This window comes from Adiantum capillus-veneris, chromosome 5, assembly GCF_014529385.1.
Source record: "Adiantum capillus-veneris isolate H3 chromosome 5, ASM1452938v2, whole genome shotgun sequence".
Classification (NCBI taxonomy): Eukaryota; Viridiplantae; Streptophyta; class Polypodiopsida; order Polypodiales; family Pteridaceae; genus Adiantum; species Adiantum capillus-veneris.
Window position 1 is genome coordinate 32,670,745 of NC_140935.1, and position 144,179 is coordinate 32,814,923.

The 144,179-nt window shown below is 42.2% G+C and overlaps 1 protein-coding gene across 2 annotated transcripts; it reads left to right on the top strand.

Annotated features, from left to right (window-relative positions):
• Positions 1–6,762: 6,762 nt before the first annotated feature.
• Positions 6,763–77,336, top strand: LOC147457105 (uncharacterized). 2 transcript variants are annotated; one of them, XM_086512114.1, is made up of 6 exons: positions 6,763–6,907; positions 7,526–7,541; positions 7,672–8,120; positions 8,217–8,952; positions 74,411–75,112; positions 75,769–77,336. In XM_086512114.1, the coding sequence occupies exons 1-6, from the start codon at positions 6,862–6,864 to the stop codon at positions 76,976–76,978; spliced, it is 3,159 nt and encodes a 1,052-aa protein (XP_086368240.1). In that variant the 5' UTR covers positions 6,763–6,861; the 3' UTR covers positions 76,979–77,336. The 2 variants fall into 2 exon arrangements, with proteins under 2 accessions (XP_086368240.1, XP_086368239.1); XM_086512113.1 differs by having other exon boundaries at positions 6,765–6,907; positions 7,526–8,952.
• The last annotated feature ends 66,843 nt before the right edge of the window (positions 77,337–144,179 follow it).

Below are 144,179 nucleotides of genomic sequence, written 5' to 3' on the forward strand. Positions count from 1 at the left end.
AAAGTACTATGCTAAACTAGCAAAAAGGTACTATGGTCCCTTCCAGATTCTTAGGCCAATCAATGACATGGCCTATCAACTTAAGTTGCCCAATCATTGGCTCATACACAATGCTTTTCATGTGAGTCTATTAAAGCCTTACAAAGGAGAGCCACCTCAAGAACCAACTATTGAAGACCCACCGGAGATCGAGGACCAAGAGGAGGTGCTGCAGCCCGAGTTCATTCTCCGTCATGAAGACAAGGTATTAAGAGGCAGTAAGACTATCCGACGATATCTTATTAAATTTAAGAATTATCCTTTTGAAGATGCTAGATGGATGCAAGGCATACAATTAAAGGATAATCTAAACCTTGTCAATGCTTACAATGCTTCCCAAGAGTAAGCAAATGTACAAAATGTACAAAATGAACAAAATTTTTGTCTTATAAGACTCTCTTTTTCTTTATTTGTGCACAAAAATGAAGTAGTATGCATGCTTAGATCAAGTTTGTGGAGACGACGTCTCCCAAACACCAAGTAGAGCTTGTCACTCTACTATGGAAGACTGATAGGACTGATGTGCAGAGATGCTTGCGGCAGCCTCAGGCTCTCAAGCGCCAAATGGACTAGTCATCCATTATGGAATGATGTCGTAGGGTAACATAGGGATCCTCTACCCGCTAAGAAAAGGACTCATGAACATGCTTTATCTTCTCTACACCATAGTCGAGGACGACTATGATTTCAAGAGAGAGGTAATGTCATAATAATCAATATCTAATTCTCCTAAATGATTTTATCATATTAAACTGATCATTTAATGTGGGGAAGGCCAGGGGAGAAAAAGCTAGAATATTGGTTAAGCTAGCAGACCGGCCACAGTAGGGATCCAAAGGGGGGGCCATCTGCAAAAGAGCCATGTGTAACAATGGGCTAAAAAGACCCTAAGGTTCAGCCCATTAAGACTTCCAAAATGCTAAGGTTCCAAAATTCAAAGGTTGTGTCTAAAAGGTCAACCCTAGGGAAAATTGGATGCTTAGTGTGTGTACAAAAGTCTTCTTCAAAGCCTACAAAGGAGGGGGCGAGCCCATTTAGTAGGGGATGAGAGAGAAAGCCACACACACACACACACACACACAGGCTCCCTTTACACAAAGGGAATTAGGGACACATGTCAGCTCCCTAGGCCAGATGCCCACAAGGGGTGCCCAATTCCTATTGGAAGACCCTTGAAGTGGACCAATGAGAATTAATCTAGAGTAAATCTAGTTTAATTAATTTAAAAAAATTTAATAAAAGAAACCAATGAGAATTAAGTCTTCTAGAAGACTATTGGGCAGTCTCCCAAGGGGTCCAATGAGCATTCAGGAGCCCAATGGCTTGCCTGATTCCTATTGGCCAGGAGGCAAAGGGGTCCAATGAGAGTTTAGTTTAATTATTTAATTACCTAAAGCTCTCACAAAAGGGGAAAGGGGGACACATGTCAGAAGGCTATCACTTATGCTGCTTAACACCCATTGGCTTGACTTGGGGAGGTCCAATGAGGCAAAAGCCAGACCAATTTAGCAAGAAGGGCTCGCCCAAGAGAGAGGGGGGGCTGATTTTTGCTTGGCATTGACACACACACACACTCACACTTGACCATGTGTGAAGAAAGAATACTCTATCTCCTCCCAAGCTTTAATGGAGAGCTCATCACCTACTCCAAGCTTGTGAGATAGAAGCCTACATCAACACTCTCTTGGCATGTGGATGCAAATCCAACCAAGAGCCAAGCTTCAATGCATGCTCATCTTCTCTACCAAGCTAATTACTAAGCTAAGCTATGCTAATATGAGTGATTATGTGAGGAGATGTACATCTTTCTCGTAAGATACTCCTTCTTCCTCTCAATCTACTCTCATACCCTGCTAGCTCTCACCATCTTCGAAGGTGTGTGAGGTCTTGGGTCTGAGAACGGGGATAATTCAAGTTGTGTTTGATTAAGTGTTTTGCTTAGTGCATGAAGCTTCCATCTTCATTGCACTAGCTAGTCTCGAAGGAACACAAAGAATTGTATTGTACAATGTCTCTCTTGATGGGAGAAACCATAATACAAAGCCTTTTGGAGGGGGGACCGGCTCCATGCAAATCCGGTCCTCAACTGTTGTCAATAGCTTAATTTCTCTCTCTTTTGAAAGTATTGTTGATGCTATCTAACTAGGTGTTATGCTTTTTGTTGCTCTTTCCACCCAAGCACTCTTGTAATTCTCATTAGGAATCTATTCTAATGAAATGCCCACTATGTTCATGCTAATTTCCGCTACACATAAGTTATTAGGCCATTAAATGTTACATTGGTATCAGAGCTCAAGGTTTCTCTTTTCTTGCTCAAGAAGGGAGGTCCTCAAGCTAGCTACAAATGGTTGGTATAATTAATTGCCTGTGAGTAAGTAGAATAGGGATTTTTCAGCCTTGCAGTGCGCCTGCCTTCGTGCAGTTAACGGGGCATCACCGTCGAGAGCTATGGTCTTAATAGTGGAGTCCTACGGGGCTTGCCTACGGCTTAACCACTATTGAGCTATTAGAAGCTTGACAGGAGCCGGTGCTGTTTTGGAGTCGAAAGACCCTCTCTTCTATTCCTTGCAATTAATGGTATTTGAGCCGCGAGTACAGTAGCTTGAGTGCTTTTTCTAAAGTGGTAAAGAGGAGTAGCAACTAGGGCTTGAAGTGCCAAAGTACACCTAAAAAGTTTACACCTAAAAGTTGGTAGAATGGCTGACAATAGTAAAGAGAGTGAAATTAATGTTGATAACTTTGATTTTGATCATGAGCAATCTACTAATGATGCTTCAATGCTTGTTAACTATCTTGTTTCTAGGCTTCAACAAGCCATGGGCAATCCATCTCTCCAAAGTGAAGTGCAACGGCAGCTTCGTGCTCACGGGATTCTCCAAGCTAATCACCATGACGAGAGAACACCTAGGAAGCCTCCTTGTGAGACTACCAAAAGAGGTCTCTCTCCGATTCGGGAAGAAGAAGAGAATCCTTATGAAGGGCTCAAGAATTTACTTCTTGATGATGTATCTCCTTCCCAAAGGAGAACTCAAGAGCCTCCACTGAAGGAACGAGAAAGAAGCGAATCTCCCGCCACCTCGGCGGAGATGGCTCCACGAAGACGGCGGGCTAAACGCTCTCCATCACCACCAAAGCGGAGAAGACCATCATATTCTTCTCCCCACCACAATTCAAAGAGGGATGATAAAAAGCAAGAGAAGAAAAAGGCGAGAAAGAGGACACCCTCTTCTCCATCTTCTTCATCCTCTTCCTCTTATGAAAACTATGGTGAAGATGACAAAGATCAAGACAAGAAAAAGGCGAGAAAGAGGTCACCCTCTTCTCCACCTTCTTCAAATTCTTCACCCTCTGAAGAAAGTGATGGTGCAACCTTTGAACCATCAAAAAGAAGAGGCCATAGGAAATCCTATGCCGCATGGAAGAGGTCGTCCAAGTTGAAGAAATTCAAAGAGGGAGGGAAGAGCATCTCTTTCCTTACCTATGATGGTACCTTTGGTGCTACGGACAAAGTCTTGGCCTTTATCCAGCAATTCGATGCGGCGTTTGGAGATGAGGGCTTCACGGAGTCCTCTAAGCTACGCCATGTAGCTATGCACTTTCAAAAGTCCGCTAGACAATGGTGGTCTAGCCTACGAGCCAATGGTGAAGCTCCACGAACATGGAAGGCTTTAAGAGCTTCCATTATGAAGCAATTTTTGGCCACCGATGCCAAAGACAAAGTACTCACCGAATGGCGAAGCTTAAAGCTCTCTCCTAATGAATCCATCCACAAATATGTAGACAAGTTTTGGGACTTACATCTCAAAGCCACTGTCTTCAAAAGGTTGGATTTTGGAGAGCAAAAGCAACAATTTTGTGCGGGCTTAACCGAAGAAATGTCGGAGTATGTCAACTCCCAAAGGCCACGCACCATATGGCGGAGTATGTCAACTCCCAAAGGCCACACACCTATCTACAGCCACAGGCAACCACGTGGAACGAGAAAAACAATTTTTTAAATTTAAAAAAAAAACGAGCGTAGCGTGCAACACTAAATCTGCGCCATGAAAAGCTTTGTAAATCAGCACCATGCGCTGTCTGCAACAAAGAAAAGCAGCATGAAACGCTCTAAATAAAACTCCGTGTAAAAAGCTACCAAGTGATCTTCTGCACGAGCAGTTCGCAGGTTCCCCAATAGCGATCATAGCAGCTTTGTGTGTAACAAGACCCAGTGGCTAGCTGAGTTTGACTTAGCTCGTTTCCCCATGCCTAATTCTCAAGATTCACACCAATTCTTTTCCGCGCAGTTTGCCTTTGCAGCAGTAAGCCAGACAGAATCGAAAAGGAGTACCAAAGACCTTTCAAACCCTTGTTATATTTCGTAGATCATCAAGCTGGAGAGTACTTCGGATGCTTGCCGAAGTGATGAGCATTCTCAAAGATAAGATATTTCGTGCGATCAACCAATTAAATGACAGAGGTCTGTTCTAGTGCTATTGAAACAGAAGATAATCAGATTTGAATCGATCATCAGTTGGCCTAATCCGGACTCGAACCATCGAAACTCATTGCCTTCGCATGTCCGTTCAACACATTTTTCTGCTGATGCTATCAGGGTGTTGGCGATGCAGACAAAAGAGACCCAAGAAATGGAAAGAATAAACATCGAAGTGGACATGAGGGCAGAAAACCTTATGATGGTTATCCTCAAGTAATTAAGCCAGCGGCTTCAGTGCTAGCTGCTTGTGCTTTTAATTAGCAAAGAGTATGAGGGGATTAGCGGCAGACAACTCAACGTCGAGGGGAAGGCATTGAGGAATATTGCCACTAGTGCAAGTCATAGTCTGATGAGTTGTTGACTTTAGTCGCACTCCTCATCCAACTCTATTGATAGCCTATCTAAAAATTTGATGAGGCAAGCATTTCAGACTGATCTGCAAACAAACAGAAACATCTCTCATGACCAATTCAACGCAGAATATGGTATCCGTGGGAGTTGGTTAATGTGTAGCTCCAAGGAGATGTAGCAACATTGCAATGGAAGTCAAGTAGTCAATCATACAGGTGCCTACGTTGGTGACCAAGATCAAAAGAATAGTCAAAGATCATAAGAGGAAGCTAGTTCTTTTTTCCACACGAAGAGCTTTGATGTTGGAGAAGCCGAAGAACAAGGACTACGGAGTAATGGCATTTCCAGAGACAGGCATACCAATATGTCAGCACCTACTAGCCTCCAACAGTATTTCACTGTTGGCCATTCAACATCTGGGCGGGATAGTAGAAATTTTACAGACAATATGGTCAATATTGTGGCTTGTAAAGAGATTCTCTTTCTAAACCGCATGCATGCGGCAACCAATCCCGCCGCAGTTGAGATTAGCAACAACAGTATACTGTAGCGTTTTTCTTTAGCAGATTCTTACGAAGCAGGTGATGCCGGTCATGTGGATATGAACGCATAGTAGTTATTGCTTCGAAGCTCCTTTCTTGCCAATAACCACGATTCGGTGGCAGATCCTATGAGCAAACGTCCATGTACGCAAAAATTATCAGATCAAGTTCAGATGGTTGCAAATGCAAACATCAATTTGGTATTGATACATAACGCAGGTTAGTCAACAACAAGGAGGCAAGAATACATAATTGTTGACTGTAGCAGCTTACAACTCAGAGAGAGAGAGAGAGAGAGAGAGAGAGAGAGAGAGAGAGAGAGAGAGAGAGAGAGAGAGAAGGTAATATTAATCATAGGACATAGAGCATAAAGTTACATTTGCATGTTTTGTGTATGGCAGGGAGGACATATATTCACAACACTGCACGTTCCAATTGCACAAGCACGACTCTAGCTTGACAACATTGCAAGGTCCATTATTTGCATCCAAATTTCTATGTGCATGTGTTTGCTTGGCGCAACACATAAACGCTACAGGGCAGGGCACGGCTTTTGTTTCTTATAATTTTTTGGAGAGACCACAGTGCCAGCTCTCCACCATACTTTTGTATGGCACCTCTGTATGACGTGCACAATATACTTTGCACTTTCAGTGTGACGTTTCATTGCAAGACGATATGTTTTAACTATTCACATTACTTTTGTTGTAGCTTGACTCATATACCGGCCTGTTGATTGGAGAATCAAAAAACAGGAGTACAACATTGCAGGTGAGTAAAGTACCTCATTCATTGTTGTAGTTCATTCATGCTTTATCTTTTTGCTTGTTTTAGAATTTTCCGCATTACTTCCTTTACTGTGGTTTATTTGGATCTCATTTTCAAAACTATATACTCAATGTCGACCAACATCTGCACATAGGTTACACACAAATTTTTGCATACGGTTGATTGCCAAATGTATGTGATGTATTACAATAGTGAATACACAAGTAGTGAATGCATGTGGTGTATCATAGCAGTGAATATACATTCCTTTTGCCCTCACTTCTGTATTATTGTTGGGCGCGCTGTCATCGGAGTGTATATCCATTTCACACAATGCCACCCTTCCCAAATTAGTCTTGCTCTTGTTCCCTTCAGTGCTAGATGTTAAAAGTCAATTTGCATGTCCTGTTAAATTCTATAGATGTTATATAGCAAGGCCCACCAAGCAAAACTAGTTTTTAGATTTAACTTCAGCTGGTACACCCTACGAGGCTCAAAAAATATTAAATTATGACTTGTATACCTTTCCTCTTTCTTGTGCGCCACTATACTTCAATTTGGAAGGACAATCGAATCAAGGAGTCGAACTCGTTTCGGTGCTGAAGCGTAATAAAAGTTTCTCCTTCCTGGAACATGCGCGCGCTCTGGACTTCCAGCTTAGAATTCAAAGCGCAGAAATGAGAAATGCCTTTGTCTTGCTTCGCCTTCTGCGTTCTCGCTGTTGCTGAAGGTATCTCTTTTTGCATTCGCTGCTGTCTCCTCCTCTCTCCCCTTGTGATGTCATACTCTCACCGTTATCGGACGTGAAGGTGTGACAGCTTTGACTCCTTCATTTCCAAGAAAGGTAAGAATATGGCAAGAATAGCTTTCTTCAGCACAGAAAGAAGCTTACACTGTGAGCTTTACTTAGCATGTCACATTTTTAATACTGGATGCACACTGCCATTGAACTAATACTTTAAGATGCATTGTATCCCTCAATGCATTCTGCTCCTGGTGAATCTTAAGTAGACATTCTGTTTCCTGTATCTCTCCTTGGAAAAACCTACATAGATATGGAGATCATTGTCCCTCATGTCTCTGCGATTAGAGCATGCTTGTGTTGCTTGATTCTAGTTTTTGACAAGAAACATATGGACATTGTGTTATGACACTAGTTCGATATAATTCATCGACAAGAATCAGATCAATAACGTACATGTCTGCAGCTGATCACTAACTGAGACCAGCCATTCACCCCATTTATGGCGTTTCTTGTTTTTTTTTCTCCTCATGGGCATACTGTGATTTAACTTGTTTATTACCGGGCTGGTTGTCTTTTGCAAGCTAAATCTCATTTTGTGTGCAGAGTTCTTGGAACCTTGGTAAGAGCAGAAGCATAGGTTTGAAGGTTTTCTGATTGCATTCATCACTTTAACTGCAGTAGTAAGCTGTATGTGAGGGGGTAGAGAGCAGCTCTTGGTTGATTCTCCTGTTGTATCTGGCTCTCTCAAGGGCTACATTCAGGATGGTAAAGGAATCCATAATGGACTCTGTCAAGGAGATTACTATAGCATGGATTGCTGGAAGGCAGATTGACTTCGGATCCATTACCATGAGCTTCATCGACATTACAGATTCATCCATCAGATTGGAAGTCAATGACAGGATCTTACAGGTTATAATTCCCTCATCTTTTCAGCTTGATGGTTGTTCCTCCTCTGCTACCTCTTCATCTGGCGAGGTTTTTCTTGTTACTGGTGCTGGGTGCACATCAGATGAATTTTTTGAGAACATGCTCTTGGCTTTGAATGAGAAGCTTGAGCGTGTGGCCATCCAACCGGATTCTTTATGCCATGTGTTGGATCATTTACTCCTAGCTTTTCAAAAGTATGAAAAACTCCAGATAAGCATGAAATGTTCAGCTGACAGTATGCCATGGGAAAGCAGAAACTCTCTTGCAGGTGAAAACTTTGCTCATCTAGATGATGCTTGTGAAAGTGAAGATGATGGCTTGTTAAGTGAAGATGATGACAGTGGCATGGCTGTTGATCTCTCAGATGACAATTCACTCGATCACTATGGTTATGACCTTGCAGCATGCGACAATGAGGGAAACATGGCACATTTTCAGTATACAACCTCTGGTTTTCTTTATACCATGTCTGACCATGCAAGATTAGAATGTGAAACAGCTCGGAAAATGGTCAGAGAGAAAGAGCTCATTTCAGAAGTTTTTGAACAGAGTGGCTCTTTGGCATGGTGTCATGTGATACCAGACCCCAAGTTGCTGACTGTGTATTTGCTTGTCCATGTTGGTGGGATTGTGCAAGACGATAATCTAGCATCTGCTCTGGGTATTTCCTTGAATTTCCCAGTAAAGATTTCTTTGCAATTTGATAAAAGTTTGTGGGTGCAACGTGGGAAGGGGCTGGTAAAGCCTTTGAAAGGAGAGTGCAAGGTTACTCAGGAAGTGCCAGCGAGTGGACATGATCTCGCAGAGTCGTCTAATGAATACACTCGCACCATGAGCTATGGAAATGCAGTGCTCTTGCCAAAGTTGGTCTGTGCTTTTTTCCAATTTCTTTCAAATGACACCATTATGTTGGAAGAAAAGCCAAGGAGTAGACAGTTTTTTGATGAACTGCATCAGTTTACTTCCATGGAGAACACGTTTGTGGGCCTTCTGTGTTTTCTCTGTGCTCGACTTAAGACACTTCAAGATTGGTGCATAGTCTGTTTGAACTCGTTGCCGTACTCTGTCTGCAGGTTAAGAACTTGTGATAAAGAACTGTGGTATGTTCACTCTGCTCTAAGCTTTATGACGATCTTCTTTTGGTGCAAAAGATATGCTATAGCACTTTGTACTCTTATTGCTTGGCTTTGTTTTGACTTCATATTTTGTATTTGTTTTAGGCAATGAATTTTTTTATTTGGAGACCTCTGACAGAATGTTACTCAGATAGGATTCTTTTTGTAGCTTATCCTGACTGCGAAATGATTTCTTCTTAATGTCAGATCATACTCAGGTTGAATGCACAATGCATGTAGGCCAGTCTACCTAGAGGCTCAATGGTAGAAGTTTGGCTTGCTCTTAGTTTTGCAGGCTAGATTTGTACCTTGGTAGAGTTCTGGCAACTTAAAATTTGAAACCATTATGTATTCAATTAAGGCATTGTCAACAGATGGAGTGACACCCACAAGAGGTCTATCCATAGACTGGTGGCATATTCTTGAGGAGAGTACTTCATCGACTCTCGTGACGCAACCGGTAGTGGAAAGGCCGCCGACGTGTGGCAGAATGGGCGACGATCATTGAGATCATTGGGCCCGAGAGTGTGGTGGGCATGGTTGTGGCTGGAGAGGCATCAAATAAGGTGGCCGGGGCTATCATCGTTCGCATGTACCCACAACTCACCTTCTCATTTTGCATGGCTCATTGCCTTAACAACCTTCTCAAGGACATAGGGCCATTGTCATTGTTACATGCACATTTAATCCTATGTGCATGTGGATAAGCTAACTCCTATTTCTAGGGTTTAGGACAACCACCCTTGTGAGCTGTTATGTGTAGCGGAAGTGATTTATGGTGTGTACTTAGGATGAGTGCCCAGTGCGTACTCAAGGTTCCTTTTAATGATTGAAAAACTTCTTTTTACTTCATGAGAGTTGTGCAATAGACGAGAGAGAGAGAGAGAGAGAGAGAGAGAGAGAGAGAGAGAGAGAGAGAGAGGACTGACACAAGATGGGGTCCATAACCCCCCTCCAAGGGCCCTGCTCTCTATTGCTAGAGAGGTATTTGCTTTAGATTGCACACAATGGGTCCAAACACTGAGATGCTTGACGGATATCGAGGAAAATGCTCGGTTACTATCAGGCTAAGGGTTGAAAATGCAAAACGCTAAGGGAATCTGCTTGGATCTGCAACCTTGGGACTGATCCAAAGAGACAATGCTGAAATCTGAAAACGCTAGTACCTTAGGGCTGAAGTCTTCAAATTGTTGGCGATGAAGGCTGACCTGGTACGATGCTGAAAACGCTGATAGCTGAGGTTGAGAAACGCTGATGGTACTGAAAAACGCTGGAGATTGAAGGCTAAAAATGCTGATGCCGATGCTGATGCTTGAAAATGCTGGCGATGGGCTGGAGTTGGAGAATGCTGATGCGGCGGGTACTTTTGTCATGGTATTGCAGGTCCTTACTTGCTTTGAGAGGTGACCCGTAAGGTCGTGTATATAGGAGTTTAGTGTTGGGTTGAGCAATCACTTATTTAGTCCCCATGACGTTGGAAAATGTCACTTATTAATAAGTTGCTGACTCACTAATAAGAGGTGGTTCACATGCAATTTGGCCTAGGCTTGGTACTAATGGGAACACTCCCCAATGCATACACCTAGTAGACACGGTTCGCAATCAAAGGGTATGCAGCTACACTTAAGTGCCTGGACATGCACGTCCTTCGCAAGGGTGCCATAACACTTCCTAGGCTGGCCTAAACCCTAGAAGTAGGAGTTACAGCTTGTCCACATGCACATAGGGGTAGATGTGCATGTGACATGAGCTTGTATGTGGGACTTGCATGTCCAGGCACTTTAGAGTAGTTGCTTACCCTTTGATTGCACATGAGCATAGCCAGTGTCTGCGATGTGTAGGCAGCACCTCTTATAAGTGAGTTTATTAACTCATCAATAAGTGACATTTTTAGAAATCGTGGGATTTTATTGGCATTGCTCGACATAGCTTTAATCCCATATATAAGTGACCCTAGTGGTCACTTCTCAAGCATAAGATAGTACCCTCAGTACACGGAGCAAGTACCAGCAATACCTCTGCATTCATGGCGTTTTTGCACCATCAGCCCGCAATACCAGATCAGCCCTAGCATTTTTCAGCTCAAACATCAGATCAGCTTGCGTTTTCAGTTTTCAGCCCAAGTACCAGATCAGCCAGCGTTTTCAGATTCAGCCCTCAGACCAGCCAGCGTTTTTGAGTTTTCAGCCCATCGTCAACAGTAGTTTAGCCCATAGCCTCGTCGCAGTCGCAAACCCCATTCAACATCCCTGGCGATTTCAGTTTTTAGCCTTTAGCGTCGCAGATCCAAGCATCAGGATTCTGAAGCAAGATCCCATCAGCATCTAGGACCATTGTATCAGCATGTTTGCAATCTAAAACAAATGCCTCTCCGGCAATAGAGAGGGGGGGCCCTTGGAGGGGGGTTTGGGACCTTGCACACCTCTCATGAAGTAAAAGGAACCTTGAGTACGCACTGAGCGTTCATCTTGAGCATTTACTGTCAATCACGTCCGTTGCACATTACATTGGTATCAGACTTCTATGTCAGTGTTTGGTATCATCACTGAAGGAAGAACCTAAAGAACCTCTCTCGGGTTTTTTTGGTCAAAGAAGTTTCGTGTCCTTGGCCCAAACTTATTAGCCACTCCCACCCTTAGTCCATCGCGCATCGGGCGTGCTCCCGTCTTCATCGCTTTGTCTTAAGGGCCACTAAGCCATAGAGGAACCACATAATTCTTTTTTGCTTGTTTGAGATTGCAGGTAACCAGAGATCACTTGGGCGTGTCAATCCGTCTTATTTGTGTTTTTGAAGAGTGACAGGTAACCCAGAAAAGAAGGGCTTATCCAACCTCCTCTCGTTCTTCTTTCCACTCATTGAGAGGGGACATTGCACATTGCGGCAAGCCAATTGACGTGAGGTGGCAAAAGCAACTTTGGTGTGAGCGCAATGTTGTCAAGGGACGCACCCGTGGGAAGGAGTTGAGCTTGGGTAAGAGAAAATCCTTCTTGAATATAGATTGCAAGCAGTACCTGTCAAAGTGGACGATGTGGAAGCGTAGAGAGAGAGAGAGAGAGAGAGAGAGAGAGAGAGAGAGAGAGAGAGAGAGAGAGAGAGAGAGAGAGAGAGAGAGAGAGAGAGAGAGAGAGAGAGAGAGAGAGAGAGTGTTTCCTGAACCAATCAACCTTGGCAATGAATAACTATCAGTCTATCACAAACTGTTGACGTGTCAAGCCACCGAAGAACGGAGCCAACCCTCAGATCACGGCTGAGGGGCCTAAAACCTAAGAAGAAGCAGTTGAAGAAGAAGAAGTCCTACCAACTTATGGGACCCCGTCCGATGGGGCCCAAGTGACATAAAGACATTAAAATAAAGGAAGCCCACACACACACGCAGGGAGAAGATGACGTGGCAATTGTATGGATCCTCAGAATTTGCGCTGATAGCATGTACGGATTTCCGGATTTCGTGCTGACATGCTAACGTGGCACAATTGTACGGATTTTCGCGTTTTACGTTGACTGGTGACGTGGCAGAGCTGTATGGAATTTTGCTTTTGTGCTAGCAGCTTTTGGGCATTTGCTTTTGAGCCAATTGCTTTTAAATTTGAAGGGGTTTCATGTAAACTATTTATAATGCCCAAGGGCCTTTAAATATGAGGCTAGGGCTCATTCTTTGGCACGCTTTAGTGAGAAGGTGCAGAGCGCAAGTACCGGCATTGTATCGAGCGTAATATAAAGATGTACTGAAAGGGGTGCAAAGGTTTGGGGCCAATACTCTCTGGGGAGGAATTCCGCCACTCCATGTCGCGTGTCGTCTCTTAGTTGTTATTGAAGTGCTAAAAGTCTGTTCAGTCTGTTCGTTTCTATTGGCACGTGGTGCTCGTTTTGTGACAATAACTGATGTATAATACAATGGAGGCAAGGGGTTGCATATATACCAACCGCAGTAAATTGCCCTACCCAAGTTTTGACAAATAAGTAAATTATATACCTAAAAGCCAAAATAAATAATGGGATCACATTGGCCAGTTCACTTGAGATGCCAAAACTCCTCTCTGCAACTCATAGTGGACATAAATAGTGAAACCAGTTTGTGTGTGTGTGTGAGAGAGAGAGAGAGAGAGAGAGAGAGAGAGAGAGAGAGAGAGAGAGAGAGTAGACCACATGGCACAAACGCAAGATATGGTGAAGAGGGGGTGATCAATCCCCCATGACTACCATGAACAGAAGACCTGTACAATGATCAGATGATATGTGGGTACCCCCTCTGGCTCCATATATAGGTGCCCAAAGGGAAGGTCGAGTAGAGCATGAGGAAGCCTCCACGACCCAGCATAAAACGAAGGAATATAGTAGGGCGCCAATACAAGGCGGGCGGCCGGACAATGCAGCCTATATATATATGTAAGCATGGGTGGCCAGCCCGGAGGCACACTAGCCGTACATGTATGCCCTAGACCTGTGTGTGAAGCAGCAGAGTGGTGTAAATCTACCACTTCCTCTCAGCACCGGATGCTGAACAAACCGTGTGAAGCCGAAGATGTGAGGCAAATGAAGAAGATGTCTGCTTCCATGTCCATCGAAGGACTACTCCGACGAACTCCACGAGTGTAGCAGCAGTCTGGGGTATCTCGACCGCCAAGAAATCTTCGTGGTAAAGTGCCGTCACGAGCAGTGTAGCAAACTGCTATACTCCGCTAATGCAGTGTGAAGATACTGTGTGAACGTCCCGAATTGAGTGCGAAAACAACTCCTTGTCGTAAAAGAAGTGCCAATAGACGTGCAAGTGTCCTGCCCAATAGGATATGTGGTGTCTGTAGTCAAACCGTGTGGAGAAAATGGAGAAGCCTAGGAACCGTCATGAGAATGATCGGAAGCTTGTCAACGCATGAACCTATAACCCAGTGTGTTGTCACGTGACACATCCAACCCTGTGTGTCCGTGGACAAGCTACAGCATGACCAGGGTTCAGTTCAGTCAAGTCAATCTAGAATAGGAAGTGTTTTGACACTTTTGTGAGTCTGTTTGTAGACCGTGCATATCCAGACACTTAGATTAGATGCATATCCTCTGGTTGCACACAACATGACCATCAGATTCCAGTTAGAACCCATCAATAACATTTTTACAGTGCATAGACCTATTTTCCCTATTTTTGACATTTTTCACTTATTATTTTTAAGTGACTTTTGTTGGAAAGTAGGTAGGGCAATTTTGCTAAGTTTGTATATAAGCAAAGCTAGCGGTAGCACTTTCTAGCAGAAGAGGCAGCAGGAGCACCTTGCTCAATAGGCAACTTCTCAGCAAGATCGACCCCGTGACAACTCTAGCGTTTTCAGCATTGCAGAAGGCCAAGCGTTTTTGCATCAGATCAGCCAACGTTTTTGCACTTGCAGATTCACGACAACAGTAGACAGTAGATCAGCCCTAGAGTTAGCAGATTCTCCCACAACAGGAGATCAATCCTAGCGTTAGCAGATTTTCACCGCGGAACCCAAATCAGCCTAGCGTTTTTGGATCAGCCAGAGACCTAGCGTTTTTGCAGATCTTCGTGACAGAATCCCCACAAGCATCTGCGTTTTTAGTTTCTAGCAGTCACTACCCGCAGTAGAACCCCCAAACCTCGATCTCACCTTCCCGCAGCAGATCCTCGTTGCTCGGCGAGATCCATCGAAGTTTGCAGTTTCAGCCCGGAAAACGCAGATTTCAGCATCCTCTGTGTTTTCAGCGTGTCGTCGTTGCATCGTCGTCATCGACATAGAGTCAGAATTTAGCAGATAAAGATTTGTAGATTTCAGCCGTTAGCATTTTCAGAATCAGCCCATCTCATCATCGTCCTCATCGTCGTCGACATCGTCGGCAAGTCCAAGCATTGTAGAGATTTGTGCAATCATAAGTAGACCGCTCTGGCCATAGAGAGTGGGGCCTTTGGAGGAGGGTTTTGACAACATTCTGGTGTCGTATTCTTCTCTCTCTATCTCTCAATCTCATGCACTTCCATTCACGGTGTCCATTCACTTTGTTTGTGTCCATTACACTCTCTCACTAAAGGAACGGAAGGCTCTCCCTTTTGTAAGTAAAAGAAACCCTTGAGCACAGTTCGGACCACTCATCTTGAGCAAAGTTCAACATTCATTCCGCTGCACCTAACATTGGTATCAGAGCTTTGGTAGTGTTTTGTATCACTCAAGGAACGAACCACAAGAACCACAATTTTTTTTGCTTGTTGTGGTCGCACGTAACCCAAGTCCTCTTGTGTCACAAAAATACGGAAGCGTAAACTGACGTTTAATTGCACTTCAAATACTCAAGAGAATTAGAGGGAGCGAGAAAACTTGACACTTCATTGGGGACCAGAAGATGGGCTGGTCCCCCCCCATAAAGAGAATATCTTTATTACTAAGGGAGAATCTTTACAAGCACAAGAACGGGGCATACGCCCGTCCTCTATTCTTTCTTCTGTTCTGTTCTGACTACTGACTGAGAAAGTGTTTCCACTTTCTTTCTGCTTAGGGGATTTCCCATCTTCTGCGAGACTGGTTGGAAGCTCTCGAAAAGAGAGTCTATCTTCCAAAACAGCTCATCGGAAGCTCTCACAGAGGAGAGTCCATCTTCCGTTATGTGTTGCCTTCATGCTCATTCATTCATGCATCCAACACAAAAGAGAAACAAGCAAAATGCACACGCACATGCTTGCTGTAATTTTCTGTACATAACCTGAAATTCTTACCTGTGCACACCCCTACGCCGAAACAGAGGTCTTCTTCGCGATGGAATCGCGCCAAACTTGATGTAGACTTAGGATAAGGAGAGAGAAGAGAATTTCTATGGCTGATTTGCTGAAAACAGCCCTAATCGAGGTGATTAGGGGCTGAAAACAGAGAATTACAGCAGCCGCACTCTGCTAAGAGAGCGTCTACGGCAGCTTCTCGCGATGAAACTTCACCAGAAGGTGTCTATGACTGTGAGATCCCTTGTTCTTGACAATGGGAGCACAAGGCTACCACATATGTCGCAAGGGGCTGCTCTCAAGCTTCAATGGAGGGCTCCACCGCGTAGAGCACGCTCACATTAGGGGGGGTAGGTGCACTGCCCGCCCTGAAAATGGGGGAGGGGGGGCTCCTAAATAGCCATCAGGGAGAGGGGGCGCTAGGAAGAGAGAGATGGTAAGAGTGAGAGTGAGAGAGAGTTAGTTTGCATTGGTAAGTGTGCCACTTGGCACACTTACTTTAAAAACTTAAAAACCATTCAACTTTTGACTTTAAAAACTTCTAGCTCATTAATTAAAAAAATGTGCAACTAACTAACAACTGCTACCAATGATTCTTTTATGAGAACACCAAAGGTCTACCGGCGCAATGCCGCACGGGCACTGCACCGCCTTTACCTGTTCACACTTGTCCGGCCGCCCGCCCGGGCACGGACCGTTAAATTTAATTTCACGAAACTTACCCTAAGGCTTTATTAGCTTTATTAGCCTTAGGGTCACTGTTCTAAGGACCCCATCTCATTCATGTGCTTGTACTGACGCGCGTATTTTTCCTGAGCCTAAAATCTGAGGCTACTGCTTACCCCTTTCTGAAGACCCGATTTCCCAATCACTAAGGCTTCAGGGTAATTTCTGCTAAGGTCCCTCTGAGGTGTTCTAGCCCGCATTTAGGCTCACCTGAGGCCTTAGAACTGCTAGGTCTATTCTGGTGTGCACACAACTAATTAGATAATTCTTTTCTCGTAAATAAATTAATTATTTACAAAGTCTGACTTAGTTACATCTTGGGCGTGTCAATTCCTAATCGTGTTTTTGAAGAGTGACAAGAGACCCAGGAAAGAAGGGCTTGTCCAGACTCCAGCCTCCCCTTGTGCCTCTTTTCACTCATTAAGAGCGGACCGTGCACTTAGCGGCCGGCCAATCGACGTGAGGTGGGAAAAAGCAACCTTGGTGTGAGCGCAAGGCCGCCAAGGGGTGCGCCCGCGGAAAAGAGCAGAACTCGGGTGAAGAGAAGATCCTTCTCTAACACAGACTGCAAGCTAAAGAAGAACCTCAAGAACCTCAAGACCCGCAAGAACCCCAAGAACCAAGACCCCCAAGTCTCAAGAACCCAAGACCACAAGAACCCACAAGAATCCACGACTTCAGTGGATGGTCATCACTCGAAGCGGAATGGATACTTCGCTCCGAGATGACAAGCATGAGAGAGGCGAAGAAGAATTTTCCCCACCAGGAGGTTTTTCCGACCCTTCCCAATCTACGCTAAAGATTGCACTAGATCCTATGGCAGCTTTCGACAAGATGATGATGGACAGTAAGCTAGAAAGTGACGCAGAAATGGCGGCCATAGAACGTAAATACGAAGAACGAATGGCAACCATAGCACGTGAACGCGAAGAAAGATTGGCAGCCATCGAGCGTAAGTACGAGCAAGCACGCTTGGAAGACAAAGCAAGACAAGTAGAATTTGATCGCGAGAACAAAGCAAGAAAAGAGAAGAGCGACCAACACATGAAGAGTTCTTGCGACTCTTTTCAATTGTGCAGGCACAGTTTGAACAGAATCAGGAGAAGATACTCTCTCAGTCTCTTCTTCTCCAAAGCATGACACACATGAAGATTTGCATGATGATAAGCGTGATGAATTGAATGATAATGATAAGCATGATGATTTGCATGATGATCAAGATGTGATTTCTCACAAGCATGATGATTTGCATGAAGATGATGTGATTGTTCACAAGGATGATGTGTTAGTTGATACTTTCTCTAGTGAAGCTAACCTCATTGCAGATTCAATCAATCACGAAGAACCGATCTTGGCTCTCGAGTCGAGGTCCAAAGAACCCCCTCAGGAAGAACCGATCTTGGCTCTCGAGCCTAGGTCCAAAGAACCCTTACAAGAAGTACTATGTGTTCGAATGATTAGTTAGCACGTAGTGATTGAGTGTTTCATCCGTGATCGTTTCCTGTATTTTAGTCAGCGTCTTTATGTGATCTCTTTTCCTAGGCATGACATATTGTGCGTTGAGCACGATTCACTCATGAATGAGCACGGGTGTATGCGGATTGTTCATGAAAAGCTGAAAAGTATGCATTCAAGGAAGTCACATTCCATGTCTCTTCCTTGGCACGACTCAGTTGTAGAAAGAGCACATGAAAGTATGCGCACCAAGCATAAGCATTTCCGTTGTGAATTGCCACAGTTAATTGATTTAGATCAGCAAGACAAGATTCGATCTCATTGTTTGCGTGTGTGTGGTGAACGGTTTGGCACTTCGTCTATTTGTTCATCTACATTGCACGCTCAGTCTTTAGAGAAGATTATATTTTTTCAAGTCAATTTACATGGAATAGGTATGTTCATGTTTTTGTGTTGGAAGTGGTTTCAGGAATTTTCAGCCATGGAGATTCTTGAAGAAGGAAGAAGCATGACTCTAGACGAAGTTGAAGCATTGAAGGAGCCACGGAAGACTTTGTGTCGCTTTTGGCGCGGCCCAAAGAAGGCATTGCAGACCTTTATGAAGTTCAAGTATCGCACGACCCACACCTTAGAGTGGGCCGACGAAGAGTCCTTTCCAGGATTCCGGATGTTATTGGCGATCTCCCTCGACGCCATACAGTTCGGTACAGTACCTCACTTTTAAAAGGAGGGGATGTCACGTGACACATCCAACCCTATGTGTCCGTGGACAAGCTACAACATGACCAGTGTTCAATTCAGTCAAGTTAGTCTAGAATAGGAAGTGTTCTGGCACTTTTGTGAGTCTATTTGCAGACCGTGCATGTCCAAACACTTAAGATTAGATGCATATCCTCTGGTTGCACACTATATGACCATCAGATTCTAGTCAGAACCCATCGGTAGCATTTTTACAATGCATAGACCTATTTTTCCTACTTTTGACATTTTTCACTTATTATTTTTAAGTGACTTTTGTTGGAAAGTAGGTAGGGTAATTTTGCTAAATTTGTATATAAGCAAACCTAGCGCTAGCACTTTCTGGCAGAAGAGGCAGCAGGAGCACCTTGCTCAACAGGCAACTTCTCAGCAAGACAGACCCCGTGACAACTCTAGCGTTTTCAGCATTGCAAAAGGCCTAGCGTTTTTGCATCAGATTAGCCAGCGTTTTTGCACTTACAGATTCACGGCAACAGTAGACAGCAGATCAGCCCTAGCGTTAGGAGTTCTCCCACAATAGCAGATCAGCCCTAGCGTTAGCAGATTTCCACCGCAAAACCCCAAATCAGCCTAGCGTTTTTGGATCAGCCAGAGACCTAGCGTTTTTGCAGATCTTCGCGACAGAATCCCCACAAGCATCAGCATTTTCAGTTTCCAGCAGTCAGTATCCGCAGTAAAACCCCCAAACCTCGTAGATCTCACCTTCCTACAACAAATCCTCGCCGCTCGGCGAGATCCATCGAAGTTTGCAGTTTCAGCCCGGAAAACGCAGATTTCAGCATCTGCGTTTTCAGCGCGTCGTCGTTGCATCGTCGTCATCGACATCATCATCGACATAGAGTCAGAATTTAGCAGATAAAGATTTGCAGATTTCAGCCATTAGCATTTTCAGATTCAGCCCGTCTCGTCATTGTCCTCATCGTCATCGACATCGTCGGCAAGTCCAAGCATTGTAGAGATTTGTGCAATCATAAGTAGACCGCTCTGGCCATAGAGAGTGGGGCCTTTGGAGGAGGGCTTTGACAACATTCTGGTGTCGTATTCTTTTCTCTCTATCTCTCAATCTCATGCACTTCCATTTACAGTGTCCATTTACTTTGTTTGTGTCCATTACACTCTCTCACTAAAGGAACGGAAGGCTCTCCCTTTCGTAAGTAAAAGGAACCCTTGAGCACAGTTCTGAGCACTCATCTTGAGCAAAGTTCAACATTCATTCCACTGCACTTTACATGTGTTTAGGTGGCTAAGCTGTGTAAAACTTTAGGAAGGCCAGATGTTTGATCACAGTTCGGAGCACTCATCTTGAGCAAAGTTCAACATTCATTCCGCTGTACTTTACATGTGTTTAGGTGGCTAAGCTGTGTAAAACTTTAGGAAGGCCAGATGTTTGCGCCGTAAACGTCCTCCGAAACAAGGAAAGCCAAACTAAACAGTTTGCACTGTAGAAGCTACTGTAAGCTGCAATAGTCACCGAGAGACCGCACGGACCACCTCTAGATGGTGTCTTGTTAGTAGGTAGGGTAATCCAAGATGAGGGGAAAGCCAGACTCAACAGTCTGCGCTGTGAAGGGCCTCTGAGAAGAGGTGTGGTCAAACCAATCTGTGTGCCTCTTGATCATCCTGTAGAAGTAGTCTGCGCTGTGACGTGAAGTGAAGTGGCCAGACCAAGATGTCTGCGCCGTCTTGCCTGTATCTCCTGCCTCCAATTCCCCGGTGTCAACCAAAACAAAATCCACGCCAACAACGCCACCAAACCGCATGTCGGTGTGGCTCTCAATGTGAATGAGCTGGGAGTGGCCTATTGCTGCCCAGGTTGAGGGATAAGTCTATTGTAAGGTTACAGAGGGTGAGTGTAAGAAACTCTGAAGGTAGCAATCCAAATAATCAGGAGTGTAGAAGAGCAACCGCACTACCATCCAAGCCAAGCTCTGGGTGACTCTGGATGTAGTTGCGGGATGCATCTCGTGGGTAAACTCTCCAAGAGAGTCCAAAGCACTGAAGTCCCACTCCAGTCTATAGATCCAAGCAATGAATTTGTCCAAGAAGAGATCCAAGAACCTCTCCCTAAGTCCATGTAGATGCTCCTGTGTAAGCAAGTGATCTGACGCGTCGAAGTCAAGTGGAAAGTGTCTTTCCACCCAAGATGGTGGTGTCTTCTCTGGGAATGTCGGAATCCCATTTTCCATGAGCATGGCCATATCTCGTGTGAACTTCTTTGATGAGTGCATATGTGTGTCCATTGCAAACCACAAGTCACCACCCCCCTCTAGAGTGCGCAGCCGCCAAATCTCGTGTGAACTCCTTTGATGAGTGCATATGTGTGTCCATTGCAAACCACAAGTCACCACCCCCCTCTGGAGTGTGCAGCCGCCAAATGATGGCTGGAATGAATAAATCCCCCAAGGATCGTATGCCCGTAGATGATCAAGCCGATGTCGAAGATACCGTGTACTGCAGCAGTCACTGAGAGCCCACATGGACCACCATCAGATGGTGTCCTTGCAGGAGGTAACTTCATCCTCTGTGAAAAACACAAACCATGTGGCTGTTGTCCACCCAAAAACGCAACTGCGAGGTGATGAAAACGTTGCTGTCCAGCGATTTTCAGCGTGCTCGTACGCTCCCAACAGGGTTTGGAGCGGTGCAGAGGGTCTGGGGAGGGTGAGGAATTAAAGTCACAGCCCCAGGTGGGCTGAAAACAGAGAAAACACAGCAGGTGTATGGCTGAAATATCTAGGAAATGGAGAGGATATGGGCCAGCAAGGCACCGGATGCCAAGCCGGGTCGGAGGCAAGATCTGTGGGTGAGGCCCAGCAGCTGATTGCTGCCCCTCCATACTGAAAACACTGATGCTCCCAAAAACGCAGATGGCCTGCAAAAACGCAACTGGAAAAGGGGCATTTCTGGCGAGGAAAAGGGTCCAGACCCTAGCGCTAATAGGGAAAACGGCAGATCTGATGGTTTCATGCAAAAACGCAGATGGCAAAGCATTCCTTCGCGATGGAAGGTGTTCAAAAAGATGGCGCCACCACCTCTTGCAGACAAATTTGCAGAAATGTTGCTGTTGAAGAAAACACTGGTTGGTCTGATCTTCTTGGGAGAGAACCTGATGTTGATGTAGCGGCAGATCAATGGAGTGTAGCAGACTTGGACACTCCAAGTCAAGAATCGACCACAACACCACCAAATAGCCACTTCAAAACATTTCACAGTTCACAATTTATTCGACACTGGCCTGGCGGAGTTCCGTGCCTAGAGATATTGGCCCCAAAGACTGGCGCCCCTTTCGGTATTTCTTTTTGTATTAATCTGAGTTCAAAGTACAAGAGTGTGGGCAGACGCTCACACTTAGACTCTGCGTCCAGATGCTCTAAGTTGTGAGTGGCCTACCCACTTATTTAAAGAGTACGAGGGTTGCCAAAAGCAGAGCCCCGAAAGCTGAAAATCAAAAGCTTTGAAAAATAAAGCAAAAGTTCTTTCTCTCTTTCTTTTAATAAAGCAAAGAGGCTTTTCTTCTCTCTCTCTCTCTCTCTCTCGTTTAAATGAAATAAAGCAAAGAGGCTTTCTCTCTTTTCCCATTGCGTGGAAAAGCAATGCCAAAAGTTGAAATCAAAAACAGCCCACGCAAAAGCAAAAGCAATGCCAAAAAATCTGACCAGCTTTTCGTAAATCGCACTGGTGTCCGTATAGCGGGCCACGTGTCAGCCCACCACGTCAGCAAATCAGGGTTAGGGTTAGGGCAGAATTAGGGTTTTTGATTTTAGGATTAGGGTTTCAGCAGAATTAAGGTTTTTGATTTTAGGATTAGGGTTTTAGCAGAATTAGGGTTTTTGGTTTTAGGGTTAGGGTTTCAACAAAAATAGGGTTTCTAGTAGCCACGTCATCACTTTGTGACATACCCCCCTCTTGAAAGCATTGTAATCGCCCTCGATTACGCCTGCAAAATAGACAGAAGCCATAAACTGTCTTAGCAGACAATGACTGTTAGTACCTACGTACTAGGAACGCACATCTAGCACATGTACCAATCGACAGTCACATCACACGACATCACATGACATCACTAGACATCGACATTCAACATTCATTCGGAACGCACATCTAGCACATGTACCAATCGACAGTCACATCACACGACATCACATGACATCACTAGACATTCGACATTTATCGGCAATGTAGCTAGCAATCGCATCTAGATCCAGTCGGGACCTCATCAATGTCCGATTGACTAACCCCTATTGCAACCATGTTTATTCGAGATCAATTAGACCAAAATGATGCAGTCATTTCGTCTATCAGTTCCTGCACTTAAAAACAAGTCAAGAACAAATCAGTTTCATATTTCGGAATTTCATTCCATAAAGTCATCCAGCAGAGTACTGTCAGCTCTCAGTATCCCTGAAGCTCAAAGAGACATCAGTGACTCTAGTATTCAAAAATCGAGGCATCTGTTGACAAAGGAGTGGAGTAACTCCCCTCTTGTGTAAACCCACTGCACCAGATCTCCGGCCAAGCTGAATTCTGGGTTCCATTTGGAATAGACTATGCTAAACCAAAAGCTTCAAGGTAAAGATTTACATTCCGAGGAATATCTACTAGGTCTTCCTCCTCCATTCGCTTCGCATCCAATGCGAAGTAGGTCTTGAATTTAACCAAGAACCGTCAGTTCGCTTTACCTTCTTACTTTCTTTCTGCGCCAATGTCTGTTCTGGAACGAGTATTTGCTCGTTTTTGTCCATTTCGGGTTGTTCATCATCAGGCACATCGCCTTCAAAAGGCTTCAAGAGACTCACATGAAAAACATTGTGAATCCTCCAAGTATTCTGGCAGCTTCAGTCTAAAGGAGATATCATTCATCTTTTCGGAAAACCTGGAAAGGTCCACACTATGTCATGCTAAGCTTACAAAAAGAAGCCGCTCCTTTCCCCTTTGTTTTCTTTCTTGGTCGTCCCTTCCTATAATGTAAGAGCACCCAATCCTTCTCCTTCAATTGGAAATCGCGACAATGGCGATTTGCTGCCTTTTTCTGTCTTTCCTGAAATTTCTGCAAAGCCTTCCGGACCAAGTCCCTCGTGAATTGGTCGGCTTCAAAGAAAAATCTTATCTTTCGCACTAAGGAAGGGTAGAATCTTTATAGCAAATTCAAAAATCTCAAATGGCATCTTCCCCATCAAAGAGTCAAACGTGTTTCTGTAGGCATATTCCACCAAAGGTAAAAACCTTTCCCAAGTAGTCTTCTGATCCAACTAAGAACACTTCAACAAAGCCAATACCACTGAATTAGCAATCTCTGATTGCCCGTCAGTCTGCGGGTGGAACGAGAACTGCAACCGCGTGCCTATGTTCTCCCAAATAGCCGTCCAAAACAAACTCGTGAACCTGGGGTCCTGTCGGAGACAATCGTCTCAGGCATGCCATGTAATCTGAAGATCTGGGCAATAAACAATCGTGCCCACGCTGTGTTCTTGGGAGATGAAATCCATTGCAGTACTTTCTCAGGGCGGGTGGGTATGGGTAAAAGGCTGTAACAATCCCTGTGATTTATGCCTGTCAAACTTGACCTTCGGGCATACCAAGCAAATGCGCACAAACTTGTCCACATCCTTCTTGAGTCTCGACCAAAAAAAAGTATCTCTCTACCTCTTTCAAGGTGGTAGCAATGCATCGGTGACCTGTAAAAGGCGGACAGTGGCATTCGGTTAGAACCTTTTCCCTTCAACGGTTGCGTAACGCACAACATGGTTTTTGCCATCCCGAATGGAATAATCCGCTACTATCTCCCCTTTCTGTATTCAACTGAATACATCTGCAAAATCTGTTCTGTGCCGTACTAACCGACCATATCTTTGAAGTTCCTATGATATATCGCGGAAATAGCCAGAACCAACGGCTTTCTGGACAAAGTATTTGCCACCAATTTCTTCTGTCTCTGCACATGGACAATCCGGAAGTAAATTGTGACAAGATGTTTGCCGACCGCATCTGCTTTTTTCGATAGCTGCTTCCGAAGTAGCGTAAACTCGCATCATCTGTGAAAACTGTAAAATCGACTCCGAGTAGGTAATGTCGCCACTGAATAAGAGCATGGATAGCCGCCAAAAGCTCTTTCTCACAAATCTGTGCTGAACACAGTCCCAAGAAGCTTCTAACTTCATGGACATTCTTCAAATGGGGCCAATCACGGATAGTCTCTATCTTGGCCGGATCCATATGCACTCTTGCTGCTGAGACAATGTGTCCCAAAAAGTGTATCTCTGGTAGGAAAAATTCACTTTTCTTTGCATTAATCACTAACTTGTGATCTCGTAATGTGCGAAAGACCTGAAGCAGATGATCTCTATGTTTTGTCTCGTTCTTGGAGAAAAAAATGATCTCGTCAAAGACAGTGCGAACAAATAGCCTGTACTCTCGAAAAATCCTATCCATCATCCGGTTAAATGTCGTAGGAGCATTGCCAAAAACTTAAATAACCCCAAAGTCGTCCGAAAGGTTGTCTTGTAGACGTCTTCCGGCGCGATTCGGATCTGATGATATCCACTCTTCAAATCAATCCTGCTAAAACACGAGGATCCCTGTAATGGAGTATATCATCGATCCTAGGAATCGAAAATCTGTTCTTGATGGTGATTTTGTTGAGAGCCTTATAATCGATGCACATTCTCCAAGATCTGTCTTTCTTCAAAACCAACAACATTGGAGAGCAAAACGGTGAAGTACTAGGCTGGACAAGCCCCTTTTCCAAGAGGTCTTTCACTTGGTTCATAATCTCTTCGTTCTGGGCTCGGCTCACACGGTAAGGTGGCCGGTTCGGTGGTGTGATTCCTGGCGTCAGTATAATCCTCAGGATGAGCGGGTGGTAACTCGCTTGGTAGGCCCTCTAAAAAGCAATCGGCATGAGTGTGGAGAAAATCTTGGCGTTCTTTTGTTCAGGTCAAACATATTCGACCTTCATCCATCGTTCAGTTCTCTCCCAAAAAAAAGCGAGTAAAGAAACTGAAGTTCATCAAGTACAATCTATGAGCCCTTCATTTGTCAAAGTCGCATTCTCGGCCCGGTAGTCAACCACGGCGTTGTTCTTGTGGTACCAAGGGATTTCGAGTAGAACGTCACAACCTTCCAAGGTAATTACGTAAAACTCCGCGTGCTCTAAACACCCCTCTCATTGCAAACGAAGTTTGCCAATGCTCGATGTAATGGCAACATCCCGTCCGGGTGTCCTCTCGAACTACCTCCGCCTGTGGCCTCAGCCTATTGGGCGTAATTCCAAATCGAGCCGCCAATTCAAGAAGTTGGCGTTGGCTCCTTCAAAAGAGCTTCCCGATCTTTCACTTTGCCCCAAAAGCAGCAAAGTTTGTACTTTCATTCATTTGATTTGGTTCAGGCCACACGTGATGTGGTACCAGTTCTGCTTTTTATCTGCCTTTTCTGCCACGTCTCTCAGCTGCTTTAGAACTTTCTGGCCTTTCTTCATCTTGTTCATTCGGTGCCTTGCTAGGGCATTTCGCGGAGATATGCCCAGTTTCCCCGCATTCAAAGCACTTCCCCTCCTTTATGTAGCGAGCCCGCTCCTGAGGAGTAAGCTTGGGTCGTGCATCCTTCTTTTCTGGTTTGCTCTTTCTCTTTCTACTTTCATTTGTCGAAGTCTGTTCAGCTCTTTGTTCATCCTGTTCATTCGGTGCCTTGCTAGGGCATTTCGCGGAGATATGCCCAGTTTCCCCGCATTCAAAGCACTTCCCCTCCTTTATGTAGCGAGCCCGCTCCTGAGGAGTAAGCTTGGGTCGTGCATCCTTCTTTTCTGGGTTGCTCTTTCTCTTTCTACTTTCATTTGTCGAAGTCTGTTCAGCTCTTTGTGTCATGATCTCATCGGTGGGGTAAGTCAGACTGTTAGAATGGATGGCAAAACCTCATTTCGCATGACTCATCAACTCCTGAATAGAAGCTGACTTCTGTTCCAAGCAGTGATCTCGGATCTCTGTAGGTAGACCCCAGGTAAACCGCTCAATATGTTCCTTGAACGAGATCTTTTTAAATGAAGAGGTGGGTAGAAAAGAGCTCCAGAATCTCTCGCAATAAGCGTCCACTGTATCTTTCTCGGTCATTCGAAGATGGTTCCAAGCAGTTCGTATATCACGCCATACTTTTGAGTCAACCAAGAAGAAATAAAAAGTCTCTTGAATTTCAACCATTTTACTGGCGCAGTCTTGCTTAATAGAAGCGTGGACCACCAAGTTCGAGCATTCCCCTTAAAGTAAGAGGCAGCTCTCCGAATCTTAGAGGGTTATGAGTAATACCCTCCCGCGAAAGCGATGTCAAATTGCTCTACAAAAGACAAAGCCTTCGAAGCATCTCTATATCCCGAAAACGTGTCAAATTTAATTGATTGTCCACCTTCTTTAAACTCTCGGACTTTCTTGCTTTTGTCTTCCAGAAAGTCATACTGGTTGGCTTCGTAAAAATTCTTCTTCTTTGCATAAAAGTTGCAGTCATTAGAGTCTGAACTATCTGTAGACAAGTCCTCTATAGAACTGTCACTCACGAGGCGAGATTTAGACTTCTTTGTCTTTTTTCTTGCCCTTTCCGAAGCGTTGCTTTTTGCTTCGCTTTTTGCCTTTTCGGTCTTTTTTGCTCGAGTCAGATGAGCTAGAAGAACTATCAGAAGAAGAAGAAGAAGAAGAACTGGGTACTTGTTCAAATCGAACACGCTTCTTCTGTTTCTTTGCCTTTTCAAATGTCGACTGACGACCCAGTGCCTTTCTTCTGCTTTTTGCCGTGCTTTTCAGCTTTGTTTTGTGCGTCAAAAGCGGGTTTTGGGGGTGGTGTTGTGGTTTTCTGCCACTGCGTATGCACCTCCTCTAAAGATGTCTTGCTCATATATTTTGCAAATTTTGGGTCCTTCGCAAAATTGAGCATCATCTTTGTTGCATCGCTGATCAATTGACAACGCTCCATCTCTCGACGCTCTGCCTGAGTAGGCCGAGGCGGGCCATACTCCTTGCCTGAATCTTCGTTGTGATCCCTTCCCGCATCTCCGGATGCAAAGGGAGTCGATTGATCTTTGCTTGAAGCCATAGGTGCCACGGAAAAAAAATTCGGATTGGATTTCCCGTAGAAGAGAAATTGGTCGTGCTCTAATACCACTGTAACAGACTTGGACATTCCAAGTCAAGAATCTACCACGACAACACCAAATAACCACTTCAAAACATTTCACAATTCACAATTTATTCGACACTGGCCTGATGGAGTTCCGTGCCTAGAGATATTGGCCCCAAAGACTGGCGCCCCTTTCGGTATTTCTTTTTGTATTAATCTGAGTTCAAAGTACAAGAGTGCGGGCAGGCGCTCACACTTGGGCTCTGCGTCCAGATGCTCTGAGTTGTGAGTGGCCTACCCACTTATTTAAAGAGTATAAGGGTTGCCAAAAGCAGAGCTCCAAAAGTTGAAAATCAAATGCTTAAGTAAAAGCTTTGAAAAATAAAGCAAAAGTTCTTTCTCTCTCTTTCTTTTAATAAAGCAAAGAGGCTTTTCTTCTCTCTCTCTCTCTCTGTCTTGCTTAAATGAAATAAAGCAAAGAGGCTTTCTCTCTTTTCCCATTGCGTGGAAAAGCAATGCCAAAAGCTGAAATCAAAAACAGCCCACGCAAAAGCAAAAGCAATGCCAAAAAATCTGCCCAGCTTTTCGTAAATCGCGTTGGTGTCCGTATAGCAAGCCACGTGTCAGCCCGCTACGTGTTAGCAAATCAGGGTTAGGGTTAGGGCAGAATTAGGGTTTTTGATTTTAGGGTTAGGGTTTTAGGAGAATTAAGGTTTTTGATTTTAGGGTTAGGGTTTCAACAAAATTAGGGTTTTGGTTTTAGGATTAGGGTTTCAGCAGAATTAGGGTTTCTGGCATCCACGTCATCACTTTGGGACATGGAGAGCCTGAAGCTCTGAAACCATGTGAGGAGAGAGAGAGAGAGAGAGAGAGAGAGAGAGAGAGAGAGAGAGAGAGAGAGAGAGAGAGAGAGAGAGAGAGAGAGAGAGAGAGCATACAACAAACGCAAGATACGATGAAGAGGGGGCGATCAGCCCCCCATGACTACCATGAGCAAAAGACCCGTACAATGATCAGATGATATGTGGGTACCCCCCCTGGCTCCATATATAGGTGCCCAAAGGGGAGGTCGAGCAGAGCATGAGGAAGCCTCCACGATCCAACATAAAAAGAAGGCCCCCCATGACTACCATGAGCAAAAGACCCGTACAATGATTAGATGATATGTGGGTACCCCCCCTGCTCCATATATAGGTGGCCAAAGGGGAGGTCGAGCAGAGCATGAGGAAGCCTCCACGATCCAACATAAAAAGAAGGATTATAGTAGGGCCCATATAAGGCGGGCGGGCGGGCGGACAATGCAGCCTATATGCATATGCAAGCATGGGTGGCCAGCCCGGAGGCACACTAGCCGTACATGTATGCGGGTTTAGGACAGCCTAGGAAGCGTTCTGGCACCCTCGTGAGCTTGTACACATGACGTGTATGTCCAGGCTCTTAAGATCAATTGCATATCCTCTAATTGCTGTAATAGACTTGGACACCCCAAGTCTAGATTCTGTCGTGACATGAGAGAGAATCTCTTAAAATACTTCACAACTTTAAAATCACAGTTCAATTTGGTCGACACGGCCCGGCGTAGTTCCGTGCCTAGAGAGATTGGCCCCAAAGGCTGGCGCCCCTTTTGATATTTCTTTTATATTAATCTTTAAGTAAAGCACAACTCCCGAAGGAACCTCTGCTCTCAAACTCTGCGTCCAGATGCTCTCAAGAGTGAGGCCCTGAGGGCTCTTTTATTCTTACAAGGGAATGCAAAAATCAAAGCCCCAAAATCAAAAGCAATTCAAACTCAAAAGCATTTAAGCTTTAAAATCTTTTAAAATAAAGCAATTGTTTTAAAAGCAACTGATCCCAAAATCTGCCCAAAAAAAAGCATCAGCTCAATTTGTGGAAATCCGTACAACAGCCACGTCAGCATGTCAGCGCGATATGCGGAGATCCGTACTGCTGTCCGTACTGTTTTTTGCCACGTCAGCATTGTTTTCGTACTGTTTTTGCCATGTCAGCACTTGTCCGTACTGGATTGCCACGTCAGCATTGTGTGTGTGTGTGTGTGCGTGTTTTTGTCCGGGGACCTACCACGTCACCAGTTTGTGACATAGCCCCCTCTTGAAAGAATTGTAATCACCCTCAATTACGCCTGCAAAACAGACAGAGGCCATAAACTGTCTTAGTAGACACTGACTGTTAGTACTGACGCACTAGACACGAGACATCTAGCACATGCACAAAGACTACAATCACATTACTGCACATGACATCACAGGACATCACATGACAAATCACATGAAAAAATCATTCCAAATCTCAGACAATGACTGCCAGCAACGTATTTAGTAACCACATCTAGATCCATTCCGGACTGCATTGATGTCGGGTTAATTAATTCCATATTGCGATCATGTCTATAGAGTTTTTTTTCCGACTCAAGCACTGTCGTGTGCAAGTAGTCATTCGCCTCAAGCACTGTCGTGTGCGAGAAATCTTTCACCATGAGCACTGTCGTGTGCGAGAATCTGTTGCCTCAAGCACTGTAGTGTGCAAGAAATCTTTTTCGGGGATCTCAATCCATCACTAAGTTCATACCGAATAGAGTGGTCCAGTCATTCATTCCATTGAATCAGTCGTGATTCATGATTTGTTATCAAGTTCATTCGGGAGCTGTCACTGCTCCAAAATCATCATCATCTCAGTCTTATTCTTGTTATCTGTTCACAAATAGCAGGTTCCATTAGTTTCCTTCAGAATTCATGATACTTATCGTTGTCAGGTTCATTCTGGAGCTGTCATTGCTCCGAATTCGTCATCCATTATCATCGATTTCACCTGTTATATGCACACATCTAGCAAGTTCTTCCAGAGAATATTAATCTCATACGTAAATTGAACTCATGTTTGAAAATTCCTATTTCAAAATTCTTCATTCACACACTTAGTTCAAACTGAACACAATGTTTCAATCATCTATCCGTCTCATCTATCTAGAAGTCTTGATGCACCTAGATCTCTGTGTAGCCATCTCATTCCGCAGGAACTCTCGATGCTCTCACCACAGCATCTAGTCATCTCATTCATATGGGAAACTTGACGTACTAGAATCATTCAACATGCGTCATCATTCATTCATTCAAATTCATCATTCTTATCTCGAATCGAAAGGATATCCGATTCATTTCTGAGTTGTCTCGCTCTCGCTCTCACCATCTGATCCTTGACTTCACTTGCAAAACAGGCAAGGAGATGGCTCACCTCGTTGCAAAAGAGTGGACGTCTAGCTCCACGCTTTCCAAAGCGAATTCCTCACTCCTATTTCGGGTTATCTGCTCACAAACAACCAGATTGTCAAAACATCAATATCTCTTTCAGTGTCCTTTTCAGTATTAGGTTCATCTTCTGGTCAACAGTTCTGTTCTAGCTCTTCCTGCGAGTAAAGCTTCTGTTTTTCTGTACTTTTCTGTCCTTTCAGCTTTCGTCTTGTCCTCAGAGGGGAATCAATGGCCTCACGCCATCTCGAGTGAATCTCATCAATCGGGTAATCTTTTAGGTGTTTTCGCAAATCTTGGGTCTCTAGAGTACTTCATCAATCTTTTCATATCCATGTCAACCTGTAGTGGACGCTTCTATTCTGATCTGGCAAAAAAATATAAAAAATATATTTTTGCCGAAATCTTCTTTCTTTTCTTTAGTTCCCGCGCCTAATTTCAACTGGATGTGTTATCTTTGTCAGATTCTCCACGAGAACCCATGTGTAATCTGGGATTCCTAATGGCTTTATGTCCTGTAAGACAGAGCGATGGAGACGGGAGCGCGTCCGATGCGCGATGTATGAAGGGTGGGAGTGGCTAATAAGTCCGAGCTCGGGACTCGAAGATACCTCAATTAACAATTTCCAAGAGTGCCTTGTCTGCAATTTAATAGGACCGGTATGCTTTGAGAAAAGCACACGCCCGATGCTCTGATACCACTGTAACAAACTTGGACACCCCAAGTCCGGAGACGGGACCCGAAGATACCTCAATTAACAATTTCCAAGGGTGCCCTGTCTGCAATTTGATAGGACCGGTATGCTTTGAGAATAGCACACGCTTGATGCTCTCATACCACTATAACAGACTTGGACACCCCAAGTCCGGGGTCGGGACCCGAAGATACCTCAATTAACAATTCCTGAGAGTGCCCTGTCTGCAATTTGATAGGACCGGTATGCTTTGAGAAAAGCACACGCCTGATGCTCTGATACCACCGTAACAATCTTGGACACCCCAAGATCGCGGTTGGGACCCAAACATACCTCAATCAACAATTTCGAAGAGTGCCCTGTTTGCAATTTGATAGGACCGGTATGCTTTGAGAAAAGCACACGCCTGATGCTCTGATACCACTGTAGTAGACTTGGACACCCCAAGTCCGGGGTCGGGACCTGAAGATACCTCAATTAACAATTTTCAAGAGTGCCCTGTCTGCAATTTGATAGGACCGGTATGCTTTGAGAAAAGCACACGCCTGATGCTATGATACCACTGTAACAGACTTAGACACCCCAACTCCGGGGTAGGGACCCAAAGATACCTCAATTAACAATTTCCAAGAGTGCCTTGTGTGCAATTTGATAGGACCGGTATGCTTTGAGAAAAGCACTTGCCTGATGCTTTGATACCATTGTAATAGACTTGGACACCCCAAGTCCGGGGTCGGGACCTGAAGATACCTCAATTAACAATTTCCAAGAGTGCCCTGTCTGCAATTTGGTAGGACCGATATGCTTTGAGAAAAGCACATGCCTGATGCTTTGATACCACTGTAATAGACTCGGACACCCCAAGTCCGGGGTCGGGACCCGAAGATACCTTAATTAACAATTTCCAAGAGTGCCCTGTTTGCAATGTTATAGGACCGGTATGGTTTGAGAAAAGCACACGCCTGATGCTTTCATACCACTGTAATAGACTTGAACACCCCAAGTCTGGCGTCGAGACCCGAAGATACCTCAATTAACAATTTGCAATGTGATAGGACTGGTATGCTTTGAGAAAAGCATACGCCTGGTGCTCTGATACCACTGTAGCAGACTTGGACACCCCAAGTCCAGGGTCGCGAACAGAAGATACCTCAATTAACAATTTCCAAGAGTGCCCTGTGTGCAATTTGATAGGACCAATATGTTTTGAGAAAGGGACACCCGGATGTGGGTCCTTATGGAAAACCACCTATGTATGTGCAAATTGTTTGGTTACACAATTTTAAGGAGTTGATGCAGGCAGAAAATCTAGGGGTGGTTTTGGACTACAATCGTGTGAAGCAAGCTTTCTTGGCACAATACCGATCCATCGAAGTACCTGACGAAGTTTGGCATGAAATTTTGGGGTACACTCAGAGGGCTAATCAAAGTGTTGAAGATTTTGTCATCCAGTTCACCCGTTTATGCGATAAATGGGCCCGGGCTTTGGGAAACGAGATCCCTCCATCCATGTTAAAGAAGGACCGTTTTGTGGCAAACCTAAAAGAAATCTTGAAGTTCAAAGTTGAGCTGAAAAAGCCTGCCACCTTCGAGGAGGAAATTGCCATTGCCACAGAGAAAGAATGGAGAGCTCAAAGGCTTAATGAATACAAGAAAGCGGTCCCTGGCAAAATAATGGTATCCAAAAGGAGGAGAATCAAGCAGAAGCTGGAGGCCAACCTGTTCAAAGGGCTGCTAGTACTGAACAGTTACAATGAAATATGCAAGATATGATGACCATGATGCTGGAATTACGACTTAGTGTTCTTGGTGGTGGAGATGGTCATGGTCCCTGATGCTCTGATACCACTGTAACAAACCTGGACACCCCAAGGCTAGGGTTGGGATTCGAAGATACCTCAATTAACAATTTCCAAGAGTGCCCTGTTTGCAATTTGATAGGACCGGTATGCTTAGAGAAAATCACACGCCTGAAGCTCTAATACCACTGTAACAGACTTGGACACCCCAAGTCCGAGGTCGGGACCCGAAGATACTTCAATTCACTATTTCCAAGAGTGTCCTGTCTGCAACTTGATAGGATTGGTATGCTTTGAGAAAAGCACATGGTTGATGCTCTAATACTACTGTAACAGACTTCGATTGTCACAAAAATACGGAAGCGTAAACTGACGTTTAATTGCACTTCAAATACTCAAGAGAATTAGAAAGAGAGAGAAAGCTTGACACTTCATTGGGGACCAGAAGATGGGCTGGTCCCCCCCCATAAAGAGAATATCTCTATTACTAAGGGAGAATCTTTACAAGCACAGGAACGGGGCGAAAGCCCGTCCTCTATTCTTTCTTGGCCTTTTTCTGCTTCTGACTGAGAGAGTAGCAGAACTGCTCTCCTGACTACTAAGAGGATCTTTCCTCTTCTGTGAGATTTTGGGAAGCTCTCGTAGATGAGAGTCTATCTTCCACAAAACTTATCGGAAGCTCTAAAAAACGAGTCTATCTTCCGCTAACTATGTCTCTTCGGACATAATCATTCCTGGAGTCAACCCACGAAGGAAACATGCAAAACACACGCACACACGCTTGCTGTAATTTTCTGCACATAACCAGAAATTGTTACCTGAGCGCGTTCCAATGCCGAAACGGAGGTCCTTTTCGCGACGGAAACGCTCCAAACTGTGTGTGTGTGTGTGTATAGTAGGTAGAGAGGAATAGTTTCCTACTAAAGCTTTGCTGAAAATTGAAATTCACCCTAATACAGGTGATTAGGGGCTGAAAACAGAGAATTGGCAGCGGCTAGTAGAGAGAGAAAAAGAGTTTTCTACTACTTTACGCGATGAAACTTCTCCCACAGCTGCCTATGACCATGAGAGACCTTGTTCTAGGTGATGGGTGCACAGAGGCTCCACATACACCACAAGGTGCTGCTCTCAAGCTTCAATGGAGAGCTTCACTGCGTAGAGGACGTTCAACTTAGGGGGGGTAGTGCACTGCCAACCTCGCAAAAGGGGGAGGGGCTGCTCTCTTATAGCCTCCTAGAAGAGGGGACGCTAGCATGGAGAGAGAGAGAGAGAGAGAGAGAGAGAGAGAGAGAGAGAGAGAGAGAGATTGCATGGGAAAGTGTGCCAAGTGGCACACTTACTTTAAAATTTAAAAACCATTCAACTTTTGACTTTAAAAATCCTATGCTAGTTAATGAAATGTGCAATTAAGTGCACAACTGCACACATAGATGCAACAAATGAAAACTTTATCTGCTGCCTAGCGCATTGCCGTACCAGCAATGCTCTGGCATTACCTTGTCCGGCATTATTCTAAGGACCCCATCTCATTCCTGTGCTTGCACTAGCGCGCGTAATTTTCTGAGCCTGAAATCTGAGGCTACTATCTACCCCTTCATTGAAGATCCGATTTCCAAATCGCTAGGGCTTCAGGGTATTTTCTGCTAGGGTCTCCCTGAGGTGCACTGGCCCAAACTTGGGCGCACCCGAGGCCCCAGAACTGCTAAATCTATTCTGATGTGCACACAACTAATTAGATAATTATTTTCTCGTAAATAAATTAATTATTTACAAAGTCTGACTTAGTTACATCCCTCTTGGTTCTAAACAGTTGACCTCAACTGTAGAGCGTCAACATAACTGTGCAAGATGTCTGGGTAGTCCTTAAGATCGGACTCAGTCATCCACTTTGCATCTAAAGGACTGTAATTCTTGAACTTGACTAAATACTTTTGATGTAGACTCCCCGACTTGAGTGGTCGCTGCGAGTGGTGTATTATCTGTTCAGGTTGAAGGAGTTCCTCAGTCTCTTCGACTTCTGGAGGATCTTCTTGTACTGGCGTCACTGGAGGAGGTCCAACATACGGTCGGAGAAGACTGACATGAAAAGCATTATGGATGCGCCAGTTAGAAGGCAAATCGAATCTGAAGGTCACGTCATTGACTTTATCTGTAATTTTGAAAGGGCCGTAAAATCTATGGGAAAGTTTGACAACTTCCCCTTTGCCGACCCGCTTTTTCAATCTAGCTTTCTCAAACCGAAGCAGGACATATTGTCCTTTTTTCAAGATTGAGATTCCTTCTGTGCTTGTTTGCTTTTCTCTTTTGTTGCTCTTGAGTACGAAGAATCGCTTGCTTTACTTGTTGATGGGCAATATCAATATTGTGCACAAATTCATCTGCGGCGAAGATGTTTTCTTTGGTCACCATAATAGGAAGTAAGAGTGGCGTCCCATAAATAATTTCGAAGGGAGCTTTACCAGTTGAGGAATGCATGGTATTATTATGCGCAAACTCAACTATTGGTAAGTACTGTTCCCATTCGGATTGTCGTTCCGAAACATAGCACTTGAGGAGATCTAAAACAGTGGCATTAGCGATTTCGCTTTGACCATCTGTTTGAGGATGATAAGCTGATGAAAAATCAAGTTTAGTTCCCAAGTTTTCGAACAATGCCTGCCAGAATAGACTAGTCATGCGGGGATCTCTATCGCTGACAATCGTCTTTGGCAATCCATGGTGTTTAAAAATCTGAGCTAGAAATATTCTAGCCATGTGATCAGCTTTGATTGTCTTCTTTACTGGAAGAAAATGTGCTTGCTTACTGAATCTGTCTACTATAGTCCAGATTGCATCATTCCATTCTTGGACCTAGGAAGATCCGTAAGAAAATCCATGGCAATACTTTCCCATGGCATGTTAGGCACAGGGAGCGGCTGAAGCTTGCCATAAACTTTATGTCTGCCATATTTTACTTTTTGGCAGACTAAACACTCACGTACATGTTTTTCAATGTCCGCACGGAGTGTTGGCCAAAAGAAATACCTTTCGAGGGCACTAGTGGTGGAAGCAATTTCCTGATGCCCGACATAAGGAGAATTATGTGCTTCATCCATCACCTTCTGTCGTAAGGGCTGAGCTATGCATATTGCTTGTTGACGATAGAGCGTATTATCCCTAATGGAATAAGGTGGCGTTGAGTGACCAGCTTGAAGATCTGCCCAAATTGTGGCGAAGTCTGGATCTTGAGGATACATCTCGCTGAGAGATTCTAGTTCCTCATGATAAATTGTTGTTAGTGCATTGATCTTTGGACTCCTGGAGAGAGCATCTGCAACTGCATTCTTCGTTCCAGAAGTGTGTAAAATTTGAAAATGGAACATTGAAAGAAAGTTGGCCCATCTCATCTGCTTTTCTGATAACTTTCTCTGGCTGAGAAAGTAGCGAAGACTTTGATGATTTGTCTTGAGAATAAAATCAGCTCTTAACAGATAGTGTTTGCAAATGGAAAGAGCATGAATTACTGCCATTAACTCTTTCTCGTATATGGAAACATGCAACTCTGCATCTTTAAGGTGCCGACTTTCATAGGCTATCGTGTGACCCTCTTGGTTCAAAACTGCTCCTACACAATCTCCAGATGCATCGCAGTATACCTCGAAAGGTTTGCGAGGATCAAGGACGGTGAGAACAGGTCCGTGACTGAGTAGATACTTAAGCTTTTCGAAAGCTTGTTTTTGTCCAGACCCCCAATGGAATGGAATCCGCTTCTTTGTCAAGTCATGGAGGGGACCTGCTATCGCGGCAAAAGCTTGAATGAAACGCCGATAATAAGAACAGAGGCCAAGGAAACTTCGTACATCATGTACTGTAGTTGGCGTAGGCCATTCGACAACTGCTTGAATCTATCAGGGTCCATTCTCACCTGATTGTGAGATACTATATGGCCCAAATAGTGGATTTCTTTTAGAAAGAACTCACTCTTCTTAGCATTCACAAATAATTTGTGTTTGCGTAATTCTTCAAACACTAAGGCGAGATGCTTATAGTGTTCGTCTTCCGTCTCTGAGAAGATTAAGACGTCATCGAAGAAAACGCCTGTGAAGCTTCTATATGAGTGGAAGATTCTATCCATCATTCTGTTGAATGTGGCTGGTGCATTAGTGAGTCCAAAAGGCATCACTAAGAATTCATACAACCCGAAGGTTGTTCGAAATGAAGTCTTATGCACATCCTGAGGAGCTATGTGGATTTGATGATAACCGCTCTTCAAGTCTATAGGACTAAAGACACTTGCTCCTTGTAACTTGTCAAGAATGTCGTCAATCCGAGGGATTGGAAATCGATTCTTGATTGTGATCTTGTTTAGAGATCTATAGTCTATGCACATGCCTGGGATCAAATCAATTGTATGATCCTCAGGTCGCAAAGGTGGGAGTTCATTTGGAAGTTTATCTGCAAAACAATCTTTATAACTTTCTAATAACTTAAGTTTTTTTTGCTCTAAAGAGGAAGAAAGTTGTGAAACAGACACACACATCTCTCTCTCTTGCAAAAATCAAGTACGCTGAAACACACTTTTTAATTTTTTTCTTGATGGCAATGTGATTGGCGATAGGGATACGCCAATCACCTGCATCTGCAAGTACAAGATACTGCTTTCCTTTATGAGAAAGATAAGGTTTTCTAAACATAGTCAAGAATGGGATGCATCTTATAGTGCCAAGGCATTCCCAAGATAACATCGCATCCTTCAAGTGAAGCTAGTAAGAAAGACTTTTGATCCTTGTAGTCGTCGACCTTTAGATTCAACTTCCCTATGATTGGAGTAGAGTTTGAGTTTTGCCCTTTGAAAGCAGATTGTGCTTGAATAGAAACTCCAAAACGATTGGGCTGCAAGTTTAGGTCATTAGCTAGCTTGGTAGAGATGAAGTTGTCTGTACTACCAGGGTCTAACAAAATAAGAGCCCGTTGGTTGTTGATACTACCCCATGCTTTGAGAAGAGCTCTTTCTTTTCCATCCTTGGTTGTATTTCCCTGTACATCTGGGACTGCATTGGAAGAGGGTGGTTACGGAGGTTTGGTAGGACAATCACCCTTCATATGACCAACTTGTCCGCACTTGAAGCATCTTCCTTCAGTAATGTAGGTTCGCAACTTAGCAGGAGAGAGATATCTCCCTTTCTTGGGCTGATTTGGCTTTGCTTCTGCTCGGAGGCGGTTCTTTTTCTTCTTTTGCGAAGAAGAAGTAGAGGTAGGCTGCTCATGGAGAGCCTTCTGCTTGGCATGGTCAGAGTGCGGGTGGGAGCGAAGTTGAGTGAGGAGGTCCAAATCGCCCGTGGCGTGCGTCAAGGGTGTCCCGCGTCGCCTACTCTCTTTAATATATTCATTAATGACATCTTGGATGAGAGTGCGACTGACCTTGGGGTGGCTATTCCAGGCCTACTACTGAAGATCCAGGGCCTGCTTTTTGCAGATGATTTAGTTTTATTTGCGGAGTCTAAGGAGGAGTTGCAGGCTAGTTTAGATAGATTGCATAGTTGGGCGGAGAAGTGGGGGATGAAGTTCGGCATAAAGAAATGCCAGGCGACCGTGTTCAACGGGGACCTTGAGGAACTTATTGCCTTCAAACCCCACATCGGACCTGAGGAGATTCAGGTAGCTTCGGAGTATAGGTACTTGGGCATCTTAATAGACAGCGAAGTCTCGATCGATACTATCCTTAAGGATAGGATTGAAAGTGCACGTAAGTCTTTATATGCCCATAAACATCTTCTATGCTCTAAGAAAATTCCGATGTGGTCAAGGTTGGCCTTTCTCAAGGCGTGCGTCTTCCCAGTGGCGACTTATGGAGCGGAGATTATGGGCTCACATGACATGAGGAAGTTGAACCCATTAGAGACGCTTATAGCAACTGGAATGAGGTGGGTAGTCGGTAAGGCCGCGAAGTCGAGTTCTGTGGCAGCAGCAACTCTTCACCGGGAGTTAGGGCTCCCCCCCGTACCAGCTTACTGTGCAGGACAGAGGGTACGAGCTTTTACCAAGTACGCAGGTCTAAAGACTTGGATTGCAGATTTGGTTAACAATATACCAGAATGGAACCAATTCAAGAAGTGGACCTGGTGTAAAAGGACAAAGTTTTGGGGGCAGAGGTATATCAACGGCGCTTCTGTTGAAACCGCAAGACAGGAGAGCTGGAAGCTCTAGGAACACTCACATCAATGTGTCTCCCTTGATCCTTATATCGAGAGGAAGTATGAGGACACGCGTGGATACCTCTATAGGCAGAGCATTGGGAAGAACCCCGGTGGGATGGAGGAGAAAGTCTTGTTACTAGCAAGAGTGGATGGCTTAAGGCTTAAGGATAAGATTGAACGGGCACAGTCGAGGACTTGCCCGTTATGCGGAATGGAAGAAGGTTCAAGGTCACTTACGCACTTGTTGGTACAGTGCCCTGAACTGGACAATCTCAGAAGCTCAATACGACCCTGTTTGGAACATGCTAGACGGCTGTTAAACAATCCGAGCGGTGAAGATACCGAAGTGTTACTCCTGGGAGGGGAGATTAGCGGAAAGCGATTGCCAGGTTGGGTTGTCCCCCGTGGGGCCCATAATGGTCGTCGTGGACCGCAGCTGAGGAGTGCCTATGCGGATAACGTTGCAGCATTCCTCTGCGGGGCCGTACCGCGATACTAAAATGCTCTGGTCCGTGAGGGTGTTGAAAGCTCGTAGGGCTTGTAGTTATTGCGTACGGTGCGGTCTCGCCTAACATGGTCCTGGGGCTTTCCGAGCGGGCCTTGGTGACCATGGTTGGCCGGATCGGGATGCCTCCTTTGAGCCGACGCCCACCTTGGGTATGGCAGTCCTACCGGACATCCGCTGGACGGGGGCCTTTTTCTACCAGGCGAAAATCCTGGAGTACCTGGGCAAGATTCAGTACGGTCTGTGAGTTACAAGGGTTTGTCCCTCTCTCTCAGCCTTGGTCCTTAAATGCATCATTGAATTCGTTTGGTGATTTCCCGACGTTACCCTCGGGTGGCGTGACTAACAAGGGAACATGGACTGACTAACATGGCATGAAAAGACTTTTTACTCCCCCGAGGGGGAAACTTGCTTCCATTCCCCGTTGACATGCCACGATACGGCATGGAAGCGCTTTTCCCTTTGTCGGCAAGTCCGCAAGGTAATTTGTCTTTGACTCGTTTGCGTGCACGCGAAGCAAAGGCAGTTCCTTGCTGGCTTGCCGGCTCTAGCCCAAAAAAGTAAAAAAGTAAAAAATGCTTTGCTCCATCTTCTTGGGAGTACCCTTGTCATGTATTCCATCAGCTATGTGGGCTGATTCCATTTTATCTGCAAGTTACCTCGAGGGTAAAGCTTCATAGCCTTTTGCAAGGCTTCATGCAATCCTGCTTCAAACTTGCGCATCTTTTCCGAATCGTCAATCTTCTTGAATGGAGTGACTTTCAAGAGAACGTTCCAAAACCTATCCACATAGCGTGGAATAGTTTCGTTCTCCGACTGTGAAAGTCGATCCCATTCTTTCTTTACCTCTTCCTCATAGTCTGAGGGAAGGAATTGTGCGTAAAACTCCTTCTTGAAAGCAGTCCAATCTTGGGGTTTGCGATCTTCCAAGATAAGGGTTAACCACCAACTACTGGCGGTGCCTTTCAGGTACATACTAACATGGCGAAGCTTGGATCTTTCTTTAAAATTCACTTCGAAGGCTGATGAAAGCCAAAGATTTGTCATTATCACGGCATCCATTGTAGGTGTCGAATTTCACATCTTTGTCTCCCGACTTGAATGTTTTCTGCCTGTGGTGCTTCTTCTTATGGTGCTCCTTCTTTCTATGCTTAGACTCCTTATGGACAGGAGTCTTTTCCCTTGAATGCACTTCTTGTTGCGATGGATCGTCAAGAAACATGTCTTCCGGAGCAACGATGTCATCCAGATCCTTCATGAAAGAGAACTGAGGGGAATCAGGGGGATCCTGCTCTTGAATCTTTGGGTTAAACCGCACATGACGTTCTGGAGGTTTTTTATGCCTCTCGTGCATGCGGAAGGTTCCAATCAAAGGATCTTTCCTTGGTTCTGGCGCCTTTGGGTTCTGCGGGATTTCTCCCGACCCCATCGGCATTTTCTCCTTCCCTTTCTCAAGAGTATGGAGAATCTTTTGGACTTCTGGATGGGAGAGAGCTTTTTGCAACTCTTCCACCTGCTATTGAAGGAGACAGAACTCTATCTCGCGTCCTCCCATTTCTGCAGTCTGCCAAGAGTCGTCAATCCCTTAAGGAAGAGAGAGATGACCTTGCTCTGATACCACTGTCACAAAAATACGGAAGCGTAAACTGACGTTTAATTGCACTTCAAATACTCGAGAGAATTAGAAAGAGAGAGAAAGCTTGACACTTCATTGGGGACCAGAAGATGGGCTGGTCCCCCCTATAGAATATCTTTATTACTAAGGGAGAATCTTTACAAGCACAGGAACGAGGCGAAAGCCCGTCCTCTATTCTTTCTTGGCCTTTTTCTGCTTCTGACTGAGAGAGTAGCAGAACTGCTCTCTTGACTACTAAGAGGATCTTTCCTCTTCTGTGAGATTTTGGGAAGCTCTCGTAGATGAGAGTCTATCTTCCACAAAACTTATCGGAAGCTCTAAAAAACGAGTCTATCTTCCGCTAACTATGTCTCTTCGGACATAATCATTCCTGCAGTCAACCCACGAAGGAAACATGCAAAACACACGCACACACGCTTGCTGTAATTTTCTGCACATAACCAGAAATTGTTACCTGAGCGCGTTCCAATGCGGAAACGGAGGTCCTTTTCGCGACGGAAACGTTCCAAACTTTGTGTGTGTGTATAGTAGGTAGAGAGGAATAGTTTCCTACTAAAGCTTTGCTGAAAATTGAAATTCACCCTAATACAGGTGATTAGGGGCTGAAAACAGAGAATTGGCAGCAGCTAGTAGAGAGAGAAAAAGAGTTTTCTACTACTTTACGTGATGAAACTTCTCCCACAGCTGCCTATGACCATGAGAGGCCTTGTTCTAGGTGATGGGTGCACAGAGGCTCCACATACACCACGAGGTGCTGCTCTCAAGCTTCAATGGAGAGCTTCACTGCGTAGAGGACGTTCAACTTAGGGGGGGTAGTGCACTGCCAATCTCGCAAGAGGGGGAGGGGCTGCTCTCTTATAGCCTCCCAGAAGAGGGGGCGCTAGCATGAGAGAGAGAGAGAGAGAGAGAGAGAGAGAGAGAGAGAGAGATTGCATGGGAAAGTGTGCCACTTACTTTAAAATTTAAAAACCATTCAACTTTTGACTTTAAAAATCCTATGCTAGTTAATGAAATGTGCAATTAAGTGCACAACTGCACACATAGATGCAACAAATGAAAACTTTATCTGCTCCCTAGCGCATTGCCGTACCAGCAATGCTCTGGCATTACCTTGTCCGGCCATTTGGTCCATTGCAAAATCATTTAAGAATACTTTAACTAACTTATCCTAAGGCCGTAAAATAATCAGGCCTTAGGGTTATTATTCTAAGGACCCCATCTCATTCCTGTGCTTGCACTAGCGCGCGTAATTTTTTGAGCCTGAAATCTGAGGCTACTATCTACCCCTTCATTAAAGACCCGATTTCCCAATCGCTAGGGCTTCATGGTATTTTCTGCTAGGGTCTCCCTGAGGTGCACTGGCCCAAACTTGGGCGCACTTAAGGCCCCAGAACTGCTAAATCTATTCTAATGTGCACACAACTAATTAGATAATTATTTTCTCGTAAATAAATTAATTATTTACAAAGTCTGACTTAGTTACATCGACACACCAAGTCCGGGGTCGGGAGCCGAAGATACCTCAATTAACAATCTTGAAGAGTGTCCTTTGTGCAATTCAATAGGACCGGTATGCTTTGAGAAAAGCACACGCCTGATGCTTCGATACCACTATAGCAGACTTGGACACCCCAAGTCAAGGGTGGGGATGCAAAATTACCTCAATTAACAATTTCCAACAGTGCCCTGTCCGCAATTTGATAGGACCGGTATGCTTTTAGAAAAGCACACGCGTGATGCTTTGATACCACTGTAACAAATTTGGACACCCCAAGTTCGAGGTTGGGACCCGAAGATACCTCAATCAACAATTTCGAAGAGTGCCGTGTTTGCAATTTGACCGATATGCTTTGATAAAAGCATACGCTTGATGCGATGATACCACTCTAGTAGACTTGGACACCCAAGTCCGAGGTCGGGACCCAAAGATACCTCAATTAACAATTTCCAAGAGTGCCCTGTCTGAAATTTGATAGGACCGGTATGCTTTGAGAAAAGCACACGCCTGATGCATTGATACCACTGTAACAGACTTGGTGTTAGGTGCAGCGGAATGAATGTTGTATTTTCTCAAGATTAGTGATCTTTACTGCTCAAGGTTCCTTTTAGTTCTTAGGGCAAGAGAGAGCTTTCTGTCTTGTAGAGTGATGTGGTCACAAACGAAGTGAGTGGATTGTGCGTACAAGTGAATGAGACTGAGAGAAGGAGAGAGAAGAGATAGGACACCGAGAGGTTGTAAAACCCTCCTCCGAAGGCCCCATTCTCGTCGGCGAGAGTGGTCTACTTGATTGCACAAATGTGTACAATGCGTATGCAATGGACTGATGCAACTTGGACTATGCCGATGATGACGACGGTGGTGACGACGACGACTTGGTGGCTGAAATCTGAGATCTTCTAATTGTTGAATTTCGGGACTGTTTTGGTGGCTGAAAATGACTGTTTTGGCTGCGTTTTCTTGGGCTAAAGATGGGGGAACTTCTGCAACCAATCTGGGATGTATCTGCTACCTTGCTAAAGGCTGAAAATAGGGGAGCATCTGCAACCACTTAGGCTAAATCTGTTGTGCTTCTATCTGCTGAAAATCTGCGTTTCTGACTGCTGCAGATCTGCGTTTTAGGGCTGATAACTGAGGTTCTTCATGGCTGAAAACTGATGATATTTACGGGGCTGAATCTGCTACACTTTAGGTGAATAATGCAGGTCTTAATTTGCTGCTGAAATCCAAAAACACCAGGAGCTGAAATTGGTCCTTCTGTCGCCGGGGTTCTGCAAATGCAAAAACGCTAGGCTGATCTGCTGTGTCGTGATGACGCCGGGGCTGATCTGCTGTGCACAAATCGCCAAGGCTGATCTGATGCAAAAACGCTAGGTCTTCTGTGGAGAAAACGCCAGAGTAGTCGCGGGGGTTGGTCTTGCTGAGAAGTTGCCTGTTGAGCAAGGTGCTCTTGCTGCCTCTTCTGCCAGAAAGTGCTAATTTGGGTTTGCTTATATATTAACTTAGCAAAATTGCCCTACCTACTTTTGTTGGAAAGTCACTTAAAAATTAATAAGTGAAAATAACCAAAATAGGCTAAATGCACTGGAAAATTCCCCTGACTGAATCTGATGGATTCTGAAGGGAATATTGATGATCATGTTGTGTGCAACTAGAGGATATGCATCTATGCTAAGTGACTGGGCATGCACGGTCTACGAATAGACTCACAAAAGTGCCAGATCACTGCTAATCTAACTTGATCGGACTGACTGAACCCTGCTGTGGTGTAGCTTGTCCACGGACACATAGGGTTGGGATGTGTCACGTGACACTTGGACACCCCAAGTCCGGGGTTGGGACCCGAAGATACCTCAACTAACAATTTCCAAGAGTGCCATGCCTGCAATTTGATAGGACCGGTATGCTTTGAGGAAAGCACATGCCTGATGCTCTGATACCACTGTAACAGACTTGGACACCCCAAGTTCGGGGTTGGGACTTGAAGATACCTCAATCAACAATTTCGAAGAGTGGCTTGTTTGCAATTTAATAGGACTGATATGCTTTGAGAAAAGCATACGCCCGATGCTCTGATACCTTTGTAACAGACTTGGATACCCCAAGTCCGGGGTCGGGACCCGAAGATACCTCAATTAACAATTTCCAAGAGTGCCTTGTCTGCAATTTGATAGGACCGGTATGCTTTAAGAAAAGCACACGCTTGATGCTCTGGTACCATTGTAACAGACTTAGACACCCCAAGTCCGCGATTGGGACCCAAAGATACCTCAAGTAACAATTTCCAAGAGTGCCCTGTCTGCAATTTGATAGGACTGGTATGCTTTGGGAAAAGCACAGGGCTGATGCTCTGATTTCACTGTAACAGACTTGGACACCCCAAGTGCGGGGTTGGACCCGAAGATACCTCAATTAACAATTTCCTAGAGTGCCCTGGCTGCAATTTGATAGGACCGGTATGCTTTGAGAAAAGCACATGCCTGATGCTCTGATACCACTGTAACAGACTTGGACACCCCTAGTTCGGGGTCGGGACCCAAAGATACCTCAATTAACAATTTCCAAGAGTGCCGTGGGTGCAATTTAATAGGACTGGTATGCTTTGAGAAAAGCACATGCTTGATGCTCTGATACCACTGTAACAGACTTGGACACCCCAAGTCCAAGGTCGGGACGCGAAGATACCTCAATTAACTATTTCCAAGAGTGCCCTGTTTGCAATTTGATAAGACCAGTATGCTTTGAGAAAAGCACATGCCTGATGCTCTGATACCACTGCAACAGACTTGGACACCCCAAGTCCGGGGTCGGACCCGAAGATACAATTTCCAACGGTGCCCTGTCTGCAATTTAATAGGACCGGTATGCTTTGCTAAAGCACATGCGTGATGCTCTGATACCACTGTAAGAGACTCGGACACCCCAAGTCCACGATAGGGACCCGAAGATACCTCGATCAACAATTTCCAAGAGTGCCCTGCCTGCAATTTGATAGGACCGGTATACTTTCAGAAAAGCACACGACTGATGCTTTGATACCGTTGTAGCAGACATGGACACCCCAAGGCCGGGGTTTGCTGGACCCGAAGATACCTCAATTAACAATTCCCAAGAGTGCCCTGTCTGCAATTTGATAGCACTGGTATGCTTTGAGAAAAGCACACGCGTGATGCTCTGATACCACTGTAACAGACTTGGACACCCCAAGTTCGGGGTTGGGATCCGAAGATACCTCAATCAATAATTTCCAATAGTGCCGTGTCTGCAATTTGATAGAACCGGTATGCTTTGAGAAAAGCACACGCATGATGCTTTGATACCATTGTATGCTTTGAGAAAAGCACATGCATGATGCTTTGATACCATTGTAACAGACTTGGACACCCCAAGTCTGGGGTCGAGACACTTAGATACCTCAATTAACAAATTCCAAGAGTACCCTGTCTACAATTTGATAGGACCGGTATGCTTTGAGGAAAGCACACGACTGATGCTCTGATACCACCGTAACAATCTTGGACACCCCAAGATCGCGGTTGGGACCCAAACATACCTCAATCAACAATTTCGAAGAGTGCCCTGTTTGCAATTTGATTGGAAATATACGCTTTGAGAAAAGCACATGCCTGATGCTATGATACCACTGTAACAGACTTGGACACCCCAAGTCGGGGGTCGGGACCCGAAGATACCTCAATTTAAAATTTCCAAGAGTGCCCTGTCTACAATTTGATAAGACCGGTATGCTTTGAGAAAAGCACACGCTTGATGCTTTGATACCATTGTAACAGACTTGGACACCCCATGTCCGGGGTCGGGACCTGAAGATACCTCAATTAACAAATTCCAAGAGTGCCCTATCTGCAATTTGATAGGACCGGTATGCTTTGAGAAAAGTACACCCCTGATGCTCTGACACCACTGTAACAGACTTGGACACCCCAAGTCCGGGGTCGGGACCCGAAGATACCTCATTAACAATTTCGAAGAGTGCCCTGTTTGCAATGTGATAGGACTGGTATGCTTTGAAAAAAGCACACGCCTGATGGTCTGATAGCACTGTAATGGACTTGGACACCCCAAGTACTGGGTTGGGACCCGAAGATACCTCAATTAACAATTTCGAAGAGTGCCCTATCTCCAATTTGATAGGACCGGTATGCTTTGAGAAAAGCACACGCCTGATGCTATGATACCACTCTAACAGACTTGGACACCCCAAGTCCGGGGTCGGGACCCAAAGATACCTCAATCAACAATTTCCAAGAGTTGTTTTATAGATTGGTGTTCACTTGCGTAAGTCGGATGAGGATCGCAATGAGGCTTTCCTCTATGGTTTGGATGAGTACATCAAATATGATTTGCAAGTGTTTGATGCTACTGACTGCAATGCCGCTGTCAGGATTGCTCTCGCACAAGAAATGAAGCAGAACAAAGCTAAGTCTAAGAAGGACAAGTCAAGTACCTCGCAGAACCCTTAATACCAATTGAATGGTAAGAACAATGGTAAGAACCACTTCACCTCCTCTTTTCAATCTTCCACTAGATATAGAGCACATAACTCTTCACCTAATAGTGATAATAAAGGAAGTCTATAACTCGGGAAACCACCAAGTTGACATGCGATGATAAATCTGCTGAAGGAATTGTAGGAGGTTGGTTAAGTCTTGAAGAAAGAACCGATTATGGAAAAGAAGGAAGATGTTTTAAGTGTCACATTAAAGTCACATGAAAAGAGAGATGTCTTAAGAAAGAATCCACAAAAGGCTCCACATCTTTTGTTAGTGTCATAATTGAGCCAAGTAGTGCGAAGTCGAACATGGAGCTGGAGCATTTTCTTACGATTGTGATGTATACTTTATCCATATTTCACCTTCTTGCATTAATCCTGATGCACGTACAAACATGGACGAGAATGGAGACCTATGTCCTCGAAAGGGTGCGTCTCTTCGCCTAACGGCTACACCTCTTTATTGAATGGTTGCACCCTTACACCAAATGGTTATGTAACTATAGCCAAAGGATGTAAACTCTCAGTTTAAGTCATGTCTCTTCGTCAATAGACATGCCTCTTGATATGTGTCTTTTTATCTCCTATATAAGGAAGGCTATGTATACAGTTCAATCAATAGAATCAATTCAACAAGTGTTCTCGTCTCTTGAGTCTCAATTTAATCTCAAGTATGAAGTTTTAGCCTTAATTCTAGAATTAGCATCACTAATCCTCAGAGTGATATTAGAGCAAATTTTTCGAGGCTTGCGGGTTGTGAGCCTCTCACTCTTGCCGCTACCCTCTTCTTCCTCTCCCCTTTCCGGAGTTGTATAGAAGCATAAGAAAGGTGGTTTTCGATGGCACAGTGCGATCCTCATATGTAGGACTTTACCCCCTCTGTTGTGGCATCGAGTTCCCCAAACCTAGGGGTGAAGATAGAGAGAGAGAGCCCCACCTTACTCACCCATCCCACGATGATGTGGTTGTGGTTGGCAGTAATGTGAACGCGTATGTGCCTTGTTGCTACTTAGCGGTTCCTATTTGCACCCGGTTGCCCATCTGCTCCCTTCTCCATGCCTCTTCGTGAATTGGCGCCGCTGCTGTTGTTCACAGTTACCCGCTAGCTGTAGGGTTGCGGATCATTGGTCTTTTTTTCATGCATGTTGGAGTCGTCACCCTTGCTATTCACAATTGCTCGCTAGCTGAAGGCTGCGGCTTTACGAAAGTGGCTTTGTTGGTCTTTTTTCACGCACGTTGAAATCAATTTTTTTAACCCGAAGTGTTTGTTGCATATTTCACACACGAAGATGGCCCTATATTTCACCAACACGGATGCTGGACCGAATTCTTCTCCGAGCATCCTCTCATGCTTGCAATTCCCGAGGAACGATCTATACTCCTTGTATCCTTGTCAGAGGCCTCTCGAAGAAGAACCTCCTCAAGAACCTCTTCCAGAGCTAGTACTCGAAGCTGAGCAAGAGTTTCTTGTCGATCAGCCCGTTCCCGCCTCCCATAGGAGAGTTCCCTCTTTCTGAGCTAGCTCCTTAGGACTCATAATAACAGCAGATGTAGACCCCATCCAATAGGACTGCCGTTTGTATGTGACACATCATCACGCTTCATAGTTCCAGTTACTCTCTGTGAGCAGTTAGCATGGTCGAAGCATAGGAGGGTGACGACTGTATACCACCCGAGGACTCGTTAGCAGTTATCAAAGAGCAGATGGTAGCACATTCAACAAGACTAGCATCGATCAATATCGCATGGAGCAGTTGCAAATACAAACCTCTTCACGGACTCACTATACTACTTCTTGGACTCCTCATATTGCTTTTCCACTATCTTCTTTTGAAGCTTTTGTGGACAAACACGACGAACGAGATCTAACCGCTAAGGTAGACAATTGTGAAATTTAACTTATCTATAAAATTTTCAGATTGCTCAAAAGAAGAAATTGAATGTTAAATTGCCCGAGCCTTACAATGGTCGCCATGACAAGCACATGTTAGACCAATGGCTATTCTCCAACACGGATTTAGTAGAGAGCAAAAAGGTTGTGCTTACTACTTTTTGGTTACAAGACACATCATTTCTTTGGTGGCAACGACGGGTTCCTGATGGCAAACACACACCTTCTTAGGGAAAATTCTGATGCGCTATTTGCAAGACGTTTGAACTTGCTAATGCGGATTTCCATGTCCGGTCCTCTCTTCGCCACTTGAGCCAAACCGGTTCCTTGGCAGCGTATATCATAGACTTCCCGATTTTAACTCTGGAGATAGAACTTTCAACCCCTCTGACAAACTACATAGTTTCATTGACGGGCTTGAGTCAACTGTGAAGAACGATGCTCACAAGTATAATCCTACCAACTTGGATGCCGCAATGACCTATGTGAAACGTCTTGGCGATAGTCAGGATTCGGCGCCCTACAAGGAACTGTCTTATCGATGAACGATCTTCAAACGACGCTCACTTTTCACAGGAGCGCAAAGGACGCTATAACCGAAGTCAATAGCAAGAATATCAGTTCACGCAGCAAGCAACGATGCCTTCTTCAATCTTCAAGGTCCTACTCTCAAGATCGACAATCTCAAAGCAGATCTCTCTCAAATCTTTCACTAAATCGTGGTAAAGGACGTGATTTTCCTCAAGATCGGCATTCCAATACTGAGCAAGGCTCTTCTTCAAATACTTCTTCAACTTTAAAGAAAGATGTATTCTGTACAATTTGTGGTGGTGACCAAGATATGGTATGAGTGTCTCAAGAGACCAACTTTGTTTAATTTGAGAAGAAATTTACACAGAGACATCATCGAATTTAAACGACCTGCTTCTGCTAAGGACAAAGAGAAATCTATGGTCAATACAATTTGAATCTCGGTGGATACGACTATCCTTATGAAGCATGCTCACTATGATTCTCCGGTTTTGGAGCCTCTCTCAAAGCAAGTTTTGAACCTCCTTGGAACTCTCAACGGTCACTTCATCAATCTTTTGGTGTAAAGTGGTTGTTTCGTCAGCACTCAGATAGTTCGACATCTTGGCTTGCCAACTCAAAAGACATCTCAATTGTATGATGTGGAGTTAGCAGATGGATCTCTTTTAAGCTGTGATGAGACAAATCAATAGTTGCAGTTCGGTATTCAAAATTATGCAGGTCAATTGATTTCCAAGTTGTACCTTTGTCGTTCTACGATATGATTCTTGGTCAGTATTGGTTGTTTCAATATGATCCAACTATTAGCTTTCGAGGACATACTATTGATCTTTCAAAAATGGACGTGAACTGATTTTACACGGGCTTTATCATGTGGAACAAATGATTCAAGCCTCACGCGTACAAGTCAAACACCATGATGCAAATGCAGAACGTATTATTATTGATGAATTGCTGGATTCATCAACTTCTCTTGAATCAATCGATGAAGACAAAGATGATTTGGAGCAGGAAGTTTTTCAAAGTGACACTTCGTTACTAGATAAAGATATGGTTGCAAATCATGAGTCAGAAGATGATTATGCTTTTTTTGATTCTTTGATGGATGATGATATTGCAATTGCAAGTCATGAAGTGATAGTTCCTAAAGATTGCAGTCTTAGTAAAATTTTTTCTCCGTTGATTAGTAAAGTTGAAGTTCCCATGCCTTCAGAAGATTTTCTCTTCGCCATGTTTTATAGAGTTATTGCAAGATTTTCAACCAAAAGTCTTACATTACATGAAGGATTTTGAAGATCACTCTTGTTGCAATCAACCGATTAAGCCACATTCCTTCAAAAAGTCTCTAAATAATGCAATGACATGGGATTTAGCAGTCAAAGCAAAAAGATTTCGTAAGAAGCAAAACTCAAAACAAACGTTCAGATAACTCAAAGATTGAAATATTTTGGAGATTCAATTCTTTTCCAAGAATTCTATCAACATCAGAAGGCATTTCTTTAACCCAGGCTCTCATTTTAAATGGAAGGGAATGTGTTACAATCTTGGGCAATCCAAGTCCAGAATCTGTCGCGAGACGAGAGAGGTTCACTTAAAATACTTCACAACCTTAAAATCACAGTTCACTTTGCTCGACATGGCCCGACGTAGTTCTGTGCCCTGAGAGATTGGCCCTATAGATTGGCGCCCCTTCGGTATTTCTTTTATATTAATCTTTGAGAAAAGTACAATTCCTGAAGGGTCCTCTACTCTCAGACTCTGCGTCCAGATGCTCTGAAGAGTGAGGCCCTTGGGACTTATTTACTGATACAAGGGATACGAAAAGCAGAGACCCAGAAGCAATTGGTTCAAAAGCTAATGGTTCCAAAAGCTCGCAGAAAAAGCCACCAACGCATTCACAAGTGTCCGTGCAGTTCTGCCAGGTCATTTGGTTGTCAGCACAAAATCTGATTTCTGCCACGGCACGAGATTTGCCTTGTTCGCGGGTGGTCATGCCACGTCAACATTTAGTGACATACCCTCCTCTTCAAAGAATTGTAATTGCCCTCGATTATGCCTGCGAAACAGACAGAGACCATAAACCAATTGAGTAGACACTGACTCCAAGTACTTACGCACTAGATGACACACATCCAGTACTTGTACAAAGACGACAATCACATCATATCAGAACACATTTATCACATTCACATTCACATCACGTAGAATCTAGGACTGTGATTCCTGGTGACGTATTTAGCAATCACACCTAGATCTGCACCGGACCTCAGTGATGTCGATTTAACTAATCCCGTATCGCAATCACGTCCATAGATTTTGAGACCGAAATGCTGTAGTCATTCGGTCAATCATTCCACTCAAGCACTATCGTGTGCGAGTAATCACGTCCATAGATTCTGAGGCCGAAATGCTGTAGTCATTTGGTCAATCATTCCACTCAAGCACTATCGTGTATCCCATGTCGAAGTACTTCTCTCATAAAGTCATTCAGCAGAATACTGTCAGCACATCAGTATCCCTGAAACCCAAAGGGAAATTAGTGACTTTATTCCATCGAGGTAATCAAAGGAGTGGAGTAACTCCCCTCTTGTGCAGTCCTGCCTGCACCAGATTCAACCCGTTGATCTGTGAGAACTCTTGGAATAGGCACAGCTAGACCAAAAGCGTCAAGATAAAGTTCCAAATCTGAGGAGTATCTGCTAGGTCCTCCTCCATCCATTTCGCATTCAATGCTGGATGGTTCTCAACTAAGAACTACCGTTCAATTTACCTTTCTCTTTCTTGTCTTGGAAAGCTAGTATCTGTTCTTGAACGAGTATCTTCTCACTCTTTTTCAATTCAAGTTCATTCGGGAGCTATCACCGCTCCAAATCCATCATCATCATCTCATTCATAATCGTGTTATATGCTCACAAATAATAGGTTCTTCCATACAACGTTGGTTTCATTCAAAAATTCAAAATCTTCTTCCAAAAAGTCTTACAAAATAATACTAATTCATCCATAATGTTCTATCTAAAATCTGTTCTGGAACGAGTTTCTCCTCGTCCCGCCGTATTTTCAATCTATCAGTCATCCTTATTCTCGTGCCTTGTTGGGGCATCATGCAACACATTCACTTTCCTGCTTTGAAATATTCATCTTTCTGGTCTTCTGTCAGTCGAGATCGTGTATCTCTCGGTTCTTCTGTTAGTCGAGATCGTGTATCTGTCTGTCGTCTGTTTTTTTTAGACTTGTCGAAGGTTCATCTGGTGGGTAAGTCAAATTACCCGAATGCATAGCGAATCCTCGCTTAGCATGTCCCATCAATTGTTGAATGGACTCTGACTTCTTCTCAAGGCAGTAGTCTCGAATTTCTTTGGGGAATCCACAACAAAACCTCTCAATCTGCTCCTCAAAATTGATCTTCTTGAAAGTTGAGGTGGGAAGGAAAGTATCCCAAAATCTTTCACAATAATCATCCAAGGTGTCACCTCTGATCATCCCCGAAGGTGGTTCCGATTAGTTCACGTCTCATTCATACTCTTGAGTAAGCCATGAAGAAATAAAGAGTTTCCCGAATTTTAGCCACTCTGTCGGTGCGTCTTTTCTTAACAAAAGAGTGGACCACCATGTCCTTGCATTGCCTTTCAAAAAGGATGTTGCCCGTCTAATCTTTGAGTGCTGTGTATAGCGGCCTCCAGAAAATGCTATATCAAACTGCTGGATGAAGGCTAAAGCCTTAGGAGCATCTCGAAACCTTGAAAAGGTTTCAAACTTTATTGCTTGTCCACCCTCTTTGAATTCCTTGGCCTTTTTGCCCTTGTCGTCGAGAAAATCTTACTGATTAGCTTTGTAAAAGTGCTTCCTTTTCGAATAAAACGTATAGTCCACGTCGTTTTTTACCCTTTCTGTCCTCATCACTCGAGGTAGAAAAGGATGAGCTGTCCGAGATGTCAGAAGAAGATGAGGACGAATTGGACAATGCTTCGAAGCGTACACGCTACTTGTGTTTTCTTGCTTTCTCAAAAGAGGATTTTCGGTCTAAGTAACAGGGAAGTCAATTCCCTTGTGACGTTTCTTCAGTTGCTTCTCCTTTGATCCAATCAGTTGGTTGACTCGTGTTTCAACAATGTCCTCAAGCTCATCTTCAGTAAACATCCGTGGGACAACAGGTTTCTTGATTGCCGGTTTTATTGGTGACTCATTGGCTTTCTGCCAATGAGTGTGCACCTCATTCATCGGGTGCCGGGTCAAATTTTTTGCATATTGTGGATCCTTTGCAAACTTAAGCATCTGCTTTGCGCTCGTCAACCTGCTGTTGACGTTGCATCTCCATTAGCTGATGTTGCGTAGGCCGAGGTGGCCCGTATTCGTGATTTGCTAATCCATTCAAATTTTCCGTACCGCCTCCTGTTCCAGAGTATCAAGAGGGTTCGTCTGATTTTTGCGGGATTTGTCGTTTGAACCCATGTGTAATCTGGGACTCTTTTTGGCTTATGCCCTGTAAGATAGAGCGATGATGGCCGGAGCGCGCCTGATGCGCGATGAACTAAGGGTGGGAGTGCCTAATAAGTCCGGGGTCGGGGACGAAGATTCCTCAATAACAATTTCCAAAGTTGTGTCCAAGTGCCATGTCTGCTCTTTGATAGAACCAATATGCTTTGAGAAAAGCACACACTTGATACTCTGATACCACTAACAATTTTGGGCACCCCAAGTCTAGAATCTGTCGTGACACGAGAGAGATTCACTTGAAATACTTCACAACTTTAAAATCACAGTTCACTTTGGTCGACACGGCCTAACGTAGTTCTGGCCCAAAGAGATTGGCCCCAAAGACTAGCGCCCCTTTCGGTAATTCTTTTATATTAATCTTTGAGCAAAGTACAATTCTCGAAGGGTCCTTTGCTCTCAGACTCCGCGTCTAGATGCTCTGAAGAGTGAGGCCCTTGGGGCTTATGTATTGATACAAGGGATGCCAAAAGCAGAGCCCCAAAAGCAATTGGTTCAAAAGCTACTGGTTTCAAAAGTTGGCAGAAAAAGCCATCAACGCAATTTACAGAAATCTGTATAGACTACTACATCAGCGCGTTTCACGGGCGTCTGTACAGTTGTGCCACGTCAGCAGTCAGCGCATTTCACGGGCGTCCGTACAGTTGTGCCACGTCATCTGGCTATCAACGCGAAATCCGGATTTTTGCCACGTTATGAGATCTGCCATGTCTGCGGGTGGTCATGCCACGTCATCATTTTGTGACAGAATGTCACGATTCTGACGTATATTTCATCATATGTTACCTTCTTGCATATGCACATACAAACATGGACGAGAATGGAGACCCTGCCCTCGAAAGGGTGCATCTCTTCGCTCAACAACTACACCTCTTCATCGAATGGTTGCATCCTTACACCGAATGGTCATGTCTCTACAATGACTAGTCACAACTATTGGTCATAGTCATGTCTCTTCGTCATAGTCATGCCTCTTGATATGTGTCTTTTCATCTCCTATATAAAGAAGGCTATGTATATAGTTCAATCAATAAAATCAATTCAACAAGTGTTCTCGTCTCTTGAGTCTCAACTTAATCTCAAGTATGAAGTTTTAGTCTTAATTCTAGGATTAGCACCACTAATCCATGCAAGTTCTTCATGCGTCGCTTTCAGCGCGGCTCAAAGAAGCAAGCACTGTAGTCCTTTTTGAAGTTCAATGTTGCAAAGTAGGCCGACGAAGATTTCTTAATAGATTTCACGGAGTTGCTGGCTGACTACACAGAAGCCATGCAAAGTAGGCCGACGAAGATTTCTTAATAGATTTCACGGAGTTGCTGGCTGACTACACAGAAGCCATGCAGCTCGGTACCAATACCTCACCTTGAAAAGGTACCTCAAGCATCTTGGCGTTTTCTAGCAGCATCAACCAGCGTTTTCACCTCTTGCATTCAGCCAGCCCTAGCGTTTGTTGATTCAACATTAGACCAACATTTAGCCAGGTGTTTTTTTTATAGTTTAACACTTGCAGGTTTTAGCCTTCAGATCGAGCATTAGAACCAGCATTTTTCAGTTTCTAGTCCATTTCCATCGACATTATCAGCACCCTCGACATCGGTCTCTTGCCAGAGGGCAACTCTCCCAAGCCCAAAGCTGCCAATGGCCTGTCTCAAGATCTACTGGGTCAGGATCTATGACACCGGTCCTCCCACAGATGCCCAAAACTCGTATCCTCTGATCGCTGTGTCTAGGGCCTCTATCCCTCTAGTTGCAAGAAACAATACATGGACTCTGAAGCAATCCGCCTCAAAGTTTGGTGAAGAGTCGCCGAGGAATTGTGTGAAGTCGTAGGCAAAAAAGTGCCACCGACAACGGATGTCGAAACTCGTCAATCCGCAAGGGACTGCGGCAATAGGAGGCTTCTGCACCATAAGGGGGGTCCACAGAAAAGTTTGCTCCTCTCTCGCTAGGCGGCTCGTGGCAAAAGCACTGCCAAGAGACCTCTCAGCAGACGATAAAGGTCCTGTCCCCTGGGTCGGCTGTGGGGTAGGAGGAGGAGAGGATGAGAAAGTAGGGGGGCTAGTGGGTGGAATGGGAGGGGAGGGGAGGGGGCATCAACGGGGGGAATGGGGGGCGGTGGAGGAGATGGAGGCGGGGGCGGTGGGTGGCACAGGGGGAGGAGGGGCTGTCAATGGTGAAGGTGAGGTGGAGGGTGGAACTGGGGTGTAGGGGGTCGAAACGGTTTCATGTGGAATCCCATTGTTGTTGGCCTGGTATAGGACGACCACCAGGGGGGTCGAATTGGCACTGTGGTCCCTGGTGATGTCCACCACGGACCTATTGTGCTAGGTGCAGCGGAATGAATGTTTGTGCTTTGCTCAAGATGAGTGCTCCGAACTGTGCTCAAGGTTCCTTTTGTTCTTATGAAAGGGAGAGCCTTCCGTTCTTAATGAGAGAATTTTATGATCACAAACAAAGTGAATGGACACTGTGCGTGCAAGTGTATGAGACTGAGAGATAGAGAGAGAAGAGAGATACGACACCAGAGACGTTGTAAAACTCTCCTCCGAAGGCCCCACTCTCGTCGGCGAGAGTGGTCTACTTATGATTGCACAAACTAGTACAAACTGAATGCATGTGACTGATGCAAGTCTAGGCTATGTCGGCGATGACGACGGGGCCGACCTAAGGGCTGAAATCTGCAATCTTTTATCTGCTGTCCAAAACGCTATGGGCTGAAATCTGCTACAGTCCAAAAATCTGGTTTTGGGGCTGATTCTGTAGGTCTTTGTCGCTGAAAATCTGCATGTTTTAGGGCTGAAAACTGAGGTTCTTAAGGGCTGAATCTGCTACTCTTTAGGGGCTAAATCTGCTGGTCTTTCATTGCTGAAAAACGCCATGCTGAAAACTGTCCAAAACGCTAGGTGACGGGTCTCCAAAAATGCTAGGTGCTGGGGTTGGTATCGGTGAAGATCTGATGCAAAAACGCTAGCTGTTGAAGCTTCTGCTGCGATAATCTTCTTGCTTGGAAACGCTAGTCTGATGTAGGGCTAGGGCGGGGGGAGAGATGGTCTTGCTTGGAGGAAAATCCACCAAGGTCTTGCTTGAGAAGTTGCCTGCTGAGCTTGGCTCCTGTTGCCTCTTCTGCCATTTAGTGCTAGTCTAGGTTTGCTTATATACAAACTTACTCAACTGCCATTTAGTGCTAGTGTAGGTTTGCTTATATACAAACTTGCTCAATTTGCCCTACCTACTTTCCAACAAAAGTCACTTAAAAATAATAAGTGAAAATTGTGAAAAATAGGTAAAATAGGCTAAATGCACTGGAAAATTCCCTGAAGGATTCTGAATGGGAATGCTTATGATCATGCTGTGTGCAACTAGAGGATATGCATCTACACTAAGTGACTGGGCATGCACGGTCTACGAATAGACTCACAAAAGTGCCAGATCACTTCTAATCTAGACTGACTGGACTGACTGAACCCTAATCATGCTGTGGCTTGTCCACGGACACATAGTACGCATTCTGGTACGAGACACCCACACCCTCCCGAAGGTCGTTTTATTGCCTTGGGTGAGTGGTGGTTGGCTCCGCCAGAGTGTGGAGTATTCAGGCCTCTCGAATTAGTGCTTCATTTATCGACAGATGGACCATCTAGCGAAGGCTTGTCCATGGAGGAGGCCTCGACCTTCGGCACAAACCCAAACCCAACCTTAGCAGACACAGACACAGACACAGACACAAAGAGCTCAGACAGGTTCCTCCTCCAAGCTTGGTACAGACAGAGGAGGGTTGGCAACATGTCACGTGACACATCCAACCCTATAGGTATGCTAGCTGTCTTGGCAGCTTGGCAGCTACAGAGGCTGCCGTGCAAGGTGTCTCCAAGACAGTCCCAATCTCTGAACCAATCTTGGAAAGGAGCAGAAGGTACTCCCTTCTTAGGCCTAAAAAGCAGACTGAGATGGGAAGGTTTGCTTTCTCTACTAGAACATCGATAGCCGGATCGAATCCATGGGGCCACTGCCGAAAATGAGCTCTAACTGCTTGGATGGCCAAGGGGCTCATCGCAATAACCTTGGACGCCATCTCGGGAGACTCAAACTCTATTTGATAGTAGCCGCGTCCGAGGAGCTGAACGTTGATGATGTTGCCTACCTCTGCAAGAAAGGGGGCTTGGAGGAGATCACGCACCTCCCCTCTACTGGGTCTGGTGCTGAGAATCTTGCAGATAACAGAGGTGGCCTGAAGGCGTGTCACCTCTGCCTCTAAGCTCGCTTGCTCTGTCGGCAAAAGAGCAAGTCAGATGGTGGGTTCTGCGGAGTCGGGTGAGGGGGCTTCCGTCGAGTGCCTCTATGGCGGAGCATAATCCTCCATATGTGTGTTGCTACAATGGCGAACGAGAACGGAGCATAGATGAGACCAAACACTGAGGCGATGTGGATGGCTACGCCCTTGGCCTAAGTGAACAAGAGCCAGGGAGAGAGGAGGCCGGGGGGGGTCGGTTGTGCGCAGGAAAACTGCGAGGGCAAGCAGATGCGGCGAGGGGCTGGGGCAGCGTGGCGAGGGGCTGGGACAGCCCGCTGGTTATGCGCTGCGCAAGAGGAAGGGAAGGGAGAGGGGGGGGGGGGGGGGGGGGGGGGGGGGGGGCGATGGCGAGGGCGGATTGTAGCAGCAGTGAGCGCCGAAGACAATCATGAGCGAAGCCTCCTTAAGCTTGTTATAATATGTTTAGTACCTTGCAATGCCTCTCGATAATTTCAAGGCAACTTATCCCAAAAGTTGTTTTGCAATGCAAGTCTTAAAGAAATGCAAAAGAGTAGAGTTTTTAACGTTGGACTACCCATTTGCCCTCCAAGTAGTTGCATTACGATTTTATTAGATAATTTGTACGTGTTTGTTGTGTTGCATGTCATTGAACTAACACAAATCAAAGCTTGCGGTTCATCTAGACGACCACAAATCATTGCTCCAAGTGTTACGGGGTTGCTTGGGACACTCAAGGTCCATGGAACCTTCATCGAGAGGCCAGGGCTGGCAACTTGAGTGCGTAGCCTGGGAGGCTCGCGTTCTGCTAACTTGAGTCCCCTTTGCTGCGGCTCGTTGGGGAGATCGTCTAGAAAACGGCCCATCGTCACTTATAGCTTGATGCGCACGAGAGCCATCGCGGCTCCGTGCGGTGAAAGTTGAATTTGAGTGCGGAAGCGTCTTTTAGGATCAAGTTGGGGACGACATACGATGGGGCATAGTCCTGACTGGGATTTCTCCTCAATCCACCGTCTTGGCACATTGCAGGCGCGTGGTTGGGTTTGAGAGGGCCCGGTAACGGGAGTGCTGTAAGATGGGGCGGAAGTGAATGTTGAACTTTGCTCAAGATGAGTGCTCCGAACTGTGCTAAAGGGTTCCTTTTACTTACGAAAGGGAGAGCCTTCCGTTCTTTAGTGAGAGAGTGCAAATGATCACAAACAAAGTGGAAAACACTGTGCATGAAGGTACTGAGACTGAGAGATAAAGAGAAAAGAATACGACACCAGACAAGTTATCAAACCCTCCTCCAAGGGCCCCTCTCTCGATGGCGAGAGAAGTCTATGCTATTGATTGCACAATCTAATACACGGTGCTGATGCAAGTTCTTGATGCTATGATGCAAGAGGATCTAAGTCGGAGACAACGGTGACGACGAGTGCGGCGACGATGGCTGGATGACAAATGTTGTCTTCAGAGGCTAAAGACGTGGCTGAATTAGGCTGAAAGTGCTACTGTAGCAGGGCTGGCAACGCTGTATTCTTGGTTGAAAATGCTATTTTACCCTGTTGAAAAACGCCAACTTGCAGTGCTTGAAACGCTGGTATAAGCTGAGTAAAAACGTTGAAGTTGCTGCTATGGAAATGCTGATGCAAGCTGTCCCAAAACGTTGATATAAGCTGTCCAAAAACGCTGAATAGGCTGTTGGAAAACGCTGGTTCAAAGGCAGATCTGCAACCGCGGCGTAGGCTGATCTGCAAACACTGAATGTTGTCAGATTTGTGGCGACGACGATGGTTCTTGATCAGGTTCTTGTTGAGGAGAAACACTAGAGGGCCTGCTGGCCTGCTGCAGATTCTGCGTGTGCAAAAACGCTGAATAGGCTGTTGGAAAACGCTGAAGTAGGCTGTTGAAAAACGCTGGTTCAAAGGCTGATCTGCAACCGCGGCGTAGGCTGATCTGCAAACGCTGAATGTTGTCAAATTTGTGGTGACGACGATGGTTCTTGATCAGGTTCTTGTTGAGGAGAAACACTAGAGGGCCTGCTGCAGATTCTGCGTGTGCTCTCTTGGTTTCTTTTGCTCTACTGAGTGACTTACCAGGTTTCTTTTATATTAACTTAGCAAAATTGCCCTACCCAGTTTCACAACAAAGTCACTTATTAATAATAATTGAAAAATGACTAAAATAGGGAAAATGGGTTCTTTGCAGTGTAAAATGCTCCTGATGGGTACTGACTGTAATCTGATGATCATGTTGTGTGCAACTAGAGGAAATGCAACTACTCGTAAGTGTCTGTAGATGCACGGTTTGCGAACAGACTCACAAAAGTGCCAGAACACTTCTTAAGCTAGGCTAACTGAACCCTTGTCATGAAGTAGCCTGTCCCCATGCAGATAGGGTTAGATGTGCACGTGACATCCCCTCCTTTTCAAAGTGAGGTACTGGTACCGAAGTGTATGGCGTCGAGGGAGATCGCCAACAGCGTCTGGAATCTTGGAAAGGACTCTTTGTCGGCCCACTCTGATGCGTGGGTCATACGCTACTTGAACTTCATAAAGGTCTGCAACGCTTGCTTCTTTGGGCCGCGTCGAAAGCGACACTAAGTCATCTGTGGCTTCTTCAATGCTTCAACTTCATCTATAGTCATGTGTCTACCTTCTTCAAGAATCTCTGAAGATGAAAAATCTTGAAACCACTTCCAACACAAAAACATTAACATACCCATTCCATGTGAAGTGACTCGAAAAATTCTAGTCTTCTTTAAAGACTGTGCATGCAATGGAGATGAACATAGAGACGGAGTGCCAAACCGTTCATCAAACACACGCAAAAAATGGAATCGAAACTTGTCTTTTTGATATAGATCTATCAACTATGGCAAATCACAATGGACATGCCGATGCTTGATGGTGAATCTTTCTTGTGCTCTTTCGGATACTGTGTCATACCAAGAAAGACACATGGAATGTGAATTCCTTGAATGCAAACATTTCATCTTTTCATGAGTAATCCGCATACATCCGTGCTTATTCATGAGTGAATCGTGTTCATTGTACAATATGGCATGCCTATGAAAAGGGATCACATAAAGACGGTGACTAAAATACAGGAAACCATCACGAATGAAACACTCGAACATGGGTACTGACTAATGATGCGTACACACGATACTTCGTGTGGGGGTTCTTTGGACCTCGACTCGAGAGCCAAGATCGGTTCTTCGTGATCGATCGAATCTGCAATGAGGTTAGCTTCACTAGAAAAAGCATCAACTAAATCATCATCCGTGTGAACAATCACATCTTTATCCTGCAAATCATCATGCTTGTGAATAATCACATCATCATCATGCAATTCATCATGTTGGTGAATAATCACATCTTGATCATGCAAATCATAATGCTCGTGAATAATTACATCTTGATCATGCGAATCATGTGTGTCGTGCTTTGGAGAAGAAAAGACTGAGAGAGTTTCCTTCTCCTGATTCTTTTCAATGTGTGCCTGCACATTAGAAAATAGTAGGACTAACTATTGCATGCGTTGGTCTCTCTGTGCTTCACGCTCCAACTCCAAGGCTACCCTTCTGTCTTCGGCCGCCAAGCGTGCTTGCTCACGGTCGTGCTCCAAGGCTAACTGTCTCTCTTCGCGCTCACGATCCAATTCGTCTTTTCTTTCTTTGCGCTCGCGGTCCAATTCTGCTTTTCTTTCTTCGGCCGCCAAGCGTGCTTGCTCGCGCTCACGCTCTAAGGCTGCCATTCTTTCTTCGTGTTGACGATCCAAGATTGCCTTTCTTTCTTCACGCTGGCTCTCCAAGGCGGCACATTGCGCTTCTCGTTGTATCATCCAGTCCATCATCATCGTGACCAAAGCCTCCATAGGATCTGGTACAATCCTTGGTGTAGATGGGGAAAGGGGAGGGTCGGAAAAACCTGCTGTTGGGGAAAATTCTTCTTCGCCACCTCCATGCTCATCACCTCCATGCGAAGTATCCATTCCGCTTCGAGTGATGACCATACATGGAAGTCTTGGGTTCGTAAGTTCACGAGGAACTTGGGTTCTTGTGATTCTTGGGTTCTTGAGGTTCTTCTTTCGCTTGCAATCTGTGTTAGAGAAGGATCTTCTCTTACCCGAGCTCTTCTCTTTCCTGTGGGCGCATCCCTTGGCGACCTTGAGCTCACACCAAGGTTTCTTTTTTCCACTTCACGTCGATTGGCCGGCCGCTATGTGCACGGCTCGCTCTCAATGAGTGAAAAGAGGAACAAGGGGAGGCTGGACAAGCCCTTCTTTCTTTGGTTTCCTATCACTCTTCAAACACACGATTAGGCATCGACACACCCAAGTGGACTTGGGTTACGTGCGACCACAACAAGCGAAAAAAATTTGTTGTGGTTCTTTCCTTGTGTGATAAAGAACACTGCCAAAGCTCTGATACCAATGTAAGGTGCAGCGAAGGTGTGTTGAACTTTGCTCAAGATGAGGGCTCCGAAGTGTGCTCAAGGGTTTCTTTTACTGTATGGCGTCGAGGGAGATCGCAACCAGCGTTTGGAATCCTGGAAAGGACTCTTTGCCGGCCCACTCTAATGCGTGGGTCGTGCGATACTTGAACTTTGTAAAGGTTTGCAATGCTTGCTTCTTTGGGCCGCGCCGAAAGCGACACAAAGTCATCTGTGGCTCCTTCAATGCTTTAACTTCGTCTATATTCATGCGTCTACCTTCTTCAAGAATCTCCGAGTATGAAAATTCCTGAAACCACTTCCAACACAAAAACATGAACATACCCATTCCATGTAAAGTGACTAGAAAAATGCTAGTCTTCTTTAAAGACTGTGCATGCAATGGAGATGAACATAGAGACGGAGTGCCAAACCGTTCATCAAACACACGTAAAAAATTGAGTCGAAACTTGTCTTTTTGATATAGATCTATCAACTGTGGCAAATCACAATGGACATGCCGATGCTTGATGGTCAATCTTTCTCGTGCTCTTTCGGATACTGTGTCATGCCAAGGAAGAGACATGGAATGTGAATTCCTTGAATGCAAACATTTCATCTTTTCATGAGTAATTCGCATACATCCGTGCTCATTCATGAGTGAATCGTGTTCATCGTACAATATGGCATGCCTATGAAAAGGGATCACATAAAGACGGTGACTAAAATACAGGAAACCATCACGAATGAAACACTCGAACATGCGTACTGACTAATGATGCGTACACACAATACTTCTTGTGGGGGTTCTTTGGACCTCGACTCGAGAGCCAAGATCGGTTCTTCGTGATCGATCGAATCTGCAATGAGGTTAGCTTCACTAGAAAAAGCATCAACTAAATCATCATCCGTGTGAACAATCACATCTTTATCCTGCAAATCATCATGCTTGTGAATAATCACATCATCATCATGCAATTCATCATGCTTGTGAATAATCACATCTTGATCATGCAAATAATAATGCTCGTGAATAATTACATCTTGATCATGCGAATCATGTGTGTCGTGCTTTGGAGAAGAAAAGACTGAGAGAGTTTCCTTCTCCTGATTCTTTTCATTGTGCGCCTGCATATTAGAAAATAGTAGGACTAACTATTGCATGCGTTGGTCTCTCTTCGCTTCACGCTCTAACTCCAAGGCCTACCCTTCTGTCTTCGGCCGCCAAGCGTGCTTGCTCACGGTCGTGTTCCAAGGCTAACCGTCTCTCTTCGCTCTCACGATCCAATTCGGCTTTTCTTTCTTTGCGCTCGCGGTCCAATTCTGCTTTTTTTTCCTTCGGTCGCCAAGTATGCTTGCTCGCGCTCATGCTCTAAGGCTGCCATTCTTTCTTCGTGTTGATGATCCAAGATTGCCTTTTTTTCTTCGCGTTCGCGCTCCAAGGCGGCACATTGCGCTTCTCGTTGTATCATCCTGTCCATCATCATCGTGACCAAAGCCTCCATAGGATTTGGTACAGTCCTTGGTGTAGATGGGGAAGGGGGAGGGTCGGAAAAACCTGCTGTTGGGGAAAGTTCTTCTTCGCCACCTCCATGCTCATCACCTCCATGCGAAGTATCCATTCCACTTCGAGTGATGACCATACACTGAAGTCTTAGGTTCGTAATTTCACGAGGAACTTGGGTTCTTGAGGTTCTTGGGGTTCTTCTTTTGCTTGCAATCTGTGTTAGAGAAGGATCTTCTCTTACCCGAGCTCTTCTCTTTCCCGCAAGCGCACCCCTTGGCGGCCTGGCGCTCACACCAAGGTTTCTTTTTCCCACCTCACGTCAATTGGCCGGCCGCTAAGTGCACGGTCCGCTCTCAATGAGTGAAAAGAGTGTTGGGTTAAAGGCCTAAATAACCCTTTTTGTACATTTTTATACTTTGTCCATATTGAACCTGGACACATTTTTTTAAGTCACTTATAATAAAAGTGGGAAAACCGAAAACTCACTTATTGAGTTTTCCCCAAAAACGTGAGCTCTCTCTCTCTCTCTCTCTCCCTGCTTCGATCCCTAGCGCTTCTTCTCTGCTGCACTCCGCCTCCTGCTTCTTGGGCCAATCTTGCACTAGATCGTGACGCGCACGTACCGGTACCTTCTGCTTCACACTTTCAACTGGTATCAGAGCCCTAGGGTTTCAAAACAGCCCTGCGGAGTCTGCTAGACAGCGAGTTAAAATTGCTCTGCTGCTATCAATTTCGCTTCCATCGCGAAGCCCTTGCTTCCGGAGTCGAAATGGTCACCGAAACAGCCAAAACAGGCTGTTTTTTAGGTCAAAACAAGTGATTTACAGGTTATAACAGGTCGAAAAGACCAAAGTTGTGGGATTGATGTTTGTCGTGATAAATTGAGTGAAAAGCTGAGTACAGGTGCTTGAAATTGCACTTTTCAGTTGAAATTTCAGATTTGGACAGTTTCATGTAAAGAAATTGTGGTCTATCGTATGCAAAGTCTTGTGGTTGCTCCTATTTGTTGAAATTTTCAGCCTATTGCATCTCTCTTGTATACACACTTGTGGTTGAATTAAAATGGCTTCTTCCTCTTCCGCATCTGACACTAAAAGTTTGATGGAAATCAAACGGTTCGATGGTCAAGGCTTCGACCTCTGGCAAGAACGCATGCAAGGTATCCTTTTCTTAAAGGATTCTGAAGATGCATTGGAAGAGAATAAGCCGTCAGGTTTGTCTGACGAAGAGTGGGCCAGGTTGAATAAGAAGGCTATGGCCTACATTAAAATGGCCATCAATGATGACATTTTGACGGACATCAAGCGTTTGGACTCTGCTTATGCAATATGGTAAAAGCTATAGTCCGATTATGAAAACACCACACCTGTGAACCAAATGCATTTGATGCGAAAGTTGGTGAATATGCAGCTTGATGACTCGAAGTCAACTTCTGAGCATTTGAGTGCTTTTACAGGTGTATTGAGTCAGTTGCAGGATAGTGGGCTTTAGCAATTCGATGATAAGCTGAAATCTATTTTCTTGCTTATGACATTGTCAGATACTTGGGAAACCTTGGTTGTCTCTTTGAGCAACAGTCCCACCCTCACGCATGACGGTGTGAGAGGGTCTATTCTCAATGAAGAGATTAGACGCAAGTCTAATGGGGAAGGTGGCAGTTCTGCCTACAATGCAAGAGGTAGAAATCAAAAGTGTGATGTGGGCAACAGGACTCAAAATAGAAGTAAGAGCAAGACAAAGGATAAGGATGTCACTTGTTATCAATGTGGTAGAAGGGGTCACAAGAAACCGATTGCAGGTATTTCAAGAAAGAGCAGGAAAGGAAGAAGGAAACACAAGATAAGAAGAAGAAAGATGAGAAGAAAGGGGAAAAATCAGCAGGTGATTCCTCCAGGTATGCTAAGAATGCAAATGTATCCTCTAGTGTGGTCATTGAGGAGTTGTCAGACGATGAGGAAATCTTGGTTGCGGCTTCATGCCCCTCAGATTTGGTGATAGCTAATACAGAAGATATGCTTATCTCGAAGAAAGATTTCATTGATGCATTGCTCAGTGCTAATGATGGCCTATCCCAGTCATGGATAGTGGATTCTGGTGCTTCATTCCATGTGACTCCATCTTTGGAGTGTTTTGCTACATATGCTGCAGGCAATTATGGCAAGGTGTACCTTGGTGATAATTTTGCTTGCAATATTGAGGGAATGGGTACTATGCGTTTGGCTCTTAACAATGGTCAAGAGCTTGTGTTGAATGATGTCAGGTTTGTACCAGGCATTAAGAAAAGTTTGCTATCTGTTGGATGCATAGGTTATACTACCATCATTTCTGGGGGTTCATGGAAGTTGCTTAAGGGCTCTATGCTTGCAAAAGGGTCTAAAAAAGAGGTACTTAGTACTGTACTATCTTCGATGCAAAGCTTTGCCTGGCAAGTTTCTTGTTGTTGCTGAAGTTGCTTCACACACGGAATTGTGGCATAAGAGACTTGGCCATATGGGCCAAAAGGGTATTGATGTGCTTTCCTCTTTGAAGAGAGTTGATGTAAAAGGCAAAAACTTGGATTTTTGAAACGACTGTCTTTATGGAAAGCAAAAGAAATCTTCTTATTACTCTGGTGTCTCTCGCAAAGCTAATCCTCTTGATCTTATTCACTCCGATGTATGCACTATGCCTGTTAAGTCTTTTGGTGGTGCATTGTATTTTGTTACATTCATTGATGCCTGTACTAGGAAAGGATGGGTGCATTTGTTGAAAAGTAAGAGTGAGACTTTTAATGCTTTTAAGAAGTTTCATGCTTTTGTCACTACGCAAAAGAGTACTAAGCTTAAATGTCTCAGATCTGATAATGGAGGAGAGTATGTATCTGCTGAATTTCAACGTTTTTGTGATGAAAATGGGATTAAAAGGGAGTTGACAGCCCCTTATAATCCGTCTTCTAATGGTGTGGTTGAGAGGTATAATCATACTTTATACGAGAGAGTGCGTTGCATGTTGTCCACCGCTAATCTTTCCCAAGAGTTTTGGGGGGAGGCATTGAAAACTGCAGTTCATATTTGCAATCGATCTCCTAATAGTACGCTGAAAAATGACATTCCAGAGGAGGTCTGACAAACTTGCCTCTTATGATCATTTGAGAGTATTTGGTTGCGAAGCTTTTGTTCATGTACGCAATGACTTGAGAATAAAGCTTGATATGAAGTCCATTAAAGGAGTCTTCCTAGGTTATGGGGAAGAAGGTGAAATGGGCTATAGAGTGTGGTTACCACAATTTAGAAAGGTAATACGCAGCCGAGATGTAGTGTTCAATGAGGCAAAATTGCTTAAGAATGCTACAAAATCTGATGCTAACAAGAAAACAGTCAAATTTCAGCCTTCCGTGCCATCCATTGATGTTGAAAAAGAGCCTCATGATGCATTACCGCAAGCTGAAATTGATAATTAGCCAGTTAATCTTGAGCCAGAAGAGGTAGGACATGATTTTGATGCTCCTAATGAGGATGGATAGCCACCGGAATTGGCTGAAAATGATTTTCAGCAGCATGATAGAGGTGAAAATGAGTTGCCTTATGATGTAGAACCGTTTCCTGAGAATGTATATCATTAGGTACGCACGTCAACTCATTTGAGAAGGCAACCGCAGAGATTTAACCCCTCTTTGGATCATGTAATGTTGACAGATGAGGGTGAACTTCTTACATATGAAGAGGCCAAATCATGTGAGTCAAGCAGTAAGTGGGAGTTTGCGATGCAAGAGGAAATGAAATCCTTGTATGCAAATGATACTTGGGATCTTGTGCCATTGCCTAAAGGGAGAAAGGCTCTTCCTAACAAATGGGTATACAAGATTAAGATAGTGGATGAAAAACCCAAGTACAAGGCAAGATTGGTTGCAAAAGGATATGCACAGGAAGAAGGAATCGATTTTCAAGAAATCTTTTCTCTGTTGTAAATCTTACAACTTTACGTGTCCTTTTTGCTCTCGTTGCGGTGCTTGATTTGGAATTGAATCAAATGGATGTAAAGACAACGTTTTTGCATGGTGATATTGAAGAGGACATATACATGAAACAGCCTGAAGGTTTTGGAGTTCCTACACGCGAGGAACTTGTATGCAAATTGAAAAGGGCTCTGTATGGTTTGAGATAATCATCACGACAGTGGTATAAGAAGTTTGACACTTTTATGCTGCCTCAAGGCTTTAAACGCAGCCATGTAGATCATTGTTTGTATACGAAAAGGGATGAAGATGGTAGTCTCATCATACTTGTTCTCTATGTTGATGACATGCTGCTTGCCGAGAAACATAAGACTAGTCTTAATGCTCTGAAACGTAAGCTAAATTCAGCATTTGCTATGAAGGATTTGGGTGATGCAGAGCATATTTTGGATATGCGTATTAAAAGAGATAGAAAGCTGAAATTCCTGTTTTTATCTCAAGAAAGGTACATTGCAAAAGTACTTGAGAGATTTAATATGGCTGATGCTAAGTCTCTTGGGGTACCTTTACCTCCATACACTAAGCTTAGCAAAGGAGATTGCCCAAAGGATGCGGTGGCATTGAAAGCAATGAAGGGAATTCCTTATGCATCAACTTGTGGTTCTCTTATGTATGCTATGGTTGCCACTCGTCCCGACATTGCTTATGCAGTGGGAGTTGTTAGTCGATACATGTTGAATCCTGGCAAAGCGCATTGGGAAGCTGTCAAATGCATTCTGAGATATTTGAAAGGTACACCATCAAAGTGTATCTGTTATGGCAAAAGTGACTTAAAGTTGCAGGGATATTGTGATGCAGCCATGGCAGGTGACATGGATACCAGGAAATCTACCAGTGGATATGTATTTGTCATTGCTGGTGGTGCAATCTCTTGGTGTTCTAGGTTACAGAAAATTGTGGCATTGAGTACTACTGAGGCTGAATATATTTCAGCCACAGAGGCTTCAAAAGAGGCCATTTGGTTGAGCAGACTTGCAAAAGAACTTGGCATGCCTGCTCATACACCCGTGTTGGGTTGTGATAGCCAGAGTGCTGTCTATTTAGCCAAAAATGTCATGTTTCATGCGCGTACCAAACACATAGATGTGCGGTACCACTTCATACGACAGGTATTGGAGGATGGTCTAGTCACCTTGACTAAGATCCATACACAGGATAACCCTGCATATGTTCTCACCAAGAGTCTTGCTAAGGCTCAACATGAGCATTGCATAGAGCAGATGGGAGTTGGTTAACTTAAAGGCGTCATTTATGCCTTTAAGTGGGAGGTTGTTGGGTTAAAGGCCTAAATAATCCATTTTTGTACATTTTTATACTTTGTCCAAGTTCATATTAAACCTGGACACATTTTTTTAAAGTTACTTATATTAAAAGTGGGAAAGCCCAAAACTCACTTATTGAGTTTCCCCCAAAAACGTGAGCTCTCTCTTTCTCTCTCTCTCTGTATTTTTTTTACTTTCAATACTTTTTGTACTTGTACTTCAGACGTTGTATTAGATTCACCACTTTGTATCTGATGGTCTCATAGGTCATTTTGTCCTTTTGAAGACGTTAATATATCATATCATATCATATCATATCATATCATATATCTCTCTCTCTCTCTCTCTCTCTCTCTCTCTCTCTCTCTCTCTGCTTCGATCCCTAGCGCCCTTCCTCTCTGCTGCACTCCACCTCCTGCTTCTTGCCCCAATCCTGCACTACATCGCGACGTGCACCTACCGGTACCTTCTGCTTCGCGCTTTCAAAGAGGAACAAGGGGAGGTTGGACAAGCCCTTCTTTCTTGGATTTCCTGTCACTTTTCAAAAACACGCTTAGGAATTGACATGCCCAAGTGGACTTGGGTTACGTGCGACCGCAACAAGCAAAAAAAATTTCTTGTGGTTCTTTTCTTGAGTGATACAGAACAATGCCAAAGCTCTGATACCAATGTAAGGTGCAACGGAAGTGTGTTGAACTTTGCTCAAGATGAGTGCTCCGAACTGTGCTCAAGGGGTTCCTTTTACTTACGGAAGGGAGAGCCTTCCGTTCTTTAGTGAGAGAGTGCAAATGATCATAAACAAAGTGGAAAACACTGTGCATGAAGGTACTGAGATTGAGAGATAAAGAGAAGAATACGACACCAGACAAGTTGTGAAACCCTCCTCCAAGGGCCCGTCTCTCGATGGCGAGAGAAGTCTATGCTATTGATTGCACAATCTGATACAAGGTGCTGATGCAAGTTCATGATGCTATGATGCAAGAGGAACTAAGTCAGAGGAGACGGCGACGACGAGGACGACGGCTAGATGACAAACGTTAGTTCGGTTAGTGCTATAGAAGTGAGTATTTCTTGTCAGTTTGTCAAGGATACAGTGATTGCTTCTATTGAAGAGTACATGTGTAATTGCATTCTTAAACTGTCGGTTTGGGTATGCTCGAAAGTGTTACGGGATCCAACGTGTACTATAAGACAGTGGCAAAATGTGCAGCTACCATTTTGTCATTGGAAAGTTAGTGACTCAAAGCAATGGCACAGTGCGCAGCTACCACTATGTCATTGGGACAGGGTTCACACGCAAGCAATACATGTGTCGACGAGGTGTTGAATACACCAGGGTTGACAATGAGCATGTATGTGTCGTACATGTGTCGACAGGTGTTGAATACATCAGTGTTGACTGGAAGCATGTACGACATAGATGCAAACGAGGACGTTTGAGATTTCAAGAGGGGGGTATGTCACCAGCGTGTGACTACTATCTATCCTTTTTGTTGATTTCTTTCTTATTATTTATTTACCTTCACTTTTTGGAAACACCCCTCGGGAAATCTAACTGCCCTGCATTGCATAGCTAGTGTGGAACTGTCCAGAGGGAGTCCAGGCCTGAGGGCAAGAGAGCACTAAGGTTGGACAAGGACTATGGTTAGCCAAGTGGGGTCATTGACTAGCCAAAGTGGAATCCTTTGTACAGAGGCTACATTTCAGTTCTGGATGTGGCCGCAGTGTACAAAGAGGGTCGGATGACCTAGAAAGATACAATGGCAGCATCTCCTAAAATTTAGGGAACTGCTATTTTGGAACCTGAAAATGTGTCGACGTCATTACCTCCGGAATGACAAGGGGAACATTTTCTTACTCTGCCGTGAAGTCAACTGGGCAACCGGTTGGGATATTTTTAGACGGCAACCCCGAAACGGGAAAATGCTTATAAATGTGCCAAGTGGCACCTTCTGGTGCACTTGCCTCATGCAACAAGAAGTGGAGCTGAATTTAGGAGGGGGAGAGCCTCATTTTCAGATTTGTCACAGGTTAAGAGCTATGGAGTGCTTGCTTTCCCTTCTATGTACAATGCGGTGCCAGGAGTGATGCCCTGCACGCTACGCACTGCCCTCTCTCTCCCCTTTGGCAGTATGTTATGCCCCTCTAGTGGGCTCTTCATTTGACCAATGTACAGTTGTGTGGGTTCATGCGCGATTGCCGAGGCAAGAGCCTCTTGCACAGGTACTGGATTAGCTAGCGGCTAATCCCCCCCCGCAGGTACAGGTGAATTCGGAGAGGTTTCATTCCAGAAATCTCGTCCGATTCAAAGGGCAAGTAGCCCTACAGATGCGGGAGCTCGAGGACTTGCTAAGGATGCGACCGGCACGCGAAACGGAGCCCGAAACAGTAAATTACAGCCTGCTGTGTATTTTTGCAGGTTTAGGGTTTTGGCCCTAAATGGATCCTAATACTCCCAGGAGGTTCGGGGACGCAAGGGGACCGCTGTACAGGTGATCTGGCGCATTTTCAGGGCTGAAAACAGAGAATTCAGCGTGCTGCAGATTCTCGCCAGGTTTTGCAAAGTGCCCGTATGCGTCGGGAAAGTCATTTAATGCGTGGGAATACTGACCGTGAAGGGTTCTAGTACAGTTATGTTGCCGAAATCAGGCCAGAACAGTCAAAATTCAGCCAAGGTTGTGCGGGGCAGCTTGGAAAGAACCACAGCGTTTATTCCCTCTTTCAAACAATAAAGAAATACTGAAAGGGGCGCCTAAGTTAGGGGCCAATCTGGTGTCGGTCTTCTCATACAGGTGCATTCTAGCATCTGTATCCCATTCCCCTCTCTTGTGTCACTATAGCGCAGGTATAATAGATGACTAATAATGGGTGAAAGCTAAATCAAGGTTTGAAGTAAAGTCTACCGCCCTTTTTGGATTGAACAGGCCGGTTTCATTCCTTCTTTTCCCCTTACAAAGAAGTGGGATGCAATTTAAGAGGGAGCATTTGTAGAGTAGGGAGGAGGGGTTGGAGCGTATATTGCGGAATCAAAGCTCCGACGATTGTCTTTGCATCGTCCGCAGCTACGCTTGAGTGTAGCCACCACTACAAAGTGTTGTCCATGAGGCAATGATGAGGAATAGAGTGGCTGAAAAATGTTGGGGAACTGTGTTCATGAGACTAATGTCTGTAAAACTTTTGCTGAAGACAGACTAGGCTTCTTGTGCGCCCACATTCCTGTTGACCATAGTTACCAGGAAATTTCGTTTGGGGGCCTACCGGATCAGAAACTCCGTTTCCAAAGTCCCCCGTTTCTCGTTTCCGTTTTGCCGTTTCTTCAAGGAGTTATAAACATTTTATACACAATATAACTATAAACAGCCGTTTCGAAACCGTTCCAATAAAATGTGCAAGCCGTTTCCGGCTTTGATGGCCTTGCCGGTCTCGTTCCCGTTTCCTGTTCCAGGTAACTATGCTGTTGACACACTGGAATATGTTTCCCCATGCTTGTAATTTTGGGCTTTTTCATGCACACCCGTTAGGAATGTCTGGTGTGTTCCTTGTTATCCTTTCAATCAGTGGAGGTTGAAACGTCATGTAGGTATTCTACTTGCCTGTTCCAAGGGTTCTTTGTCTAACCATCCTTCCGATTTCTTGTGTCAGGTTGGGAGGCACGTTTAAACTGTTCATGCGGCTCCTTGGTATTTGTCTGAAATTTGAGATTTTCTGTTTAGACACTGCTTCTGAATGATTTCGATCGAATGTTTTAAGCTAAATGACCTTTTAAGTCGTAACTGCTGCTTGGCTGAAGCTCTTGTGACTCCAGTCTCCCAGAAGTGCGATTCTTGGTTGGACAGTTGATTGTGTGATAGGGAAGACTGTCTGCCTTTATTGATAAGTACATGTTTGTGGGTGGTTTGCAGAAAGAGTGTGGGGTTCTTTCTCATGAATAATTGTTACTTTCCCCAAACTTCCCACCATTATGTCCATATACACAAACAGTCTTCCTACCACACACAATCAATTTGCTCAATGGGTTCCATTTCCTTGTGGAAGAGGCAGTGTTTTCTCCTCTGATGGATCCTAGGTCATTTGCGGATGATGTGTTTCTTTAATATTACCTACTTCATGCATCTTCTACCATTGTAGTGTAATACAAATTACGGTGCAGCATTAAATCTGTTCAATTTCAAGTATGTCTTGTCTGTATGTAAAGATTTTTATATGGTCACGAAAGCAGAAAAAAATACATTACTAGTATTTGACCATTGTTATTCTTATGTGCAGCCTTTTCACATTTGAGGAAGTGGGAGTGGGGACACCAGTTTTGCAGGAAGTGCTATCTTCCCCAGAAATTATCGATTTTGAGCTCTCCCTTGCATTGGTTGCAGCAAATAGTCCCAGGGATGTATTTGAACCATTTCCTACTTTTTTGTTACAAAGGGAACAGCTTCGAGGACGTAGTGGTTGGTTTAGCAAGACACAAAGATTTGAATCTGCTGATACAGCATATATGGCGGCACAAATGTCTATTGTGCAAGTTGGTGCTGTGCAACAGGACACAACCTTTTCCTCAAACAAGAATTTGAGAGTGCTAAATGATGTTCTTTCAGCAATTCCTCCTGTAGAAGAAATGCGAAAGTGTCGGGATGAAGCCAGTTTGCGTGACACTTTGAACAGTATTTGGGACAAGAAGATGGCAACTGACAGGCAGAGTAAGAGGCCTGAAGAGCAAGAAAATCCCAATTGGGCCAATGTCAAGTCGCTGCCTTTTAGTGTGCTGCGTTATGTTCTATCTACAAGTAGAGTAAAGTTGCATCTTATGCAAGCCAATGAGAGGCTTCCTTTTTTTGATTCACACTATCAATTTGTCGTTTTGCACGACAGCCCAGAAAGGGAGGCTTATTTCGAGTCTCGGCGTGTTCAAAAGGGAGGCTCTTTTTTCGCTTTCCATGGAAGCTCTGCAGATAATTGGTATTCCATTCTGAGGTTAGCTCCTGATGTGGTTGCTTTGACTCCAATTGTACAGACAAAGGCTCATAAATTACGTATTAGGCATTGCTCATAAATCGTGTATTATGCGTTTACATCCCTGAGCATGGCAAATAGCAACTCTTCATGCTAGGTTGTACATATTCTATTCCTTTAGACTGACAGATGCTCACTCTACCATGTCCCTTCTGTGTATCTCAGGGATTATAGGAAATATGTCACAGAACCTATAGTTGTCAGATGACTTGCAGATGCATGCAAAAACGTCCAACATGCAAGGCTGCTCTGCTGCATATATTTTTCCCAGACCCACTTAGTAAATATATCTAGCTGTACTTCTGCACCCGACGTGAACCGAGCTCGGCTCACGCCGTGCATTTCACAGGCATTCAAGCAGCACTAAAGTATTTTCTTGTTATGCACTTTTTCAGGAGTAAGCGAAATGCATATGCCCATATATACCAAAATGAATGTTGTAGACTTGCATCTTGGTACGACGTCTGTCTTCCAAACGATGTACACTCAATGCATCATCTTGATACTAGACACATCGTCTTACCATATGCTCATTCACAGGATTGCCTGCATACATGCAGGAGACTACATACATGCTACTAGGCACTGATCTGATCTGTTTTCTGTGTGATGGTTAGGAATGGGCTGAGATGTCTAAGCAATACTTCTCTCATGAGTGCTGGTGCAAGCTATGGTTCTGGCATCTATTTTGGGAGTTTTCTTGAAGTCTCCATGCGGTATTGCACGCAGTCAGGGCATGGATGGAGTCATGGGCCTTTGAAGGAAGGTTTTTCTGTGCTGGCAATATGTGAGATTATCAAAGGGTCACTTATAGGTGAACAAGATATTTCATATGAAATAACAGGACGTGGCATCATGGTGGTCCCTCCTGAACATGAAAAGGATGTCGCCATACGTTATGTTATTGTTTTGGGAGAGCAATATGGTAGAGGTCAAGTTTTGGGAGAGCAATATGGTAGAGATCGAGTTTATATTGATGGCACAAGAATGCCGGATAATATTGATATAATGAAGCATTACATGTCTTTAAGGTCTTCATATTGTGTACAGCAACAAGAACAGCGCAGGGTAGGCTGTGTGAAGCGTTTTGAATATATGTCTAAACTCTGCAGACAGCCAAGACAGCATGATGAGGAACACAACGAGTTGAGCAGGGGCACTGACAAGGATGCAGGGAAGCAAAGAGACCAATCCCATGCCAAAGCTTCTTCTCAAAATCTATTGATGTCTGTGGATAAAAAACCAACGTCATCTATAGTTGCTTCCACAAGCTCTATGCAAGCAATTGCAAGGGAATACAAGAACATAATGAAACAAACAAAAGAGGCCAAGGAGAGGGTGGTTAACACCAAAGCTGAAGACTTTCCTGTTCTCGCTGGGATAGAGGTGATTTTACCTGATGAAAGTAACATACGCCGCTGGCATGTGAACCTGAGCCAATTATTATTTAAACATTTTCCTTTGTACAAAGACCTTGTTGACTGTGCATGGCAATGGAATGTGCAGGAGGTCTCAATCAAACTGGAATGCACATTCCCAGAAGACTACCCCTTTTCTCCACCCTTTATTCGGGTGATTTCACCGAAGTTTGGTTTTCACACAGGACATGTGACTGTCGGAGGAAGTATTTGTATGGAGCTTCTAACTACTAGTGGATGGAGTCCTGCGTACACATTTGAGAGTATAATTGTACAGGTTGTAAATGCCATGGTAGAGGGAGGAGGCCGCCTCGACAAACGAGCGATTGCCTCTCGGAGCGAATACAGCGAGCTTGAGGCCAGGGAAGCTTTCAATCGGGTAGCTCGTGACCATGGTTGGAATTATTAACTTTTGGAGCAGCATTCATGTTGTCTACTTGGTGCACGACTGAATATTTAATACCAGTTTTAACTTTGCCCTACTTATCTCAACATTTGGTCATGTTTTGGGAGCAAAACCCATTACAGCTCGAATGCAAGACTCTCAACCTTCTTCACAATGCTTGCTGGTGTACGTACATACATATAGAAATTACCATTATATGGGAATTTGTTTCATACCTGTTGGTGCTCATACACATATATCTATTTAATATTGAGATTCCCTTATAAATAGCTGATACAATTTCTAAGAGTTTGCAGAACAGAAAATTTGTAACATGAATGACATTGGAAAAGGTTTTATAAATATTTCTGAGTTGGTATTAGTGCTGTGTATTATTGTTATCCATATTCTCAAAAACATGCACCTTCGACCAACTCGTGAGCGGTCTGGTTCCATGATGCTACAAACGGATCGCTGGCTGTTGTGTGAAAGTTAAAGCATGGTCTACCACGTGGGAGTGGTTTGTTAATCATTTGACAATTCTTCTTCGTGGTAATAAGGAAGTGCCATAGGTAGTTCAGTTCAAAGCTGCCTAAAAGTGTGCCAAAGTACTCCTAAAAGACTGCCAAAATTATTCAGTGTGCAGGCTCTTTAAGTAACAGCACTGTACTGGTTAAAACTCTGCTGCACAAGCACATCAGCGAGATGAGGTCCTCCCTCTCTCCCCTATGCGGTTGTCCAAACCCTCATCAGGTAATACTGTCATTAAACTTCCCCACACTCTTAAGCAACTCTGCTTAAGACCTCCTGTTCTGCATTCTTTGCTTAACGGGCCTGCACGCCATCGTGCTCACCCTATCATCACAGCTCTCCACATTTCTGCTCAATAAAGTGAGATTGTGGCCCTTCTCACATGCACCCCTTGTGGTTCAGTAAGTTGCTTGCGTTCTGCTTCCCTTGCTCCTCTGATCTCCTCGCTAAGAAGAGAGGAGCCATCAAAACATACTTGGAAGTCATTGGCAATGGCATAATTGAATCCATATGAGCAATGTTTATTAGAGTCACTATCTTCTCAGACCATCTTGGTATCATTTTTATAGAAAAGAGAGAAGCATTTGGTAGATCATCATCCCTTTTGGTGCTTTGCCTGATAGGATTATGGAAAGATGTCTGCCCTCTTGTGGGTAATACCTTTGCTTACCACTACATTAAAGTCAAATTGCAGTAATAGTATGAACCATCTTACAATTCTTCCCTTGCTTCGAGAGTAAAAAGAGATTGTTGTGTGAACTTTATTTGAAAACTAAGAAATTGCGTATTGAAAATGTCCAGAGATAAATTCATTGTCGTTGAAGGTTTTAATACTAAGGGCTGGTTTAGATTGCCCCACCCCTCACAATCTGAGCTGGCTTGTTGATTAGTACCCAACTACACGTGATAGTGTTTCGGTGAAGTAGCCGGCCCCTCGGAAGCCAATGAACTCTTGAGAGAGCCTGGCATTGTATCAAAAGTGCAGCAAGTCTGAAGATCACTGTGTGGTTCCCGAGTTTAAATGCATTGTCAAGATTTTCCTACTCGTGTGCAGTCTGAATGGAGTCTAAATTCTACAAGTTTTCTTACCTTTCTAACTTCAAATTTGGAGGTAAATTTCAAAATTTATATTTAGAACTACCAGTAAACATAGGTTTTTCAGAGCACTATTGAACAAAGATATTGCAACCAACCATATCTTTGGCATTTTTTTGTTGTATAATTCAATGGAACTTGAAATCATGCCCTCTTCGCATAGTTTTACAAAGACCTGTCATGTGTCACGAGTCCCTTCAGTCTTCATCGACATCCTTTGCTTTGGTACACTTTTCCTAAACACCACCTCTGCATTGCTTCACTCAGAAATAACTAATCAACTACTAGCCCATTTCCCACAAGAGAATGGGAGCTGTGTGTGTGTGTGTGTGTGTGTGTGTGAGAGAGAGAGAGAGAGAGAGAGAAGAAGAAGAAGAAAAGAATTTTAACAACGTCGTAGGAAACTATCCCAAGAGACCTTAAAGATCTATCCGACGAGGAGAGTTGAACTCAAGACCTGTTCTTCAAGAGGAGGTAATCTTCTCAGTTCGTTACGTCTTGGTGACGTCAACAAATGAAGCTTGATCGCGCGCAAGCTTGCTGATGTAGGTTGCAGATTCTTGTAGACCGTGTGCAGGCCCGTTGCAGAGCGATTGCAACCTCTGGGAGACCTTCCCGCCACAGTGAATGCATGCGTTTGAAACGAACGATTTCTTTACAACCCGAGGTTCGTCCGCTTTGGATCGGAAGACAATTACAATAACGCCAAAAAAATGGTAGGCCTTGGCACTTTTTAGATCTGAAAATGAACAAGAAAGTAAAATTCCAAGACCAATCCGCTTTATCCAAGTGAATCAAGATGTCGCAAGATGTGCAGGGAACCATGGGTGACCGATAAGATGGTAGCGGCACCCACACAATTATGCGCACAACATTGAATGCCAAGTGCGTATATTTGATAGAAATTCCTCACAAATCTCTGGTAGAAGTTTCCAAGATAGGAGCAGGCTTTGGTGTTAGTAAATTATATATTACTAAAAGAATATCTTTCTTTCCAAAACATATAACTTACATAAGAAAATACAAGGGAGGGACAGAAGCGAAGTTTGATAGCTTCCAAATAGAGCAGGGCATGCAAACATTGCACCCCTCTATTGTTGGATGCATCGGCTTTACTACAAAGGCCCCCTGTATCACACTCTTTCATACTATAATGGAGGCTTGGGAGACCTGATGTGCCATGTACCCTTCTTGCAAGGTGTGTTTATGCGTTGCATGCGCAGACTTTAGTATGGCTGGAAGAATTTACCACCTGCAAATCAACAACTATCAGAGATAGAGATTGCATGTCTCAAAGCAGTGATTGAGAAAATGGTAGCCATTATACACGCTGTGATTGATGGCATCGTAGCCGCTCACTTTGTTGGCATAGTACTTTGCAATTTTCATCCCTATAAAATAATGTTAAGTTTTATTTGCGCGAATAGACGTCGCATCGGCATTTTTTATTGGGGTATGATGCTTAGAACCCCAACCAAGCACGTGTCCAAAAATTTTGTACATTATGCGGCTCAAATTTGCAATTTTGGAGGAAAAAGAAGCAAGGGACCATGAGCTTGAAAAAGCGGCCATGGATTGCTCTAAAGATATATGATCCAGAGTACTCAAATGCATATACATAGACTAGCGATATTTATGCATTACACTTATTATACAAAATGTTGATAGACTTTTGGAGTGCACCTAGAAAAGTATACTTTCCACATGAAGTGTTTTATCACCCCGACCAAGATGCTCTCAGGGCCATTCAACAAAAAGTGGACACTTGGATGAAATTAAAGAGCGCAAAGCTAGAAGAAATGCTTTCGATATTTTTCTATTCTTTAAAGATCATTTAAAGATAGACCGTAATCCTGTTCAATGAACGCTCATTGAACTTACGTATTCTTTTTATCTGGCTTAAACATTTTGTAAATTATTATCGCTTATTGTCAATGATTTGCTATCTGAGTTTTTTTATTTGAACCATCTATCTATAACCAATCGTGATATTGTTGTTCACATATGTTGAAGCATATTTTAATCAGTTTTTTATAGTCAATCGTGATATTGTTGTTCACATACTTGAAATATATTTGGATCAATCATCTGACTAGCATATTACCTACAAATCCATTACTGCATTGATTGCTTTAAGCATTCTGATATCTTTGGTTTGTTGTGGTCTTTTCATGGTTTACAATCACTTTGAATTGAAGAATTACAAAGTAGTGAATGGAGAGAAAAATGTTTGCCCAAGATTTTATCTATTTAATGATTGCAGTCCTAAGACACCACGGTTGAGGAAGAGCAGGCATGTGACGCACAACAATACCATCAAATCAACACCAACTGGATGTTAATACTTTTCAATGCATGAAGTCTCTAGCACACCCACAACTCGTCGACTATCGAAATGAGCAAATCCAAACTACGCGCAATGGAAAGAAAACAACAAAGAAGTGACTAAAGAAATGATTAAGACACTATGGCCATGTGAAGACGTAGAGATCAACAAAGGTCTATGGAAAGTATCGAAGTACATGGAAAGGTCGAAAGGATCCACTTGGAAGTTTTTGGACAACAATTACACAATGCAAATTTACATCGTACCTTTTCCTTTCATCAAAGATATTACTTTTTTAAGAAGTGGTTACCATATTAAAAATCACTTTCAGTCCAAATAAAGGACCTGTGACTCTATAACCTTAGGTCAACTCACAAGGAGAAATAATTGTACGCGATGCTAGGATACACTTCCTAGGGATTTTCCTAGTCAAAATACCAAAGATGGTAGAGTTTTTAGTATATACAAATAAGCCCGTCGAGCTACTTAATTGTCCTGATAGGCCCGCCGGAAAAACAAAAATATCGGCTAGTTACCATGATGGTTAGGTTAATATTCAACGTAATCACATATTATCCCTATGTGATCACTCAAAGTTATTAACATGTTCACATGTTTGTGATCATGTCAATGAAATCCCTATCTGAAACTTTCACATATCTACTAGATGGATGTCAATAAATTAAAATCCACATATGCATAGAAAATGTATGGAAATAAAACTAGAACTGTGATGAGAAATCTTGGGAGAAAACCGGTAGAGTCTTCCCCATAAACTAAGCAAAATCTCAAACATAAATCGCATCAAAGATACCAAAGTGAGAGATTACCTCGATCACTACACAATCATAACCATAATCAATGCACATGTAACATGTAGCTCACTCCACTAGAAAACACCATCAAAATTGCACACTTTTGTATACAGATCATCGTTTGGACGCATATCAACGCACACGCGCTTTGCACAATTGAGAGATAGCATATCACCCCAAATTTTCTCGTTTCTAGCAATCTCAAAACACACACATCTTTCTCTTTCTCTCTCTCATACACAGACAGCCCGAGAGGCCCACACCACTCACACACCAATATCGTACACCTTGGAGCAGAGCAAAGACGAGAAGGGGGGAAGAAATGGCACAAAATCCAGCAATGAAAATGCTTCATGTTCGACAAGAAAACACCATGTTCAATCAGTTACAAGCCAGATTTGTTGACACGGCCTTGACGAGCGCAAAAAAATCCTCTGATAGCCTTCTTCCTTACGAAGCTCTCTTCGTTGAGAACCCTCCCTCCTCACAAGGGCTATCTTAAAAACCTCTCCACAAAATGAAAAACTTTGGGCTCTTAAGGGCGTGTGCAACCACGCTCTATTTTTGTTAATTTTCCATTTTTAACCACCTCACTTTGCATGTGATACAACCCCATCTCTATTCTCAGCAAGCTTGGGATCCAAGTCATGTGAGCTCCAGATGTGAGACTCCCCCAATTTGGATGTCATGATGCCATGACAACACTTCATGAGACTGTCCCCTCATTAAAAACTTTGGCGGAGTTTTGGGCTCGTGGGGACACCCTTCGGTCATACCCGCCACATCATCACTCTACACAATTGCCATCGACGGCCAATGGACGCCAGGAAAACCGCTACACCACCAACACCGGCCTAACGTTCCAACCGGCACCACAAGTGTAGCACCTATGCACGGAACCGCCTTATCCAAGCTCCTAAGAGATCCACCTCTCAAGTGATACCCCAAAACACCTCATGCTCCACGCTTTATACACCTTGCCACTGCCTCTTGATTTTGCATATGGGGAAACTCTATGCCATGTGGTGGCCCCAACTCGACTGTCCCCTCCAAGGCCCCCATGGTCCACTAAAAAAACTACTTAAAAAAACGTCATCAAATCTTTTTTCCCCCAACTTCAAAGCACTGCAACTTGATGCTCAGTACCCTGATCATCGAGTTGCAAGTCCCAACCAAAATCTTGCTTTGCCAACTTCAGACGGTGCAAACCTTGCCACATTTTATCTTTGACATGCCTTTGAACAACGTGCTAAACAGTAGCAAAAAATCATCTGTTACCACACTACCGACAATTGTCGCCATTTTTGAACTTTAGTATCTTGCCGGCCTAGACCCCGTTTGATGTGACATTGTGTCCTATGGTATTCAAATATCGCATACTTCTCATACAATCCCTGGTGAGACTGAGAAAACACCTGAAGAAACACTGACCAAGGTGACCAAATTGGCACATAGCTGGCCCTCGGTGAAACTTTAACTGGCAATATCTTGGAAACCATGAATACGATCGTTGATCCAAAAAGACCGACATGCACCATTTAATGAGCACTTCATGTATATCCATCCATATAATCTTTGACCACCTGCCCTATCCATCGGGGATCTGCAAACCACTTTAAAGGTCTTTGGACATCCATAACTCGCACACCGTAGCTTTGTTTAAGGAGCTGTCTAGACCAGCTTGCACAACACCTCAAGTACTACATTCTAAAAAAATCTAGCACTCTAAATACATTTACTTGCCACCCCACGTGGCTCATTTTGGAGCCCTTTTGGCCTATGAAACCCCATCAAGCATACATATCCACTATCACTTTCTTGCCCAGGCCTTTTGTACTTGCTTTAGCACTCTAGTTTGCACTTGTCAACCCCTCCATACCTGCTTCTGTCTCTGCTATAGTCGACACACTTTGGTTGCACCATCATTGCCCGGATCCCTTGTTGAACATTCATAATCAACCAAATATTTCTTTATTCGCCTAGAACTTCAAAACTAGAGAACATTGTGAGCAAACAAAAAAAATAACTTCCATATGTAGAGTGTCTTATTCCTGCTTCAATCCTCAAGTGGGTTTCCCCACCCCCTGCATAGTTTGGCCTACTTGCAATGGCTAAAGAATGGCCATTGCCGTTGCCATTCCTTGAAAACAAAACATGCCTTGACAAACGATACATCCATAGCTCTCTATTGGACATCCATAGGAGAAGATATCCACATGTACAGAGGTAAGTCCACTGGATACAATGCGATCACAAAAGAGAAGATCTTATATGTTTTTACTTCAACAGCGACTGTTTTGATCTTAGACAAGTATGGATACAAATTTGAAGCGGTTTCAAGGAAGGATTTTCAAAAAACCGATTTTGGTGGGATTCCAGTGATTGACCAATTGACCATGCCCAGTGTTCTGAGCGAGCCTAGAGCCAAGAACTTTAAAAACCACAGTTGGAGCTGTTGAAACACCAACAAAGTTGAGAGAAGAACCGAGCATTTGAAGAGTAGATTCTACCATAAGAACAACTAGAGTGGAGGATACTCATCTAGAGAAAATTGCAGATAGAGGTGGCTTTACAACTATTATAGGGTCATCTATGCCACACCATACCGAGCGAGTAGTGCCATATGCAACTACAAGAGGAGTACCGAGACCTGCACCTCGAGCACCATCGTCCACAATGTATGAGGATACTTTCCTAAGAGCTCCAAAAGTGATGAGATGTGTTGTTGAGCCAAGACCTATGCGTCCATCTCAAGTTGCAAAACGCATGGCGGCATCAAAGTCTAATGGATCAAGGGATCCTCATGCACATTCCACATCATTTAAATAGGTGAGGAGAGCTAATCACATCATGGATTTTCCCATTTAGTTTGAAGGTTTTGGATTAACTTTGGAAGGCACCACCCTTATATCGTTCTAGCCTTTGAAAAAGGAGGACTATAAAAACATAGAAGCACTATTGCAAGACTTCGTGGAGGATTTTTCCATGCAAGGGATTAAGCACAACACAGTGTCGCAAATCCATTCTTTTAAGCGAAAGATAATGAGAGAGTATAAGAGTCTACGTTGCGATTCAAGTAGTATATTGAGAGATGTCCTCCACGAGCACCTCAAGAAGGATTTGCACTTGAAAAAGTGTGCGACTTTAAATGAATTCACAAAAGAAACTATCTACCTAGTAGACAAATGTTGAATATATGGAGAAGTGTCACAGGATGTGGATGATGTCTCAATAGATCCTTGTTCGACATCTAACAGATCAAATGTGGCAAACGCAACATTGATACAATAGCAAGTGAATATGGGTCATCTTGCAGATGAACTAATGAAGAGAATGGATCAAACCTTGAGAGTCCAAAACAAGAGAGTAACACCAATAAGCCATTTCTTGTCATGTGGAGAAGATCATCCGATGACACATCAGTGTCAAGTGTTGCCAAAAAATATCCTATACAGAAGTGGTGTGTCATTGAGAATAAGTGGAAAAAACATGCTAGTGAGGAATGTTACTACAATAGGGCTCAAGTCATGGAAAGGCCTTATCAGCCTAACCTATAGTACGAGCCAAGCCCACCAATGAATCCTCAGTATCAACATAATAGGCCAGTACCACCACCACCAAGATATTCTTATGAACCAATGAATCCTCAACTAGGAGTTGAAAGGCCGAGACCAGTGTTGGGACACCAATTGCCACTGCCAAATGATGACCAAGCAATTGTGAGGTGTGTGTATCTAGACCAATACCTAGAAAAGGACGCCATAGTGTCCGTACACATGTACTACAAAGAGTAAAGATATGGAAATGACCATGCATACGATCCTTACCCACTAGTGATATGAGCATATTTCTTCATCTTCTAGTAATCCTCACTTAAAAATGGGGAGTGTATCACAGAATGAAGGGTTAACGTTAAGCCATGGAACGCTAATGCTCATAGCCAATCAAGGAGAGGCCAAACAAAATGTATATCCTGAGAGACCATCTACCCAGCAACCAAAACAACAAGGAACCCTAGGACCTGGTTTTAAATGTCAAGGAGACCATTTGGCTAGGAATTACCCATATGACCAAATTGATGGTGCAAACAAAGTTCTTAATGTGACTACTAATGCTTTGCAAGCAACATGTAGTGTTTCACATGGATATTATGATGAATGTGGAATTAAATATTTGTATCAAGATTGTACTCAAAGCCTAGATAAGGAAGGAAACATGATCGTGGACATTGTACAGGTCATGCCCTCTTCAAGTGGTTTTGATTTGATGCAAAGGTGCCATTGAAGATGCAAAGATGCGAAGTTGGTAATGAGAGTGCAAGCAAAGCAGAAAGCGATAGGTGAAAAAAGTAGTGATGACTCTAACAAGTCTGTGAGTGTGAAATCAACAAAGAAAGTTGTGGGAGATAAAGTTAGAGCTCACTATCATAGAAAGCTAAAGGCTGTTATAGTTGAGCTGTTACAATCTTGAGAGCAATTAAAGCAACCAACAAGATCTTCACCTACTGTGATACTACAAGAAAAATTTGGATACCAAAGGATACCCCAAGAATTGATGCAAGCTTCATTTGGGTGCCAAAACCCCAAGTGCAAAGTTTTTTTGAGCAAGCACAAAGTCAACCACGATATTCACCCAAAGCTACAAAAGAAAGACAAGCAACCAAGTGTGATCCACCACCAATCATCCATACTCCAAAGGTTAGGAAAACACAAGTAGTCAAATACAAACAAGTATGGGACCTAAGAAACTGGTTACCGTGCAAAAATAAATACATAGTTTATGGATTCCAAAACAAAAAAAGTCATGTTCATCCCATGGCGACCACAATCCCTAGAAGTGCTTCAAAGACACCACAACACTTGCCATCAGAACCCATTATAATGGTGAGGCATCCTAAAATTCCCACAAAAATGCAAGTCAAGAAGTAGTTTCAACCTTCATCAATTCAATGGAATGCTTCCAACTTACAACACTTGTTACATGGTACATGCTCATTAATGTAGGACCAGGTCAACCTCATCGTCGAATGTCGTTAAGCAATTAGCTTAAGACCCACCTCTTGCGTAGCATTACTTTTTGCATGCATTGACTAACTATGCACATATAGGGCCACATTACAAGGCCTTGCATAAGGCACTGCTTTGATGCCCATGCACAACACAACCATGACGGCTCACTATCGTTCAGAAGGACTCCAACTAGGAGGGATGCATTTTGAATGTGGACCATTGATCAAATGAGAAAAGGGACTTTTAAAAATCAATCTTGGTGTTTTATTTGCATTTTTTTTCCTTTGATAAATTTTTAAAATTTCATACATGAGAGGATGAGATATATGAAGTGTAAGGGACAAACGTCAAATATGAGCCTTTAGGTGTGAGTACTTATGTTCATATTTTAAATAAAAAATTTCACTTATTTTTGTTGCTTTTCTCTATTTTGTGTTTCATTTTTTATTTTCTTTTAAAAGTAAAACAAAAAACAAGCAAGAAAAATTGCAAGAAAAACAGGTTACAAGCACGAAGAGTTTATGAAGTGAGAGAAACTTCCAAAAGTCTATCTGGAGGTTGTTTGGTCAAGATTCAAAAGAGCATAACTCGATCAGATAAGGGCCAAACTTGACTTCCAGAGTAAGGAAATCAAAGCTGCCAAATTCTGTGAAAGAGTCTCACAAAAAAATCTAAATTAACGAGTCGTCGTGATCGAACGTCTGTATCATAGCTATCTGACACTAACATAATGTCAACACTCAAGGAAGTGACTCCAATGGGAAACGGAGACTCTTTGAGGTTGTCAATCTCAAGAAGTGAACATAAAAAACAAACACATCAACTCAACAAGCAAACCACCACTCAATGATTGGAAAATCTACTTATGTCCTTTCTCACCGCTCTAGGTCATCACACCATTTTGGCAGTCAAACGAAGTTGAAATGTAACAAAACTTTAGGAGGAGGTCTAAGACACCTAGGGGAACTATCCTATCAAGTTTGGTTACAATCTAATGAAGTATTAAAATCAAGATCCATCATGATCATGGCCTTGAAAACTGCAACAAAATATACCAGAAAGGTTGCCCTATGGTTTAGGAACACTCTCCTATGGTCAAAATATAAAAAAGAAATAGTAATTTAAGCACTCAAATCTGAAGATTAGACTCACTTTGCAGCCAAATCTTATCGACCCAGGGACATGCAAGAAACAAGTACATAAGGGTTAGCAGGTCGATGACACAATGTTTCAACAACTACTTGATGTAGGGTACAACAAGCATGGTCGGGAAGTGTATGCCAAATGGGGAATTTAACAGGTCAAATGCTATTCAAAAGCTTTGCCAGGTTGTGATGCTTAAGGATGTAAAGGTTTGTGGGTTTTCTCATCAATTGGTGCACGATATATGCAGAATTCTTGTTTGTGCTCGGTGACTTCAAAGCTCTCTAGGTGCTTGAAGGCCAATGCTTATTAGTTCTCTGATTGGACCTTATGACAAGCAACCGTGGCTTTAGAATGGATGGTTTAGGTCAACCAACTTAGGGTTTTTTATGTGTTTGAGTTTCAAAACCATTTTGTCGAGTAGGTTGGCATACTTCGACTCCTCTTGAATTTTCTGGTGAATGTTGATCTTCCTTTGTGAAACATGCTCCATGATTGTAGTAAGAGATAATGGAGCCTTTGCTTTATCTCCCATGAGAAGCAGTTGTAGATGTGTGTGGGTTTTTTGTGATTGAGTTTCCAAAAGAGATTTTTGGAACCCACCTTGTCTTTGATCCTTGTGTGGGAAGGGGGAAAATGGAAACACACCTGACAACACCCATGTACCTCTCTATAGCTCAAATGGAATCACAACATCCCGATCCACTCAAAGAAACACACCAAACAACAAAACTTTACTATAAACACTTATATGCACACACCCAAGCCCACAATCACACACAAAAGCAAAAGCTTATTGCATCTCAATCGTCACAATCTCTTTTTGATTCTCAACTACACACACAACACCTCTCTCTTCCTCCTTCTTTGCACACATACCAATTGGTTTGGGAGGCTCACACATAGCCTACACACACCGACACCTTTGTACAAGAGAATAAGAAGGGATGGGGGAGACAATACTAGAGACGATGCAATCATAGCTTGCTTTCTTTTCCAAGAAGTGATTGGTTATGATGGAGCATACACATATTTCCAAAAACGGTGCCGAATTAGCTTGCGCGCGTGAGACACAAAAACGTTCGAAACGATGTTTTTCATTCGACTTGAAGGACTGTTTTTAAGAAAAAGAAGTGTCGTAAAATTTTTAGAGAATAGGTTTTTTCTCTATTCTCATGCAGGAAAGCTAAGCCACACATCCACTTTTCTTTCTTAACGCAAACCACATGGCCTGCACTCCTCCACTTTCTCTTCATGTCTTGAGAGAAATTTCACATGAAGAACCTTCTTTGAAGCATCAAATCCCCACCTTGGTCCACATAGCTGGATAAGTCATACACACCACAAACTCTTTTGTCCGCACTGGGTCTTTACATAAGCTTTGACATTCGGGTACATATTCGTAAGTACCTTTGGCATTGCTTTCCATGCTTTCTAGAATCGACACTTTTTGGATGCACCACCATCTTTTGCATTTTCTCCTTTTGCTTGATGACTTGATGGATGCTAGGCTTTGGTATCCAAACCTAATTATTTTCATTGTAGAAGCCTTGCTTTTGTAGTTGAAGACTAGGTATCCATCTAAAGATTGTAGCACCCTCGGTTGCGATTGTCTTCTATTGTCTCTTAGTTGTGATTTATTTTCTTTTGGTGGAGCCATGTGCTACATGGATGATCTTGATTGTTCCAAGTTGATCTACTACTTTTGCTAACCATATTTGAGTTTTACCTTCATAAAATCCTTGTGCTTTGAATTGCTTGATTGGAATCATCCACTGCTTCAACTGTCTTTGTTGAGTAGCTTCTGACTTTGGTATCCACACTTGTCGCATTGGTTGTTTCTTTGAAGATATTTTATTTTGTCTTTTGTGGTACTTTCTTCCTCTTGGTTGAGGTGTTCTTCCATTGATAGCTCAGCTTGCTCTTTGTAGGACTCTTTGGTTGAGGTGAGTAGGTACATGCTATTACTTTAGTCTTTTTGGCCCAAACATTGGTGTTCCCTTGAAAGTAGCCCTAAGCCGTGAGTAACTCATTTGATGCTACCCACCCTATCACCCTTTGTTGTGGAGATTGAACAGATGCTTTATGTATCCAACTTGGGTCATTGACTTTGATGTACTCTTTGGATACTAACACTTGGTCGACTCTCTTTGGCTTCTTTTGGAGGCTTTGTTGTGATGGAAACTTCGATTGATAAACTTTTTTCTTGGGTTTCCATTGCATTGTCGATGGTGTGGCTCTTGATGTAAAGGCTACACAGGAATTTTGATGGAGGCTTGTTGAAGGTGAAGTTGACTTGCAAGGTTGATCTACTTTAGTGGTTGCTTGAGATTTCCCTTTCTCCATGATGGGTGGTTGTTTCTTTGTTGCATGGACTTGAGACGCTTTTGTGTGGACTTGAGGCACTTTTGTGGTTTTTGGTGGTGTTGTTGATGCTTTTCCTTGTGGTTGAAAGAAGATATCCATCCAATTTTTTGTCAGGACTACTCTCTTTGATGTGATGGAAGTTGATTATGTAGAACTTGTCCTTGAACTACCCATTACTCAACTTGAGAACGGCTTCTGCCACTTTAAAACTAGGAATTACCGTTTTAGAACTTGTGTATACTATTTCTTCTCGCTCTTTGATTGGTGTCGTTTCTATCATTATCCACGTACCATATGAAAATAGATTCATTGTCGCAAAAGAATCTATCACCACTGAGTATGTGATATTGAGTCCTGTTTCTCCACCTATGCTGAATTTGATTATTATAGGAGATAATCAATCCTTTGTCTTCTCCGTCTTCTTCTCTTGAGCTTGTGTTTGTTGGACATTTGATGTGGAACTTGGTTCTTTATCTTCTTTCCGCTGTGCATTTTCCAGAGTCGGCTTCTTTGAATCAACTATTGTCGATTCTTTGGGCATGTTGATGGTGACATATTCTCATGGATGCGTTTTGTCCTTCGTTTGAGGCTTCACATGATGGTGGTTCATGAATTTTTGGTCTCATCTCATCTGCTTTTGTAATCATAATTTTCATTAGCTTCTTTCAATACCTTTATTGTAAAGCACGGAGTTATGTCATAGCTATTCTCATCACAAAATTGTGTAGGTGTTATTCATTTACACACTGTACATCTAGAGTCTCTCGTATCTACTCTCATCCAAAGGGTTCAAATAACTCCTCCAAAAATAACTCCTTTACATAGTACTCATCTTCTACCAAGATCCATAAGATACAACCTTCCTTTCTCGGGCTTCAACATCCAGATGCTCCACACATCCAAACATATGCTCCCTTTAGCAACCAAGAAAGAAATTGTGTCAAAATCTTCCACTGGGGTTCAATATACATCTCTGTAACTATGGTCCCTTGTGCTAACCCTTGTTGTGACACCCTTATGCCGCAAGTAGAGATGGTCATAGCCCCAATCTTGAACCATTTTGAGTTGACGCATGAATGGTTGTGCCAAAATAACCTCAAAGTTGTTTCTTTTTCAAAAGTCAACTATAGCAAAAGTGTGCTCATACTCTATTCTGCAAGAGGATACAATAATTTGTTCCAGCATTCCTAAAGGTTTCTCTACATATCCACCCATCTTCTAGTTGCAATTTCATGCACATTTTCTTGAGAGCTGGTCTTCCTTATATCTCCCAAATTACCTTTATACTCCTACCCCAGTGACTATCAAGTATAGCTATCTTTTTTACTCCTTTGTACTCTATGATAGGAAAGAAGCTATGGCAGGTGATAGAGCACATAAGCCATAGACAAGAGAGAGGGAGGGATGCTAATAAGGCTGCACAATCTGTGAGAAAAAAGATAAGAGAGTTATGTTATTAAGTTTTAGAGCCTCTATATAGGCTTACAACCTGTTCACACACATCTTGGCCGCCCAAGTTGGCCAACAAATGCCCCCATAAGACAAACTTGGGGCAAATTGGGGTAATCACTTAGGAGTTTGATGTTTTACAAGATGGGATCTCTTGGATACATCGTGGTGGTTCAATTTGGAGTTAACACATCATGGTTCCATAGGATGAATCATGGCCATTCTCAAAGGATTCAACACATCACGGTTCACATGCTCATTGATTGAATCATCATATCAAGAAATACAAAGATATATGGGTTTTTGTTGCTCAAAAAAATCATTTTTCATACACATCATGTATGCACACACATCACATCAGCCTCATACGTAATGTTGTGCATGAATCACTTCTTAAATAAAGGTTTCTTTCATTAAAAAAATAGTAAAATAAGCTGTTGCATTGAAGAAAAATGTGAGGTATTAGAAAAAAAGGAAGCAAGCAGTGACGCTGCGCACAAGGATCATGATTGCAGTAAACACCAATGGGTGAGTGTAGGGCCCACCAAAATCAGTGTGACAAAGCAGTAAACAAGACAAAACCATCTTGGTGGTTTTCAAGTATGCCTATCAATGCTCCTCACAACGACAAAAGAAATATGACTCGTTCAGATGCACCAGTGTAGCTGTTGTTGTTGCCTTTTGATGCCAATTCCAAATAATACGGAGAAGCTCATTGATGCATCATCCAAGAAGACTGGGAGTGTTCGTCAAATGGAATGGCTCTGTGTATCCTATTGATACTGCTGTAGCTCCTGCTATAGCACCACCGCTTGAGACTACCTTTGTCATGATTGATGATATGTCAATAGGCTGCCATACACTCTTCTCTTACTACTACGTTGATTGTTTATTGCTACACAAAAAAGGTCTTGCTACAGGTTGAAATTTGCTTCCTTAGCTCTAAAAGAGGCTCACGACCTCAACTTTCTCCTTCAAGCTGCTCCTTATCTCCGAGCTTAAGACCTGGTGACCAAAGCTCTGATACCACTTGATATGACATAAGTTATGGTGGGTGATAGCACAGAGAATCCATAGGGAGGGACGCCGATAAGGTTGCACAATTAGTGAGCAAAAAGATAAGAGAGTTATTTTATTACGTTGTAGGTCCTCTATGTAGGCTTACAACGTGTTCACACACATCTTGGCCGCCTAAGTTGGGCTTATCCCCAACACTCTAGTAGTAAGATGGTGTTTCCTTCTCCTTTTCAATAGTCACCCACCTTATTTACAAGCACAGGTTTCACTTTTGGTTTCTTAGGTGAAGTTTTACCCATGTTGTCATCTAAGGAAAGGTCTTAATGAGGAATTTTCACTCCCATTCTTTCCAAGTTTTTGCCCATTTGGCCCCATAAATGCGGTCTAACTTTTAGCAACTGTGAGAGAGTAATCTTGCATTATATAGGAGAAGACATCAATTCATGCAAGCTTTTAGTATCCATATTTTTTGGTGTGGCTTTCCACTGGGATGGTACCACTTGAACCTCCGATTTTGCTTTGTGTTCTCCTATGAAAGAGGGAAAAGGTTGTAGAGAGTATGGTTTTCTCTCTTCAAATGTGATAGACCCTGTATCTTTGTATACAAATTGTATGTATCCTTGGAAAAATTCGTGTTCCATGCTAATTTCAAGGATAGATGATGACTATAAAGTAGCACTACCATCTTTTTGGTTTTTGATCATTTCCCACAAGGATTGTGGCCACGGCTCGTCCACTTCAGGTATTGGTTGTATCTCATGAGACTTCGCATCGTCCGTGGTGTTTTCCACTATCCTTGTATCCAATGGAATTTCATTCCCACCTTTACTTGGTTCACCCGTTTTGTTTCCTTTTAGTGCGCTTTTGTTCTCCTTCTTAGGCACATGCACTACTTGCTCAAGGATTTTCAATGTTTCTAGCTGCATTAGAGGTTGAGCTGTCTCTATGAGCCTTCTGCACATTTCCATTTATTTGGTTTCAACTTCATGATGCGGGTAGATCAATATTCTTTATTCAAGTGTTTGATTGGGTTAGAGTCTAGCCTCATAAGCTTGCAACATGGAATCTAATTTCTCATTAACTTTTTCTACCAAGACTAAACCTCTCAATGAATTTTTTAATGATTTTTTTTTTATTCCCTGTTTTCCTTTTCTTGTTTCAATTACTCTTTGGTTTGTTGTAGCTCAATTTCTAGAGCTGTTTTCTCTTTTAGCCTTTTTGCTTTTATTTTGTCTCTTTTCACTTTCCACAATTTTCTTTGAGTCCTTATTTTGATAAGTTCTAGTATTTCTGTTTGAACTGGCAATTTTTGTTCCCCCGCAATAGGTGCATTTTTGGAAACTTCTTGTGCTTGAGTCCGAGTCATCAACTTTAGAGGAATTGTGGGTTCTATCTCAAATCTGCTTGAAGAAGGCATCAATCCTACAATGTTCATTGTTACTTTCCTCTTGTTGTTTGGATGTTTTGGACAATCAAAAATCAGGTGGTTAACATTGCATTCGAGACAATATCTCCATATCTTTACGTTCTTTGCCCGATGAGGACAATCTCTTGGCCAGTGGTTACCTCGACACTCATATCATTTTCCTACTTGTTGCATATATGGTATTCCACCCGCTGGTTGTTCTTTCTTGGTAAGAATGGTCTTTGAACCATACTCTTGATTGGCTATGAACATTAAGGTGTTCTCGTCCATTGAGTAATGATTCTTCATGTGTCGTGCACATATGCTGGTTAAGTGTAATTGCCTACCACTCTACCATCATTCAAAAGAGGTGGTTGTTGCCCTAGCATACGTTGCAGTCTTTGTTGAGTGTTGCACCATGGGGTGGGATGATCCCCTCCACAAGTGTCACATCTCTTGAGTTGAGGTTATCATATATTTGGATTCTATTTGTAGCTTTTGTTTATCCTTCTAATCACCTCCTCAACCACTTGATCAAGGTGCGGTTTTGTAGGAGTTTGAACATCTTGCTTTGTTGTGGATTCACTCTGTGGACAAGAGGCACTATTAGTCACATTGTTTGCATTGTCCTTCACCTCTTCATAGACCTTGAAATTGTCAACTAGATATAGAGATTCTCTAGTGACTTGCTTGAACGTTGTGCATCCTTTCAAATGTAGATCCTTTTTGAAAGTCTCATTCCTCAAGCCCTCTATGAAGAGAACTAATAGTTTCTCATCTTGTGATAGCTCTCATGTTGGATATCTCCTTATGTATTGTTTGAAGTGAAGCAAAGCTTCCTTCACTTTCTTGTTCTCTTTCTATTTGAAAACGTAGATATGTGACACCGTGTTGTGCTTGATCCCCCTTTTTGATAACTTCTCTACAAATTCATGAAAGATTTGTGCTATGTTTGCAAAATAATCTTTGTTTAGTGTTTGAAACCAAGTCGATGTTGTTCCTTTCAATGTCAACCCAAATCCTCATACTGGGTGTGACAATCCGCAATCTGTCCAGCTCTCAAAACTTGTCTGAAGAGTGAGACATGAGTATATGGATCACCTACCCCATTGTACTTTGTCATGACACATTGGGACACTTGATATGGTCTTAGTCGTTGTGGTCCAGTCACCAATATAACCAATTCATAGTCTCTTGCAAAGATGTCTCTCGATCTCTCTTCTCTTCTTGGTAAAAATCCCGATGGAATTTTCTTTGATATGTGCACTGGCATTTTTTGTGATTGAAGCTAAGTAGAGATTGAAGTACCCTTGTATGTATACATTTCTAGGTCAATTGGATCAACAAGTTTGTACTCTCATCCATACTTATCTACCATCAAAACTTGCACTCTTTGGGCATCTGTATATGTATAGGCATAGAGGTTCGTATGGAATGTCAACTCTCTAGCATAGGGCTCTACACACTTGTAGAAGGTATGTTGATCTCCATTTGTGAATATATACAAGATCTCATGAGCATAATCCATTAGAACTCTCATGGATTCAACGGTTTTGATGAATCTCACATTCGGTCTCTTGACTAGTGGATGCCTCTCCTCTAAGTATTCTCCCAATCCCACTGTCAAAGGTGTTGCAATGTTTCTTGTGGTTTGCATGTCTCTGAGTTGACTAGAAAACCCTTGTGGTAGATGATTTTTCGGTTAAGGCCCACTCAAAACTCTCAAGATAGTCTTCCACAAGTCCACCCAGGATTAGTGCAACTTATCCCTTTTTGGCCATGTACAGGTCTCTCAAAAGTTAGGACTCTGTGATCCTTTGGTCTCCGGAAACTGGTTTTGAGTACCCTAAAATTTGAAATTAGGAACTTAGAAAAATTGATCTTTAAAAGTAGGTGCTTCCTATTTCTCACAAACTTTCTTTCTAGCTATACCTGACTCAATTTGGAGTTGTCTATCAAAACTTAGAGCAATTTTAGTAAATTGTACTTGAAACAACACTCAAAACAGTCTCCAAACTAGTACACAAGAACTTTGGCTTATATCTTGGTTCCCATAAGGTATTTTTAGCTCAAACTTGAGAGTTAAGTTTTACTCAAGTATGCCTACAAGCTCATCAAGTCAAATACCTCCACTAACATTGATCGTTATCCATGACCCCCTATCAAATTTTGACTCCAAATTTTGACAGTGGCTAACCAAGATTCTATGCAAACTCTATGTCAGTTTTCATCAAATTCTGAGGTTGGGGGACATGGATCGTGCCATCCATGTTCAACCACATATGGACTTGATCTCTTAGAGCCTTGTTACTAACTATGTCCACAAGCTAAATCTTAAATCTTTTTGAATTTGGACTTGGTTTAATAGGTGAAATGGCTAACACTAGGTCTGCAATGTGATTTTTAGTCCGTCACCAATTTTGATGTCATTTGGCCCAAATTTTTTCAAATTTTTTCAAAACTAGGCTTGGGGATATGTTTCCTTATGTGTGCACTATTGATCTGGAAAATTTCAAGTCAAGATGTCACCATGGGGGGGGGGGGGGGGGGGGGGGAGGCCAATTTGACTTTTCTTGATACTAGCATGATTACTAGATGCTATGATATTTTTTTTTTGGATTTGGACATCTGGGTTGAAAATTAGGTCAGTTCTTGCACCTTTTAGAGTACTTGGGCAATTCTAAGATTTTTCTAGGGTTTGATGTCCAGATTTAGTTTTGAAAAGACCACTAGGCTCCTTGTGACTAGCTCTAGCAGGCGTACAAGTTTGGTCTCAGGATGTTGACAGGGGGACATGGATCGTGATCTATGTTCCCTTGTATCAGATTGCACTGAAACTTGGTAAACATCTTCCCCTTGGTATATTGATCCTAGCTATATGGTTTTTGTGTGGTTTGGATTTGATTATGTCAATTAAAAGTCAATCCCTAGGTCTGTTTTGGTGGTTTTTTACTTTGAACTATTCGTGGCACTTTTGATGAGTTTTTTGGACTTTTTTGACAAATCTCCTTTGGGAACTTTTGTTTGCTCATTAGGTTCACTTCTTGAGATTGACAACCTCAAAGAGTCTTTGTTCCCCATCCGAGTCACTTCCCTGAGTATTGGCATGATGTTAGTGCTAGATAGCTATGCTATATACGTATCACGTAGAGACCTGCTAACATTGGTGCCGTTACCGGGGAATGATCCTTAGATGGTGAGTGACCTAGTGCTTATTTAGATCAAGAGTTTTTTTTTTCCATTCCGCACCTTAGTGAAGCAGATAGAGATGGGCTTTAGTGCTTGGTGGAGTATAGAAGTTGGGAACTTGCTAGATCTATTCTTGAGAGGTCAAGAGAGTTGTGAGTGAGATAGCCAAAATCATTTTGTTCTTCAATTTTATTTATGCTTTTAGAGTGCTGTACCGTTTTCCATTACGACCTTTATTTTTGTTGTGTTGTTTGTTTTGTTGATAGATTCATTTCACTACTTAGGAGTAGGGTAAGTAGAAACTACCTCGATCAAATCTCGGTTGAAAGATCAGGGAAAAAATTACAAAAACCATATTTTGGTAAGAAAGACCATAAACTTTAAAAATTTGATTGTTAGAACCCAAAAGTCGATCTAAGTTCAAAAATAAGTGCAAAAAGGGGATAACCAAGCCATAGAGAGTTAATCTGGAAAGTCTCACTTAATTTGGTGTAGGAACATGGATTGCAATCCATGTCCCCCTGTTACTTTTTTAGCAGAAATTGATAGCATTAGATCATTCCAGATCACTGAATACACACTCTTGTGAGAAATTGACACAAAAAACTCACTCAAATCAAGAAATTGGGCAAAAGACAAAAAAACATTGTAAATTGACCAAAATTTGGGGCTTTTCAACTTTTTGAGATCCAAATTAAAAAATAAGTGAAAATATGACATCCACATAGTATAGACATACAATTGACCAAATATCATGTTCAGATGTGGTCAAACATGGATTGCAATCCGTGTACCCCTGAACATCTGGGATTGAGGTTTTCTTAGTAGGTGGCTGATATCATATGGAACAACTTTCCCCAAAGGTACCATACCAAACTGCTAAAAAAAAATTAGTCAAAAGAGTCAAACACTGAAACTAGTCAAAAATCGAAAGGCAAACAAAAAAACTTTATTTTGATTAATGAAAAGTTGTCCAAATCCAAAAGTAAGTGGTGGAGTAGACTACTAAAATTGCAAGTAATCAACATGCTAAATTTGGTATCCAGATCTAATGGAATATGGATTGTGATCCATGTATTTCATCAAGGTTTTTGGCTGAGATTTGAGCAGTAGGTAGCTAAGACATAGACAAACACTTTTCCCAAAAGAAGCATTGGCAAAAAAGTTGTAAAAAGTCGCCAAAAGAGGAAAAAACGGAACATTGTCAAAACTATCACAACAGACTTAAGATTTCACCTTTGGTTGGTCAAAGCTGATCCAAATTCAATTTTTTTTTGGAAGCAATCTACAAATATCATAAGCTATCAGCTCACCAAACACCAAGTCCAGAAGTGACCAAACATGGATCACGATCCATGTATCCCATCTACGTTTTGGGATAGAAACTATACTAGCCTGTATTAGAGAATGCGTAGTTACGAACCTCAACAAAATGGACAATGCTTACACTTAATTGAAAGAGCGTAGAAAGAGGAACACAATGCAAGTTTTGGAATTGAAAATGGATAACACAATCATTAGTTGTGATGATTGCAAGTTGGAGTAGCTTAGTCGCTTGAGCATACATCATAAGAGCATCTTCTTCCTCTCAAAAGATAAGCCCCTGTTTTCACATTAAGGTTATTGACTTTCATACCTAGGGATTTCTAAATGGCCAATGGACAACTCACATGGGCCTTTACACATATCATGATAGAATTACAACTCAAGGAATTGATTTGCTACTCTGGAATTAGGATTTTCACAGAGTATCACCACACTAGATCAAAAAAATAATAGAGTACAATTGTGGTGTCTGGCTATGTGTCTGACTAGGTAGGTGTCTATTCAGCCAATCCACCAATACCCTACATGCAAAGTGATCCAAGCAAAGAGGCTCTTGGATGTTGAAAGCATCAAAATTGCTAAAGATAATCCAAATGACATCAAAATGGGTCACACTTCAATACACAGCTTCTACATGGCTACTACATCATGTCCCGCATCATACATAGTTCCACGCTTCAGCCTATAGTCTAGGACAATAATTAGGGCTTCATTCACACAACAAATGGCTAATAGCAGCAATAATGGCATTCAATAGATGGAGTGACATATCAAGTGTGTCTCAAGGGAGTATATGTTCATGTGTGAATAGTCACATAACTGAAAAATTGTATATTTGTGCTACGTAGGAAAAAACTATACTTTTTTCTCTGTCTTATTCATGCTGAACAATAGCCAGATCCTAATTTAGCCAATGTTTTACCCTAACACAAAAACTAATGCCTATGAAGTCCCAAACGTATTTGACTTACCCAATGCCAAAAGCCTGATTGTTTCACCTTGCCAAAAGTCCAAAAGTGGTAGAAATCTTCCATGGGAGGCCACATTTATGGTATAGATAGTTTAGTATCCTTTAAACATCATGAGGAACATGCCCACAACGCTGGAAGTCAAGCAAATCTGAGATCTCCAATTTGAGGAAAAGATCATGATTTTTTTCCACAGAGGCTAATCACACACCCAACAAAATTTTCAATCCCATAGCCATTTTGGCTAGAGTTTATAGATCACTTTTGTAAGGTAAAAATTCAAAAAGCTCACATCTATTATGAAGAAGGTTCATGTTGTGATAGCGGCTATGGAGCCATGGTGGTGCAAGTGGAGATGCAGCAGAAGGCGAGAGAGAGAGAGAGAGAGAGAGAGAGAGAGAGAGAGAGAGAGGTCGACACAACTTGAAATAAAAAACGCTACTACTATAATTCTATTAATGAAAAGGTCCTTACATAGCTTTGGTAAGGTGATAGCAACCACACCTTTTTCTTCATGCAAACTCAGCTAATCTGATGGTCTATAGCTGTATTCTTTGAGTCTTGTTCTCACGGGCTAACCGGACAAGGGCTTGAACCCAACAATCCCCCCCTCAAGCTCGAACTGGACAGACCCTCTCATGAAATACCTCGAGTTTTCGGTGTACTCATCAACCGTGAGTTTTAGGTTTTCTCACAACCAAAGGATTTCTGGTGTATCCATTACCTGGTGGTAGATCAGTAACCCCCCCTTGACAGATAGGGTGTAGGTCAAAAAAGTTAGCTACCAAAAATGGAGTTTTTGGTTCACTGCCAAACCTTGGGTTTAAGGTGTACCTAGTAACCTCATGAGGAGCGGACAAAATGGTACTTGAGAACAAAAACTGATAAATTGGGAGGTCTTACCACTCATGGGTGGCAGTGTCTATAGCCTGTACAATTTATTTTGATTAAACAACATGAAAAGAGTTGATCTAATAAATTTCCTCATCAACAGAATATATTGGAGATTCAGTGTCTCCCTCAACCACATGAATTTGAGTTTTACCCTTTTGAAAGCACTTATTTGACGGATGATTTGTTTTACCACAGTGAACACAAGGATTCTTCTTGAAACAGTCTTTCGTCTGATGATTGTTGCGCCCACAAATGGCAGAAGATCTGGTTCCATTGAATGGTCGAGATGAACCTGCTGTAGTAGCACATTTAGTGACTGCATATGCACTGGAAGTATCAAAAGAACTGGTGGGGGTTACGGCATCCGAGACTGTATATGCACTGGGAATAATAGTAGAATTGATACTAGGTACCCTGCGTTCTTCTTCCTGCAATGAATTGATGATACCATCCAAGGAGGGCAGTGGATCTTTCTCTTTTAAAACAGTAACAATCTGATGAAATTTGTCAGTCAAACTTTTTAACAAAATGGCTATGAGATCTTCTTCTGGTGCTGAAGCTTCGACATAAACAAGTTGAGTTCTAATACTCTTCAGTCTATTGGCTAAAGCTGCAATATTTTCATTTTCACGCATGCGGATGGAATATAATTCCATTTTTAAACTCATTTTTGAATACTTAGCTTTGGCACCGAAAAGCTTCTCTAACTCTATCCAGGCAGCACTTGAAGAATCAACATCGTCCAAATAATGAATAAAATCGTCTTCTAAGGAGGTTAGGATAATACCAAAAGCTTGTTCGTCTTTCCTTTGTAGCTCGGCAGATAATGCCCTTGTAACTGCAGCGGATGTTCCAGATTTGTCGGCTGCGAGAGGCTTGACCACGTTCCATAAATTTTTGCGCATAAAATAGCCTTTAACTTTGATCTGCCAGGTGTGGAAGCCGGATCCGTTGAATTTATCCACCTTTGAGGCCATATTTGATATGTCAAGGATATCTTGGTCTTGTTTGCTATGCTTGCAAATAACGTATAACGTTCGTCGATCTTCGTTAATGGAATTTTGAATTACCTTTTAACACATTAGTGGATCCGTAGCATAAAATAACCAAGAAGAACCGACAGTGACTGAACTTCATTCAATAGCCCATTTGCTGAAAATCAAAATAGGGTTAGGCTTTCCATCAATCGAAGTCTTACTTGACGTGGCTAATTTTCTTTCAGCAATGGCTTTGTGCCTCTTGCCCCCAAGATGGTGGTCTAATGCCTTAGTGTTCCACAAAGTCGGCTTGGAAGGTGAGAAGCACCTCTTCCATAGGGGCTGGCCAAGAAGTAATGGGCAGACAGGCTCAAAAAAATAAGCCTTGTGTGTGAAAGTTGATGCAAAAATACACACAACAAATTTTTCCTGCTCTGCAGACGACGCGAGATGATGAAGGTGCTTTGCAGAGCAGGCTAAAACCACCAAACCAGGGGTTGCTTAGGTGTCAAAATTTCACCACAGGGTCGGGGCGACCATATTGATGCTGCTTTTGCTCAGTTTAGCTGCAGCTCGACAGACGGCTTCCTCTCTACAAATGGCCGTACCCGCGAGGTGGAGTCAAGAGCCGAGGCCCGGTAGGCTCTGATACCAGTTGTTGTGGTAGCGGCTATGGAGCCATGGTGGTGCAGGTGGAGATGCAGCAGAAGGCGAGAGAGAGAGAGAGAGAGAGAGAGAGAGAGAGAGAGAGAGAGAGAGAGAGAGAGAGAGAGAGAGAGAGAGAGAGAGAGAGAGAGAGAGAGAGAGAGAGAGAGAGAGAGAGAGAGAGAGAGAGAGAGAGAGAGAGAGAGAGAGAGAGAGAGAGAGGTCGACACAGCTTGAAATAAAAAACGCTACTACTATAATTCTATTAATGAAAAGGTCCTTACATAGCTTTGGTAAGGTGATAGCAACCACACCTTTTTCTTCATGCAACCTCAGCTAATCTAATGGTCTATAGCTGTATTCTTTGAGTCTTGTTCTCACGGGCTAACCGACAAGGGCTTGAACCCAACAGTTCAAAAAACTCGACAAGAGCTAATGATGGAAACCTTGATTCAAGCCAAACCACTCAGCCAAATTTCAGCATTTTTGTATCAAAGCCTATTATTACAGTGTACATCGAGCCCATGAGGTCCAGATCCAAAAAAAGTCAATATCCATGCTAGCTAGGAAAAAATTGTAATTTTTTCTTAATCTTACATGAATGAAAACTTTCAAGTTTCTGTGCATTTCACACGAGTCACATAGTCATTTTAAGACAGTTAAAGAATCAACAAGCTAAACATATGCATAAAGGCATGGATAATGCAAGAGTGGATTTGAAATTTTCTAAGAATGCTACTGTGATGTGATGGTTATATAAGAGCTATGCAAAACGACACTAAAAGAATGCCCCAAAAGTGGAGCCACAAGCAAAAGCTGAAACAACTGTCAACCTTCACTTTCCTCATAGAGATAGAGAGAGCTTGATAGAATCTTCCTTACTACTAGACCTTGACTCATTACTCTTGGATCCACATGGACGGTAAAACCAAAAAGGAACCACAAGAAGACTTTTTGCAATTCTAAATCATACATGTTTTGGTGTGATTTTTTGTCCCCATATCCCATCCAAATTTGAAGGAGTTATCAAAAGACAAATGTATCCCGCAATCTTAGTAATCACCTCAAAAGTTTTCATAATTTTTGGAGCTACCACCGGGGAGATATGAGTTTTTTTGTGGACCCCAGTTTGTCCACTTTTTCTCACAAGTCACCTTAGTCTTCTTTCACCTTCCTTCACACTTCCACACACATGCACACTCATTCCTCTCTATCTCTCACTCAAACTTTCACCTTCCATGGTTTACCTCACCCTCCTCACCATTTTTCTTCCCTCTCACACCCATAGCTCTTTTTTGAAGCTCTACCTACATACACTATCTCCATATCTCTCTCTATTACTCCCATATTATCTTTTTATTTCACCTGTTTAAAAATGCATAAAAAGGCAGCAACCTTAACATGCTTAACCTTTGCAAATGGGGGTTCTCTATCAATAAAACCCTCATTTTCTTTGTGGTGTTCAACTTTGGAGACGGCATAAATAGAAGAAGAAAAGAAGAAGAGAGACGGTCGCTTTCGACAATCTATGCACGGGTGAGTTTAAGATTTCTCAAGGATTCACCATCTCAAGGGTTCACCCATCTCATTCACCCCTCTTTTCTCATCCCTTCAAGTCATTCAACCTATTTTAATTATATTACTAATCTTTTTTTAGTGATTACTGACACTAATTGCTAACCCTTTCTTGTAAATTGTACCCATTCTACTCTACCTTGGAGTAGGCGATATCACACACAAAAGATCACTCACCTCTCTAGAATCTTCTCTATTTCACATCAATATTTCTTTCCTCTTGAGCCCACATCCATGTGAATCAAGAGTCAAGAGAGCCCCACTCTCATCAGAACATATAAAAAAAATTCATAAACATGTTTCTCTATGTAAATGTTGATTGGGAGGTTATCCTAATAAGGGCTCTCCTCACCTATAAATAGATCCCTTTCCCTTTGTAAAATCCATGATCTCTACACTATTGCACACTACATTGAGCGTATCATTCTCCATCTCAGTTGTAGCAAGAGAGAGTGAGCTCTCTATACACCATTACTAGTGGTGTATAGGAAATCTTCTTTGAGCTAGTTGTAGCATTGTAAGGATTGAGTGATTCATAGCTTCCAATCAAGTTTGTACCTACTCTTTCACATCAATTGAATCAATAATTTGGGTGCAATCGTGTTCCAAAACTCTCTCTTGAGTCTCTTCAATTCATGCTTGGCAAATTCATCTTGTTTGGTTTAAGGTGAAGTGTTCTCATTTTGGGGTTCTTTGCAGCGTTCACTTGTATGTGGCTCACGAAAACTTTTGTTTGTTCTGTTGCTTGAAAAAACATTATAAGAGGGTTGTACGATGAGAGGGTTCTCGTAATCCTAAGATAATGTGTAGATTGCAATATCATCAAACTTAATTGTGATAGTTTATTGACTCTCCTCCAAGCTGTTTATGCACCCGCATCAACCATTAAAATTGAGACTAAATCTTTACACCAAATCTCTCTCTCTCTCTCTCTCTCTCTCTCTCTCTCTATCTGTGTGTGTGTGTGTGTGTGGGTGTGGGTGGGTGGTGTGTGGATGTGTAGCATTGGTATATTAGTGTTAGTGTGCACTTTCTTCTTGCTTTTATTTCTCAAGGATTATCCTCTCTTACATTTAGTTTTCTCTCTAACTAGGTGCTGCCCCTTCATTTGTTTTTTGGTTGTGGGTCTGTTTTTTCTTGTTTATGGTTGCCCCAACCCCAATTGAGTAGCATGGGAGCCTTGAGGGGTGTTTATAGGTTGCCTCTCTTGTTGTCCACCCCGGACTGTGTCAATTTTGGTGCCCCACGGAGGAGGGCTTGTGTATGTTGTTTTGAGTACTTATCATTTAAAGTAATCAAGTAGATTGCATGAATCACAACAAATTATATGACCCCTTCATCTTCATTCCAAGGCAGAAGGTACACATCATTGTTAGTACTAAGTTGTAATTTCAACATGCAATTTGTAGAATTTTAGGTCCTCTTAGGTTGGCTAAAATAAAGGGCTTTAGTATATACTTGTATTTTACCTCTCATTAGATATGATTTTAGTTTGGACGTATATATTTTTGTTCTATTGTAAGCATTAGGTCATGAATAGATCATGGATGATGGTCCAGGAATAGAGGTCTTTCCCTTTCATTTCACTCCACACATTAGAATAAACATTGCAATTAGTAGAAAGATCCATTTTCAACAATGTATGGTGTTCATGTTTGGTGCTCAACGAGTAGGAGAAATTCTCACATCGCCAAACCTTGTCATCCTACCTCTTTTCAACTATCACAGATCATTTGATGTGCATATTTTTATTTTGTTTTAGAATAGATTGCAATTTAGCAAATATTATAGGTAAATCTTTTTAAGATAGGAAAAGAAAGAAACGTGTTGTCACTTTAAAATGATTCAACCAACACCAAATGTTAGGGTATCCTCTCTTTTTAGAGAGCCTGGTGAGAATGCCAAGTCATTTCTAGAAAATTTCAAAATTGTTTGCCGCATAAAAAGAGCAGTAGAAGATGAGGAATGTTTATAAATGTTTGAGATAGTTCTAAGAAAGGATGCTAGCACTTGGTTTCCCTCTCTGTCTGAGGAATTTAGAGAGATCTATAGGGAGGTTTTGGATTACTTTAAGAAATATTTTTTCAAACCCCAAAACACTCATGAACTATGGCAAGACATTGTTGCCCACGAGCAAAAAGACCTAGATGACTACTACACCGATCTACAAGCAAGAGTTTCTATCTCTTTGTGCTATATGGGTAAGAAAAATTACTAACCTTGGAGATGGTGCATAATTTCTAAAGAAGGAGAGATTCATAGCGGTTTTATTTTCCACACTCAAAGTAAAAGTTAAGGCGGGTGAACTTGCCACATTTGATGCCACCGAAACTAGGGCTGCCTTAAAGTACAAGAAACTGAAGTGTATTCATGGAGAGCTTCTAGTAGAGGTTCCTAGACCTAAGGAGACAATGCAAGCATCCAACTTCTAGATAGATTCCCAAGGTAATAGCTGAGGTAATTGAAAAGTTAAATGAATCCTTAATCAACTTGTCAATTCATCTTCTTGCACAAGTTGTAGGTCCCATGAGACAAACAAAGAAAGCTAAGGAGCAAGAGCCACGACCCATGCAAGTACTACAATGTTGAATATGCAAGAAATCTAGGCATGGGATGTATAATTGTCCTTGGCCCTGTGGGGAGTTAGAGAGACCTAGCTCGAATTATCTAGTGATGAATGCAGGTGAAGGAACTAGTCAACAACCAATGCTTTTGCAAAGACCAAATGGAGCAAGACCACCTCCATGAGGAGTAGAAGGAGTTCCACCTTTGCTAGATCCAAATGTGCATGTGGTAGAGGTGCCAAACTCAAATGAGGTTGACATGGAAGCCAATGGCATTAAGTGTGTTCATGGAAAAGGTAAGGAGAAAGAAGGAGTCACATCACAGAGTGACCATGGATGAGGCAAGAAAGCAAAGGAGATCAAGAAATCCAAGAGGACTTAATGTTGTTTCAACACCCAAGACTTTCCTCTTGGACATGGTATGGCTCCATACAACTGATTGGAAGATATGAGAGTTAAGGATCCTGATATCTCAAGTCTCCATTTCTTGCATTGTGTCCACAAGTTAGGAGGAGTTAACAAAGGTGGTTAGCACTAGGAGAAAGGTAAAATAGAATGTTCTTGTTGTGAAGATTTCACAAGTTGAAATGAATGAGGATATTACATATGTCCTAGATTGTTATATCAAAGGAAAATTGGTTAGAAAAGTTGCACAAATTTGCATCATGACAAGACTCATGCAAAGAGTAGGCATGCATATCCAAGAGACACCTAAAATCAAAGTCAAGATGGAAAACTATAGCATTTCTAGATAATTAGGCATTTGTAAAATTGTTTTTGTGGAGGCCTTTGGCATTAAGTGTTAGGAATTGGATCGTGCTAACTATGGTGGATAAAAGAGAAACATAGTGTCAATTCGTGAGTGTGTGTGTAAGGAAGGTTATCACTCGAGTGAATTAGGTTCCAAGATAGAATAAGCTTGGACTCATAAACAAAATCTTGAGTATTGACTTAGCTTAGCACAAGCTCACCATAGACAAGCATGTAGTGCAAAATAGAGTTTTTGTTTATTCATTCATGAAACGAGCTTTAAGTAGCTCTACAGCCTTGCTCCACAGTATGTGGAATAAATCCACTCTCTTCTCCTTGACTCACACCTTAGGACAAAGCTCACACTTTACAATCCTCCCCTTGAGGTTTGGACTATGACAAGATACTGAAGATGCATGATCCACACAAGCTAACAAAATCCACATAAGATGGTGATATCCACACAGGAAAATAAAGTCCACAAAGGATGGTGATATTCACACAGGATGATAAAATCCGCACAAGAAAAATCCACAAAGGATGGTGATGTCCACACACGATGATAAGATCCACACATGAAAAATCCTCCCCTACAAGTAGAGAGTCTGCATATGCAAAATGGGTCTTCATAAAAGACAATGTTGCTCTCGTCTTCATCCTTTTTGTCTTCTACTATGTGAGCTGATCCTCTGTCAGGTCTCTTGCCTTCGTTGCTTCTGCTGTTGCTTTCAACTGATTCATGGTCTGACTTCGTATCCTCCCCTTGAACGAGTGCTTCTGTCCCCCTTTTTGTTGTGCAATCAGGCTTTATTCCATGCGTCATAATGACATGCAAAAATATGCAAAAATATCCTATAAAAGGGTTTATGCAAGAGGTTAATGCTTTCTCTTCCATCTTGGTCATACTCCGAGAGCCCAAGCATGCAGTGTTTCTCATACACTTTGTCACAAAATCTTCACACATGGAGAGATTTTAGCAATTTGGAGACTCTCCAATGCCAATGTCTATCCCATTACAAAAGCACGTAATGTCATCCATGTAGACAAATACAATTACATACATTGCAAGAAATTTGTTGTTCTTGGCTGCAAGATCAATGTGTAAGTTGGAATTTCCCTTCAATGTGAAGCTCCTCTTCACTGTCGGTGAAGCCCCTCTTCACAGATAGGGGAAAATAACTCTTTGTTTTTGCTTTTGATGCTCTAAAGAACTCCCTCTTTGAAGCTGTTGAAGTGGGTGTTCAAGCTCTTTTGAGTGCTTTGGTGAATCTTGATGAAGCCTTAATAGTTTGAATGCCTCGACTTATGCCTGGACGAGAATTCGGTGCTTTGCAGTGAGAACAAACTCTAGTGGCTTTGGAGGCTTTTGGAATTGGAAATGAAGGCTGCGGGAAGGAGATCTTACAGGGTCGTGGGATAGGGGGTTTAAAAGAAAAGGGCTTCAGGCAGCTTGGGCAGCTCATCGGGCAGGCGGGGGCAGGCCGGGCGGCGGACAGATTGCTGGGTAGGTCGGGCAAGGCGGGGGCAATGTGGGCAAGCGCGGGCAGGGTCGAAAAGGCTATGATGCGTGTGAGCATTCCCCAGTGGAACCGATTTGGGTCTTCAGTGCAATTGAGCTCCAAGCTCCCGTCCGTCGACTGTGGGACCTCCCCCTTGCGGACCCGCAAGCTAAACAAAACCTCTTTTGCATGCGATTTTGGGTCCGCCTGCTTCCCCCCACAATAAGCAATGGACTTGACCCCGAGACCTCAAGGCCAAATATAGGTTGCTCAAATTGGGCTAGCCAACAAGCCCACGAGCCTTGCTTGTGGAAGAGCTCCGAAAGCAAGCTCTTAAGTAGGCTTAGTAGGTTTACATACACACACACACACACACCCATTTTTAGGAAATTTTAAGGGTGAGTTTAATGGAGTTCTTGGGCTCGGATTGCAGAGCTTGAAGGCTCTATAGAAAGCTTGCGAGGAAAGCTTCAAGATGAGATGATTAAAGCTTGATAAGTACAAAATCGGGAAGATTAATTGAAGATGCAAACAACTAGAAAATTGACACAAAACGACTAGAAAATGCAAAAAATTGGATACTAATCTTCTCCCTAATCAAGCCTATCTAGCCATGGAGGGTAGTGGCCTCTTGGGTGTGCCAAGGACATGCCCACACATAACTAGATTAGTGCTTAATTAGTGAGATATGCAACTTAACTATGAAAATGTTAATGGGCCATGACAACAATTATGAAATGCTAATCGATCTAATGGAGATGCTAATAAATAACACACACTAATGCATAATGACAATCCTAGCTAGCACACCATGGCTCTGATACCAAATGTTAGGAATTGGATCGTGATAGCTATGGTGGATAAAAGAGAAACATAGTGTCAATGCGTGAGTGTGTGTGTAAGGAAGGTTATCACTCAAGTGAATTAGGTTCCAAGATAGAATTAGCTTGGACTCATAAACACAATCTTGAGTATTGACTTAGCTTAGCACAAGCTCACCATAGACAAGCATGTAGTGCAAAATAGAGTTGTTTATTCATTCATGAAGTGAGCTTTAAGTAGCTCTACAGCCTTGCTCCACAGCATGTGGGATAAATCCACTCTCTTCTCCTTGACTCAAACCTTAGGACAAAGCTCACACTTTACATTAAGAAGACTGTTGATTTTTATGTTATGTCTACCAAAGTAAATGGTTACCCATTTATCCTAGGAAGACCATGGATAATAAAAATGTGAGCTTTGCAAGATTGGGAGAGTGGAAATTTAATTTGCAAGAATGATAATCATAAGAAGGTTGTCTTTGACATGAAGGAGAGGCATCAAGAGGAGATCCATGAAGAATCATTGTAGAGTGAGATGGAGGGAGACTGGACAATAGCACTTTAAAAGAAGAAAGTAGTAGCAGCATTACTAAAGAGGAGTCTTCCATCAAAGTCATGGGAATAAGGTTTAAGCCAAGAGACCTCTTGCCTAGGCTTGGAAGAGATAGGTCCTCAGGAGAACCAAGGTGTGCAAGTTGAAGGTATGCTATCAACAACACTTACAAAGGAAGAAAGAGGGAAGTTTAAGTGTGTGCTAAGGAAGTTTCCTAGGATTTTTGCTAAATACTACACAGACATGCATAGAGTAGATGTTGCTCAACACAAGATCAAGTCAAATCCTGAGGCCACAACTAAGGTTCAAAAACTACGAAGGCTAGGAGTCATCAAGGAGCAAGCTCTACTCAAGGAGGTAAGAAATCTTCTAGAAACAGGTTTCATTTATCTAGTGGATAATTCAGAGTGGGTCTCTCTCATCATTGTCACTCCCAAGAAGAACAGCAAGTGGAGGGTGTGTGTGGATTACCATCCGCTTAATGAGGTGACAAAAAGACATCACTTTCCCCTCCCGTTTCAGTATGAGATACTAAATGAGGTAGCCGGTCATGAGGAGTACATTGTGTGTGACGGATACTCATGTTACTTTCAAATAGGGATTGCATTGGAGGATCAATTGAAAAGAACCTTCATGACTTCTTGGGATTGTTATTTTTTTAGAGTCATGCCATTTGGCCTAACAAATGCTCCAACAACTTTTCAACGCTTCATGAACATGGTGTTTCATGAATTCTTTGGAAAGTTAATTAGGGTGTTCATTGATGATTTTTGCATTTATAGCTCAAACTCATCGCATCTACAGAAGGTAGAATAAAGGATGAAGAAATCGTACAACATGGGAGGCCAACTCAATGTTAATTGCTCAGCTACTAACAAAGCCAGAGAAAGAGCATCAAAGGGACACCACTCTCATTTTTATCCCAATTGATTGTGTTCACCGCCTTTGTATTAATGAGAAACCCTGCAAAGTTTAAAAACTATTGTAATACTATTGATTGCCAATGAGTGTAAAGGGGCTAAGGGCTTCCAAATTTGTAACTTTATGCAGTTCTTAATCCTTGTTATTGAGTCCAAACAACTATAGGAATCCATTCTTTAAACCTTGGCAAAGGTATAAAAGCCAACTTTTTGTAATTTTAAACTAAGTTTTTGGATAATGAAAGTGAGCGTACACTGCAGAAGCTTACTTTGAGTTTACTGTTTCTTCAACCCTTTGTGTCTCTCTCGTATGATGTTTCATTGCTAGTTCGAGCATACCAACACGTTCATAGGTGAAAACTCTTTCATTTAATGTAAGTTTCTTGCAATGACGTGTTTTTAGTCATGCCCGTCTACGAGCCGTTTTTACTCCCTATGTACAATACACGCACCAAACCTCATTTTTGACCTTAGGAATAGATAGAGCACGTCTAGAGGAAGCTATAGAGTGCTTCAAAGACCAAAACCAGCTGACCTGAAATAGGTTGTTTATCGTATGCTCAATTTTGTCCAAGTGTCAAAAATGACATTTGAGCACATGAGAGTGTTGAGGATATTTTGCTCATACTAGGCATAAAGTTTTTTTTGCATTTGGAGTCTTGTAGCTACACAAACTTGTCCAGATAAGGTTGCAATAAGGAAAGTATCTTTTCATATCTGATACACATTTGAGACTGAGTTAGGTAAAATCCTCATACACTTGGGTTTTTTGAGAGATTAGATATCACTTGTAGCGTCCATGCACTAGTCGGGTCAGCTACGTCCCACAGATTGATAGTTTTTATGTACCTGGTTCTCGCTTTTGCTAGCTTCAAAATGGTGAGGCTTGGCAGCCGACCAACATTTTGACATCGTTGTTGAGGACGAGGCAACCTAGACTAGAGAAAAACCCAAAGCATTCACTTAAATTTCCATCACTTCCTCTAGTTTTGGCTAGAGTAACACATTTTTTGACTTTATCACGGTTGAGAGATGCTGGAGAGTAGGCATACTCGATAAGGACCGCGGGAGCTTTAGTTAGTAGGATGAAGTAGGTAGAGGGTCCTTAAGACGAGCTAGTGGAATCACCTAATTAGAGAGTAGGGATTTTAGACTGAAGGTTGAAGTTCTCCCTTTACGTACTATTTTTTCATGTTTAGTAGGAGTAGGGTAAGTAGGATTGCATCTGAATTGAGGTGCACTGAGAAAACCACAAATGTCAGGCCTATCTTAGGCATGCCAAAAATAGATAGGGGTTTTTGAGATTGATACTGGCAAACTAGACTTGCAAGGTGGTAGACCAACTTGAGTAAACTACTCCCTTTGATTTTGGAAACAATTGGATCACTAAAACACTTGGTCAAGCCCCAAATTGAAAAAAATAACCATAGACTTCACAAAAAATAAACAAGAAAAAGTCAAATCTAGATAAAACTTGAAACCAGGGTGTGGATAAATACTAAAACTTGTGGAAAAATCAATCTGTAAAGAAAAAAGTGAAAAAAGGTCAAAACCTGGCAGTGTTTTATCCTAGGTACGCCGAAGATAGAAATCTCTCCAAACATGGCATTTTGCCAAATTTTCAACTCGCGGTGTTCATTTAGACCATAATATAGCTCCCAAGCAAGTTTTGTCAAATTTGGAGTTGTGCAAGGGTAAAAACACCAAGAAAACTAGAGAACCAGATTACCGGATCAAAAAGGGTGAAAAAACATTGATAAATTGCCCAAACTTTGTGAAACTCATTGTACAAACTTGAAATCACATGTAGAAACCAACCCTCACATTGGGCAAAAACAAGTTGAAACAATGAAGATTTATCTTAGGTATGCCGAAGATAAATCTCTCACCAGAAAGATAGTTTTGTCATTTTGACACTTGGGAAATCTTTGTCAAGCTATGGGGATCACATCCAAGTGATAAAATTTGAAATTAAATCTACAGATAGGTGCAACCATCTTAGGCGTGCTAAGATAGCCAAATTAAATTTTCATAGCTGGGACAAATTGGGTGTGTCCAGTGCTTGTAGAAGGGATTTTTTGATATTTTGTGACTTCAGATTGACAATGGTGGAATCACATATGGTTTGAAGTGCTGGTGTGCAAGGAATTGCAACTTTGAGAAAAAGGGAAAGACAAGGAGTGAAAGCACTGAATTTGAAACCAAGGACAACTTTCTAGGTTTGAAGTATCTGTTCAATTAAGTTGAGTGAGTCCATATATGAACTTAAGATTTGGTAGAGTTTTGGGAAACTTGGGTACTTTTTGGAAGAATATGAGTAGAGCATCCACGGAAGAGAGTGTAAACCAAGGGAGACCATTAGAAACTATTGCGAAAGAAGTAACTGACACTTCTTCTAATTCAAGCTCCAAAATGTCTTCCTTTTTAACTTAGTTAGGAAGTGGGACCTCTCTCAAGTTCAAGCATTTCTAGACCTTCTTGAAAATCGACAAGTATGAGGCCTAGATTTACTTGGACCCTAACAAGGAGTTTGTAGAGAAGATAGATGACCATACCATCAAGTTTGAAGAAGAGGTTAGGCCCAACAAATAGGACAACTTCTATATGGAACACAACGGGGTGCAATATCTTAAGATACAGGATCCTCATTAAGTAGACAAATGGGGATTGGAGGTTGATACCCTAATTCCTAATAAGGTTGTGAAAGAAGGACCTCTTGTACTCTAATTAGAAGGATATAACTTGATAGATACCAAACCTTTGAAATGTATATCCACGGATGACCCTAGGCTTGGAGTCTATTGTTGGGAAGCCAACAATGTCACAAACTGATATGGACTACCCATGCCAAACTAGGACAATTGGCACCCTTGAAGATAGTGTATATTTTCAAGATAAAAAAGAAGGGCTTAGGAGAACTATCTGTCTATCTCTTTAGGGATTGTTATAACAATAATTTTGTTATGATGATTCTGAGAGAGATTGAGCAGACTAAATACCAGGGACATTCAATCCAAGAAGTGATTACAAGGAAAGTACATGAAACTGAATAGAATGTAGGCCCAAATGATAGAGCCTATGATAGTATGTTCAATCAAAGAGGAAGCACAGTGCCAAGGGCACGCACCTCAATGATGAGACCGAGGGTAGAAATGCAAAAACCACCTAGAGAAGAGAAAGAATAGGTGACACTAGGACAAGGAGAGGTCCACATGAGTCACATCTACCAAACATCTGGTTTGAATTTCTAATGGAAGAAACACCCGCTAGAAGAGAGAGAGCAGGTGTTGAGCATAACCGTAAAGTTAGATGAGTAGAATTTCAAAAATCGCTCAAAAAGTATAACGGGTCAAGGCATCTGTATAACCATTTAGCAAGCTTTAGACAGGTTTTGATAGTTGAGCTCATAACCGACTTCCATACATAGTTTGAGGGATTTGGGATGACCTTAGAGGGCAAAGCTTTAACTTGGTTCCGGACTATATCTCATGGGTCAATAACCGATTTACCAACTTTGGCAATGAGATTTGTTTTTGCTTGTTCTAAAATGGGGATAAAGCATAGTACGGTGGCACAAATCTATAGTTTCAAAAAAAAAACAAGGAGAGACTGTCAAAGATAGCGTGAGTGGGATGAGACAATATATAGTTAGATGCCCGAAGTTGAAGATTCCAACCGAAGGAAGACTTGTCTCAGTGTTATTAGAAGGAATATTAAACAAAGATTTGCATGCTATTTTGTATAGAAAGAAACACATGAATTGGGAAGTGTGCAGTCTAGATGCGATTGAATTTAATCATAATTGTGAGATATTCAATGAAGGGAGCAATGCTAAAGATACATAGAGCGAGCGAACTACATCCATTGTATTAGCACAAGTAGGACCAGCTGTTGTAGCCCCTGTCGATGCTATAGAGTACATGCTTAAACGCATGAACAATAAGATGATTAACATGCAAAGGATGCCTATGAGAGGCCTGGGACAAGGACCAAATCAGGTAAAACCTATGGGACAACAAAACAATTGAAATGATGCACCATTGAAGAAAAATGGACAAATCATGAGACAAACAAGTGCTACTACAAGCCCAAATATGATGGAAATGTCCAGTATGTGCCAATGAGGCCACAAGGACAACCCATGTAAAGATACCCACCAAATGTGGCACCAATTCAAAGATCACCTATGAATATGGAGAGACCACATCCAGTATTAGGCCAACAACCACCACTTCTAGGGAATAAAGCTATACTAGTCAAGTATATGATGCTTGAGGGACAGGTGGATGAACAGGCTTTAGTACCAGTTACTCCATACCTTGAAACAAGTTCAATAACAATGGGGAGAAGAAGAGTGGTGTAATCAATCAACATTGTCCCCTATAGAGCCAATGTATCAAGCACCTGTTGATACAACACGTGTTTACTTCATTAAAAATCAGGGAGCGAGACCACCTATGATCAAGCCAATGCCCAAACCAAAAACTAAAAATTTTCATAATTGTGGGGTGGATGCCCATCAAAAAATGATTGCCTGAACCAGATAAGAATGCGGGATCAATAGAGGCATATTGTGGAGTGTGTAAACACAAGGGTGGAAACTTTCTTGAAGACTTCCTTAGGAATCCAATGAACAAAGGGAACACTGCCATAAATGTAGTTCAAGTAGTGCCAAGTAGTTTGTCAAAAGGAGAACTGACAATTTCTGCTTGAGTGAGGACTAGAGCACAAGCCAAGGGAAACAAACAAACAAACGAAAGTGGATTTGACAAATCCAGCAATCCAGCAATTTCTCCAAAAATTCCAGAAAAGAAAGACACAAATGATACGAACTCAAGATACAAAAATTGAGAAAGGAGATTGAAAGGAAGATATAGAAGGAGGTAGAGGAAAAGATGCAGACTCTTTTAATAGACTTTGAGAAACCTGAAACAAAATTAGCTAGACTGGAATTAGTCGTTAAAATTTACAAACCAATAAACGCGGCCTTGGAAGCTTTTCAAGCTGGATTGAAATCCGGTCAAACATTGAAAACCAAATGGAAAAACTATCGAACACCTATATGGAAGCAACCAAATTAGAATCTTACAAAAACTTGGTGCAAATCATGCAAACCATGGTGGAAAAACAGAGACCTCAATTAGAAATCATAGGAAAACCAGCGGAACTTCAGACTAAAACCATTAGAGAAAAGGCCCAAGAAAAGGGTGAGCTGGAAATCTTTGGAGGACGATGACACACAATCACTTAAATTGATAGTTCTTGATAGTGAGGAAGGATGGGATGGAGTGCCAATAGTCAAAGAAGATTGGACAAACCACCTGTGGGAACGCACTAGGAAAGCAAAAGACAGGAGCCTGACTTTGAAATCAGCTCCAATTGAAAAAGTTTGGCTAGATAGACTACCCATGGAACTAGATGAACAATTTAAATCATATTGGGAAGACCGTCGATGAGACAAATACAATTAATTCAAGATTGGGGCTGTCATAATAATCAATATCTAATTCTCCTAAATGATTTTCTCATATTAAACTGATCATTTAATTTGGGGAAGTGCCAGGGGAGAAAAAGCTAGAATATTGGTTAAGCTAGCAGACCGGCCACAGTAGGGATCCAAAGGAGGTAAAATAGGGATCCAAAGAAGGGGCCATCTGCAAAAGAGCCATGTGAAACAATGGGCTAAAAAGATCCTAAGGTAAAATAGGGATCCAAAGAAGGGGCCATCTGCAAAAGAGCCATGTGAAACAATGGGCTAAAAAGATCCTAAGGTTTAGCCCATTAAGACTTCCAAAATGCTAAGGTTCCAAAATTCAAAGGTTGTGTCCAAAGGTCAACCCTAGGGGAAATTGGATGCTTTGTGTGTGACCAAAAAGTCTTTTCAAATCCCTACATAGGAGGGGGCGAGCCTTGGGAGTAGGGGATGAGAGAGAAAGTCGCGCGCGCGCGCGCACGCACACACACACACACACACACACACACACACACACACACACACACACACACACACACACACACACACACACACACACACACACACACACACACACACACACACACACACACACACACACACACACACACACACACAGGCTCCCTTTACACAAAGGGAATTAGGGACACATGTCAGCTCCCTAGCCCAGATGCCCACAAGGTGTGCCCAATTGCTATTGGATGGCCTTGGAGGTGGACCAATGAGAATTAGGCTAGAGTAAATCTAGTTTAACTAATTTAAAAACACTTAATAAAGAACCAATGAAAATTAAGTCTCCTAGATGACTATTGGATAGTCTCCCATGGGGTCCAATGAGCATTCAGTAGCCCAATGGCTTGCCTGATTCCTATTGGCCAGGAGGCAAAGGGGTCCAATGAGAGTTTAATCGAATTATTAATTAACCTAAAGCTCTCACAAAAGGGGAAAGGGGGACACATGTCAGAAGGCTATCACTTATGATGCTTAATAGTCACTGGCTTGACTTGGGGAGGGCCAATGAGGGTTGAACAAGAGCAAATAGCCAGAGGCCCAACAGAGAGAGGGGGCTGATTTTTGCAAGGCATTATCACACACACACACACACACACACACACACACACACACACACACACACACACACACACACACACACACACACACACACACACACACACACACACACACACACACACACACACACACACACAATCTCATGTGTAAAGAAAGAGAAGACTATCTCTTCCCAAGCTTTAATGTGGAGAGCTCATCACCTACTTTAAGCTTGTGAGATAGAAGCCTACATCGACACACTCTTGGCATGTGGATGCAAATCCAACCAAGATCCAAGCTTCAATGCATGCTCATCTCCTCTACCAAGCTAATTACTAAGCTAAGCTATGCTAATATGAGTGATTATGTGAGGAGATGTACATCTTTCTCGTAAGATACTCCTTCTTACTCTCAATCTACTCTCATTCCCTGCTAGCTCTCACCATCTTCGAAGGTGTGTGAGGTCTTGGGTCTGAGAACGGGGATAATTGATGTTGTGTTTGCTAAGTGTTTTGCTTAGTGCTTGAAGCTTTCATCTTCATTTCACTACCTAGTCTTGAAGGAACACAAAGAATTGTATTGTACAATGTCTCTCTTGATGGGAGAAACCATAATACAAAGCCTTTTGGAGGGGGGACAGGCTCCACGCAAATCCGGTCCTCAACTGTTGTCAATAGCTTACTTTATCTCTCTTTTGAAAGTATTGTTGATGCTATCTAACTAGGTGTTATGCTTTTTGTCACACTCAAGACGAGAGCTGCATCGTCATTGCACCATCAAGTATGAATCTGGAACAGACAGGTTCCTTGGCATGGATCAATGCAGCAAGTGGCCTATGCCACCTTATGTAAATTCTTACCCTATCAGCCCCATCAAAGGTGCCAAGCGGACTTGGTACTCACAACTTTCTGCCTTTGAACCAGCATGATTGCTATGAGACAGACACTCCCATTCTCAATAAGACTGCTCACAAGCAGCCACATTTTGCTGGAATTAGGGTTGTAGGGAAACGTACATAGCTTGGAGAAGACGAAGGAAGCTCAAGGCACACAATAGAGATTGTATTACTTAGTGTGCAATGGAAAGATAGATAGCCCTAGAGTGAAGTGCGTATATACAATGCACGGGGGAAAAGACCTCCTAAAGAGGGAAAAAATCCAAGATACAAAGTGCCACTAAAGTAGCAAAAAATCCTCTTGACTGCCTGCCAATGCTTAGACCCTGGACTATGCATAAATCTGCTGACCTGTGAGACTGCACACTGAATATCCGGCCTCGTGTTGCATACATAAATGAGGCAGCCAACAAATTGGTAAAGAGTGACATCAGTAGGATCACCACCATCATGTAGACTCAACTTCAAACCTGTCTCCATGGGAGTTGCAATAGGTTTAAAATCCTCAAGTCCAAACTTACATAGCAATGAGGCTCTATGTAACTTTTCTAACATAAGGCAATACCACCATCACATTGCTTAAACTGTATGCCCAAGTAATGATGCAACAGCCCCAAATCTTTTATCTTGAAAGTAGCATTCAAATCATCCTTAAATTCAGAAATATGTGCGTCATTGGGACCAGTGATCAGCAAATCATCCACATAAAACAACAATGAGAAGTACATCGCCCTCATGCTTGACATACAATGTGCTTTTTGTTGGACTGTTACAAAAGCCTCATTTGAACAAATGAGTGTTTTCTTTCTCATACCAAGCACAAGGAGATTGCTTCAACCCATACAAAGCCTTCTTACATCTGCACACTTTGTCCTCTTGTTGTTTCTTGACAAAACCGCGAGGCTGCATTACATAGACTTCCTCAAAAATGTCACCATTCAAGAAAGCAGTAAAAATATCAGATTGATGTACATCCCAACCAAAATGAGCTTCCAATCCACATAGAAAATGAACAATAGTCATACGACAAGTGGGAGCAAAATTTTCTTTATAATCTATGCCTTTGTGTTGCGCATAGCCTTTTGCAACAAGTGAGCCTTATGATGATCAACCTTACCATCCGGCTTGCGTTTCAACTTGTAAACCCACTTTGTACCAATGGCATTTTTTCCAGGAGGCAAATCGCATAAAGTCTGTAATGGAATTGGCCTATTTAACTTGAGAGTAGCGGAAATTAATGAGAGTACTTTTGAGAAATAACTTTGTGAGCATAACGGTTGAACATAATTGAAGATAGAAACATAATCATAGCAATTAGTTAACTTGGCATGAACAATACTTTTGCAAGAGAGAGAATTTAGAGAACATGACAACAGTTGAGGACTGGATTTATGTGGAGCCGGTCCCCCCTCCAATAGGCATTTGTATTATGATTTCTCCCATTAAGAGTGACTTGTTACAATACAGTCTTTGTGTTCCTTGTGACCTAGGTGATGCAATGAAGATGGAAAGCTTTATGCATCACAAACATAACATAAACTTGAAGAAATCTTTAGCTATCCCAAGCCTCAGTCCCAAGACCTGAAACACCTTCGAAGGTGGAGAGAGCTAGCAGGGAATGAGGGTAGGGAAGAGGAAGAAGAAACATTTCGTAGGAGAAAGAATTAGTTCCTCACTTATCATAACTCTTGTTGCTAGCATACATAATAGCATAGTAATGAAGAAGAAGGAGATGGAAAGCTTAATCATTGAAGCATGGCTCTTGGTTGGATTTGCACTCCATAGCCAAGAGTGTTGGTGTAGGCTCTCAACCTCTACTTGCTTGGAAAGGGAGCTCTTGCACTTTGCATAGCACACAATGAGAGTGTTTGTGAGTGTGTGTGGGTGAGTATACCCCCTAAGCAACCCCCTAGCTTTCTTGGGTCGACCCCCCCCTTGTAGCTCATGCTTGAAGCTCATTGGACCCCTCCAGGCCTAGCCAATCATAAGCAGGAGGCATTACAAGCAGTAGGGGTAGCCTTGAGACAAGTGTCCCCATTTCCCCTTTGAGAGAGAGGGCTGGATAAATGCTAAATCAATTAATTAAATCTCCTAAATTACTATTGGACCCCTTGGGTGGCCAACCAATAGGCTTTAGGCATCTCATGAAGGTAACATAGGTAGGGTCCTGACATGTGTCCATGCTGCCTCTTCAAGCTTGGGCCTTCCTTGTGTGTGAGTTTGTGTTCTCTCTCTATCCCCTAGGAAAAGGGATCGCCCCCCCTCTTGTAGGGATACTTTTGACTTTTGGTGCTCAAGCATCTTAGTCATCAAGCATGACAATGCACTTGAACTAGGGGTGTTCCCACAAGCATCTCAGGCAAGCATGTCAAAGCACCTCGAGCACCTTAATCAAGTAGCAAGTCAAGCACCTCAAGCATGTAGCAGGTCAAGCACCTCAAGCACCTTAATCAAGCACCTCAAGCATGACAAGCACCTCAAGCACGACAAGCACCTCAAGCACAACAAGCACCTCGAGCTTGGGCCGGGTTCCCGCCTCAAGCTTACCTAAGGTCAAAGGACTTTTACACACATTATTGGAGGTCTTCAATGAAGCTAACCCTAAGGTCTTATGCTCCATTGGTTAGCCTTGCTCTTTGATAGACCATCTCTCATTTGGCCCCCTTTACCATTGGCCCCGTGTTGAGATAGATCTATAAGCACATATCTATATCTTAACACTTGTTCCCGTTTATTCTCCCACATTAAGTGATCAATTTAATATGAGAAAATCATTTGGGTTGGTTAGATATTAGATTTTATGACAAAGTCCATGTGTCATTTTCTATAAGTGCATCATATTCTGATTGCATGGCAGCCATCCAATTTTCTAAATTATGTGGCTCATAAAAAGATAGGGGTTCCTCTATATCACATAAGCTAGAAACAACCAAAGCATAACAATCTGATGCATAAGAGGCATGTCGAGAACCTGAACGAGTACGACTAGACAAAGGTGCTTCCAATTTACTGTCACGCAAAGTGTGCACCAACCATTTTTGCATACCTCTAGCGTGCTTATTTTCAGCCCTTTCCTCATCAAGTACATCATGTACATCTGCATTAGTAATAGGCTGATCTATAACATTTTCAAAAACCCCCATAGGCTGTACATTTGTCTCATTTGAATTTACATTCGAACTTTCACTGAACAGAGGCAATAAACTGTCATAAATGTCATGTGAGCGTACAATACTATCTTTAGTACATGACAGCAAAGGCTAAATAGAATTCCACAAACACAACATCATGTGAGACCAAAATACACTTTGTTTGTGGATGGTACAACCTGTAGCCTTTGCTTTCAGCAATATAACCAAGAAAAAAACAGTTGACAGCCTTATCATCCAATTTTCTATACTGCACTTGTGGCACTAAACCATAAGCCAAACAACCAAAAACATGCAAGTGCTCAATAGATGACTTTCTATAATGCCATGCTTCATATGGAGTCATAGACTACAATGCTTTTGTAGGACACCTGCTAAGTACATACATGGCACACATGACACCTGCTAAGTACACTTTGTTTGTGGATGGTACAACCTGTAGCCTTTGCTTTCAACAATATAACCAAGAAAAATACAGGTGATAGCCTTATCATCCAATTTTCTATGCTGCACTTGTGGCACTAAACCATAAGCCAAACAACCAAAAACATGCAAGTGCTCAATAGATGACTTTCTATCATGCCATGCTTCATATGAAGTCATAGACTACAACGCTTTTGTAGGACACCTGCTAAGTACATACATGGCACACATGACAGCCTCAAGCCAAAACAAATGTGGTAAAGCTTGACTCTTGACCATAGATCATGCCATTTTTGTAAGACTTGTTTTTCCTCTCAGCAACACCATTTTTCTGAGGTGTATATGGCATTGGTGTTTTATCCCACGACTAGCCAAAAATGCATTAAATTCATGAGACATTTACTACCCCCCTCGATCAGAACTGAGGGTGCCCATAGTACATTTCGAGACATTTTCATCCATAGCAAGAAATAGCTTGAAGCACATAAACACTTCGGACTTAGCTTTCAATGGATATATACATGCATGCCTAGAGTAGTCATCAATGAAAGTCACGAAGTACAAGTAATTTCCCAAGGATGGAGTTTGCATAATCCCATAAACATCACTATGCACAAGCTGCAATCTGCATGTAGCACAAACTGACCCCTCCTTTGGAAACTTAGCACGCTAAAGCTGGTTGATCCAGAAAAGAAATTATTGGTCATCCTTAAGACAACTTGTCTCAAGACACCTCTGATTCTTTGGAATATTTCACTACATGTGATGAGTAATGATGGCTATTCAACCATGAATGAGTCGGTTGCTCCCATATACGATGTGTTTTTACCCTTTACATGCGTATGTTTGTTGATACTTCTTACAATACCGTTTTTATCCTATGGGAACCGCTCGGTTGTATGGGAAATTGGTTTTAGCATATGGACGCCCCGAACTTTAAGTGGTGGGTTTCCACCCTAGATTATGAATAAAGAAGAGTTCCATTCTTTTCGCCCATGTATAGGTGTGCTTGAGACAAGTGGAGTACGGGTCAGTGTTATCAAAGAAATATTATAAGTGATCGTACCTTGTCTTAAGTTTAAAGATATATGTTTGCTAAAAGATTGTTTTTAGCTGATTTTTAAAACTTTTTTTAGCAAAATAAATGTATGAGAAATCTAAAAAGAAAACCATTATTTGAAATGTTAAAAGAATGTGGTAGTAACTAGGAAACAAAGAATCAGGTGTGAGTACGGGATGGTAAGTGGGGATTGACTAAGGTTATCAATCATGGACGGGTGGACCTAATTAGTTAGGTGTGAGGTCCCCAATCCCGAGAAGATTGGGACGACTTGATAGATGGCCTTCCTCTATTCTCCTTTTCCATTGACGACACCGTACTTTGTTTCCATAAAGTAGAGATACAAGTAACAGAAGAGAGGAAGTCCTCTATCTATCGTTTACGTGGTTATAAGGGTCATACGCCACAAGCCAGGTCAATAAATCTAGGATTCTAATGAAGTTGTTTCCTAACATAAAGATGAAATCCCATTGACATATTTAAAATCCATAAACAACGCCTTTTTCTCCACGTTTAAGAGGAATGGCCGCCATCTATAAACCATAAATATGATATGAGACTTAGTTTAAACTAACTAATAATCTTATCAGCATGTAGATTTGGGACATCTTGACTCTTGGCACAATGAGTCTTTAATTTCACTTCTCTCAATAAGAGGGAGTGGAGAGTTTCTCGACTAATCGAGACCACCCATCCTTGACTGGTAACCCTGAGCCAGCCCCCACTTTCCACCCCACGCTCACACTTTTTAACTTGTTTTCTAATTACTACCACACTGTTTCACATACACAAACAATATTCTTTTCTTAATTCTAGGCAGCACAGGTTCTTTCATCCAGCCCTTCAAACAATACCAATACAATTTAAACAAAAGGTATACTGAAGACAGCCCTATATTTCAACAAAAACAACTTTTCCAATTTCTTATGAGTTTGCCGCTACCCGTGGACTTCCTCTGTCTAACCAACAGAGCCTTTGCAAAGGATTTATTCGCTGACCGCAAATTACGCAATCTTCCCATCTCGCTAGCCGTGAGACATCTTGCTTACCGCCAGGCATCCCACTACCCGCGAGGCATCTTGCTAACTGCCAAGTCTCCCGCTACCCGTGAGGCATCTTGCTAACCGCCTAGCATCCCGCTACCTGCAAGGCATCCCACTAATTGTGAGACATCTTGCTAACCTCCAGGCATCCCGCTACCCACGACGCATCCCCGCTAATTGTGAGGAACAAAAGAGAGTTGATAACCTCATCTTAATCTCCGCTAACCGCGGAATCATCTCGCTACGCGCGAGAAACAAAAGATATCCTTTCAACAATTTTTCTCTTTAAACGATTCTTCAAACATCATCAACCAATTCTTCATATCAATCAATAACCATTTATCAAACAATAACAATTTGTTAAGCAATAATAATTCAATAAATGGTGACAATTTATCAAACAGTTCTTTCACTAATCTATGAAACATATGCTTGTTTCTTGTCATAGAATATCGTTTCTTAAACGGTTTAAGGGATCCCTATGCTTAGCTTCTCAAGTCATCATGAATAGCAATGCACAATTATAAGTTTGTCTTACCGGATTAGCGACATGTTTGATTACCTCTCGTGTTTGAGGTTGGACGGCTTCGACTTCTTCCGCAACCAATACCTTCACTTAAGCAACATTTGGAGTAGTTGATGTCTTCCTTTGCACCTTCCTTGGAGGTGGACGACATGAGCGTCTTTAGAGCTTCAAGTCACTCCCTTCGGGGCCATCATATCGATGTAGAGAAGAGGGAAAGAGAGAAGAAAACTCCAGAATTCCAAGGGCAACACGACGATGGTAGAGAAAGACTTGGAGATGGAGATGGTTTGAAGGTAAGAGCTTGATGGAGAGAAGTTGAGGGAGAGAAGGTAACTCCAACATCAAAGCAAGAGAACTTCCGCTTCTGAGAGTGTGTGTTTGTCACCTGAAAGTGAGGGGAGAGGGGTCTTTATCTAAGCTCTCAAGGCCAGCTAAGAATAAAGGGATAAGTTTGCGTACGTTCGCGGCTCCCCAAAATATTTTTTAATTTTTAAAATTTTAAATTTTAAATTTTTTTTGCGGACATAGATTATGATGCTCGATTTTGGTTCTCCAATTTTAAAAGAAACTTTGGCTCAAAGAGAAGAACTCTAAACTTAACTCCCTCTTCTTTCTTTCCTAAAAATACTCCTCCTTTCCTAAAATTGCTCTCTCTTTTCTAAAGGGTCAACTTTTATCATTAGATACAATCTTGAGGCGTAAGTTTCCCATCAACCTATAGTTTTCAAGTGAATAAGGATCATAATTTATAGTTCAAGAGTCCAATTTTTTATCCGATCGTTCCGTTGGAACGCTTTAAGACTTAACAAAATGTGAACCGTAAATATTTGCAAAGTAAATGAAATACATTTATTAAAAAATGTTGGGTACATTACAATCTTACCAACTTAGGGATTTGAGATGTCCTCATCTCGAGAAAAAGTGAGGATACTCCTACTCTAATTACTAGCGACCATCATTATGTCTAAAAGGGTGATGCCCTTAATCTGCTTCACTTGTGACTAGTGTTGCTCCATTAGCCAATCATGAACAAGAGTTTTGATAATATCCCAACTCTCTACATTCAAAGCATCAAACATTCAAGCGTCAAAAATCTTGCGCATTAGTGGCATAAGCTCTCTGTGGCTAACTGTCTTCGAAGTAATGATTCCGTTCAATTCTTCTTGTAATCCCTTGTTCCTTCATCAAAGGTTTAGCTCGTACTAAATCATCTTGTACTGTGGTAGGCTTCAGGGCTTCCAATTGCGAGCTAACTGGTTCTCTTAAACCTTGACAAAAGCGAGCTATCAGCTGCTCTATGGTCATTGATAGTGCATAACATCTAAGCCTTACAAACTTTGAGTAGTACTCTTCCAAGGATAATCTGTATTGTTTCAAGCTAAAGAAGTCATTTATCTTTATCACTTCATGGGCAGGAGGTAAATATCTTTCCTTCACTGCTTGCTTAATTTCCCTCCAACTCTGGGAGTTCTCCAACACTCCCATGTCACGACAATGTTGTTTCCACCATAATTTCGCTTCATCAGAGAGGTGCAACATCCCTAGCATCGCTTGGTTTGCAGGTGTGGTCCTTGCAGCAGAGAAGTATTCATCCATAGCTTCGATCCATACTTCTGCATCTCTCTCAATATCATCACCCTCTCTTTTAAAAGAAGGTGGTTGCATTTGTTTGAGCAACAACTTCTTCTCCCGAATCTCTGTATAGATAGCATCGTTCTGAGAGTTTTTCAACGTAGAAGTGATTTGAGGATTCCCCTGAGTGTACATCAATGTTTATAATAACTCAAATCAATAGGGTATTTTTTCCAAACTTGGACTTATCCAGTCCACTAACAGCTCAATCATATGACTTAGCCAATCATTACTTATCCAATTCATTAAATATCAATCACAGACTTAACCAGTCTTGACTTAACTAATCTATCAAAACTTAGTCACATGACTTAACCAGTCATGACTTATCCAATCCGTCAAAACTTAATCATGTGACTTAACCAGTCATAAGTATCTCAATCACATGACTTAACCAGTCAAATAATTTCTTTGTAGAAAAACAACTCAATCTTCTAATCATAAGTCATCAAAATATTATATAGGGGTCTACAAAAGATCTCTCCATGAGAAAACATAATAGAGGTTTCAACCATAACTATGATATACGTCAATCGACATAGCATAATATCTCTACAAGTCCAGTAATGGGTATAGAAAACCATACACATGAGGAAGCTTGAAGTAGTCAATTTAATCTCTTTAACCTAGGCTCTGATACCAATTGTGAGGTCCCCAACCCCGAGAAGATTGGGGAGACTTGATAGATGGCCTTCCTTTATTCTCCTTTTCCATTGACGACACCCTACTCTGTTTCCACAAAGTAGAGATACGAGCAACAGAAGAGAGGAAGTCCTCTATCCATCGTTTACATGGTTATAAGGGTCATAAGCCACAAGCCAGGTTGATAAATCTAGGATTCTAATGAATCTGTTTCCTAACATAAAAGTGAAATCCCATTGACATATTTAGAATCCATAAACAATGCCTTTTTCCCCACATTTAAGAGGCACGGCCGCCATCCATAAACCATAAATATGATATGAGACTTAGTTTAAACTAACTAGTAATCTTATGGGCATGTAGATTTGGGACATCTTGACTCCTAGCACAATGAGTCTCTAATTTCACTTCTCTGAATATAAGAGGGAGTGGAGAGTTTCTCGACTAATCGAGACCACCCATCCTTGACTGGCAACCTGAGCCAGCCCCCACTTTTCATCCCACACTCATACTTTTTAACTTGTTTTCTAATTACTACCACATTGTTTCACATACACAAACAGTATTCTTTTTTTAATTCCAAGCATAGGTTCTTTCATCCAGCCCTCCAAACAATACCAAAACAATTCAAACAAAAGGTCTAATGAAGACAGCCCTATATTTCAACAAAAACAACTTTTATAATTTCTTATGAGTTTGCCGCTACTCATGGACTTTCTCTCTCTAACCAACAGAGCCTTTGCAAAGGATTTATTCGTTGACCGCAAATTGTGCAACCTTCCCATCTCGCTAACCGTGAGGCATCTTGCTAACCGCCAGGCATCCCGCTACCCGCGAGGCATCATGCTAACCGCCAGGCATCCCGCTACCCACAAGACATTCCGCTAACCGTGAGGCATCTTGCTAACTGCTAGGCATCCCGCTACCCGTGAGGCACCCCGTTAACAGCAAGGAACAAAAGAGAGTCGATAACCTCAGCTTAATCTCCGCTAACCGCGGAATCACCTCGCTACATGCGAGAAACAAAAGATATTCTTTCAACAATTCTTCTCTTTAAATGATTCTTTAAAAATGATCAACCAATTTTTCATATCAATCAGTAACCATTTATCAAACAATAACAATTTGTTAAGCAATAACAATTCAACAAACAGTGATAATTTATCAAACAGTTCTTTCACTAATCTATGAACCATGTGCTTGTTTCTTGTGATAGATTCACGTTTCTTGGACTGTTTAAGGGTTCCCTATGCTTAGCTTCCCAAGTCATCATGAATAGAAATGCAAAATTAAAGTTTGTCTTACCGAATTAGCGACATGTTCAATTACCTCCCGTGTTTGAGTCTGGATGGCTTCGACTTCTTCCGCAACCAATACCTCCACTTGAGAAACATTTGGAGTAGTTGATGTCTTCCTTTGCACCTTCCTTGGAGGTGGAGCGACATGAGCGTTCTTCGAGCTTCGAGTCACTCGCTTCGGGGCCATCGTATCGATGTAGAGAAGAGGAAAAGAGAGAAGACAACTCCAGAATTCCAAGGGCAACACGACGATGGTAGAGCAAGACTTGGAGATGGAGATGGCTTGAAGGTAAGAGCTTGAGGGAGATAAGTTGAGGGAGAGAAGGTAACTCCAACTTCAAAGCAAAAGAGCTTCCGCTTCTAAGAGTGTGTGTTTGTCCCCTGAAAGTGAGGGGAGAGGGGTCTTTATATAGTCTCTCAAGGCCAGCTAAGAATAGAGGGATAAGTTTGCGTACGTTCGCTGCTCCCCAAATGTTTTTAAATTCTTTTTTTGCGGACACGGATTTCGATGCACGTTTTTTATTCTCCAATTTTAGAAGAAACTTGGGCTCCAAGACAAGAACTCTAAACTTAACTCCCTCTTCTTTCTTTCCTAAAAATACTCTTCCTTTCCTAAATTTCTCTCTCTTTCCGAAAGGGTCAACTCTTATCATTAGATACAATCTTGAGGCTTAAGTTTCCCATCAACCTATAGTTTCAAGTGAATAAGGATCATAAATCATAGTTCAAGTGTCCGATTTTTTATCCGATCGTTCCGTTGGAATGCTTTAAGACTTAACAAAATGTGAACCTTAAATATTTGCAAAGTAAATGAAATAATTTTATTGAAAAATATAGGGTACATTACATTAGGGAACTATCCATCCCCACACACTAAAAACGTTAGAAGACTTCTTCATTGGAAGATGAGTCCACCAGCAATTGGGCCCTCACTCATGTAGGGGGGGAAAAGCATTTGATGAGGATACCTTAGCCCAGCTGTGCTGTAGAAGTTATAGGGCCAAAAAAGGTTTGAAAATTTAGGATTTTTTGTCTCATTTCTGTTGTGAGACAAGAGGCTAGGTCTTCTTATATTCTTATAGGGCTATAGTCCCCAACCATCCAACCATTTCTAATGGTAAAGGTTTATTCCTTGGATCCTTCTTACTTAGAGACTCTGACTTTTAATAGACCTAGAGACTTGTCATGAACCCCATCTTGACTTTGGTGTCAGCGGGTTCTGAATCTCTCACTTGCTATCACAGCGTGCGTTAATTAAGTTCTTGGACCTAGGGGAAATTTTAAGGTATTAGGAATTTTTTTAAATAAGTGGGTTTTGACAAAAGAGACTAAAAATGTGTGTAATTGAAATGAGAGAGAGAAAGAAAAAGAGAAAATTGTCCCCATTTTTGCAGGAAAAATTCTATCAGACCTTCCGCAAGTTTATGATCTTGAATATCATATTTATGGGAGCATGCACATCTCAAAGGTACACAGTTCAAAAGAGTGTGACAAAGCTATTGGACTACATATTTTCTCCACCCACGTGGGGAATCAACTCGCGAGGGTCTGGTGGAGTTTTCCTCATCTATGCGGGAAAATTGAAATGGTTTGCATTAAATCTCAAGAGACTCAAGTGCATCAAGGAGCTTCGGGTGATTGAATTTTACTTTTTCGTAGGAACGGAGGATCCAAATGAAACCCTGGTAGTAGATGGTACTCTAGTGTCTCAAAATTAGTGGGTATTTGATCAGGTGACTACCATAGTCTACCCAAGAAAAATTAGGCCCATGGGTGTAGGTTCTAGTTTTACAGAACCAAAAGATGTTGTATTTTGTGATCCTCTATCTGGCCCACCCATGATTCACAAGCTTCTTATATAGGAGTATTGATATCCTTGTACATATTAGTTTTTCTTGTATCAGTCCTTATATATACCATGGTTTTCTTTGGAATATTGTATGTCATGCTTATTTGAATAAAGACTAGTCGGATTACTGTTTGATTATTGCAATGCAAATAAAGTGCAAAATGTTTTTAAAAGTAGAAATGAAGTAGAGAAATCTTAGATAACACTAAACTCCATAAATTAATATCAGGGTAACCCACGCCTAAATAGCCTCTACATTCTTACACAAGAGAAGAAATTACTATTAAAGCAAGTCCAACTTCCTACCGTCAAGGGAAGGACCCAATCTAGATAGGGATGCAGAAGCATGGTTAAATGCTATGGATGATTATTTCATAGATGCGAGAGCTACTCAAAAAGACCAAGCAATGCTAGGTAAGTTCCACCTCAGAGGAAATGCCAAATTGTGGTGGAAACAACACTACAGAGATAATCCCACCAGTAGCCCAACTTGGGAGAAGATGAAGCAGGCCTTCAAAGAACACTATCTCGCTCCTGCACATCAAGCTATTAAGATGAATGAATTATTTGGTCTATGCCAATTAGGACTTGCACTGGAGGAGTACTAGACCAAGTTTGTATCTTTACGATGCTATACTCCCCAGATGACCATGAAGCAGCAAATTTCTCGATTTCTTCAAGGCCTCACAACAAGCCTCTGAGTACACGTCTCAAAGCCATGAGGCCTACATCAATTCATGATGCCCTTCTTAGGGCCAATCCTCTTGCAGCAGCTGAAGAAACCAACCCTACCAAGAACTATAATAATTATAACAGTTATAGAGGAAGAGCTAGAGAAAATTTCAATCAAGGAAGTCAATGGCGTACAGTAACCACTGTAGCGACCTTGAACCAACTATTCCCTGATGTAAGATGTTATGGATACAATAAAATGGGACACTATAAGCATAATTGTCCACAAGGTTTAAATCCTAGAGATACAACTAGGCCTAACCGCCAACCTCAAATGGACCGAGGTAACTTACAAAGAGGAGGTAGAAATGGAGGACATGGAAGGGGAAGAGTTAGAGGAGCCCAAGCATATGCAGCAGTAGGAGAGACTACCATAATGGATGAGGATGATGAAAGAGGAACCCTGTTTTCCACAATTGACAATCTTGGCATGCGTCAACAATATGAGGTCATTCAAACTACTGAAAATCAACAAGGTGAAAATTTTTAGGTACTTATAGATTGTGGCAGTACCCATTCTTTTCTTTCTCCAAAACGTTTAAGAAAAATCAAGTTGAATCAATATCTAGTCAAAAAATTTGTAATCGAATTAGCAAATGGAAAATAATTCCTTTCTCAATACTCAGTCATCGGGAAAGTAGAATTTGAATTAAGAGGAATTTCCACCTCATCCTATTTTTGCACTCTACCTATAAGAATCTACAGTGGTATTTTGGGGATGGATTAGCTACTCAAAAATCAAGCTCACATCCATTGTGTGGAGGGTAGTTTATCCTTTAAAAATGAGTTATGGGAGGAAGTTTTAGTTCAAGGACGTAATGGGAAACCAAGAACTCGTCTAATTAAGCCTAATAGACTTAACAAAGGTTTATGTAAGGGACAACAAATCTACATGGTCAAACTAAACAAGGCTGAAAATTCAAATGTCAACCAACTTCCATGATGGCTTAAGAAATTTTTTGATGTATTTCCAAAGGATCTCTCAAATTTACCTCCCCCAAGGGACATAGATCATGAGATAGAAACCTTTCAAGGTAGTGAACTTGTTTCCAAAAGACCTTACAAGATGTCCCTACTAGAAGCCATAGAGATCAAAGAATAGCTTCGACAACTAATGGAACAGGGACTCATCTGACCAAGTATTTCTCCACGAGGAGCACCTATTTTGTTTCAAAAAAGAAGTATGGATCCCTATGCCTCTACATAGATTATTGAGGCCTTAATCAGGTATCAATGTAGAACAAGTACCATATCCCTCGCATAGACAAACTTTTGGATAGATTGCACGGGGTGGAAATGTTTACAAAAATCGATCTTAGATCACGATATCATCAAATCTAGATAAAAAAGAAGCGGACATATACAAGAGCACATTTAGCACTTGATATGGACACTATGAGTTCATAATCATGCCCTTTGGACTTATAAATGCCCCAAAAACTTTTAATCGGCTCATGCAAAATATATTTTGAGAGTACCTAGATGATTTTTTGCTGGTATTGAAATATTGGTCTATTCTAAAGATGCTAAGGATCGTGAGGAACATTTATGCCAAGTCTTGAGTATCCTTCAACAACATCAATTATATGCCAAGATGAGAAAATGTGTCTTTTGTACTCCTGACGTCAGCTATCTTGGGTTTATCATATCTTCTAAAGGATCTCAGTTGATCTTTCAAAGGTTAAGGACATAATAGAATGGCCACCGCCCAAAACTATCAATGAAATTTGAGGTTTTTTAGGTATTATATGATGGTATAGAATATTCATCAAGGATTATGGACTCATTGTTGCACCCTTGACTCAACTACTATAGAAATCCTCCAAGCTTACATGGGAGAGAGAGGAAGGAGATTGTTTCCAGTAACTGAAACAATTTCTCACATCTGCTTTCGTACTCAAGCTACCCAATTTTACTCAAGATTTTGGGTGGTAACAGATGCAAGTGGACTCGTTGTAGGAGGAGTCTTAACGCAAGAAGGTTGACCAGTCGCTTACACTTCAAAAAAATTAAGGCTTCATGTGTTGAATTATGCAACTCATGATCCTGAAACTATTAGCTGTTATTCACGTCCTCAAGATGTGGAGACATTATCTTTTGGGACGCCAATTTCAACTAATTCACTGATCACCAAAGTCTAAAATGGATCTTCTCCCAACCAATACTTAACATGAGACAAAGATGCTGGATAGAGATTTTGCAAGAGTACAACTTTCAAATAAGGTAAAATCTAGGTAAGAAAAATGTGGTTGTTGATGCCCTCATCAGAAAAGCCTTCCTTGCCTGGCCATCTTCATGTCCAACAATCCAATATTGGATAAGGTGAAGGAATGTTCACAAGAAGATAAAGCCTATCTTCAAATCTTACAAATCCTCAATCAGTAAGTCGCAATGAAAAAGGAAAAAGCACTAGCTAAGGATCGTTCTAAAGAGGATGGCCTTCTTTACTACAGGCATCGGCTTTACATTCCTATGGATACCTCTCTAAAGCAATTAATCCTTCATGAAGGTCATGAAACCCCAGTAGCAGAACACCTTGGATATGCAAAAACTCTTAATGCCTTAAGGAAAATTTTTACTTTGGATAGGAATAAATGGTGATCTACGTCGATACATCAGAAAATGCCTTTCTTGTCAAAGAAGCAAAGCTGAGTGAGTGATGATGCCAGGAAAGCTGCAACCTTTGGACATACCTCAAATGAAGTGAGAATTCTTTAGCATGGACTTTGTCACTGGTCTTCCCACAATTCAAGGAGGGTATGAGTCACTGATCGTTCGTGGATATGCTCCCCAATGACAATAAAAACCACTTACACAGCATCAAATATAAGCCATCTCTTTGTTATAGATATATTTAGATTACATGGGCTTCCAAAAAGAATTATAAGTGACAGGGATGCGAAGTTTACTTCCAAAGTTTGGAAGGCTCTATTCGAAGCTTTAGGAACACAAATATGTTTTAGCTCAGCATATCATCCGCAGATAGATGGACAAACAAAACGGGTAAATCAAGTGATTGAAGACATCCTTTGAGCTTATTGCAGTAAAGAACCTCGCAAGTGGATTCAATTTCTTCCCTTGGTAGAATTTTCTTATAATTCCTCTTCCCATAAAATCATTGGGATGTCACCTTTCAATGCACTCTATGGGCATGAATGTATATCACCTTTGAGTTTATGTGACCCTACTATAAGGGTAGAGACCTTAAAGAGAATGCTAGAAGAAATGGAAGCACATATCAAGGCCATACGACAAGATATTCAAGCTGCTAAGGACCGTCAAAAGCATTATGCAATTAAAAAACAATCCGATCAAATCTTCAAGCAGGGAGACAAGGTATTTCTTTGAGTCCATTCACAAAGAATTAACCTATCCTTGGGAAATTTCAGAAAGCTCAATCACAGGTATTGCAAACCTTATGAGGTAATCAAGGTCCTCAGTGATCAAGCCTACAAATTAAAGATACCTGAACATATCAAAGTTCATCATATATTTCACATCAATCTACTAAAACCCTACTTCCAGATTTAGGTCTTGTGATCCTAAAAAGCTATAAATAGGACCCTATGCTTCACAAATTGGCTCAGACTCAGAGTCCTAGTCACAAATCCCTTGTGTTGAAGAGATACTTCTCAAGAATCACTTAGAGAGAAAAATCTTTAGTGATCAAGCAAGGTAATTAGTGTTAATCACAATTAATTAGTGAATGAAATTAATTTATGTCCAATTTTTTAATTAACTTATTAATTAGAGAAGATTAAGACATTCCCTACTATTAATTACCTCTTAAACATTATGAGACTATTGATCACTTAATTTTTAATTAGAGTTAACAATATAATCAATCATTAAATCTTATTAATTAAGCTTAAACTATCTTATTTGAACTATAAATTGAAGGGGAAAATTATTTTATTAGCTTAGATAATTACATGGTAATTATCAGAGTTAGAAATTTCTAATATAAAGCTGATAAAATTATCCCATGATCATAAAATTAGTTTAGCTAATTAATTAAGCCAAAACTATCTGATTTTAGTCATAACTCAAAGGGAGAAATTACTTAATTAGCTTAGATAACTAAATAGCAATTATCAAAGATAATAAACACCATTATCAATCCAAAATAAATAGATCATAGACAAAAATATTAGTTTGGCTAATTGAGTAGGCCATAACTGTCTGATTTTAGCAAAAATTCAAAGGGAGAAATTAGTTAATTAGCTTAGATAATTACATGGTTATTACCAAAGATATAAAACATCATTAGCAAGACAAATAGATAGCTCATAAATAGAAAATTGAGCTAAGTAAGTATCTTAGCCCAAAAATCCTAAGTTTGGTCAAAAATTAGTTAGGATAAATAGTAAATCCAATTAAAAGTCTTTAGAAAAATTACTAGAGGTGTAAACTATAGTTAGGAAGCTAAGGTAATAATATCTCTAGGAGATGATTACCATAATAAATATGAAGTAAAAATTAATCCATTTTAGACTTGAATATGAAGGGAAAATTAGAAAAAAGTTTTAGATTTATAAGAAAATTAAGGGAGCCTAAAACCCCATTAAGGAAGTTAGGACATTATTAGGTCAAGAAATTACCATTTATGACTTCAAACTTAACCTTAGTTGGAGTGAAAAGAGAAAATTAGATTCAATACAAAGGTAAAGTCAAGTTTTGATGATTTACCTAATAGACACGAGCAAACCCACAAGTTAATGAAGGAGATAATTTTCCAAAGAGAACCAGGGGCTCTTATGACCATGAGACAAGACCCTACAGTAGGCCTACGAATGAGAGTGTCCGGGCCCCAGAGATCCAACCTGGGTCTTCGTTATAATCTAAGTTTTGATAAATCCATGTTCTTTTTAAAGTCACAATTAATAACATTGCATATGTTAAGGAGTGGGTAAGGATTAGGAAAGATAAAATTGACCAAAAATAGGAATAGTATCTTCCAAGAAACCAATGTACGCTTGTTTGTAAATTAAGCAAGAATTGTTTGAGTTAAGGGTAGTTGATTTAGGAAAGAAATGATTGGTCGTCCTTAAGACAGCTTGTCTCAAGATACCTCTGGTTCCTTAGAATAATTCACTACAAGTGATGAGAAATCATGATGTTTTTGCCACGGATGAGGCGATTGCCTCCATGTATGAGGAGTTTTTACCCCGTACATGTGTATTTTTGGTGGTACTTCTTAGGATACCATTTTTATCCTAAGGGAATCGCCTGGTTGTATGGGCAACTGGTTTTGGCATATGGGCACCCCGAAATTTGGGTGATGGGTTTCCACCCCGGATTATTAATAAGGAAGGGTGCCTTTTTTTTTCACCCATCTATAGGTGTGCTTGAGACGAGTGGAATACGGGTCAGGGTTATCAAGAAATATTATAAGTTGTCTTAAGTTTAAAGATGTCTGTTTACTAAAAGATTGTTTTTAATGCTCATTTCCAAGACTTGTTTTAACAAATTGATGTATGGGAAAGTTAAAAAGGAAACCATTATTTTAAATGTTAAAAGAATGAGGTAGTAATTAGGAAATAGAGAATCATGTGTGAGTGAGGGGTGGTAAGTGGGGATTGACTAAGGTTGTCAATCATGGAAAGGTAGACCTGATTAGTCACATAACTATCCATCCTTGCGCAGTAAAAATGCTGCAAGACTTCTTCATTGGAAGAAGAGTCCAGCAGCAGTTGTGCCCTCACTCATGTAGGGGGGGGGAAAGCATTGGATGAGGATACCTTAGCCCAACTGCGGAAGCTATAGGGCCCAAAAAGTTTTTGAAGTTTAGGATTTTTGTCCTGTTTTTGTTGTGACATGGGACTAGGTCTTGTTCAAGGGCTATAGTCCCCAGCCATTGCCAATGGTAAAGGTCTATTCCTTGGATTCTTCTTACTGACTTTTAATAGACCTAGAGACCTATCATGGATCCCATCTCGGCTTTGATATCAGCGGGTTGGGGATCTCTCACTTCGTATCATAGCGTGTGTTAATTGAGGTCTTGGACCTAGGGGAAAGTTTAAGGTATTATGAATTTTTTTTAAAAGTGGGTTTTGACAAAAGAAATTAAAACTGTGTGAAATTGAGAGAGAGAAAAAGAAAAAGAGAGAATTGTCCCCATCTTTGCAGGAAGAATTTCATCAAGCCTTCCGCAAGTTTATGATCTTCAATATCGTGTTTATGGGAGCATGCACATCCCGAAGATACACAATTTGGAAGAGTGTGATGAAGCTATTGGACTACATGTTTTCTTCACCCACTTGTGGGATTAGGTGAGGAGGGTCTGGTGGAGTTTTCATCATAGATGTGGGAGAATTGGAAGGGTTTGCATTAAATCTCAAGAGACTCAAGTGGGCCGAGGAGCTTCGGGTGATAAATTTTAGTTTTTCATAGGAACAAAATATCCAAATGAAACCCTGGTAGAAGATGGTATCTAGTGTCTCAAAATGAGTGGGTATTTGATCAGGTGATTACCAGAGTCTACCCAAGAAAAATTACGCCCATGGGTGTAGGTCCTAGTTTTAGAGGACCAAAAGATGTTGTATTTTTTGATCCTGTATCTGACGCACCCATGGTTCATACGCTTGTTATATATAGGAGTATTGATATACTTATACATAATAGTTTTTCTTATATCAGTCCATGTATATACCATGGTTTTTTCTGGAATATTGTATGTCATGCTTATTCAAATAAGACTAGTGGGATTACTGTTTGATTATTGCAATGCAAATGATGTGCAAATGTTTTCTGAAAGTATAGAAATCTTAAATAACACTAAACTCAATAAATTAATCTCTGGATAACCCACGCGTAAATAGCTTCTATATTGTTACATAAGAGAAGAAACTACTATTAAACAAAGTCCAACTTCCTCCCTTCAAGGAATAAGGACCCAATCTAGAGAGGATGCAGAAGCATGGTTAGATGCTATGGATGATTATTTCTTAGATATGGGAAGTGCTCAAAAAAACCAAGCAAAGATAGGTAAGTTTCACCTGAGAGGAGATGCCAAATTGTGGTGGAAACAACACTATAAAGATAATTCCACCAGTAGCCCAACTTGGGAGAAGATGAAGCAGGTTATCAAGGAACACTATCTCCCTCATGCACATCAAGCTATTAATATGAGATGATTATTTGGTCTACGCCAATTAGGACTTTCCCTGGAGGAGTACTACACCAAGCTTGTATCTTTATGATGCTATACTCCCCAGATGGCTATGTAGCAACGAATTTCTCGATTCCGTCATGGTCTCAACAAGCCTTTGAGTAGACTTCTCGAATCCATGAGGCCTACATCAATTCACGATGCCCTTATTAGGGTCAAGCCTCTTGCAAAGCTGAAGGAACCAACCTTAACATGAACTATAATAATTATAACAATTATAGAGAAAGAGCTAGAGAAAATTTCAACCAAGGAAGTCAACGGCGTACAGTAACCGCTGCAATGACCTTGAAACAACCATTCAATGATGTAAGATGTTATGGATGCAATAATATGGGACACTATAAGCATAATTGTCCACAAGAGTTAAATCCTAGAGCTACAACTAGGCCTAATCGCCACCTCAAGTCAACCGAGGTAAATTACAAGGAGGAGGTAGAAATGGAGGATGTGGAAGGGGAAGAGGAAGAGGAGCCCAAGCATATGCAGCAGTAGGAGAGCCTACCCTAATGAACAAGGAAGATGAAAGAGAAACCCTGTTTGCCATAATTGACAATCCTGGAGCATGTCAGCAATATATGGTCATTCAAACTAGTGCAAACCGACAAGGTGAAAAGTTTGAGTTACTTATAGATTGTGGCAGTACCCATTCTTTTCTTTCACTGAAATGTTTAAGAAAACTCAAGTTGAATCAAAATCCAGTCAAAAAAATTGTAGTCGAATTAGCAAATGGAAAAGAAGTCCTTTCTCAATACTCATCCAAGAAAGTAGAATCCACCTCATCCTGTTTTCACACCCTACCTATAGGAATCTACGATGGTATTTTATGGATGGATTGGTTAATAAAAAATCAAGCTCACATCCATTGTGTGGAGGGTTGTTTATCCTATAAAAATGAGCTAGGGAAGGAATTCTTACTTCAAGGACGTAATGGGAACCCGAGAGCTCATCTAGCTAAGGCTAGTATACTTATCAAAGGTTTACGTAAGGGACAACAAATTTGATGCTAAGAAAGAAAAAATGGCCAAGGTGTCATATTCTTCAGTAATCAACAACCTCATGTACATCCTCGTAGCCACACAACCGGACACTGCTTTTGTAGTGGGAGTGGTTAGCAATTTTTTGGAAAATGTTGGTAGAAAGCACTAGGAAGCGATGACGTACATCTTGTGATAACTAAAAGGTATGACAAACAAGTGCTTACGATTTGGGAACAGTGATTCATCCACTATGGCTTACACGTATGCAGATTATGCATGTTGTATGAATAGTAGAAGATCCACATCTAGCTATGTTTTCCTCTTTGCTGGAACAGCCATGTCATGGAGATCATGTCTTCATAAATTTACATCATCTTCCACCACAGAGGCAAAGTATGTGGCAGTTTTTTATGCTATTAAGGAAGCTGTGTGGTTAGCTCATCTAGTGGGAGATCTTGGCATTATAGAATAGGATGCAAAGGATGGGGAACCATTAGATAAAAAGGATCATGATGATGACGATGACCCCTCTTAGGCTCCTGGATCTACTTAAGGGAAATTCAGACTAGTCAAAATCTTGGCAACTTTCAAGATCCATCATATTACGCACTGACAAACCAGCTGATAAAATCACAAGAGGATAGGGACAATGACCTCTAGATAAAGAAAAATGTGTGCTAATAGAGACAAAATCAGACCATAGCTTTGAATTCTCGAACCAATGTTTGAGTTTAAGAAAGTGCTTGCACCGAGAAAAAATGTTGTATGTTGGAGCTAAAAGAATGATCAAGTAGTGGAAAATCATCAAGTATCATGAGCCAAAAACCTGCAATTTGCCAACACATCAGAATTCCATTTAAGTGTTAAATAGAATATCAAAGTTTGTTTTGATGCAAGATAACATGATGGTGAACCCCCAAACCAAGAAGCTCACTACAATCAACATCCAAAGCTTGCGAATTTAGTTAGAATTATTCCTGGGAAACAAGCCATGATACAAATATATGTAGGATATCACAATTGATATCAATGCACTATTAGTGAAAACTCAAATAGCCAAATGATTGCTCAATCACAGGGTCACAACTCTATTGGAGAACAATGTGTCCAGTAGTTGAGATCCAACGACTCAGATGTAAGGTCTCAACTTTCAAATTTCACACAAGTTCTATTATGCATTTGAATTTTTTTTAACCATCACTCATTATTTAAGATATTCGAGTTCAAATTATGAATCGTAGGCTGAGAAAACCTAGAATTTAAAATTTACGCTACAAAATTTTGACATGTTTAGCTATATGAATCACTAATTAACTTATTGTAAGACTTAGTTACTGATTGTAGAATTTTCTTCTACTACTGTAAAGTTAATAGAAGACTTTAAAGTTTAACTTAAAAATGTAAAGTAAATTATCATTAAAGAAATAAATAAAATAATTATAAAGACAAAAGAATACACAGGGATGACAAATGAAGACACAGAACTCACCTGGACTCACATAGGAGGGGACAAAGTGGAACACACTGTCACATGAAAAGGAGAGGCTAGTCTTGACTAATCTTAATGAGGGGGGGCTGTGTGGCCTTATCTTTTGATGATAATGACAAAGTGGTCAAGCTGATGTACCACAAGGGTACCAAAAACGCGGATATGATTTTAGAAGAATATATATATATATATATATATATATATATATATATATATATATATATATATATATAAATTTTTTTAAAAAACAATTATTACTTTTTTTAGAAAAAAAAATGGATGTTTTCTTTTCTGCTATAAATAGAGCATCCATGCTCACACTTTAGACATAGAGATTGTCTCTATAGCGCTCACGAAGTGCTGCCACTTCTCTTAGAGACAAGGCGTCCACAAACCACTAAGAGAGGCAAAAACTCTAGTGGACTAATAAGGTGCGTATTAATTAAGCATTCAATTAACTTTAGGAATGATGTATGTGTGCTATCTCTTACTCTAATCTCTCTAATAGATTAGTAAGATTCAATTAGTTTTAAGAAGGATATGTGTGCGTGTGCTATCTTTCACTCTAATCTCTCTAATAGATTAGTAAGATTCAATTAGTTTTAAGAAGGATATGTGTGTGTGTGTGTGCTATCTCTTACTCTAATCTCTCTAATAGATTAGTAATATTCAATTAGTTTTAAGAAGGATATGTGTGTGTGTGCTATCTTTTACTCTAATCTCTCTAATAGATTAGTAAGATTCAATTAATTTTAAGAAGGATATGTGTGTGTGTGTTCTATCTCTTACTCTAATTTCTCTAATAGATTAGTAAGATTCAATTAGTTTTAAGAAGGATATGAAGGGGATCGGGGAGCACCACAGACGGAGAGTGTGAGAGAGAGAGAATGAGAGACACACACGATGTGGGTGGGGAGACTCAAAGAGTGAGCAGCCCCCTATACACTTATGCTATGTATAAGGTATACAAGTCAGTGGGCGCCCACACTCTGGGCGGCCGGGCAAGGCACAGGCGCCTATACCCCATCAACCTCCCACTTAAAGGCGACTGTGCCTTTAAGCAAGGAAACCTAGTCTAAAGACTACAAAAGGTGAGAGAAAACCGCTCTCAACCGATGCCCACTGGCTAGCTGTGATCGTGTGCGTCCGGCTGTCCTGCTCCCGTGTAAGTCCATACACCACCAGACATACCGCACACGTACTGCAAGTATGTACGCAATACCTGCATATCTCCCTCGTGCACTATGCCATCATCAGTCAACAAACGACTGACAACCCCAACTGTAAATGCTCCCACTGCAGCTGCAATATCCGGTCTCAAGATCAACATCTCATACATGAGACCACCGAATGCCGATGCAATGCTAGCGGGCCCTGCTAGCTCTACGGAGCATGCATCAACATATATATCCCTGGCAATAGGCATCTCTGACTGACAAGGCATGTCAGCCACATGCATCTCCTGACTGTCCGCAAAAGACGCGTCAACCTGTCGTGCAACCTCAGAGCAAACCAGCTGCTCTAGGTGTCTGCTGGAAGACATATCCTGCACAACTATATCCCCATGCTCATTGTCAAGCATAGAAAGGAATGACTGCATAATCGTTGACATCTCAGCCTCCTCTGTAATCATCCACTGCAAACATGACCACTCAATATGTTGTGACTCACTAGAGCTCTCATGCTCTAACTCCGTATGCATAGACTCTTGCACAACGTCCTCCTGTCGTGACTCACTAGAGCAAGACCGCTCTACCTGTCTATCTTGCATAGAAGTTTCTCGCACAACTGACTCTCTGCTTTGCTCAGTCACTAGAAAAGCATGCATGTCTGACTCTGTCACCTCTCTGTGTGATTGCTCAAGTTGTGCCCCAACTGTGTGCACAACGAGCTCACTACTTTGCACTCCATGCAAAGCATCCTACAACCCACAAGCAAAAGAGACTCGCCTACTCTCTCGCTGTCTACCTGGCTGCATTATCACAGAGACAACACCGTCTCTTGCGTGATCCACATGCAATGGGTAACCTGTACCACTCCTAGCACCTCTCGCAATCACTAGCGAACCCAAATGCATCACAAAATCTCGCTCTCGTAGCGAAATCTGACATCCACTATCCCATAACTGTCTGACTGAGATCAAATCCCGTCTCAGATCTGGCACATAACGCACATGACGCAGGGTAAATCTCATACCACTGGGCAAGGACAAACATACGTCTCCTGCACCCTCAATGTCATACACAACACCATTAGCCATGTGCACACAACCAAGTCTCCCACTAAAAAACGTGCTAAACCACTTACGATGCGACGTGACATGGAAAGTAGCATCTGAATCTAGTAACCAATGTGAAGACAATGTGCAATCCGATATGCAATCCGTAGACATAAGATCGTCTGAAGACAAGCTAGATGTAAATGTGACATCGTCGTCACAATCATACTCAATAACCACCGTACTAATCTCACTAGCATCTGTCATGCCCAAATCTGCATCACGCATCTATCGCCTCCGTTGTCTCAAACGCCTGAAACATCGACGCCTAATGTGCCCTCTATGTCCACAATGCCAACATGTCAAGTCTCTATGCCGTCGAGACTTGCGTGTGGGACCAATCTCTCCCATGGTCATAGAAGTGGGACTAGACTCCCCTGTAGACATGGATGTCGCGTACATAGCATGTAAACTCTGCCATAAAGCATGAGTTGTAGTCTCCCTCGAGACCTGCCAGTAAACAGACTCAACCAGATGCAAACAAATCGTAGACATGGCTAACTCATCAAGATCCTGCCAATCATCATCACGCATAGAATTGGGCTTCGCCGATAAACCACGCAAGGGTTTATCCTACCCCAAATCCGCCAATGCAACAAGCATATGTTCCTTCCAAGCAACAAAATCTACACCATCAAACTGTGTCAGACCATAACGCTGGAAGTCAAATGAAAAATCAGCCATAATGCTCACAAAAGAGCAACCAACAATGAGTAGCAAATGTCAACCAAATCAGCCCTAAACTGGCTCGAATCGCATCAACAAAAGTCTGCAAATATGGCTGCAAATCAGCCCCAAAATTCAGCTCTTAAACTGCTGCATAAACAAGTCACAAATGTGTCCCAAATCAGCCTACAACTGAGCCATACATGGACACCTGCAAAGAGGAAACAATGGCTGAAAATTCAGCGCCCAAATAAGCCCTCAACCCTGCCTGTAAACTTGTAAACCGGTAGCTGAAACTTGCTGGAAAACCTCAAGCCATTAGTGCTCAAATCCGGCTACCTAGCTTGTAGCCACATAAGCATACATCACAATACTCATTCCTCTGAGTGTGACAAGATAATTGTACGCCTGTCAAACCCGTGAGCTAATCACCAAGCCCACAATGTGCGGTATCGATGCATACACACGCACAAATCTCCCACTTGCAAAGAACACCGCACGCAAATGCTGAGTGCAACCCGCAATCTCTACCTAGATCGCATAAATGATACGCATAAAACTCCTGGGAAAATTTCGCCAGAGTTTTGTCAGTAAAACGGCCACAAAACCAGTAACCAAACTGACTGTATGCTCAAAACCATGAGCAACCAAAGCGCATCAAACCGCACTCCAAATGCATGCACCAATCTCCACACTTTGCATACATCATTGCAGGTGGCACCTGCAAATCTAGTACACAAATATCTTCTCTACCTGTGACTGCCAAAAAACATGCTCGAGACATACATTGCCGAGCTCAAAATGCAATCACATTAGTCTCCCTGCATCAAACCACATAAGGCATACATCGTATCCTCCCACCTGTGAGGAAACTTGCAGCAAATATCACTCTCACATATGAGAGCAAACCATGTGTGGAATCCTCGACACACAATAAACAACTGCTGCAGCAAAAAATTTAGCATTCAGAATTTTAAAATTATGATATGACGAGCGCGTCCGGAGCGTGCCAAAACCCCAAGGTAGACTCCTGG

What these genes read in the sequence shown, in the direction of transcription:
- LOC147457105 (XM_086512113.1), top strand. Translation starts at nt 7,685, where the DNA reads ATGGTAAAGGAATCCATAATGGACTCTGTCAAGGAGATTACTATAGCA. An exon ending in ACTTGTGATAAAGAACTGTG is followed by an intron (nt 8,953 to 74,410) that starts GTATGTTCACTC and finishes TCTTATGTGCAG; the next exon opens with CCTTTTCACATTTGAGGAAG. An exon ending in AATTGGTATTCCATTCTGAG is followed by an intron (nt 75,113 to 75,768) that starts GTTAGCTCCTGA and finishes TGTGATGGTTAG; the next exon opens with GAATGGGCTGAGATGTCTAA.